At 37.1% G+C, this 144,179-nt stretch overlaps 1 protein-coding gene, 1 non-coding gene and 1 pseudogene across 3 annotated transcripts; 2 read left to right on the forward strand and 1 right to left on the reverse strand.

Moving 5' to 3' along the window:
• The first annotated feature begins 1,877 nt into the window (after nt 1-1,877).
• Nucleotides 1,878-4,149, forward strand: LOC105713922 (heterogeneous nuclear ribonucleoprotein A1-like; annotated as a pseudogene).
• Nucleotides 4,150-33,427: 29,278 nt separating this feature from the next.
• HYCC1 (hyccin PI4KA lipid kinase complex subunit 1) lies at nt 33,428-102,992 on the forward strand. 2 transcript variants are annotated; one of them, XM_064380547.1, is made up of 12 exons: nt 33,428-33,600; nt 53,882-53,960; nt 61,420-61,521; nt 68,044-68,223; nt 69,061-69,141; nt 69,678-69,793; nt 70,179-70,274; nt 78,993-79,109; nt 82,150-82,237; nt 82,741-82,900; nt 97,132-97,427; nt 98,226-98,399. In XM_064380547.1, exons 2-11 carry the CDS (start codon nt 53,910-53,912, stop codon nt 97,398-97,400), a joined length of 1,260 nt encoding a protein of 419 aa, XP_064236617.1. In that variant the 5' UTR covers nt 33,428-33,600; nt 53,882-53,909; the 3' UTR covers nt 97,401-97,427; nt 98,226-98,399. The 2 variants fall into 2 exon arrangements, with proteins under 2 accessions (XP_064236617.1, XP_064236616.1); XM_064380546.1 differs by lacking the exon at nt 97,132-97,427 and having other exon boundaries at nt 33,432-33,600; nt 98,226-102,992.
• On the reverse strand, nt 71,262-71,368 carry LOC135276559 (U6 spliceosomal RNA). Its single transcript, XR_010344119.1, has one exon. It is a non-coding gene; the product is annotated as a U6 spliceosomal RNA (small nuclear RNA).
• Nucleotides 102,993-144,179: the final 41,187 nt, after the last annotated feature.

A 144,179-nucleotide genomic window follows, 5' to 3' on the forward strand; every position in this document is an offset into this window, starting at 1 on the left:
AAGTGACTTATTAAAATCAAGTTGATGCTGTGTTGAGTATGGCAACTCAGACTCCCCTTCTTCCAAGACAACTAGACCTCAGGTTAGGCTCAAATAATGTGTGGTCAAAGAATTGTCAAAAGTAAAACATTTAGTACTAAAAAGAAGTGGGAAACATTGGGAAGGATGATGGCAATTATTTACTAGGTATCTTATCTTCTGAATTTCTCAGCAAAGGAATCTAGCTATCTGAATAGGAGGCAAAGATGTGTGACTATTTCCTGTTTCTACTGGTGCTTATGATAACTTGAAGCAAAGGCGCTGTTGCTGTAATGAATTCGGGCAATCTCCTGAGTGTCCGGCTTTTTCTTCTTCCAAAATTACTTCTCCTCCCAAAATTACTTCTCCTCCCTATCCTCAATAGGTATATCAGATTATATTTAATTTCTTTAGGGTCTTGTTCTTAGCCAAATGCCATAAAAGAGAGAAATCTGACAAATGAACTCACCCAAAAGTGTTAGTAACTCCATAACTGCAATTTAGAGTGACTGACCGAAAAAAACTGCAATTTATCAAATAAAATTAAAAAATGAATTTGTTTCTTTTTTCTTTTTTTTTGAGACAGAGTCTCGCTCTTTTACCCAGGCTGGAGTGCAATGGTGCAATCTCAGCTCACTGCAACCTCCGCCTGTCGGAGTAAAGCGATTCTCCTGCCTCAGCCTCCCAAGTAGCTGGGGTTACAGGCTCCCACCACCACACCTGGCTAATTTTTCTATTTTTAGTAGAGATGGGGTTTCACCATATTGGCCAGGCTGGCCTTAGGTGATCCACTTTCCTTGACCTCCCAAAGTACTGGGATTACAGCCCTAAGCCACCGTGCTCAGCCAAAAAATGCATTTCTAATAAGAGTTTAGGCTGGTAGAGATTTTAGGGTTAGGAGACACATCCAAGTCCCCTTATAGCTCACATTGTCTGCTGTCTTGGTCAGAAAGGTCCTGGAAGCCCTGGTGGATTAGGTTTTTGTATATGCACTAAGTTACAACCTGAGCAAGGCAAGTACAACATAGGTCTCCAATGGTGGGGGGACAAAGATTCACTTCCTTTATTTTTTCTTCTTTTATTTCTTTTTTTCTTCATGTGGGGCAGAGTCTTTTCCTTAGACACAAACCAAGCACATTGAATTGCATCAGACAAAAACAATATATTTTAACCTGAATGATAAAAACAGTTATGGCTATAATCTTGTCCTACAATTATTATTATTTTTTTTCTGATGGCTAATGTTAGGCCTACTCAGTAGTGCTCAGTAGTGAAAGCAGGAAGTTGTTTTGTGAAATTTTTATTATCACAGACTTAAACTCCAAACAACTCAGATCAAAAGATAAGCTACTCTCCTGAAATCACTCAAGCAATTGCCCAAATGTCCACTTCCCCTTGAGCTTTATAGAGATGGCCTAAAAATACTTTAGCATTGGTAGGAATCAGGGGTTCAGATGAGTACTTTTAGGGATCATGATTTGCTAGGCTGCCATTCTGTTCTGGGATAAAATGGTATTCAATTTTAGAGCCTAAGACTTTTTACAACTTAACTGACAAACCAAAAGCAATTTTCAGTTTTTCACCAGGATCTGGGGACTAGAATTCCCTACCACACTATTAAACATTTCTTGGCAGGGGCTCATGGGATGTGGCTGGCAGCTCTTGGCAGAAGCTATAATAGAATCGTCCTTCTTCCTTCTATCATTCTAGCAATTCACAGTCGATTTATAGTACTTTCTGGGAAAGGCAATTCTCAGTCCTAAGGGACGTCAAAATGAAAAGCACATCAAATGAAGTATTTAATTTCATCAACCCAAGGATTAAGTAGAAAGTCTTTTTCTCCTTTGGGCTCATAATAGAAAAATAGCCTTCTGTTAGAGAGACTTGATTATGTGAGCACTTATAAAATAAATTCCTGTCATAGATTACATGTCATTTAAAATTGTAACAGAGAAAAGCATTTAAATGTAAACATGGTTGTTGATGAAGAGAGTCAAACTATAAAATATTTTAAAAGATTTCTTCTGAGCCAATGTGAGGGACCATGGGCCGTGACACAGCCCTAAGGAGGTCATGAGTACATGTGTCCAAGGTGGTCAGGGTACATCTTGGTTTTATATATTTTATGGAGGCATAAGACATCAATCAAATACATTTAAGAAATACATTGGTTTCATTCAGAAAGGTGGGACAACTCAAAGAGGGAGCTTCCAGCCTATCAGTAAATTTAAATATTTTCTAGTTGATAATTGGTTGAGTTTATCTGAAGACTTGGGATCAATAGAAAGAAAATGTTCAGGGTAAAGGACTGTGGAGACTAAGTTTTATTGTGCAGAGGAAGCCCTCAGATAGCAGACTTCAGAGAGAGCAGGTTGTAAAATCTTTCTTATTGGACTTAAGAGAGTGCCTGGCTCTTAGTCGATTACTCCTGGATCTGGGAAGAGAAGAAGAAAAACAAAAGGGGAAAGGGGCTTCTCTATAGAATGTGGATTTTTCCCACAAGCAGCTTTGCAGAGCAATTTCAAGATATGGCAAGGAAATATATTTTGGGGTTAAATATTTTGATCTTCTTCCTTGTCTCATAGTGTTATGCCAGAGTCAGATTGGAAAGTAACCCACGATATGTAGGGTTAAATAACACCCATCTGATAAGAATTTATGGTTTGTAGGGCATGACTCCCCAGAACCCTTAGGTAGGAGTTTGGGCAAGATAAAAAACTGGAGCTTAGTCTTCATGGTCAATTCATTCTTTATGGGCTGACATGCATTTTTTAAAAAAGTAACAGATAGATACGTTCGTCAGTTTGCTCCTTTCTGCCCGTGGACGCCGCTGAAGAAGCATCATTAAAGTCTCTCTTCTCCCTGCGATCATGTCTAAGTCTGAGTCTCCTAAAGAGCCGGAACAGCTGAAGGGTACCCTTCATTGGAGGATTGAGCTTTAAAACAACCCATGAGAGCCTGGGGAGCCATTTTGAGCAGTGGGGAATGCTCACAGACTGTGTGGTAATGAGATATCCAAACACCAAGCGCTCCAGGGACTTTGGGTTCGTCACGTATGCCACTGTGGAGGAGGTGGATGCAGCCATGAATGCAAGACCACACAAAGTGGATGGAAGAGTTGTGGAACCAAAGAGAGCTGTCTCAAGAGAAGATTCTCAAAGATCAGGTGCCCACTTAACTGTGAAAAAAATATTCGTTGGTGGCATTAAAGAAGACACTGAAGAACATCACCTAAGAGATTATTTTGAACAGTATGGAAAAATTGAAGTGATTGAAATCATGACTGACCGAGGCAGTGGCAAGAAAAGGGGCTTGCCTTTGTAACCTTTGACGACCATGACTCGGTGGATAAGACTGTCATTCAGAAATAACATACTGTGAATGGCCTCAACTGTGAGGTTAGGAAAGCCCTGTCAAAGCAAGAGATGGCTAGTGCTTCATCCAGCCAAAGAGGTTGAAGTGCTTCTGGGAACTTTGGTGGTGGTCGTGGAGGTGGTTTCGGTGGGAATGACAACTTTGGTCGTGGAGGAAACTTCAGTGGTCATGGTGGCTTTGGTGGCAGCCATGGCGGTGGTGGATATGGTGGCAGTGGGGATGGCTGTAATGGATTTGGTAATGATGGAGGCAATTTTGGAGGTGGTGGAAGCTACAATGATTTTGGCAGTTACAACAATCAGTCTTCAAATTTTGGACCTATGAAGGGAGGAAACTTTGGAGGCAGAAGCTCTGGCCCCTATGGTGGTGGCGGCCAATATTTTGCCAAACCACAAAACCAAGGTGGCTATGGTGGTTCCAGTAGCAGCAGTAGCCATGGCAGTGGCAGAAGATTTTAATTAGGAAAGAAAGCTTAGCAGGAGAGGAGAGCCAGAGAAGTGACAGGGAAGCTACCGGTTACAACAGATTTGTGAACTCAGCCAATCACAGTGGTGGCAGGGCCTAGCTGCTACAAAGAAGACATGATTTAGACAAATACTCTGTGTATGGGCAAAAAACTCGAGGACTGTATTTGTGACTAATTGTATAACAGGTTATTTTAGTTTCTGTTCTGTGGAAAATGTAAAGCATTCCAACAAAGGGTTTTAATGTATAAATTTTTTTCTTTCTTTTTTTTTTTTGCACCCATGCTGTTGATTGCTAAATGTAATAGTCTGATTGTGACGCTGAATAAATGTCTTTAAAAAAAAAAGTAACAAATAGATCCTAAAATATATCTCAAAACAATAGAAGCTTATTTCTCTATTTCTTTTTTAAATGAATGGACTATGTTTTAAAGCAGTTTTAGATTTGCGGAAAATTGAATGGAAGGTACAGAGAGTTCTTGTATATCCCACTTTGCGGCCTCCCAGGCCCACTCCCCACCTTCCCCTTCCTTATGATTTCCCCTGCTATTCACATCTTTCATTTGTTACGCAGTACATTTGTTACAATCGATGAGCTGATGTGGACACATTATTATTAACCAAAGTCCATAGTGTACATTAGGATTCACTCTTTATGTTATACATCTACCAGCAAATTATGACATGCCTCCACCATTACTATCATACAGAATAGTTTTACTGCCCTAAACATCTCTTATGCTACCTGTCGTCATCTGTCCCTCTCCTCAAATCCCTGGCAGCTACTGACCTTTTTCTGTCTTCACTGTTTTACCTTTTCCAGAATGTCATATCCAGAATCATACAGTATATAGTCTTTTCAGACTGGCTTCTTTCACTTAGCAATATGCATGTAAGTTTCTTTCATATCTTTTCATGACTTGATGGCTTTCTTTTCATTTTATTGCTGAATAATGTTTCATCATATGGATGTACCACAGTTTATGTATTCATTCACCTATTGAAGGACATCTTGGTTTCTTCTGAGGATTGGCAATTATGAATAAACCTGATATAAACATTTGTCTGCAGATTTTTGTGTGGATATGTTTTCAAATCACTTAAATAAATACCAAAGAGCATGTCACTCCATCAGATAGTAAGATGGGTAAAATTTTATAAGAATTGCCAAAGTGTCTTCCAAAGTGTCTGGACCATTTTGTATTCCTACCAGCAGTGAATGGAAGTTCCTTTGGCTCCATGAAATCCTCACGAGCATTTGGCAGTGTTAACGTTTTGAATTCTAGCCATTCTAATAGGTATGTAGTAGTTTCTTACTGTTGTTTTATTGATTTTATGCACTTCAAAGTGTATTAAAACATATTTCTACCTCCTGTATCCAAGTTTCTTAACCTTGAGTTGAGAGATGGAATTCATTCAGGACCTTTATGAAGTTATATTTAGAATTGTGTGTGATTTTTCTAGATAATGAGTGGAGCTTGTTTTTCTCATTAGAATTTAAAAGAGATTTATCACTCACAAAGACAAAGTACCTTAGTTTTAGACAATTTTATTATTATTTTAATATAAATCACTTTTAACAGCATTGTTCCAATTTAGATTCCATGCTGTTCAATAAGTTAGACCATAGGCAATTACACATATAATTCAACAGATTACTGGGGAATCTTTAATGTAACAATCACAATATTAGACATTGGAGATACAGAGCTCAAGAAAATATGGCATCTGTTCTTGGGAAATTCACACTCCTGTGATTTCTGTTATCAGCCAATAATCAAAGAGGAAGACTGAAGGCTGCCCTGTCACTTTGAAGATTACTTCTGGGTGCTCAGCCCTGGTTGTGCCAGTAGATGTCATTGTAGTGTAGGACAGCTAACCTGATCAGTTAATGTGAAGGCATGGAAGTCAGAAATCGCTCTCTTTTTGATGCATGATTTACATTTTAAAAAACATCACGTAGATTTTTTCTTGACACAGACACAGAGCTGCCATGAGTATAAAATTATAGTTGTTTAAAAATTAGAGGATATTTTGAAGCCTAACTAAAAATATTTCTGCAAAAGAATATGCATAGCCAACAATATTATAATTTAACATACAATGTTTTAAGCTGGCAATTTGAGACTTCTAAGCTTTCAGCATGATTTTAAAGGTAATTGAAGCAATCACATTAAACAAAAAGCCCAACAACAGCCATTACTTATATTTGTTAGCACCTGGCATTTCTCTTATAAAACCCAAAGACAAATTGAATACTTCTAGTAAGAGTAAAGATTTAAATTTTAGCCTCTATGACATATATGTTGTTTCAGAGAGTTTTCTGTTCTGAAACAAGAAGAATTCTATATAAGAAAAAGCTGAACTAAAAATCAAAAGTCTTGGTTTAATTTTTAAAGTGCTTATTCATTAATTAAATAAATTATGCTCATACTCAATATTTTTTATGCCTTGTATTAATACTGGGAATACAAAGATGAATATGTCATGTGTTCTACCCACAAAGAGATTATATTCTAGTGTGAGAGACTTTTTTTTTTTAAAACAAGATAGGGCCTTGCTCTGCTGGAGTGCAGTAGTGCATAGTGTTGCAGCCTCAATATCCTGGATTCATGCAATCCTCCTACCTCAGCCTCATGAGTAGTTGGGACTATTGGCACATGCCACCATATCCAACTAGTTTTTAAAATTTCTGTAGCTAAGAAGTTTCACTATGTTGCCAAGCCTAGTCTCAAACTCCTGAGCTCAAGCAATTCTCCCGATTTGGCCTCCCAAAATGCTGCGATTACAGGTGTGAACCACCACGCCCTGCTGAATTTTCTTTTGAAACAAAAATTTGAGTAGCAATTAGATAGACTCAAACTCAATTACATTTAATGTGGGTTTTTTTGACTAGTCCAAAACCATTAAAGACCAATGAGATAAACTACTATACATTATGCTGAGGCATAGAAATTTTTCTTTATGCCGAAGAGCGAATGTTCTGGATCCAATCACTCAATGAGAATGTCTTGCTTACTTTTTGGCATCTATATCCCAAAGGGAGTTTGTCAATGCAAATTCCTTTACATACAGAAAGTTACTGTGAAGATGTCTTTTGTTTTTAAATGTTCACACCAATTAAGTGGGTGGAAATTGAAAAGCTGACTAATTTGTACTGGGAAGATTGGCATGGGAAACTCATTTTATGAGGCCAGCATTACCTTAAGATTGAAATCAGGCAAAATAAATTACAGGAAAAAAAATGCAGACTAATATCCTACTTAAACATAGATCCCAAAAATTCTCAAGAAAATATTAGCAAATTAGATGCAGCAATGTATAAAAAGGATAATGCATCATAACTAAGTGGGATTAATTGTAGGAAGGAAAGGTGGCTCAATATTTAAATCTAAATCAATGTAATTAATCATATTAATAGATGAAAGAAGCAAAATTATAGGATCATCATCAATAGATGCAGAAAAAGCACTTAATAAAATTCAATATTCATTCATGATAAAAACTGTAAGCAACTATCCTCAACAAAGGACATTTTTGAAAATCCTATGGCTGACATCATTCTTAAGGGTTGTCTCAGTCTGGTTTGTGATATGGTTTGGCTGTGTTCCCACCCAAATCTCATCTTCAATTCCCATGTGTTGTGGGAGGGACCCAGTGGGAGGTAATTGAATCACGGGGGCAGCTCTTTCTCCTGTTGTTCACATGATAGCAAATAAGTCTCATGAGATCCCATGGTATTATAAGGGGGAGTTTTTCTGCACAAGCTCTCTTTTTGCCTGCTACCATCCATGTAAGACATGACTTGCTTCTCCTTGCCTTCCACAATGATTGTGAGGTCTCCCCAGCTATGTGGAACTGTAAGTCCATTAAGCCTCGTTTTCTTCCCAGTCTTGGGTATGTCTTTATCAGCAGTGTGAAAACAGACTAATACAGTAAATTAGTACCAGAAGTGGGGTGCTGCTGAAAATATACTCAAAAATGTGGAAGCAACTTTGAAACTGGGTAGCAGGCAGAGGTTGGATGAGCCCTCAGTTTGGAGGGCTGAGAAGAAGATAGGAAAATGTGGGAAAGTTTGGAACTTCCTAAAGACTTGTTGAATGGCTTTGGCAAAAATGCTGATAGTGATATGAACAATAAGGTCCAGGCTGAGGAGGCCTCAGATGGAGATGAGGAACTTATTGGGGACTGAAGCAAAGGTGATTCTTGTTATGTTTTAGCAGCGACTGATGGCATTTTGCTCCTGTCCTAGAGATTGGTGGAACTTTGAACTTGAGACAGATGATTTAGGGTATCTGGCAGAAGAAATTTCTATGCAGCATTCAAGATGTGACTTGGGTGCTGTTAAAGGCATTCAGTTTTATAAAAGAAGGGGGCATAAAAGTTTGGAAAATTTGCAGCCTGATAATGCAATAGAAAAGAAAATACCTTTTCTATCTGCTTTTCTTTCCCTTTTCTATTTGCCAGATCTGATATCTGGCAAAGGCACTCTTTCTTGTTTGTAGATTTTCTGAGGAGAAAGTCAAGCTGGCTACAGAAATCTGCATAAGTAACAAGGAGCCAAATGCTAATCCTGAAGCATTTGGGAACTCAATGGGGAAAATATCTCCAGGGCATGTCAGAGGTCTTCATTGCAGCCCTTCCTATTACAGGCCTGGAAGTCTAGGAGGAAAAAGTGGTTATGTGGGTCAGGCCCAGGGTCTCTGTGCTGTGTGTAGCCTAGGGACTTGTTGCCTTGCATCCCAGCTGCTCCAGGCATGAGTAAAAGGGGCAAAAGTACAGCTTAGGCCATGGCTTCAGAGAGTGCAAGCCTTGGCAGCTTCCACATGGTGGCAATTGAGTAGCAGTTGGATAGACTCAGACTCAATTACATTTAATATATATATATATATATATTTTTTGACTAGTCCCAAACCTTTGAAGACCAATGAGATAAACTAATATACATTATGCTGAGGCATAGAGGGTACACAAAAGTAAAGAACTGAGGTTTGGGAGCCTCTGCCTAGATTTCAGAGGATGTATGGAAATGCCTGGATGTCTAGGCAGAAGTTTGCTGGAGGGGTACGGTGCTCACAGAGAACCTCTGCTAGAGCAGTGCAGAGGGGAATTGCGGGGTTGGAGCTTCCACACAGAGTTCCTACTGGGACACTGCATAGTGGAGCTACAAGAAGAGGGCCACCATCTTCCAGACCCCAGAATGGTAGATCCACCACCAGCTTGCAGTGTGTGCCTGGAAAAGCCACAGATACTGAACACCAGCTTGTGAAAGCAGCCAGGAAGGAGGCTGTACCCTGCAAAACCACAGAGGCAGAGCTGACCAAGACCATGGGAACCCACCTCTGTCATCAGTATGACCTGGATGTGAGACATAGAGTCAAAGGGGATCATTTTGGAGTTTTAAGATTTGACTGCCCTGCTGGATTTATACTTGCGTGGGGCCTATAGCCCTTTTTATTTTGGCCAATTTCTGCCATTTGGAACAGGCTGTATTTACCCAATGCCTGTACCTCCATTGTATCAAGGAAGTTACTAACTTGTTTTTTATTTTACTGGCTCATAGGCAGAAGGGACTTTCCTTGTCTCAGATGAGACATTGGACTATGAACTTTTGAGTTAATGCTGAAGTGAGCTAAGACTTTGGGGGACTGTTGGGAAGGTGTGATTGGTTTTGAAATGTGAGGACATGAGACTTGGGAGGGACCAGGGGCAGAATGACATGGTTTGGCTTTGTTCCCACCCAAATCTCATCTTGAATTCCCACATGTTGTGGGAGGGACACAGAGGGAGGTAATTGAATCATGGGGCAGGTCTTTCTTGTGCTGTTTGCATGATAGCAAATAAGTCTTATGAGATCTGATGGTATTATAAAAGGTAAATTTTGTGCACAAGCTCTCTTTTTGCCTGCTGCCATCTATGTAAGACATGACTTGCTCCTTCTTGCCATTCACAATGATTGTGAGGCCTCTCCAGCCACATGGAAGTGCAAGTCCATTAAACCTTTTTCTTTCCAGTCTTGGGTATGTCTTTATTAGCAGCATGAAAATGGACTAATACTGTCTGCCATAATAGAATACCATAGCTTGAGTAGCTTAAACAGTAGACATTTATTTCTCATAGTTCTGAAGTCTGAGAAGTCCAAGATCAAGGTCCCAGCAGAGCTGGTGTCTGGCAAAGGCATTCTTTCTTGCCTGCAGATGGGTGTCTTCTCACTGAATTTTCACATGGCCAAGAGAATGGTGAAAGACTAAGCACTTTCCCCTAAGCTCAGGAATAAGTAAAAATTATCTACTCTCACCACTGCTGTCACCTTATCAGAGGCCACAGACTGTGAAGTAAGGAAAGAAAAAGAAAAGAAAAGACAAAGAGATTTAAAAGGAAGAAATAAAATTGTCTCTATTTATAGATGAGATAATTTGTAACAGAAAATCCCAAAAGAATATGCAAAATGGCTACTGCAGCTTATAAGGGAGTTTAGCCAGGTTGTGAGATACAAGCTCAATATTCATAAATCAACTGTATTTATATAGATTCATAGTGAAAAATTGGAAATTGAAATGTAAAAATCACTTTGCAATAGAACTCAGACTATTACTTAGGCATAAGTGTAACAAAATATGTGCAAATGTGCAAATTTTATGTGCTGAAAACTAAAATAGTGATGATAGAATCCCATTCTTTAAAGAAAGAAGTATCTGTGTTCATAGACTGGAAGACTCAATATTGTTATGGTGCCAGTTATTCCCAAATTGATTATAGATTCAGTGCAATCCTAATGAAAATTTTAGCAGACTTTTTCTTTTATAGAAACCAGCAAACCTACCCTACATTTATATGGGAAAGCAAAAGATAGTCAAAACAATTCTGCAAAAGAAAAAAGTTGGAAGACTCACACTGCTAACTAATTTCAAATCTTACAAGCCACAGTAATCAAGCCAGTATGGTATTGGTGAAAGGATAGACACAGATTAATGGAGCAGATAAGAGCAGGAGCTGTCAAACTGCGGCCTCTAGAACTAATCTCACTTGCTGTCTGTTTCTGTAAATAATACTTTATTGAAATAAAATAATACTTTGTTAAAATACAGCCATGCTCACTTATTTCCATGTTGTCTATGGCTGCTGTTGTACTATAATGGTAGAATTAAGTAATAGTGACAGAGACTGTATGGTCTGCAAAGCCTAAAATCTTTCTTATTTTTCCCTTTACAGGAAAAGTTGGTGAACACCTCAAATAGAATCCAGACATAGAACAACACATACATGCTTAATTGACTTTTTTTTTTTCTCTTGAGACAGAGTTTCACTCTGGTTGTCCAGGCTAGAGTACAGTGGCACCATCTTGGCTCACTGCAGCCTCTGCCTTCCAGGTTCAAGCGATTCTCTTGCCTCAGCCCCCTGAGTAGCTGAGATTAGAGGCACACACCACCATGCCTGGCTAAGTTTTGTATTTTTAGTAGAGACGGGGTTTCACCATGTTGGTCAGGCTGGTCTAAATCTCCTGACCTCAGGTGATCCACCCAACTTGGCCTCCCAAAGTGCTGGGATTACAGGCTTGAGCCACTGTGCCCTGCCTGTTAATTGCCTTTTGAGAAACATGCAGACATAATTCAATGTAGAAAGGATAGGCTTTTAAAAAATGTGCCTGAACAATTAAACATATGTGTGCAAAAATATGAACCTCAATGCATACCTCACACTATTCAAAACTTAAGTCAAAATGGATCTGAGCCCTAAGTGTAAAACCTAAAACTATAAAACTTCTAGAAGAAAACACACATGAAAATCTTTTTGAGTGGCTGGGCACTGGTGGTGGCTCACATCTGTAATCCCAGCACTTTGGAAGGCCAAGGCGGGTGGATCATGAGGTCAAGAGATTGAGACCATCCTGGCCAACATGGTGAAACCCCGTCTCTACTAAAAAATTAGCCGGGCATGGTGGCATGCGCCTGTAGTCCCAGCTACTTGGGAGGCTGAGGCGGAAGGATCACTTGAACCCAGGAGGTGGAGGTTGCAGTGACCTGAGACTGCACCACTGTGCTCCAGCCTGGAGATGTCTCAGAAGAAAAAAAAAAATCTTTGTGAGCTTGGATTAGGCAGAAATTTCTTAGCATCCCAAAAGCACAAACTAGAAAAAAAAAGTAGACAAACTGGAGTTAATCAAAATCAAAAACATCTACTCTTCAAAGGATACTGTTAAGAAAATAAAACAGAAGCCACAGTCTGAAAGAAATATTTGTAAAACACTGTATAATAAAAGACTGATATCCTTAATATGTAAATAACTCAATAATAAGAAAACGGGCAGGGCACAGTGGCTCACCCCTGTAATCCCAGCACTTTGGGAAACCAAGGTGAGCAGATCACTTAAGCTCAGGAGTTCCAGACCAGCTTGGGCAACATGGCAAAACCCTGTGCCTACAAAAAAATACAACAATTAGCTGGGTGTGGTGCCACATGCCTGTGGTGCCAGCTCCTTGGGAGGCTGAGGCAGGAGGATCACTTGAGAGGTGGAGGTTGTAGTGAGCTGAGATGACACCACTGGACTCCATCCTGGGTGACAAAGTGAGACCTTGTCAAGAAAGAGAAAGAGAGAGAGAGAGGAAGAAAGAAAGAAAGAGAGAGAGAAGGAGGGAGGGAGGAAAGAGAGAGGGAGGGAGGAAAAAGGGAGGGAGGAAGGAAGAAAAAGAGAGAAAAAGAAAGAAAGGCAGAAACAAAGGAAGGAAGGAGGGAGGGAGAGAGGAAAGGAGGGAAGGAAAGTGGGAAGGAAAAAGGAAAAGAAAAGAATGAAAGCAGCCTGGGTGACAGACTGAGATGAAAGAAAGGAAGGAAGGAAGAAAAAGCAAGAAAGGAAGGAAGAAAGAGAAAAGGAAAGAAGGAAAGAAAAAGAAAGAAGGCAACCAAGCCCATTGAAAAAAATTTGAATATTTTAGGAAACACAAATGCCACATAAACAATGAAAAGATTAATTAGTCATCAGAGAAATGAAAATCAAAACCACAAAGAGATATCACCACACATCCTCCAGTGCTGATGAGTATGCTGTGCTAATGGAACGCTCATACATTTTGGAGTGGGATGTAATAATGGAGCAACTTTGAAAAACAGTGTGACTATTTCTTATAAAGTTAAACATATTATATGACCCAAATCATCTTTTAGATTTTTACCCAAAAGAAATAAAAACATATTCAAAGAGCTATACGTAAGTATTTAAAACAGTTTTCACCAAAAAACTGCAAACAATCTAAATATTCATTAGCTTGTGATGGGATAAACCAACTGTGGTACATCCATACTGTGTACAGGTAGATTCCACATGATAGAATTTCATACAGTGCAGTACTACTAAGTGATAAAATTAGCCAGGAGTGGTGGTGTGCACCTGTATCCCAGCTACTTGGGAGGCTGAGGCACAAGAATCGCTTGAACCTGAGAGGTAGAGGTTGCAGTGAGCATGAGCCGAGATGGTACCACTGCACTTCAGCCTGGGTGACAGAGCAAGGCTGTCTCAGAACACACACACACACACACACACACAATCTAGATTCCATTCTCTTTCCCAGCCAGGGACGTGTGACATATATATGTCGCCCAGGCTGGAGTGCATATATATATATTTGCTACTTCTCATTCAAGTACAAAACAAAATGGAAGTAGAGACCTCTCAGACAGTGTCCAATTTATGCCTGAACTGTTTCACTGGTGAGACAATGGTTACCTTAGAAATGAGCTAAATAGAAAGTTGTTTCCTTTTGTGTTTGGAAAAATTGTCTTGTTGCCTAGGAAGATACATTCTAACCTCAGGCTGTCAGTGAAAGGTTACCACCTCTTCCTTTCTGTTAGTTTATTTCAATTCTGCTTTGAGATTTCCACTGAAATCTGAAGACATGTTTTTCCAAGTTTGTTTGAAATGCCTCTATCTTTAATAGCTTCTACAATTATAACAATAGTTACTAAGTGTCTACTATGCACCAGACACTATGCTATGTGATTTAGTGATGTGATTTCTTTTCTTTTAATTCCCCAAATCCGTATGAGATACAAGTTAGCCTGGTCATTTTGAAGATAAGAAGTAGAAGTTTGGTTAGCTTAAGAATCTTGCTCCAGGTCTCCTAACCATTTAGCAGAAAAACCAGTATTTATATATTAGGTCTTCCTGACTCCAAAGACCTTGAAATGTCCATAGTCACATATAAAAAATTAAAATTTTTAATGAAAAAAATTAAATATAAATAAAAGGGAAGGGAATAGTATAATAAATCCCCACATATGCTCGCTCAGCTTCTGCAATTATTTATCTCATAGCCAATCTCGTTTCAGCTTTGCCTTCTACTATTTCCTCCCTCCTTCCCCTACTATTAAATTATTTTGTAGCAAATCCTAGGCATTGTATCATTTTATTTGTAAATATTTCTGTACGTAGCTTTAAAAGATAAATATTCTTTTTAAAATCCCACTAACCTTAATACTATTATTGCACCAAAAGAAGTCGGCAATAAATTCCTTAATATCATCAAATATACAGTGTTCATATTTTCCTGGTTGTCTTATACATTCTTTTCACAGTTGGTTGTTTGAATTAGGATAGTTAGAGCTAATGTTTTACTTGAGGCACATTGTTTAAATTAGTTAAAATCTCATTTCAGTTCAATCTATTTATTATTGTATCCGCATGCATAAGAACTAGGAAGAACTCAATGAAAAATTGTGAATGAATTACTGAATAAGTGAGTGACCAGCTGGTCTCTATTTCTGATGTAGACCAGGGCAGACAATGCTGGTAGTCAATCCCATTGGTGATCTGAGTGAAATAAATCATCACATTGATTCCGTAACCAATGTGCAAAGTTTCACAACGTTTGACTGACTATGACACACCGGCTTATTGTGGCTTCCTTGGCTAACTGAGATCAGCAGGGCCTCCCTTTTAGGGACCTGTGGACCACCCACAAGCATAAAATTTTTTTTTAAAAAAACCTTGAGTTCCTTCAAAAAATTTCAGGCATCTACCTGGCCCTAAAAAGTAAACAAACAATAAACAAAATAATAACAACAGCTTAAAACAGTAGCCCCCAAAATAAAAATCACAGGATGTTTATTTCTCTATAAAAAAATAAATGTAACAACTTAACATATGTCTCTGAGCCATTTTCAGAAACCCAGACCCCCACCAAACAAATCCACTGGCACATAAATCTCAAATTAAATAAAACAAACAAAAAGAAAAAAAAAAAGAACCAGGACAAGGACTAAACTCTGAGCACCATTCTTTGTTCTAAATTTCTTCCTCAGAGCCCTATAAAAAGTCATACCCATGAGCCAGAGCTAACATTCTTTTGTGTTGACCCAAAATTGTAAACAGACCTTCTCTTCCTTAACTAATTGCAAATCAGAAAATCTTTAAATCTACCTAGAACCTGTAAGCTCCCACATCAAGACGGTCTATCCTTTTTAGGCCAAAGCAATATGTAACCTTCAGGTACTGATTTACAATTTTTGCCTATAACTTCTGCTTTCCTAAAATTTACCCTGCCTTTAAAAACCCTTACTTGAGGCTGGCATGGTGGCTAACACTTGTAATCCCAGCACTTTGGGACACTGAGGCAGGCGGATCACAACAAGGTCAGGAGTTTGAGACCAGCCTGACCAACACGGTGACCCTGTCTCTACTAAAAATACAAAAATTAGCCGGGCATGGTGATACGCCTGTAATGTCAGCTACTCAGGAGGCTGGGACAGGAGAATCACTTGAACCTGGGAGACAGAGGTTGCACTGAGCCAATACCATGCCATTCCACTCCAGCCTGGGTGACAAAGTGAGACTCCATCTCAAAATAAATAAATAAATAAATAAATAAAAATAAAAATAAATAAGAGCTGCCTATATTTAGTTTCTACACAACACTAAATCATGCAAATCAAGTCAAAATTCATTTAATGGTGCTCAAGTTTTTCAAGTAGGTAATGCTTGTCTCTAATGCACGCTCTCTCTCTTTACTTCTTTCCCAGCTCCCTTGTGGCTGGAGTCCATGTTTCCCTGTCTTCCTAGAGTTCTCTACTAGAACACTTATTTAGGACTGGTCTGACTCCAAATTCACACCTTCTCCAAAATTGGTCATTCACTACCTCACCCTCCAGCCAAAACCCCTTTCTCTCAGGACAAGCTAATATGTGGAGGAAAGCTTATAGGCTCTGGAGTCCAAAAAGTGTGGGGTAGAATCTCTTCTTTACCTCTGTGTGACCTTGATCAGTTGGTTAACTTCTCTAAGCATCAGTTTACTGAGCTGTAAAATAATAAAATTACCCACGGGGTTGTTAAGAAGCACAGAAGCATTTTTGTGTCCTGCAGCTTTTTTTTTTTTTGAGATGAGTCTCACTGTTGCTCAGACTGGAGTGCAGTGGCACTATCTCAGCTCACTGCAACCTCCACCTCTTGGGTTCAAGCAATTCTCCTGCCTCAGCCTCAGTAGTAGCTGGGATTACAAGCACCCACCACCACACCTGGCTAATTTTTGTATTTTTAGTAGAGATGGGGTTTCACCACGCCAGATTAGTCTTGAACTCCTGATCTGAGGTGATCCGCCCACCTCGGCCTCCCAAAGTGCTGGGATTACAGGCCACCTTGTTGGCCGAATCCTGCAACTTTTAGCCGCCTGCCTCCAAGCTCTCTTTTGTAATGAATCACAAAGTTGAGTCAGGGTTCCAGACCCTGAAGGAGGACCCAGTAGACTAGTGGTGGAGCCTCAGGGGTGGCCAGAGAGTCAACCAGCTATCAGATAGCATTTTCCTCTTTTGTTTCGTTTTCAACAAATACCAAGATTCATTTGTCAACTGCCTACAACCACTTCAAAATCACCAAAGCGAAGTTGTCAAAACTATGCTCCCTCACTCCACACACTCCTTTCAGGCCATAGGTTGCCCTTTCGTAATTGGGTGTCCCTTTTCGATCCCTTGAGATATTTACTGAGACCCGATTTGGAGGCAAGGGGACAGCAGATAAGAGGGTGGGAGCACACTCTTATCTGAAGTTATTTCTGCATTTTTCAACCATTAGAAAAGTCTCTGCTTAGAACTAGCCATTCTGGGAGTTGGAGGAGAGCCAGCTTCTAAATTTCTGCAGTTATTGGTGTTTCACAGCGTGGCCATGGGCAAGCAGAGATAGATCAAGGAGTGTGGCATGAATTCGACAGATTGTTCTGGGGGCCTTTCCACCACGTTTGAAATGTGACTTCTCTTGGCAGCCTCTCAGTGAGACAATGAAGTTCTCTAGTGTCTGAGAGGCAGGTTAAAAATGTTACTTTGGGGCGGGGTGCGGTGGTTTATGCCTGTAATCCCAGCACTTTGGGAGATGAAGGTGGGTGGATCACTTGAGGTCATGAATTTGAGACTAACCTGGGCAACATGGCAAAACTCTGTCTCTACTGAAAAACTACAAAAATAAGCCGCATGTGGTGGTGCATGCCTGTAATCCCAGCTACTTGCGAAGTTGAGGCAGGAGAATCGCTTGAACTCAGGAGGTGTAGGCTGCAGTGAGCCAGGATTGAGCCACTGCACTCCAGACTGGGTGACAGAGACAGACTCTGTCATAAAATAAATAAAATAAAATAAAGTAAAATAAATAAAATAAAATAAAATGGTGCTTTGGGAATCCCTGGAGTTTTGATGATGAGGGAAAAGGAATAGGAGAGCAGAGGGGCTTGAGGCCGTCCCCGCTCCACTTCGGGTCCGGCCAGTTGGCTTTGTTCACTGTCATTTGTTAATCTGAAGGAAATTTCATTTGGAAAAAGAACAAAAAGCTTTGCTACTACACACACACACACAGACACAGACACAGACACACACACACACATGCCAGCAAACCACTATCTTGGATATTCTGCTCAAGGGAAAGTTAAAGAGGAATCATGGGGAGAGGCGGCAGGTGGGAAGCAAACAGCAAGACCTTGTGTGTACTATGATGCTGTTATTACTAGTAATAGGTATTCCCAGTGAAGTTAAAAATTTACGTGTTCAAGTGTAGTTGGTAGAACCTTTTGATGAATGATTCTCAACCCTGACTGCACATTGTAATCACCTAGGGAGTGTTAAAAAAATTCTAGTGCCTAGGTTTTATCCCATAGTCTCAAGATCCTTGGTTATTAACCCAGCTCTGGTTGCTAGTAATTAAAAACATTTATCAGTATAGTAACATTAGAATAATTATATATTATATAAATACAGATTATAGACATAAAATAAACATATACAAAAATTATAGGGAAGTGGCATAATTATAGAGTGGAATTGTTAAAAATAACTACAAATAATGACATTTTGGGATATCTTCTCAATTTTATATTCTTCTTTGCTCATGAAAACACAAGATAAATAGCCATCAGCTTTCCCGGTATTGTATCAGAGAAAGAGAGATCATGAAATGAACTTTTATAATTATGTCTATATTAACCAGAGAAATAATGACATTCATCTTCATGATCTATTACTGCCTCTTAGTTACAATAAAGAATATTTTAAAGGGTTATCCTTTGGGTAAATTATCTGGTGTTTAATACTTTCTCCAAAATGTGACTATAAGAGGTATTGGTCTTGGTATTGGAAAACACAAGGCTGTAAATGTCCACTCTGCTTGAAAAATGTTGCAAGAAAGAATACACATTAAATAACTTCAGAAACCATTTATAGTAAATTTACTCCAAAGTGTCTGTTATTCTTCAAGATGACAAAATTAAATAGCCCACACCAACTATAATATTAAAGTCTATATATTTTAGTATTATATTATTAAAATATAATATAGTATTATGACATAGTTAATGTAATACATTATATTACATTAAAATGTAATATGAGTGATTTTATAAATTAAAATAAAAAACTAGGAGCTTCTTACTTTTCAAGCATTTAAAATGGATGTTTCCTAATTTTCCTGCTTTTCACCATTAGAAATGGTATGATGATAGAGCCATAAAATAAATTGTCCTAAAAATCCTTCAAAACCCATGGGTGTGAATCATAAAATATTTATAACACACACCCTTCTGAGCTCATAGGGTAAAATTATTTCCTCCTTGATGCAACTGCTTTAAAGGGAGCATTCTTTCCTTGGGAGCCATGGCCTTTGTTGTTATACACCAAATAGCCGAAACTCCATCTGTGGGTGCTGGTGCCCCTCCATCATGAGAGCATTGTCTGTGAAAGTGACAAGCAGACTCCTTATCCCATATATACTGTTTCATTTTGAGAGTAACACAGGTTAAGAGGGGCACTTCTGAAATTTGAAAATGGTTTCCCGGATTCAAATGTGGACAATGTGTGTCCCACTTGAAAAAGCCTCTGGGAATTGATGGTTGGGAGAGGGTGGTTGTGAGGAGGCTGACGGAAGGTAGTAGGGTGTTTTTGTACTAGACAAAGTCATCTGTCTATTCTTAGGTCTAGAAAAGTTTTAGCCAAGAAGATTCAGGCAGAATTTTTCCATTCCTAGTAGTACTTAATAAGGTCACTTATAAATGGAAATATTTATTTTGAGAAATAAATAAATGTTCCAAAATATTTCACTCTTGTGCATCAAATAACATTTTCCATAGGGCAATAGGCTGGGGAGGAAATGAACATTTACTGAACACCTGTTGTGGTCCACACACTAGGTAAAGCATTTTTATATGTATTATCTCCTTTAATGCCAGGTAGAAAGGTTATTCTATGGATTACAAATTAAAGTTTCAGAGAAGCTAACTTTCCCAAAGTCATCAATCAGAGGAGTAGTTGATGCCAAGATTCAAATTACAGCCTGAATTCAAAGTTCACATTCTATAATTTCACCAAACTGTTTTTTTTTTCTAAAAAGTGTAATGAACTAAACGACATGAACAAATGAATAAACAAATGAATGACAGAATCAGAGTTTGATGGGGGTTGAGGGGAGGGCTGCAGTATAGTGTAGTGACTAAGTAAATGGACTTGGGAGTCAGATAAACCTGAATCCCAGATTCTTCACTCAGCAGCCCACTGAGTTTGGGCAAGTTTTATCCTTCATAGGAACTATTCTAAGTATCAAATGACAGAGTGATAAATAAAATCTTTGGCAGATGCCATCACAAAGAAGATAAGAAAAAAGATATTTGGCAGAGAATGGCACATGGTAAGTGCATGATAAATGCTGGCTGTAATTGTTTTCATTTTTAGAAATTTAAAGACTCCGTTCCAACACTCTTATGAAATAAAGGTTGAAGTCCAGAGAGTCTAAGTGAATTTCTCAAGGGGACGGGATAAACCACTGACAGAACTAGAATTGGAATTCAGCTCTTTCGTGTCCTGGCATAGTCTCACCATCTTTCTAAGTCATTGTGCCTCAGAGGAGGATTTCAAGAGTTTTTGAGCTAGTCATCTGAATGGCCATATTTTGCAAACCACATGGAACAAAATATTTGAAACCAATACTGTTCTTGAAAAATCCAGGATGTGAACACTGTTATGAGCCCAATAAACATAACTTCCCCTGCTTCCTTTCTAACAGAACTTCAATTTTCTCCATGTATCCATTCCTTCTCCATCTCTAGAAGTAAATTCTGTTTAGTCTAAAACAGTAGTCCTCAGACTATCGAATACATGGAAGGCTTGTTAAAACTCAGATTGCTGGACCCCACCCTTAGCATTTCTGATTCCATAGACGTTCATTTATAACAGGTTTCCAGGTTCTCAGCAGTTTAAACTGCTGCTCTGAGGATCATGTTTTGAGAATCATGGGTTTAGGACCATCAACATCAGTTCCCTGTTCTGGGACAGGCAAGTGTAGTAAGTTGGTCCAATCAGACTAAAGGCAAAGATTTGTGTTCCTTGGTAGGAGGATTTCCTCTCTCCTGTTGTACGTGAATAGTGAAGAATGTTGCTCTAGTCCTTGCAATTGGCCATCTCGGCTCACTGCAACCTTTGCCTCCCAGGTTCAAGCCATTCTCCTGCCTCAGCCTCCGGAGTAGTAGCTGGGATCACAAGCGCACGCCACCACACCCAGCTAATTTTTGTATTTTTAATAGAGACGAGGTTTCACCATGTTGGCCAGGATGGTCTCGATCTCTTGACCTCGTGATCTGCCCGCCTCAGCGTCCCAAAATGCTGGGATTACAGGCACGAGCCACCATGCCTGGCCCTGGCCATCTTATCACTATGAGGAGAGAACTAGCTTCAGTAAAAAGCCAGCACTGTAGATGGAAGAGCAGAGAGACGGATAGAACCCAAGGGTTTGATGACATCATTGAGCCAGTGAATCAGCCAAGCCTGAGGCTTGATATTCCTCTTTACCTTCTGGTATGAGAGGATGTACAAATGTCCTAGTTTAAGCTAGATCAAATCAGAACTTCTGTTATTATGGCCACTCTTAATGACCTAATGTCAGATACATTCCTAAGACAATAAAATGAAAACTTGTATTTGAAATAAGAAACATTTTAACTTAATGCCAGCTTTTTTTCATCCAAATAGCTGGCAACTGTATCTTTCATTAATGAGATAATACACACTTAAATATAAATCTATTTCTGTGCTTTACATCACAGAAAGTGCTCAATAAAAGCACAGCCCTATTCTTAATGTTTTCTTGATATACTGTGGGCAGGAAAAACAATTCTCTTTCAAAAGATTCAATGTGATTAGTTAGTAGTTGTCGGTGAGAAATGTGCTTCAGTGTATTACTAAATTAGGAAACACTTGAAATTCTTAGACAAGATAAATTCCTTCTATGTCAGTTGAGCCACATAATCTTAACTATTGCCGGCTTGTTAGAGCCTCTATTCTGTTTTATAAGTCTAGGTAGGAGTAGATAAGTTAATTTAATTCCTTTATGTTATTATATTGTTACTGTAAATAACTGTAACTATGGTAAGGATATTAAAAAGAAGAAATGCTCAAATAACTCAAATAACATACTAGGTCCTCCTTCTAACATCACAGAACTGGAATATATACATATATATTTACTCAGTACATTTCTTTCTCAGAGAAACACTAGATTGTTTATGACTGTAAGCAAACAACATTTTTGTCTGTGATTCTGATACATTTCCATTTAAGGCTTATTGTATAAAAGGTCTTTTTATTGTGGCATAATCATTTGGTTCTCTTTCAGAAAAGGTACATTACCTGAGGACAGAGCTGATCTAAGTCTTTAAGTCATTTGGAAGGGGACCAATAACAAATTTTGAGCTTTTCTCTTTCCCCTACACCAAAGAACAGGGTGAGTGGTAGTAACAACATTTGTTGCTGCTTTACTCTGCTTCAGACATTGTGCTAAGTATTTCACGGTGATTTTTGTTTCATTCAATCATTAATTCATGCAACATACATTTTTGGAACACCTAACATTTACCAGTCTGTTCTGTCAGGATGTTCTATAGGAGGTTTTCTGCTAGAATGTTCATCAGGGTGAAAAAGAAGAGCAGTCTAATTTTGGATTCCAGGGCAAGAGTCATATTGCTCAGGATGTAGGAGATGAAGAAGATAGGAATCATGTTTCCTTCCTTTTTATTTCCTGAGTTTCTGCTCCTGGCATGATATACTGTGTTTCTCAAAGGGTATTCATTGTAATTTCCACAATATAATGATAATAGATGTTGTTTTAAAAATTTTCATGGCTAAAATTTTGAGGAAGAAACATGGGAGTTCAACCATTAAACAGGATTCTTGCTACAGAAGTTCTCAGTGCCTTTAATAAGCTTTGGGGTACTCCAAGAGGGAGTCACATTTTGCACTATTTCCTAAACTTCCTTTTTTTTTTTTTTTGAGACGGAGTTTCACTCTTGTTGCCCAGGCTGAAGTGCAATGGTGCGATCTTGGCTCACCACAACCTCCGCCTCCCAGGTTCAAGCAATTCTCCTACCTCAGCCTCCTGAATAGCTGGGATTACAGGCATATGCCACCACGTCTGACCAATTTATTTTGTATTTTTAGTAGAGACAGGGTTTCTCCTTGTTGGTCAGGCTGGTCTCAAACTCCTGATTCAGGTGATCCACCTGCCTCGGCCTCCCAAATTGCTGGGATTACAGGTGTGAGCCACTGCACCCAGCCTCCCAAACTTATCTGACCATAACCTCTTAACCCACCGAGCCCCCCACGGGAGGGGCTTACAGTGTTAGGGTTTCATGATATACACTTTAGGAAAGGGCTGATCCAAGCTATTTTTTGCTCTTAAAAGTTTGTCATTTCTCCTTCCACTTCTAAGCTCTTCCATGCTCTAAAATCTCCAGGTTTTATTCTCCACTACTGCAAACTCATCACCTTCCCGCCAACCATTCACATCTTCAACATATCTAGTTTTCAGACCACACAGACATTTCACATTTGGCATACCTATAATAGATATTTAGCTATGATACAGGATGCAGAGCAACAGAGCAGGGAGGAAAGACTCTCAGGGGCTAGAGCAAATGAGGCTCTCAGGAGGAAACAAAAAATAGCTAGGCCTCCTTTGCGTCACTGGGTAACAACCTGGTAACAATTTTGAACAAGCCCCCTATGTTCAATGAACAGAACATTTTACTTTCAGATCAGAGTCTAAACCCTTCATTTTATGGATGAGAAAACTAGAACATACATCTTACAAGAGCTTTGTGAATTTTCAGCTCAATCCTGACTTCTGGTTCAAGGCTCTTTCCACTCTCCCATTCCTCACACTCTGCAACTTTTATAATCTCTCTGGATCTTCTCATTATCTTATTTCAGCCTCGAAATTCTACTTGCGCAGATCTCTGGTATCTCCTAGGCAAGGAAAAAGAGAGATGAAGATTTCCTCTGCAGGCACACATATGCTGCAGACACTAGGCTATTCATCTGGATAAAAAAGACATTCTCAGTTTCTGCAAACAAGGGGCAAAGTGCACAAGAATAAAAATAAGCTTATATTAAAGCCTAGCTACACCTCTTTGGCTGAGCTGGATGCATCTGAAGAACTGGCTCACCAGGAGAGGTCAACTTGATCTATCCAACTATACTACAGGTATTCTGTGTGGCAATGTGAATGGATAATGGAGGTGGCCAAAATTAGTTTCTACTAGGGTTAGTGATGGCTTGGGGCCACCTGAGGAATGTAGGGCACTTAAGGTTTCCATGCTTCAGGGCCAGCCTTGGGGAAATTGGGAACTGGGAATTGTTTGACCTTTCTTTTAGGTGACCTCATACCCAAACCTTCTTCCAAGTTTCCTTCCTCCCCTTCCATCTCTAGGCCCTGGCTTAGTCACTTTCTCTCCTCTTTGAATCAGGCTTCATTGAATGTGGCCCCACATTTCAGACTGTCCTTGGCCTTCTGCTCAGTTGAGTCTTAACTATCCTTTAGGGTTTCCCTTTCAGTGAGATTTCTGGTGTCTAACTGTTGAGGGTGGCTACTTAGTGTGTAATGTGTTACCCTTCCCAAGTACTTTCCCCATTTCCTCATTCTTGGCTACTCTCTCCACATTTACAGTATCTCAATGTGATAAATAGACCCTGCGATGGAATGTTCATATACTCCAGTCAGCCTGTAACACAGGCAGCAAAGGCACACCCACCTAGCGTTCCCTCTTGGTTAAGATGCACAGGAAGGGCCGGGCACGGTGGCTCACACCTGTAATCCTAGCACTTTGGGAGCCTGAGGTGGGTGGATCACCTGAGGTCAGGAATTCAAGACCAGCCTGGCCATCATGGTGAAACCCCATCTTTAAAAACAACACCAAAAAAAGATGCACAGGAAGGCAATTCAGAGCCTCTTTTTCTAAAACAGAAAGAGCTTCCCATCAGCCACTGTTACTGTCTTTGGACAAAACTCTGCCAGATGGGATTTGAGGTTAAGTAAACCTATCTGTCCCTCAATAAACATCATGTTACCAGAGATTCATCCACATTTTCAGAGAACCTGTTCTTTCTATGAAGTATTTGGAGAATGATCTTTCTGGGAGATTTTTATTTCATAATGTCATAAAAAACTGTTATAGTTCACTTTTCTCTTGTTTATAAGGACTGGTGTTATCTGTAGCAGTATTAATCATTATCCTATTTTATGGTTGATAGGTTAAATTATGTAGTTGTAGAAACTGTCATCAAATATTCTTAAGCTGGAAATCTTGAAAATCCAGCTGGTTTTCATTCTCTACACTCAATCCCATTCCCACCCTCTTCCCTCAGCCCTGCTGGGACGTTCTTTTCCCAGAAGTGCTCTCTGCACAATGTCAGTGATAATATATCCTACAGCAAACCAGCAGGACAGACCGGAAACCACTTAGTCCAGAAGATAACTCTCTCACCACCACTTTCAGGCCAAGCACATGGAAGCATCAAATGTATGTAGACTATGACTCACAGTAGGGAGCTAATAAATGGTTGCCAGTTTTAAATCTCAGTACGGCTGAGGAATGATTTACAATGAAACAGACATGCAGAGTTGCTTTAAAATTTCAGAGCATGAAAATTCTGTGTGAGTCATCAGGGAAATGCAAATTAAAGCCACAATGAGATAGCACTACACACCCACCAGAATAGCTAGAATTTAAAAGACTGATAATACAAATATTGGCAAGAATGTGGAGCAACTGGAACTCTCATATTCCACTGGTGGGTGTGTAAGTGATACAATAACTTTGGAAAGTCATTTGGCAGTACTATATAAAGGAGAGCATATGCCTACCTTCTTTCCAGCAACACCCCTCCTGGATATATACCACAGAAGAGTATGTAGATGTGCACCAAGAGGCATGTACAAGAATACTCCAAACAGCATTCTTTTTAATTGTCCCAACTGAAAGCAACCCAAATATCCATCAATTGTAGGACTGTTAAATAAATCATGGTATATTCATACAGTTGAATACCTTACAGTAATGAAAATAAACAAACTACAATTGCAATAAGAAATATAAATGGACTCCACAAACACAATATTGATAGAAAAAAGCCAGACACTACAATACCACTGATTTGATAATGGAAATGGAAAAAAAAAAAGAAGAAGAAAAAAAAAGCCAGACACACAAGCATATATCCCATATGATTCCACTTATATGACATTTAGCAGGCATAGATAAACTAAAGCATCATGAGTCAAAACAGATGTTGTATTTGAGAATAAGAGACAGGTGATGATTGGGAGTGGATCCAAGGGGGCTTCTGGATTGCATCAATATTCTTTTTCTTGACCTGGTCACAGCGTTTGCCTGTAAAAATTCACTCAGCTAATCATATTTTTCTTGTCTCTACTTTCCTATATGTATATTCTACTTCAATTTTTTTTAATGAAAGTTCCAGTTGCAGAGCTTGTAGGACTGATCCAGGTCAACATAGCCTGCCCTCTTTGATCCTTTGGATTAATCTTATTTCCTTCAATTGCCTTGATTCTTCTCAGTCCTGGTTGTGCCTTCGTGTTCATGGTCTCCAGAGCTTGAGTCCTCCCTGGATACTGATCCAGGCTCAGATATCTTCATTTCCTCCCACTGCCCATCCCATTTTCTTTCTTAAAGCTCCACACTTTCTTAGGGACGTAACCAATTAATCTTAGCTAAGTTGTTGATGACTAATGTGGCTTCTCCTCCTGGTGTAATTCAACTTCAAACGCCCTCAAGAGTGACTTTAAGGGTATTATGGTCCAACCCACAGGAGTAGAGGTTTTTTGGATGCTGTCCTTTCAATGACACAGGGTAGCTGGCCCTGGACATGTCTATGCTGAGGACTTGCTTCAGGTAAGCAGAGAAGATGAGAGAATGTGTGTTTTGCCTCTGCCAGCAAAACAGCAGTTTTGATGATGGGCTGGGTCACTTCCACATGGTGGTAGAGAAAATGGAAGCCACACTTGTTTTTATTGAATGTTGGTGATGTACTCTCTTGCTGATTTTTTTTTTTTTTTGGCCTAAGTATCAGGGTGTGGTCCTGATGACTAAGTAGATGAGAACAAAATTGAAAAAATGGAAGTATTATTCATATATTGGACTCCCTTAGCACAGAGTTACAAACCAGTGAGAGCCAGCTGGCAAAACGCTTTGGGGGTATGCCTCATTCTGGCATATCATCCCTCTCCTTGCAGCTGGGCCCTGAGTTCCCAAACTCACCCTCCCTTCATCCAGTGCTTGTACTTGTTGAATTGCTTTGTAGGAACCAGTTAGCAAAGAATCCAAGGAAATGTGTGTCTTGATTGCTGCCTCTGCTCTCTGGGTGAGGGGGTTAACACATGGGAAATGATTTTGGAAAGATAAAAGGTGATGCACAATGAAGTGTTAAACTAAATACAATTGAAATTCATTGCATCTAATGAAGGCAGCCAGTGGTCAGAAAGGGGAGAAGTCACATTTTCCATATGCTTGGGGACAGGTGTGCAAACCTGAGAAAGATTCAAACCCAACCAATGTGAGATGGAGGAGGAAAATGGCCATCTTTACATGTACTCTTTTAACCTGTGTTTTTGAAGCTCCTCCATGGGCCAACCACTATACTATTGCAGGGAGTCCAAAGAGGACAAAACAAGTTCACCTTCTTCTTGGGAAGTCAGTTGATCACATTTACCCTCATATTTTCCCTGTCGTATTTTCTGTTCTCTGGGCCACCATTTGTCAGAGAAAATCTGTATACAAGTTCCTGCTTCTACACTAAATACTCATTAGCAAGGTCTTTTGCTTGTCAGCAATAACCAGAGCTTCTCTGTGGAATTTATGAGAACATTTTAAAGAATTTTGAATAATGCATTAGCTAAAAGTGAAAGGAAGAATGTTTAACTGAGGTTCACTTAGGCAGAATTAACAATAAGCAAGGTACAGTCTGCTGTCTCTTCATCTTAAGAAATAATGTGCAATTCTGCTTTTTTTTTTTTTTTTAAATAAAACCAACACTTGTTTACTGTGGAACATTTGGTAATTTTAAAACATGTAAAAAGAAGAAGATAAAATTCATCCATGATTCCTCCATGCTTAAATACTGCTGATATATCCTCCTGCCGTGAACATTTGCCAGATAGTGACCATGTCATATACTATGCAGTTTGTAACCATCTGTTTCATCTAACGTGATAAAAGAAATGTCTTTTTCCCATGCCATCAAATATTTTTCAAAAACACGATTTATAAAAGCTACATAATAATTCTATCCCAACACTAATTCTTCTAGAAGACATTGGTTAATAAAATGCCTTAGGAGAAACATGTGGATATTTGTCATTTCCAATCACGTGAGGGTAGCAGTTAGTCGTTATGTTTTCCACCCCTATCTATATGACTTGTTCATAATATGAACCAGGTTGGTGCAGCTATTAAAAGACAAGAGAAAAAAGACTTCATTCCCCCTTAAATATAACATTATAAAGTTTTAATTTATGTCTTCTTTTTTAAGATGTGAAGGATGTTTTCTTCTTTTGAGAGATGTTATTCCTAGAAAAATCTGTAAACAATCCTGAAGGATAAATTTCTCTTCACAAAATGCAGTTGATCCAGCTTCTCTCACTGAATGCATGATTCTGGAAATCTTTGTATTAGTTTATACAGGGGTGAAAGATATAACGATTCACTTAGAATAGGTGATGGAGACGGGAATTTTGGGAACTCTGGGAACAGCTGCACTTGGACCTCACAGATGTTGAATGCAAACATTGGAAACTGGAGCGATTCGGTGCAGCTGCAGGAAATGGATTATCTCATTGTCCTTTCAACAACAGGACTTCATTGACCCCATTTTTGTTACCGTGACTCATTCCACTGTGTCTACTTCTGCTGCTCCTTTGTTACCAATTACTTCATCATCTACTTTATATGTCTTGTTGCTACCTAATGGCTTCAGTTTACTGAAAACTTGCCCTTTTTATGGCTTCTCAGGGCTTCTTTCTACTGACTGATTTTTTAGCTTTTGCTTCCACCACATGATTTTCTCTTCCCATGTCCAGTTCAAATTCTTGAAAGAGAATGGGTGTTCATGTCGGGTCATCTCTGAAGATTGGCTGCCCTTGGGTTATACAGTTCGCGAAGGGGGTTATATGGTATAGATCATGGCTCAGGCTGCTACCTCAGCAGGGACATTGGCTGGGGTAGTTCCCTTAAAAAGGGAATCTGATATAGCAAGCCCTTGAACGGCCTCTCAGGCATAGTTTTTTTGTTTTGATTTCATTTCTTTGGTGATTTTTCCTTAAAGTATGTTTAATATACCACAAAAGCAACATTTTGACATAATTTTCCTTTTTTTTTTTTTTTTTGAGGCAGAATCTTACTTTGTTGCCCAGGCTGGAGTGCAGTGGCGCGATCTTGGCTCACTGCAACCTCTGCTTCCCGGGTTCAAGCGATTCTCCTGCCTCAGCCTCCCAAGTAGCTGAGACTACAGGTGTGTACCACCATACCTGGCTAATTTTTTGTATGTTTAGTAGAGATGGGGTTTCACCATGTCAGCCAGGATGGTCTCGATCTGCTGACCTTGTGATCTGCTGACCTCAGCCTCCCAAGGCGCTGGCATTACAGATGTGAACCACCGTACCGGCCAATTTTTATATTGACTTTAATAGAAATATATAATACTTGAACTAGGCCGGGTGCGGTGGCTTATGCCTATAATCCCAGCACTTTGGGAGGCCAAAATGTTGAGGCCAAGAGTTCTAGACAAGCTTGGCCAACATGGTGAAACCCTATTTCTACCAAAAAATACCAAAATTAGTCGGGGGTGGTGGCGCACACCAGTAGCCCCAGCAAGTCAGGAGGCTGAGGCATGAGAATCACTTGAACCCAGGAGGTGGAGCCTGCAATGAGCTGAGATGGTGCCACTGCACTCCAGCCTAGGTGACAGAATGAGACTCTGTCTCAAAAAAAAAAAAAAGAAAAAAAGGGAAAAATATCTGAACTGAATTTTTCTTACAGTTTTATTTAATGTCATAGGGACAATGTTTATGTTTATAATGTTCAACTGGCACTTTTATACAGTTATTTGCAAGAAGGTAAATGCATTTTAATAGTTTAGGATTATGCATGTGGATATCAGAGACTAGCAAAGATGAGTAGGAAAGATCTGGAATATGTTGACTTTTATAAAGTAGGTTAAAAGCATTTTCCTTTTGGAACAGAATGTTCTCTTAGGCATTTTTTTGGTGCTTTGCTATTAAAATATAAATGGTTATGTGTAAAACTTAACTGCAGACCGTTATTGTTAGAAATTATTTTTATATGCACAAATTGTGATGGAAAAGAGAGTAGACTGCAAACATAAATTTGTGCTTTGGTTTTACTTTGACTTAGAGGGAAGACAACTTAAATTGCCTTCTATACCATCTTACCGCTGCAAAATGGGAAGTGAAGTCAGGCAGTAAACTGCTTCCTGTCTTCTTGGAGGAAGGAAACAAATTATATATAAATATACCTAGTCAAATGTCAGTTTCTCTCCACTCAACCTATCCTATGCACAGCCCTGATTTAGCATTAGTAAAATGTTGTATCATTCCCCTGTTCTCAACCTTGAGTGCATATTAGAACCACTTGGAAAGTTTTTTAAAAACCCGATATCCAGCCTCACCCCCCAATTTTTTAATTTACTTAGTGTGGGGTGTGGTTTGAGTACTAATAATTTTGAAAGGCATCCTAAGTGAGTCTAATGAGCAGACAGGAAGCCACAAGGCAAAAGGAGAAAATCTGAACAATTGAGCTTGGCTTCAAGGTTCTCTGTTATCTATCTGCAACCTAGCTTGCCAGGCTTGGCTGACCCAAATTGCCTCCCATGCCCTCTCAACATTTCTTGTGCTTCCCGTCTTGTGTTATTTCTCCAGGCATTCTACGAGTTACTTCCTTGCACATTTTATCTGATTCAAATTCCTCCCCATTTTTGTAGACCCAACCCACTTTACCTCCTTCTTGAAGCTTTCCCTGACTCCCCTTGACTGCAATGCCTGCATCCTCCTCTGAAAACACAGGGTGGTTATTGCCTAGAAACTCATTTGAACAATGAATCAATTATGTACTGCCTTACATAATCTCTCCTGCATTAAGTAATTACTTTAATCTTTGCTTAACTTTTCATCTGTTTGTTATCCAGCTACCTATACCGTAAGCAATCTTCTAGCCCTCATCTATATCCTTGACAAGCCATGTGCCTTGTACAGTACAGGAAGTCAATAATATCTACCCCTTCCTTCCATCCTGACTTCCACAGCTTGGATTCAAGATTCTTTCCTGGAATCTTTTCCTGGTCTTGACTGGCCTTCCTGCCATCAAACACTTAGGCTTTTCAAATCAGGCCAACACTTCACTGGCGCACATGGCCAATGGCCAGTAAAACTGATGGGGGGTGTGTGTGTGCGCGTGCGTGTGCACGTGCACGCATAGTGCACATGTGCACTCTCTTGCCCACTCTTATTTCTATCTTATGATCTAGCTGATTGGCTTTCTTTTCTTCCTTGGTCCCTCACTCTCCTACTCAATGGGACTTGACAGCAGAATTTAACTTTTTGACTGCTCGTTTTCTCTAAGATGAATAACATGCTGCCTGGATCTTCCTGTTCCAATTCCTTTGAGTAAACACTTGTCCCAAACAGGCTCTGGCCAAAGGGACCTAAATTATTTCAATCCTCCCCCAGTACCCTGGTCTCATCTGTCAAGAGTTTCCTCAAAGAGAACATATACTCCACCCTGTTTCTTTCTTTCTTTCTTTCTTTCTTTTTGGATTCCACCATTTAAAAGAAACTTGACTGCATTGTCCACATGATTAAAAGCTGCTGTTGGTTCCCTGTTGCCTTTAGAAAAAAATCTAAACCTGAGCTATCCAATATGGGGGCTGCTAAAATTAAAATTAAAAATTAATGCTTGTAATCCCAGCACTTTGGGAGGCTGAGGTGGGTGGATCACCGGAGGCTGAGGCAGGAGAATTGCTTGAACCTGGGAGGTAGTGGTTGCAGTGAGCTGAGATCCCACCACTGCACTCCATCCTGGGTGACAGAGGGAGCCTCTGCCTCAAAAAAAGAAAAAAAATTTTTTAAATTAAAAATTGAGTTATAGTCAGGTATGTTAGTTCATGCCTATAATCCCAGCACTTTGGGAGGCTGAGGTGGGAGGATCGCTTGAGTACTATACCCCAGTCTGGGTAACAGAGTGAGATCTTGTCTCAAAAATAGAGTTCCTCACTCACACCATATTTCAAGTACTTGATTGCCACATGTGGCTAATAGCTACTATTTTGAACAACACAAATATAGAACATTTGCATCACTGCAGAAAGCTCTGCTGGACGGTGCTGGTCTGAATATCTTAGTGTAGCTTGTGAGGTCTTTTACAGCTTCACCTCGATCTTTTGCTCTAGCCTAATTTTTGGCTGTTCCTCATCTTTTAACCCCATCTTATTTCTCAATGTTCCAAAACAGCTCTGTGCCCTTTCACAGTTCTATGCCTTTGAACACGGTGTTCTTTCTGAAATGCCCTTTTACTTTCTTCTCTGGCAAACTCCTATTTACCTTTTAAGATCCAACTCAAACATCACCTTCCTTGTGAAGTTCGCTGACTTTCCTAAACAGTCATTTCTTGTCCTCTGTTTCCATTGCTCATTGAACCAATCTCTATTGTCCTTATCACTGTAGTTTGTTATTGTTTACTTATAAATCTAATCCTCTCTTTGGAGGGGGGATTCTGTCTATTTTAGCAATCTGCCCTAATAATTACCTGAAATTGTTTGCTTGATACCCTTTTGATATCAAGTAGTATATCTTTTTATTTGTGTGCTTGTTATTGATGAATTCAGCATGTTTGAAAAGTTCACTTAGTGTTTCTGGAGAAATTCTGCCTATTTCTAGTGTAAAGCTAGAATGACTTCCTGTCTTCCAGGGTGGAGGTCGGTTTTTCTTCTAATTAATCCTGACCAGACTTGAGAAGGATGTGGTAGGAGGAGTTTACAAGGTCAAAAACAGCAGGACTGCCTGCAGGAGCAGGTTCAGGTGTTCTCAGGTTCCAGTTCCTATACAAAATATTTACTATATTGTTCAGAGAAAAAGTAGACAGGAATGATGGAAAAAATAAAAACAACCCCTATGGAAAGAAAACTGGAGAATCGTATTTGACTATTTCCAGGCTAAGCCCAAAAGCAATGATGTAGTGAGGAGGAAGTTTTTATTTCCATTTTGCAAAAAAGTAAATTTTTTTCCTCCTGGGATTTGGTAAGAGTTTGATAAATTCTTGTGAACTTAATTACTGGGAAGTAAAACTACTGACTAGTAAATTATCAATTTGTTTCTCCTTTCTCACAAAAAACAAATTGATACACTTCACATCACCCGGTAAGGCTTATTTTTTCTGAGAAGGCCATAAGCCCTAACAGCTCAAAATCTAAGAGATCTTCACTGATTGCCATCGCCTAGCGGCCACTGCAAATCTTACAGTCAATCATCTTCCCTCCGGCGCTCCGATCACGCCCATTCCTCAGACCACGCCCACCTAAGGCGCCTCATGGCTCCGCCCCAGGCGCAGCAGAAGACTCTCATTGGTGGAGAAGTTGTTCTGATCCCGCCCTGGAGGACGGCGATAGGCTGAACCGGCGTGGGGCGGTGGTGGTTGGCTGCCTGAGGACGGGTCCCTGGTGGTGCCTGTCAGAGAGGCTGGCGGCAGTGGCGGCTCTCCCGGCAGGGTTGTCAGTCAGTGAAAGGAGGGGAAGATGGCTCTCCCGGACCCGTTCTGCTAAGAAGAAGGGGAGCAGGTGGTGCTGCTACTCGGGAGGAAGCAGAGTAGCCGCCGTCGCTGTCGCTGGGAGCCTCACGAGTCGAGGTCCTGCGGGTGGAGGTCCAGCAGCCGCTCTGGTGAGTCCATCCGAGAGACCCACGCCGGGCCCCCAGGGCGGCCGGGAACCGATAACTTTTTTGTCAGGGAGGAGCCGGGGCGAGGCGGCGGCGAGGAGAGGACCGGGACTTTGTCCCCGGAGCGGCGACTCTACTGGGGGTAACGGCTCCCGCGCGAGGCGCCGCGGGTGGGCGCGAGGCGGCGCTGGGCGCGGGGGGCGTCGTGCGGGAGGGTGGGCTGCGGCCGGCAGCTGCTCGCCCCGAAGTTGGGCTTAGCCTGCCGACTGCCCGGAGGGCGGCAGCTTTGTGCGCGCGCCTCGGGTCTCTCTCCCGGCGAGGAGCGGTCCAGCCTCCTGGCGTGACCTGGGTGCCGCCGCCTCGGCCCCACTGGCCGTACTTCTGCGGGGTGGGCCTGGGGCGGGAGCCTCCCGTCTCCTCCCCGCCGCGGCGGATGCTCCGGCCTCTGCCTCGCGCTCTCTGCTCCGGCGAGGCCGCCGTTGTCCGTCGGGTCTTGTGGCCACAATGGTCACTGTCGACCCCCCGCCCCTGCCACTTGGAGAGCAGTGTTGGCCTGAGTCTTTGGCCCCCCGCAGGGCGGAGAGGTTCAGAAAGCAGCTGCGTTTCCTTCCTTGGTTACTATGCTGAAGATCTCTTCTTGAGCCCTCGCCCCTTCTTTATATGAGTATTCCTCTCCCGAGGCTCATTTTAACAAACTAGGGAATCCTCCGGGGTTTGGCTGAAAATTGTTGCATTAAAACACGCTAAGTTTGTACGCTTCAGCGAAATTGGGTGTCCGCCTGTCAGTTTGCACATGTGTGCTTTGTGCCTTCAGAGTTTAGACATTCCTGAAAGATTTTAATTTTGCCCAAGTGGTTTAGTACTACCCAGAATCTGCTCGCTGAGAAATACACTATCACAAGCCTGGCAGCCGCGGCGCTCTTCAAGTAGGGGGAGTTTGTTCCACTGTCACCTACTCCTTACCTTAGAGACTACACTACCGGCAGTAGAGCCAAGCTGCCCTTTTGCAAATTATTTATCCTTGGGTCACACAGTTTTTGGAGCAGATGGGCCACCTCTTTGGTTCATGTAACACTTTATAGCTTGAGGTTTTCAGCTTTTAAATCTTACTGGCATAAAGTCAGAAAGATTGGTGTAACCTTGAGCCAACGTAATAGTACTGGGAGGCTCGTTTTCCGTGAGAACATTCTACTGCTAACATCCACAGGCACCCCACCTCCCCCGATATTTCTAATTTTTTTTCTTTAGGTGAATACATATTATGGTTTACAGGATGAATAGTAGTCTAAGTCACCACATTTCTGAAGTGCAGGCAAAGGCAAAGAAGGAAAAACATTTAAGATCTGCTTGGCCAATAGTAGCTTTAAAGTCAGCTATTCAAATAATCAGTTCAGTCCAAGTGTCAAGGGGAAAAGCATCACGTATTTAGGGAACAAATTCTGGATTTGGCTCCTTTATACTTATTCGATTTATTGAAATTACCATAGAGTGATTAGAAGGATTAGAAACCTTCTTAGTCATCGGCATTAGCACTACCTGGATACAGATACCCGATGAGGCATTAGCTGGGTCAGCGTTTAGCCTTGCTCTGCTTCCTTTCTTTGTTGTATTTCTGTTTTACGAAATTTGCTCTGAGTTGTATTTTTTAGACTGCTGTCTTTTGCACAATGAGTTTAAATGTATCTACTGTTTTGTTCAGCATCCTGTTGCCTCATATTTATTTTATAATGGATCTTAAGAATTTTTTTAAAAACTTTAGTATTCAAGATCTATTTTGGGATATCGAGTTTATATTTTATAAATAATTGAAATTATGTCAAACATAAATTTCTTTTTCCACTCCTCCAGGCTGAGTAGGTACTAGGGATACAGAAATAAATGTCATAGCTCTTGTCTTCAAAGAATTTACAGTCTAATGAACAAAATGTTAGTAACATTACAGTAAAGTAACAATTATAATACTTTGCAGTCAGTGGGAATAGAGATATGCCTAGTGCAGTAGGAGAGTTTAAAGTAGGAGATGGTTAACTTGCCTTGAGTGTAGGTGGAGTTCGGAGCACACAGCCAAGTTGAGAAGGATGATATAATTTTGCCAACTGCAGGAGGTAGGTGACTTCTCAAGAGGAGGATATAATAAATGAGGAGGCAAGGAGGCCTGAGAAACTGTGGCAATTTAAGTAAGTCATTGACAATGACAAGTCAGTGTCAATAGACATTGACAGTTGACAAAGTCAATGACATTGACATTGATATGGCTTGAATGCAGGGGTTAGTAGGGAAATGCTGCCAGATGAAGACAGTGAGGTGGTAGAGGGCCAGATCAGGAGATGATATCTTTAGCTAAAGGGATTGGATTGAAGGTGATAGATGAGAAGCCATTTATTGGATTTGTATTTTAGGCCTTTACTGTGGCAGAGTGAGGGAGAAACTGACAAGTATTAATCACCTATGAGAAGAAAGTAGAACCCAGGACTCTGAGGGTTTCACTTGGGGTTCTGTTGATTGGAAATGAGGAACACGTAAATGGAAGGAAGATGATAAATTCTGTTTTGGCTATTTTGAATTTGAGGAAGCAGTGGAACTTCAGGTGAAGATGTAGATAGATGTTTGTATCTATAGATGTGAAAGGCAGGATTAGAGAGACGATTGGGGGTTGAACTGAACCATATTGATTTGGCTATGTTGAAATGACTCAGGGAAAGCCTTTAGCATGATGAGAGTGGCAGCCAGAGAACAGAATAAATAGCAGAAGTAGGGAGAATAATAGTCTGAAAGAGGTAGAGGAATAGTAGCTAGAAAGGTAGGTTAACCATCAGGAAAGATGCCAAGGAGAGATTTTCAAATGGAGGAGGAACAGGTTAACACCTTTGAATGCTGTAAGGAGGTATCAAGTTAGGAGAGGGCCCCAGTGACCACTTTGTCAGGAGTCCATAGGTAACTTTAACAAGAACAGTTTAAACTGAGTAGAACCAGTCTTCAGAACATTGAGAAAGAATGAGTGTGATAAAGTAGACATGCTTGAGTGAGGCTTTTCAAGAAAACTGAAATAAAGAAGAGAGAAAATGATAGCTATAGCTATCATTGAGCAGTGGTTCTCAATATTGGCTATACATTTACAATAATGTAATAATAGTTTACAATAATCTTAGGAGCTTTAAATAATTTTGTTTTCCAGAGGGAACCCTATATCAATTTGGTGGGGGTGGGGGTTGAACCCAGATATCAATATTTATCTCAACAGCTTTTCTATTGAAATGTAATTGACATATAATACACTACATGTAAAATGTACAATTTGTTATATGTTTATACCTATAAAATCATCACCATAATCAAAATAATATTCATCACCTCCAAAAGTTTCCTGTGTTCCTTTATAATCTTTTCCTCTTGTCCCTGGGAAACTACTGTCTACCTTCTGTAACTATTGATTACTTGCATTGCTACTTTTTTTATAGTTCCTGAAGTAATTCCAGTGTGCAGGCATGGTTGAAAACCACTGCAGAGGTATATAGTTTGAAGGAATGTTCTGTTTGTTTGTTTATGTGCATAAGGAAAGTGAGAGTAGAGACAAGTAGGAAGAGATTCTTAAGGAATTCTGAAAAGATTAGATAATTTTTGGAACTAAGACCCTGAGGAGATAGAAGTGGATGGAATTCAGAGCTTTGACTAGTAAGAAAGGAAGACATTTCTAGAAGCAACATCTCTAAGAATATAATGTTAAAGACTGTATTATTTCTTTGTTATCATCATCAAAGTTGGCATATAGTATCCAAATTGGTTCCCTGAAGTACTTGAAGTAGAGAGCATTTTAATATTGTGAAATTAAATGGCCCTCAGGAAAATTCCTTAAATGGAGCCTGAGATCTCTGGCATCATCATGTAACACTTTGTTGTTTTTTGGAGGGGAGCAGATGGAATTAGCAGTTTGACTATTGCTTATTGTTGAGAACCAAGTCCTGCCAGAGTCTTTTTTGGCCTTCTCAGAGTTAGGCCGCATATCTGCACTAAGGAAAAAGAACATTTAGCACTTGAAAATCTCCTGTTTAAAGTATCTTTGCTCAGAAGAAGTCTTATTTGCTTGCCCTTTGGATATATTCCTTATAAATACATTAAAGATAAAATCATTCCTCTGTCTCCTAAATGAGACAGAAAAGACAAGGAATTCTCAAAGGCTCACATTTTTTATCTTGAGAAACGTAATATCACCACCTATTTTTCTTTTTTTAATTTCTGGCTCAGGATTTGGATATAGGTAAATTCTGAGTCCTGCCGGTTCTGAAGTCTAGGACTCGTTCCTCAGCCTTGTCCCTTAGCTTCCCTAGGAGGCTGAAAACAGAATAGTTTATCCAAATATTATTTGGCGTTGTAACTTGATCATAAATAAAGACAAAGTGAAAAGTTTTGTCTGATTGTCTTCTATAGTTCTGAAAATTTCTTTCATTGTGATTGAAGAATTAAAGTATGATTCTTTTCTAGAGAGGGAAAACATCCCTGATTTTGGTGCAGTCCAAGAGTGGAAATATCAATGTTAGCATGATTTTGGATATTATTGTTATTATAGTCACAGCCATATTGTAAACATTCTTTATTTTCTTAATTACTAATATAATACATAATCATTGTAGGAAATTTGAAAAATTCAGGAAAGCATAAATGGTAAATAACACTTATAATGCCTCCACCCAGAGATACTTTTTTCTTTTGTGAATTATCTTTTAGTGTCCTTTGTCTATTTTAATATTGGAGATTTTTAAAAACTGAGTTATAGGAGCCCTTTGTATATACAAACTGTTAGGCCTTTGTCAAATTACATTGCAAATCATTTCTCTAGTTTGTCATTTTTTATCTTAATTTTGTTTTTGATATGAATTTTCTTTTTAAACAGATTACTAACATTTCAATATGTTTAAACATATCAAATTTTTCTTTTATGATACCTCCCTACTTAGAAGGGCCTTGCATTCCCAAATTATATGAATATTCATCTGTATTTCCTTATATTAATTCCACAGTTTAAAAAAATTATATCTTTCGTCTGTTTGTAATGTATTTTAACATAGGGTGATGGTTCAATTATTTTAATGCTATTTATTGAACAGTTATCTTTTTCAGAGGTTTTAAATACCAAATCATGTGTGTGTATATCTATAGATATGGATATATGACTTTTTCTAGGTTGTTCTTTTCAGTTTCATTGGGCTTTTTTTTTTTTTTTGCTCTAGTTATTCCAAACTGTCCTAATTATTGTGAGTTTTTTTTTTTTTTTTTTTTGAGACGGAGTTTCGCTCTCGTTACCCAGGCTGGAGTGCAATGGCGCGATCTCGGCTCACTGCAACCTCCGCCTCCTGGGTTCAGGCAATTCTCCTGCCTCAGCCTCCTGAGTAGCTGGGATTACAGGCATGCGCCACCATGCCCAGCTAATTTTTTGTATTTTTAGTAGAGACGAGGTTTCACCGTGTTGACCAGGATGGTCTCGATCTCTTGACCTCATGATCCACCCGCCTCGGCCTCCCAAAGTGCTGGGATTACAGGCTTGAGCCACCGCGCCCGGCCATTTGTGAGTTTTTAATGTACTTCACTAAATAGGTGTGTGACTCCCTATCATTGTCTTTGTCAAAACATTTTCACCATTTCTCTTATATTTCTTTATTCATGTTATGTTAAATGCAGTTAAGATCCTGAAAGAACCTCATTGGAATATCTGACTTAATTTTCTCAAGAGAGTTGTAATATCTCTATTACTACAATGTTATCTTCTTTTATTGAAGTCACCTTTTATGACTCAAAGATGTAGTGTTGAGTTTTCTTCACGTATTTTAAAGTTTGTAGTTTTCTTCATGTGAGTTCTGCCCATTATTAAGTGTTATTTTTGATATTTTAAAACTTATTGATCCTATTGGGAACATAACTTTTTTCATTGTTTTATAAAGAAGATTAGATGTACCTGATGGAACATAGAAAGATTGCTGATTCTCATATGCTGTTTTCTAACTGGTCATCTTATGAAACTCTTAATTCTGATAGTTTTTATTGGGTTTTGTAGTAACTCAATTATATAGCATGTGTAAATGATGATGATTTTGTCTTCTTGCCAAAATTTAATCCTTGTTTCTTTTTCTTAGGACATTGATCAGAACTTCTAGAATAATGTTGAGTTATATTATAGTGGTGAACATTGAGCATCCTTGGATTATTTCTCATTTAAATGGAAATGGCTTTAGGGTTTCATAGTTGTGTTTTCAAAATTTTTGTTTATGGTATGTTAAGGAAATAGCCTTCTATGGCTTTTCAGTGGGAACTGAGATAGATATTCAGTTTGATCACAAGTACTTTTAATATACCTTGAGATGATCATATAGTTTTCCTTCTTTTACCTATTGGTTGAAGAATTGTGTTAGAAGATTTCCAAGTAGATTTCATAAAACAACTGTCTTAGGGATAAAGGCAACTTGATAATAGTATATCTCTTTAAAGTAGTGTGATATTTGATTTGCTATATGAAATTGATCTTTAGTTATCCTTTTGTATTACCTTTTTAAGGTTTTGATTTCTGAATATGTTTGCTTTGTGAAAAGAGAGACTGAGAGACAAATTTTCCATCTTTGTGTATGCTCTGGCAATTAATCTCTTCCTTGGAAAATTTGAAATAGTTTGGCTCTAAAAATGTCTGGTCCTTTTGTGCTGAATACAGTTTATAAAGATCTTAATATGTGCTTAAGTACTACTAAGTATTTTGCATAATTAATTTCATTTAATCCCTGTATAGCTTTATAAGGTAAGGATTATTATTTCTATTCTACAGGTAAACTGAGACTGAGAGGTTAAGACAGTTGTTCACCGTCTATAGTGTATACAGGGTTTAAACTCAATTCCTATCTGATGTAATAGCCCATGTTTTCTAATCAGTACCCTAATGTTTTTCCTAATTAGGACTCTTTCTTCACCCCATATTACTGAGAAGTAAATTTAATCATTTTATTTGAGCATCTCTTTTAAGTATTCTTCCTCTCTGCACACTTAGTTTTAATTTTTGGTAACCCTATTATAATTATCACTGGTCTGTTCTGTGTTGATGCATCATATCTTTTGCTGTTTTAATAAATACTGTGATCTTCGAGTGAGGTGGAATAGCGTCGGGTAACTTAAAATTGTTGTTCTTATAAGGCACTTAATATAATTCACATTTTAATTTGTTGATGTTCAAGATCAATTTGCATTCCTGAATCCTGTTTGTACCTTGTAAAGAATGTTATGTGAAGCGTACCACATATAAGAGATCAAAGAATTTTGGAAGTACAGTACTTTTCCATTTTAGTTTCAATTACTTTTGTTGTGAGGCTTGTATCAGGGTAGCTTTTTAGTAGTAATGTTAAATAATATTTGTTTGGTGTGTGTTTTTTTGAACAGAGAGTCTTTTTTTCCTTCTTTTTACTTCCTCTAACATGGATCATAGGAAACAATTTTTTTTTCTTTTTTAATTTTTTTCTTACAATCTTTTGATTAGTTGACAAATGTTAGTTTCTTTCTCACATAAATACATAGAATTTATTCAGTCATTTGTACTTCACTTAATGAAAGTATTGTATATGCATTATTAAACTGTACCATAAAAATTAGGTTTTAGCTACTGGAATATTTATATTTACTCTTATGTTGAGTGATGTATAGGCTTGGAAATTTAGGAGAATAATGAATGTAAGCCTTAACAGTGCTTAAATTGGGAAAGCAATTGTAAACTCTATATCTTTTTGAACTCTTCTGTTCCTCCTATTTAAATGTAAATTAATATTTAATTAAGTTAGGGTTTTGGTTATAATCAACACACCCAGACTGCACTCCCCATGCCCTTCCTGTGGGTACAGTCTGAACCTCTTAAACCTGTCAGACACATACATGCTCTTTTGTTCTAAATTTCAAGGTTCCTGTTGATCTGATAATCAGTAGATGTCACAGTAGTGGACAAGGTGACGAATAGCCCCCATAGCAGTGCACACAGTAGTAGTTAAGAAGAGGGAGAGACTATTTTGGAAAATCATGAAACTTCAAGTGAGTCCTGATAGGGAAATGGAGAGGAAGGTGAAAATATTATAGAAATGGGGACTGGGGCTGTGGCTCATGCCTGTAATCCCAGCACTTTGGGAGGCTGAGGCAGGTGGATCACCCGAGGTCAGGAGTTCGAGACCTTCCTGACCAACATGGAGAAACCCCATCTCTACTAAAAATATATATATATAAAAATTAGCTGACCATAGTGCCACATGCCTGTAATCCCAGCTATTCAGGAGGCTGAGGCAGGAGAATAACTTAAGCCTGGGAGGTGGAGGTTGCGGTGAGCTGAAATCGCACCACTGTACTCTCTAGGCTGGGCGACAAGAGCGAAACGCCATAAAAAAAAAATGGATGGGGGAAGAAGGGAAGTAATTTGAATAGATTGTTGGAGAAATGTAGAAAATTGGAAGAATGGTTACATGGGTGATAGACCCAGAATATTCAAGTCAGTGAGATCAAGAAGTAGAGTTTCAGAAAGGAAGACACTTGCTTCAGGTTACAGAAAAAGAATGGCCATAGAGAAAGAGCTGATAGAGTTGTCATTTATAAGGTCATGGAGAGTAGATGATGAGACCCAAATTTATACTGTAAAAGGGATTAAGGAATAAATTGATGGTGAGCAATTGGAAGTGGCGGTAGTAGATTAGGCTACTAAATCACAGTTAATCAGTGAAGAGTAAATAAGGATGGAGTAACTAGGGCATTAGAATCTGATGAAGCCTCACTCCTGTGCCCCCTATTTTCAGAACTGTAAGATTGTGAAATACATTCTCAATTGTCCAAGTGATAAACAGTTTGTTAGTGATAATTAGAGGTATCATTTATTGAGTACCTTTTGTTTGCCAGTGCTTTATTTGCATTATTTTTAATCCTTAAAACATCTCTAAAAGATGGATGTTATTACCTGTCTTTCACAGTTGGGGAAGTGGAGACTTAGAAAGTTTAAGTTACTTTTTGAAAAGTGGCATGAGTTTTTTGGACTCCCACGTCAGCATTCTTTTCATTATGCCACGTTGTTTCCTTTACTTATTGAGCTGTGTTAAAACACTAGGGGTTATAAGAGGAATATAGGTGTTATTCCTCTGCTTCTAGAAAGTGGTAGAAGAGGCCAGGTGTGGTGGCTCACATCTGTAATCACAGCACTTTGGGAAGCTGAGGCGGGCGGATCATGAGGTCAGGAGATCGAGACCATCCTGGCTAACACGGTGAAACTCCGTCTCTGCTAAAAATACAAAAAATTAGCTGGGTATGGTGGCATACACCTGCAGTCCCAGCTACTCTGGAGACTGAGTCAGGAGAACCTCTTGAACCCCGAAGGCGGAGGTTGCAGTGAGCTGAGATGGTGCCATTGTACTCCATCCTGGGCGACAGAGCGAGACTCTGTCTCAAAAACAAACAAAAAGAAGGCAGTAGAAGAGAAATCCTAATTATGTTTGCTGTAATTTGTATTGATTATATTTTTATTTAATATATTTTTATAAAGAAAATCCTTCTAGTAATCTCCCCTACTATACTTATAATATCTAATTTTTAACAATTGCTGTTATTTAGAGATGAGATGTTCTTTTTACCCATGATAATGATGGGTTGAGAGGAAAGAAAGGACAGGCCAAGAAAAAGCATGTAAAGAAAAATAAGACTAAAACTTGTTATTTTCACTATGAGAACTTCAAATATGTCATACAATTTTAGGTAGCAACTCAGAAAGGCCAGCCTCTTCATGGAAATCATATTGAGCTAGTCGCAAGATGGTAATTAGAGCAGATACTCTTCATGTCACCAGATGATAAAGCTCCAAAGAGTTTATTGTAATATAGTGTGATTTATTGAATTTAGATTTCATCAATCAGGAATTCGTTATTGGTGAAGGGGTCTAAGCAGATGTTTGGTTTTTCTGTAATAAACCCTTTCTTCAGAAACGATGTATAATTGAAAAAGAAATGCTTAAAATACTTTAGGGATTAAACATTCTTATAGGACTTTCAAGTACTTTGGGAGGAACCAAGATAAAATTTTTTGCTATGCTAATTTTAGCCTTATATTCAGCTACAAAACAACGTCTGGGTTACATTCTGCTATACTAGTATAAGACTGTATTATTGCAAACTTTATTTTAAAAATAATTTTATAATTCAGCCTCTACTAAAACAAGTTGACTCTTAGCACAATTAATATGAATTAGTGTGGTCACACTGAACTATTTATTTCTGCTTTGGTTACTATAATGTTTTTAAACCAAGAAAAACAACTATATTCATAACATCCACCGAGTTTCTGATCAGAGAGAATCAGATAGAATTTTGTACAGTCAAGATCTGTTGCTTTTATTATATGGCCCTATTAGCACACATTACCACCATTAACTGTGTTTACTTACATTTTCTCATTGCACTTCCCTCTTGGCCCTACTATTTTCTATTGAATATTTGAGCCTCTATTGGCAGACTTCATTAACAGTTGAAAGTCTCTTTTCAACTTATTAAAGGGCAGTGACTCCCTCTAAGACATTAACTCCCAAGGTAATTGGACTTCGGTTCTCTTGACATTTCTGTCTTCCTTTGTCCCCAACATTGCAAAAAGGAAAGCACTTAAAATGTAAAAAACTTTAAGGAATCAAAATAGAACTGTGCTTTGAAAAGTATATTTCCATATGTTATTACGTTTGGGAGAGAGGAAAGGGGTTATTGATAGCAGAATGAATGAAAGATAATGTTTTCATTGGGCTTTCTTTTACGTTCCTCCACATTTTTTTTCTCCTAGCATTTATTTTTATTATTTTATTTTATTGCTTATATTCTGATTTACCTTGATTTGTTTCAAAAGGGCTTAAGGCACACTCATTTCTGCTGTTTTAGGCTTATTTGTCTCTCCTAATAGACTGTGAATCCCCTAAGTCAGCTATGTCATATTCATTTTTGTAAATCTAGTATCTAGGACATAGTAGACATTTAATAGTTTATGAATTAATGGTTGGTATTTAATCACCTTAATATGAGAAAAAAATAGCCAGATTAGTTGCTGGACCCTAGCTTACTGCAGCTTTAGTGGTGTCATGGGCTGCATTATGTCCCATCCAAAATTCTTAAGTTGAAGACCTAACCCCTAGTACCTCAGAATATAGCATCACTCGGAAATAGGGTCTCTAGAGAGGTAATTAAGTTAAAATGATGTCATTAGGATGGGTCCTAATTCAGTACAGGAAATTTGGATAGACCATACAGAGGGAGGACAATGTGAAGACATAGGGAGAAGACCACCATCTACAAGCCAGGGAAAAAGGCCTCAAACTGTTCTCTCAGAGCTCTAAGAAGGAACCAATCCTCCTGAATCTCGATCGTAGACTCCTAGCCTAGAGAACTGTGAGAAAATAAATTTCTGTTGTTTAAGCCACCCAGTCTGTGGTACTTTGTTACGTCTGCCCTAGCAAACATATGTAAATTGCTTTTATACTTGAATGTAGTAAAATCTCAAATACCCTTACTTTGCCTATTCCCAAGAAACAGTTTGCCAAGGCCAATGTCAAAACCTCAAAAATTTATATACTTCCCCTAGGTAAAACATGGAAAAGAAAAATTTGGATAGCTTAATGAAGAAAGTAATAACTGTTTGCCTTCTCCTTCACATTTCCCAGTAGAGCCAATGACAAGCAACTGGCAAATTCCTTAATTTAATTGAATTTGTTTAGTTTGGCACAGAGAAAATGTTTATAGGGTATTTGTGTTCCTAGGTGTTCAAGAGCCTCTCCCAATAGACCTGGTTGCTTTTTCATGGTAGAAAATGGAAGAGGAAGACTAAATAAAATACTTTTTAATATGATGTTAATTTGAGCTAATTGCTTGTGTATAATCTTAGTCACGTTATTTTACTTGTGTTATGGTTAACAGGGGCAAAACAGTATGTCTTTTACATGCCCCTTGCTGTAGTAGTTGCTGTACCCTTTGATCATCAACTAGTCATACTGAGTTGCCATAGCAGTTTTCAGCATTTTTTCATTACATGTTGTAGCCACAAACTATATATATATGTATATATATATACAAGTCTTATCAATATTTCTTCTTGTCATTTTAAATTGAGTTATATATCAAATAGTGCTGTGTTCAGTCAGTTTTTATAGTGCTTTGAGAAACTTTGCTGAAGAGAAAATTTCAAACATACACAAAAGCAAAACACTTGCTCTGTTGTCGTTTGGAGGCCATTTTCCCTGAGTTCTAAAAATAGGGTAAACTAAACTAGAGGACTGAACAAAGGTCTCAGCCCTGGAAGTTAAAAAAAATATTTGCCATAAAGCAAAGCAAACCAAAACCAAACAGAAAACCTCTGACTCGGGGCAAATAAGAATTTTGGTCTAATTTTGGCATTTCAAATTCGGTCACACCTGTATGCTTTTGGACCACTTGTGTTACCAGTATGTGGACACTGTAATAAATATCAGTTGATAGATTTTTCTCATCTCTTTTCCTTCATTCAAATTGAGAAAAATACTGGAACCAAGAATTTCCTCAAAATCACATGCTAACAAGTGGCAGAGTTGAGTCTAACTAAATTGAAGACTTTCTCTTCAGTACCCTACTGGTCTTTTACGACCCTGTAGTTCTCACCCTGGCCACCAAACACAATCACCTTAATAATTTACTTTTCCCTATCAATTTATTTTAAAATGAAAATATCCTACTTTTCAATGTAGAATGAAAATATTACAGGCAAGAAAAGAGTAAACAAGAGTAAATTATTTATGAGACAAGAGAAAGGCTTTGAACTGTTTTAGGTTGCTGGTAGCATGGTGATTAGAATGGGGTCTCTGGAGTTCAGCCGTATGGGTTCTAACCCTAACACAGTAGTATGTGATCTTGGGCAAGTTATTCTTTAAGTGTTAGCTTTCTTTTTTGTGAAATAGAGATTATGCTAATTTACCAGCTAGGATGGCTAAGAGAATTAAATTAAAATTCCCACAAATCACTTAGCATAGTGCCAGAAACATAAGTGCTTGAGGAATGTTAGTCATCATCACAGCATTATCCATGGACGTCTACCATTGCTATGTATGACACATTTGGTCACACTGAGTGTTTTCCAGACCATATTCCCAATGATGCCAGTTGTGTTTGGACAGCAAAGAATCCTATAGTCAAATACATTTAGGAAAATATTTCATTCTAAATACCTTTCTTGGAGATTAATAATACAGATTTAGCATATTAAAGGCTCTGAAAAGTCCTTTCAGGAAAGGACTTTTGAAAGTCATTTGATTAAAAAAAAAAAAAACTTCTTTAACTTTGTCAAGTAGTTTAATTTTCATGAGGAAAGACTTTTTTTCTCCTGTCCTCTGGGACCTGTCTTCATGTGGCTTCTCATGCAGATGTCTATCCCTCAGCTCTTATAGCATGGTCGTCACCTTCTAAGAGGGAGTATTCAAGAGGACAGGTCCTAGGTGGAAGCTTTTATTAAGCCTTTCCTTGCACCACGCTTGTTAAAGTCCACTGGCAAAAGCATGTCACTTTGCCAAGCCCAGCATTGTTGTGGAAGAGGACTACACCAAGGTGTAAATAACAGGAGAGATCATTTGTTGAAGGTCATAAATATTAATAGTAACAGTGTACCACATATATTTTAAAAAGGTCCATGATATATTAGGTGAAAAATAATCAAGTTTTGATAGAGTGTGATTCTATTTTTATGTTAAAATCAAAATATAAATGGACTATGTATACATGTATGTGTGTGTGTATATATACATATACACACACACATATATGTATATGTTTTGATAGAGCAGATATATTTTGTTTTGGTTGAGCAGATATCTATATAGATATAGATAGTTAACCTATCTTTATAAATATATTGTTTGGTTGATATATTTTTCTTGGTTGAGAAGATATATTTTGTTTCGGTTTAAATATACTGCTCAATACTTTTGAGTAGATTAGAGAGTTTTCAGAACTGCTGATTTAGTTGGAAAAATGTAAAATTAACAGTGTTTTCTTTGGAAGAGTGGGATAGCAGCAACGAGAAGGATGATTATTTCTTTTATTTAAGTGCAGCAATTTAAAAAATTCTCCAGTAAAGAAAAATATTAGCAGGAATGGAAGATCAATTTTCTCCCTAGGTGTTCGTAGTTTTTTTGTGTGTTATATTTTCTTTCTTGGTGGAATTTTAATAATCTTTTATAGTTGCATAGTGAGCAGAACCCTGTTTTAAACTCTTCATGTTGATTTTTTGTATTTCTGATAATTTTCTCATGATTGCCCTTGCAATTATTCCTCTAGAAAATGTAAGGTGCTACCTTGATTTATTTTCCTCTCATCTATTTCCTGCCTTTCCTTTGCCATCTAGATTGCAGTTGCCTCAAAGACACAGATCATATTTTACTATTTGTTTGCTAATACTGCGAACTAATAGAAACACTTTGCATTATACTCAGTAGGCACTCAAGGGCTTGTTGAATTATTAATGTTGCAATTTGAACATATAGTAATATTGACTTTTTGCATATATAAAAATATTGAATGAGTTACCCCTTAATATGACCTCCCATTCTATGTTTGTTTTGGCTACTCCTATTTCTTTGTTCTTACTCTGACCCTGCCCAGCCTTCGGTCTGGATAAATTATATGAACAGGTTGTCAACTTGACATTCTGTTCTAGTGAATATGTAGAAAGCATTTCTAATCACTGTGCTATTTAATATGCAGTTATGTGATAATCATGTCAATGAATGCGATTTAGGTAATTATTATAGTTCAAATTTTTACACTGAGCTCTTCAAATCTTTTAACATAAACTTTATAATTTGCATCTTAGTTATCAGGGCTTGCTTACTGAAGTTTGAGTCACTGAAGTAATACTTGAATCACTTAGTATGTACTATAATTATATTTTGTAAAAGGTTGTACAAACATTTTGGAAAACTTTATTTCAGCAACAGCCACTCTTGCAGATTTTTACCCAATATTAAATGTAAAATAATTTGTGATATTTTATCTGTAAGGAAATATATAACATATTAATGGACTTTTAAGATTTCTCATAAAATTCTAATAAGAGATTTTCTAAGTCAAGAATAACAAGAGCCCCAGGTTTTTCCTAGGTAGGATGTAAAAGCTGAGAAGCAAAAGGAAGATGGAGTAGAGAGGAGAAGCATAAGCAAAGACGTGGAGGCTGGAGTGTCATGGAGTGTTTTGGAGAATAGTGTTAAGTAAGATTTGGATAGGTAAATTTTGACCATATTATAGAGAAAGTTTGATGTGGAAGATTTGTTAGCTCTGATGTAATGGCATGTTCAGGAGGAAAGTAGTTTTGGCAATATTATATGGCAGCAACATGCATGGTGCACTGGAAAAAGGAAGAAACCAGGAGCCAGAAGTCTGTGTGATCAGCACATGCAGAGGAAATAAAGGCCCAGACTCAGGGTGTTGCTGTGGAGATGGAGAGCAGATGGTAAATTTGACAGGCATTATAATGAGGGAAATTCATTCCTCTATTCAATAAGTATTTATTAGTTCTTGCTATATATTACTTATGCTTAAAATATCTAGACTGAAATTTCTGTGTAATTACTAATATAATTTAAAACTTTAAAATTATGTTACATAATTTTTATTTGAAAAAAAATTTAAAAAAATGTTGAACCACTGACTCATGTGTTATATTAATGTCAATAAGAAGTGCTCATCTTAGTGCCATGGTCCCCAGAGATCTCACCATTCTGTCTGCTCTTATCTAAAAGAAATCTAATTTGTCAATAAATAGTACATGGTCTTAGACTATTTGAATGCTAGCTCAAAAAAGAGGGAGGATATTTGCAAAGACTCCTTTAGAAATCCAAGAGCAGTAACTGTTGGCCTCACATTTCACAGCATTGTGTTTGCTGTGTTCTTTTGGTTAACATGGTTGTTAAAAAATAGTTCTTCCTAGCTTCCCTTATTAGAGTCTAAATGAGATATCCTTTCTCAGATTTCTGGAGGATCTGAGAAGAATAGGAAGATGGGAAATGAGACAAAAGAACTTCTTACCTTCTAATTCTTCTAGCTTTTCCACCAGAAACACACTGGGCTGTTTGCTATAGCACATTGATATCCCGACATGATCTTATTTGTCCTTGGGGTAGGCAAAAGATGCTTTAGGCAAAAACTATTTTATTGAGTAAAAACCTATGTTCTGTTCTTGATAACCAGACACTTGTTTTATGATTTAGATCTTTGAAAAGACTTCCCAAACATCTCTTACTGGCCCTATGAATTATATTACTTCTGGTGCCTTGAGAGGCAGCTTTATTCACTTGATGACCCAGGTAGGCAGTGTGGCATCAGCAACACTTCTTTTTAAGTGGCAGCACAGATACCCTCCTCCTTCACAGTTGATTGGTCAGTTTCTAAGCAGCAAAATCCTAAAATCAAATTAATTTTATTCTGTAACATGATCTGAACATTTCTCTCTGCTCTATTTTCCTGAAATTCACCTAAGAATTCTTGATAATCTGTTGGTAGTGCTTAATTTAACTACAGCAGTGGCCTCATTGCATAGGAGAGAAGTTTAAAAGTTTGTGATGTGTCACAATCCATTTATAGAAATTTGGTTGCTCTATAAATTTATAGAAACTAGATTTTCATAATGATAGATAAAGCAAATGGTTGTAAACAGTTGTATAGTAGTTTACAGTTAGTACTTAATGATGAAGGGGATGATGTAAAATAATAGTAGGAATATGGACATTTTTAGAGTTTTACAGTGAAAGTTACAAGTACTTTAAAAATATTCTTATAAGATAATTATAATGTTATGTCTCTGATGACAACACTAAAAGATAAACTTTGGCAATTGGTTATTAAGATTAATAACATAATGTGGGAATTGAAGAATAAGATATTTGACTTAGAAAGGTTTTATTGTCCAGGTGCAATGACTGATGCCTGTAATCCCAGCACTTTGGGAGGCCAAGACGGGAAGATCACCTGAGGTCGGGAGTTCGAGACCAGGCTGACCAATACTGAGAAACCCGAACTCTACTAAAAATACAAAAAAATTATCTGGGCGTGGTGACACATGCCTGTAATCCCAGCTACTGGGGAGGCTGAGGTAGGAGAATGGCTTGAACCTGGGAGGCATATGTCCTCAGTCTACTGATTATAAACATGGGTAGAATTTCCAGGTTCATAGAGTATATGTGTGTATCCTCAAGTTTAGAGGACATTGCTAAAGAATTTTCCAAGATCTTGTACCAGTTTGCATTCACATTAGCTGTGTCTGAGTATTGATTGCTTCATATCTTTTTCAACACTTGGTGTGATCTTTTATTTTAGCTACACATGCATATGTGTGTGTGTGTGTTTGTATGGTGTGGGTTTTTTTTTTTTTTTTTTTTTGTCAAGACGTCGTTGCTTTGGATTCACTGTGGGTTTTAACTGATGTGTCCCTCATGACTGATAATGTTGAGCACGTTTCATGTGCTGTTTCCATATGAGTAAGTGATGGTCTTGTTTTTCCTACAGGATTGTCTACCTTTTTCTTAATAATTTATAAGAGTTCTTTATATATTCTGGATATGAGACTTTTGTCATATATATGAATTGCAGATATCATCTGCCACTCTGTGGCTTTGCCTTTTCATTCTCCTAGTGGTATCCTTTAGTGAGTAGAAATTCTTACTTTCTAGAAGTCCAGTTTATCCTTTTTCCCTCCTTGTAATTAGTGCATTTGTGCCTCTTGTTTAAGAAACCTTTGCCTAAGCTAAGATTATGAAAGTAATCTCTTGCATTTTCTTCTAAAAGCTTTATGGTTTACTGTTCACAATTAGATGTGTGATCCAACTAAAACTGTTTTTTGCATACGGTATGAGCTGGGGTGTCATGGTTCTTTTTGTCCTCTCCGTGTAGCTATCCAGATAACCTAGCCCCATTTATTATAAAGATCATCCTTTCCTCACTGAATTGCAGTGCCATTTTCATCATAAATCAGGTGACCATGTATGTGTGGGTATGTTTCTGGCCACTCTACTCTGTTCTATTGGTTGTTTTCTATCCTTCTGACAGTGCCACCACTGGCTTAATTACTATAGTTTTTGGTAAGTTTTATAGAAACCTTTGCTATCGGAAGTTCAGGTCCCACAACTCTGTTGTTCTTCAAATTGTCCTTAACTGCTCTTGGTCCTTTGTATATTCCTCTTGCTTTTTTTTAATTAAAAAAAAATTAACCTTAATTTTAACTGGAGAGTTACTTTGAATTTTTGTAGAAATTTTACCTCCTTAGTTCTATGTAACTTGATGTAGTGTGGTTCTAATTTATTAGATAAACAGTGAAATTTATACAAAAGAAAATTTTTGTGCATTTATATTGGCTTTGCTTCACAAATATGCATAGCAGGATAAAATGAAGTAGATACAGGCAGACAGAAAATAAGAATAAGACAAAGAGAATCAGCTATGAAACTCACAGTATCCATAATATAAAAACAAACAAGTTACTACAAAGGAGAGGTTTTCCTGGTACTGAAAACTTAAGATGTGAATTTTCTACTCTGTTGGCTTTTTTTGTTTGTTTGTTTTTGTTTTTGTTTTTGTTTTTTTTGAGACGGAGTTTCGCTCTTGTTACCCAGGCTGGAGTGCAATGGCGCGATCTCGGCTCACCACAACCTCCGCCTCCTGGGTTCAAGCAATTCTCCTGCCTCAGCCTCCTGAGTAGCTGGGACTACAGGCGTGCGCCACCATGCCCAGCTAATTTTTTTGTATTTTTTAGTAGAGACGGGGTTTCACCATGTTGACCAGGATGGTCTCGATCTCTTGACCTCGTGATCACCCACCTCGGCCTCCCAAAGTGCTGGGATTATAGGCGTGAGCCACCGCACCCAGCCTCTGTTGGCTTTTAAGGAAGATAAATGTAATCTAGCAGTGCTTTGGTAACATTTTGGACATAATTTCAAAGCCCAGTTTATCCAAACAGACAGCTCTGTCATTCCATATTTGTGATTTTCTGTTAGTCTGACTTGATCCAAGGAGAAAATGGGCTATTTTTTATTTTAAAAATAAAATGCGTATTACTCAAGTAATCTTTTATGAGTGAATGAATAAATAAATGACCGAAAAAAAATTTTAACCATGTTTTTTATAAGAATTAGACAGCAGGAACTTTAGAATGTATCTTTGATAAGAACCTGTGTTGTTCATTAAGGTATATCTGGATACTTTGATAGACAGCTGAGCAGAGTTTATAAAAATTAGTAATAATAATAATATTGCATAGTAATAATACTTTATTGCCAGGAACTGAAATAACTGCTTTTATTTGCATTTTAAAATGTATTCCTCACAATAACTCCTTGCAAATAGGTACTATCATTATTCCTATTTCACAGATTAAAAAAAAGTAAGGCAAATATCTTGCCCAAGGTTATACTGCAAGTAAGTAATAGAATCAGAATTCATTTCTGGCTACTCTACCTCAGTTTCTACTACATTATAATGCTGATGAAAATTAAGAAGCCTAATGAAGGATTTGTGACTGAATTTGGAAGTTAGGAAATTCAGATAGAGCTCAAGTTTACTGTCAGGAAATAGTTTCCAAGTCTACTCCCATACAAATGCATGGGTAAAGAAAAATACATTGTATTTTGGCAAACATTTTGCTTGAGATAAAACAGTTCTGCATTTCCTCTAGCTTGTTTCTTTAAATTTGTACGTAAGTAAATCCCAATCTTCTGAATAACTACTGTCAAATATGGTAATTTTGAATATTGCCCCTTGTACTTTTTAAAAAATGAATATTACACTTTCAAGAAACCAAATGGCTTGCCTAGTTACTGCTGTAAAGAACTGAACTATAAGCAAATTAAATTACTTTAATGCTTTCTATAAAGTCAGTTTTGGATGCATGTCTTCTTATATTTTCACAGTTTTGAAATATTTTCTGACTTATTTTAAAGATAAATATTCTTTTTGAAATTATTTTATTGAAACTAGGGAAAAATGTCCATTATGTTTTGCAGCTGGCATTCCTGAAAACTAAATGAAAATTGCAGAGCCAATTTAGTCATGTTATGATATTTATACTTTTGTCAAAATTCTTGCATTTTAAGGCTTGTTTGTGCACATTAGTTTTGAAATGAATTTAGTAATTTATGTTTGAAACTCATTTCATAAATATGAAGTAACAACTTTATGGGATTATCTCTATTCATAGTAATCTGACTAAATAAAATTTATTCAAAATGTTAACATTTTTCTATGTTAATTTTCAGGTTGAAGGTTTAGAACAGATGTGGAAAGATGTTTACTTCAGAGAAAGGAGTTGTGGAGGAATGGTTGTCAGAATTTAAGGTAACATTTACTGTTGTACTGTGGTAATTTTATTCCAAAGAATTTTTATCTGGGGTTTAAATTCCAGTAATTTTTGCATTTTATATGACCGAAAGGCTAAATATCTGTGGGAAGAAATATTTTCTATCAAATCTCAATAGAGAGTTATTACACATAGTAATCTTTTCTAGGAAATCAATTCTTTTTTTCTCCCAAGTGGTTCAAAGAGTTTGTTTGTTTGTTCATTTTCTTTCTTTCATGGCAATACCACAAAGTAGTTAAAATCTCTGAATGTTGATGTCACTCTTCAACAACCATCAGTGATTCGTTGTCAAAATGTTTCCCGATTTGAAGGGCAGTGGAACTGGGCGTGATCAACAATGAGGAGAGGATGGGAAGATATTTGCTCCACTTTATACCAGTGGATCTTTCTCTAGTTGACTAACCCAGTAGCTATTTAAGGGGTGTATAACCTTTGATTAGTTAATGAAGAAAATAAAACTTATATTTTCTTGTCTCATGAACCTTCCTCTAGGATAGCTAAGACACTGTTTTTAAATCAAGCTAATTACTTTTCTCTGTCCTTACGTGACACATAATTACATGCACTTGCATGATCATGAACCACGGGAATAAAGAGTTTTTAGGCTGCAACTGTCACTTTGATTTTGTCCAGCCTGGTCAGCCCAAGAGCTTAGGGATAAAGTTACAGTCTGACAAAGTCGGGGTTATTGGCTTTTTGCAGTGAGAGAGTTTGCCCAACAGATAACAGGGGACCATCTCACCAAACTAAAGAAAAAATAAAATTATAGTAATTTGGAGGAAAGGTAGAGTTTAGGTGAAATTTAAATGAAATGGTATTCTGCTAGCCTCAAAAAAGAAAAAAAAAAAAAAGCAGAGCTATTTATAATGGAGTGAACATCTGGTCTGGCCTTCAAAGTAGAGATCTTGTTGTCTTGAAAACTACAAAGTTAACATGTATTTGAAATGTTGTATTCAGAAACTCCATGTTTATATCTCTGCACCTGGGTTGAAAATCAAGGCTGCTTCTCTATGTCAAAGTGACTTAGATGCTCTAGGCAAGAGTGGAATGTTTTGTTCTTACTGATATGTATTCAACAACAAACTTTTTATAATCTGTGATTTTACACAACAAGGCTTCTTAGTGAGTAAGAATTTAGTAGTCACTCAAAGAAGGAAATTGTTATGACATTTTTCAGTTGCAGTGTATATTTAGGAAAAGCACTGTTTCCTGTTAATTTTACAGCTGGCTTTATCTGTTATCTAATCCTGATAAATAGCTGGGAAGACTTTTACTTTCTCAACTTTTATAGTCATGAATTGAGCATCCTTCTGTGGATTCCCTAAGTCATCATGAAGTGACGTAGAATGCTACAAAAGTGCTTTCTACATATTTTAGTAGTTTGTGGTCAGATGTGGTAGCTCATGCCTCTAATCCCAGCACTTTGAGAGGTGGAGATGGTAGGATTGCTTAAGGCCAGGAGTTTAAGACCAGTCTAGGCAACATAGCAAGACCCCCTCTCTAAAAAAAAAAAAAAAAAAAAAATTAGCTGGGCATGTTGGTGCATGCCTGTAGCTCCAGCTGCCTGGGAGGCTGAGACGGGAGGATCACTTTAGCCCAGGAATTCAAAGATGCAGTGAGCTATGATGGCACCACTGCTGTCCAGTGTGGTGACAGAGTGAGACTTGTGTCTCTAAAAGAAAAATAAAACAAAAAAACCTTTGATTAAATCTTATATGTGTGTGTATTTTAACAATTTTTTTTTCTTTTTCTTTTTTTAAAGAGACAGGGTTTCACCATATTTGTCAGGCTGGTTGCGAACTCCGAACCTCAGGTGATCCACTCGCCTCAGCCTCCCAAAGTTCTGGGATTACAGGCGTGAGCCACCGCGCCTGGCCCTGTGTGTTTTTTTTCTGCATGTGTTATCTTTGTGTTTGAAATAGTCTGTTATCATGGCTTTTTTGTGCAGGTTGATGGAAATTGTCAAGTTTAACAGTTGAGTGCTATTTCTTCTAGGGCATTCTCATGTTTAATGATGTAGTAAAATATGCAAAAGCAAATATAGCCAGTTATCCATTCTTTAAGATGGGAGTTGTGGAAAGAGAGAATGTTAAAAGGTGGGTTGTAGGGGTAAGATCAGCTATTAAGGTAAATAATGAAAAACCATGACTGATTTCCTTCCCTTCCCATCTGTTCACTTACTCCCTTCCCCTCCTGGTTTGCATATATAGACACCTAGGAAGTGCAGTAATGAGGAGGGCCAGAGCAGCGGTAGAGTCTGAGGAAGCAGGTGGTTGGGGTAAAGGGTTGCAGAGATGGTATGTAGAAGAGTAGCCAGAGTAGTTACATTGGTAGATTGGTTACACTGAGCAAGTAAGTTGAGTGAACAAATAAGTAAAATTTTGAGGATAATGGGAGTTAGATTTCTATCTGTCTGAAAAAAGGAATTATAATCATGGAATGGGGAAAGGCAAGAAAGAACTCTGAGGTGTTGTATTGGAATCATTATGAACTCATGGGTTCTAAGTATGTATATGTATGTGTGTGTGTGTGTGTCTGTACATATATGGATACATGTATCTCATAGCTTTGTTCACTGGGAGGACCTAGAAACAATGGCACCCTGGTAAGCAATGAGAACCCTAAGCACCTAGATCTTCTTTTCCAAGTACTACTATCTTCTGCTACAAGAAAGCAGAGAATGATTAAATAGAAAGTATTATTTAAGAAATATTTTATCAATATAACATATTATATGGGTAGCAGTATTTTATTAACATTTTAAATAAATTTAATGCAAGCATAGGAAACTTTTCCTTTAGGAGGAGGGAGTGAAATCATGGCCCGCAGGAAATAAAATGTAGTTTAAGTAGTTTTTCCTACCCAACCCCAAGATTAAATTTACCCACTTTTGAATCAGTTTGATATTCAGATGTTTTAAATTATCTTCAAATCTGTGTTATAGCCAGATCAAGAAAGGGTATCTCCTGTTCCTTGGTTAATTTGGTAGGCATTCCTGAGAATTATTTTGAGTGTTATTCTAAATTGGGTTAATGTGTGTTGAATTCAGCTCTATGTTTGACAAAGAGAAGTTTATCAGGCAGAATCAGCAGCATACCAGAGGTAATGGAATATAGAAAAGTGCTTGGGAACATGTCTACTAAGTACTTTTAAAATTAGAGTAACGTATCTTTTGAGATCTCTGATCTTAAAGTACATATTTTTGTTCAAATATTTCAGAAAGGAGGTTTTAGTTACATATTTCTAGAAAAGCTTCTGCTTGGTTTGATTTACTAACCATGATGCTAATAAGGCTAAATCATCATGATTGATTAAGTGAGCTGAGAGTCAGAAACCCTTTGATTTAATTCTAATTCTCCTCCTAGGTGGTTTTATGATGTTGGGCATAACCTCCCTGGGTCTCATATTTTCATTAGAAAAGTTGAAGTACTATAAGTGGTTTATAAAGATGGTTTTTGGCTCTACACTGTTCCATGGTCACAATCTGAACTCCTAACCTCACTCAACATCTCTCAAATGTGTAGAGATAACACAATTTGCTTTGTGCAAATATTTTATTTAAAATTTCTGAAATTCATGGCATAATCATTGAAATAACAAAAAAAAGAGAAAAATTTTTGAAACTGAAAATTTGGTAAAATTGTTCAGTATCTGTTCTAGTTATGGACTCTCATTAGTATTTTCTTTTTTTAAAATATGAGACAGGGTCTCACTCTGTCACCCCGGCTAGAGTGCTGTGGCACAATCTTGGCTCACTGCAACTTCTACCTCCTAGGTTCAAGTGATTCTCATGCCTCAGCCTTCTGAGTGGCTGGGATTACAGGTGTGCACCACCACACTCAGCTAATTTTTGTTTTTTTTTTTTTTTTTTTTTTTTGAGACGGAGTTTTGCTCTTGTTACCCAGGCTGGAGTGCAATGGCGCGATCTCGGCTCACCGCAACCTCCACCTCCTGGGTTCAGGCAATTCTCCTGCCTCAGCCTCCTGAGTACTGGGATTACAGGCACGTGTCACCATGCCCAGCTAATTTTTTGTATTTTTAGTAGAGACGGGGTTTCACCATGTTGACCAGGATGGTCTCGATCTCTTGACCTCATGATCCACCCGCCTCGGCCTCCCAAAGTGCTGGGATAATTTTTGTATTTTTAGTAGAGATGGGGTCTCTCCATGTTAGCAAGGCTGGTCTCAAACACCTGGCCTCAAGTGATCTACCCGTCTTGGCCTCCCAAAGTGCTGGCATTACAGGCATGAGAAACTGCACCTGGCCTAATTTTTTTCTACATGAACTAAATGATTAGTCCAGGATTTCATTATCTTAAGATTTCATGGATAGTTTAGCATTGTTTTATTTACTAGTTCTTCACCCATCTGTCCATCTTCGTTAATTCTCTTCTACTCAACCCATATCACCTCCTTACATTTTTGAAAAACCATCTGTCAAACGATGCTTTAGTATGAGGCATCTGTCTTCAATTTTTTTTTTTTTTTTTTTTGAGACAGAGTTTCACTCTGTCACCCAGGCTGGAGTGCAGTGGCACAATCTCAGCTCACCTCTGCCTCCCAGGTTCAAGCAATTCTCCTGCCTCAGCCTCCTGAGCAGCTGGGATGCAGGTGTGTGCCACCACACGCAGATAACTTTTGTATTTTTAGTAGAGACAGGGTTTCACCATGTTGGCCAAGCTGATCTCAAACTCTTGACCTCGTGATCCACCTGCCTTGGCCTCCCAAAGTGCTGGGATTACAAACATGAGCCACTGTGCCTGGCCTCAAATTTTGCCAAGAATAATATACCAACATAATTTTCCATTATTACTTTTCAACTCCAGTTTTACCTTCTGAAATGTGAGAAAGCTGTGCTGGTATTTGAGGTCAGTACCTTTGAACAAGTACAGTGCAAGAAAATTTACATGTTTTTGCTATAATAGTATTTAAATTCATTTGGCTCTTTTAGATCCTGTTTTTTAAAGCACCATTTATGAATACAACAGTTACATTTTCTCCCTCTCTACAGACAAAATTAACTGTTCCCACATTTATTAAATGAAATAATGACAGAATTGTGAATAAAATGTAATATTACTGCACTAATTTTTAGGAAACCCTACCTTTCCTTTAGCAGTGGTAGCCTAGGTCTATGGTATTATCCAAAGCTTGTCTTTTCATAAAAGAGCTGTCTTTTTGCCTTTGGCTGTTTCACAGAAAATATTTTACCTTGTGAGTGTCAGCTAGTATATAAGCAGAACATTGTAATTCATGTTTTTAATGAATGTTCTAGTTTTTGCCTAGATCATATGTATATTATAATCTTTCTATTCAACAATTTTCAAAAGATTTATATTTTGATTCATTTATTCTTAAAATTTAGAGACATGTATATTAGACATATATACCTAGATATATTAGACATTAATGTGTTTTAAATATATATAATGCATTTTATACATAATTTAGATTTATTTTTATTCAGAGGATTAGAAATCTCTGTTTATTTGACTATTATTTCCTTTTAAATAATTTCCCCAGGATTAGGTTACTCTTGATCAAATGACAGAAATGGAATGTTGCCTGGAGATTTTTGTGTTATGCTTTTGGAATATTGAAGAATGCCTTAATCTCTTCTTTATGTAAGCAGTTGCAGTGAAACTTTTTTTCTTCCCCCTCTGGAGAATTGTGAAAGGTTTCCAAATAGTTCGTATTTGCTTACCCTTCTGGTAAATAAAACTCTCTTATTAAACTAAAAAAAAAAAAAAAAAAACAGATTCTATTCACTTATATATCCTAAGGTGAAATATGACCCACTTTTAAAGAATCTATCGAAGTATAAACAATGGCAATTTTTATTTCTTATTTTGTTTTTCTATATTAAGTTCCTTCAGCGAAGATTTGCGTATGAGGCTGTGGATGGAGAGATGATAAGGCAGTTCTTGTCCTCAAGGAGCTCATAGTAAAGTGAAAATGAATCAAATGTGTTCATTGTAAAAATTTATGCTGTTTAATTTGTGCACACATACACATATATAATAATCATAACCCATATTAAATTTTGAAATACTAGGATATGAGACATAAAGGGAATAATGTATATTTTAAAATGAGTTAGGAATATCCAGGAAAATGGTATCTATGGCAGGATTGGCGTTGATTGATTGGTTGAAGGAAGTAATTTGGGTGAGATAGAATAATGACTTAGGAGACAGATATTGCTGAGGAGGAGGTGTGCTCTAGAAGGAAAGGCTTTTATTTTTATAATAATGAAATGTTTTTTTGTTTGTTTGTTTGTTTCAGATTTCCCTACTCTTTTATTCAAAATCATCTGACTTACTACTGGAGTTTTATCTCTTCCCATTCCTCTCCGGTCATGGTGTTCGTTCTGAATAGGTGGTGCTGGCAAGCTGTGACTCATTGTCCATGTTTTAAATGGCATTAGGAAAATTAGTTTGTTGGCATGTGGATATCTTTTTCTCTAGCTCTGAAAAGGTTGAATTTCCCCCTCAATTGGTAAAGTAGAACAGCCTTCCCATGCTAAACAGTCATGGTATGTAACTTAGGAGTTAATTTGATCAGATGATCTATGGCTTTTAGGTTTGAAATACTATCAGATCTTTATATGACATATATATTAGGGAGCAGAGTCAATATGCTAATGAAATTTATAACTTATATAATGCTATAGAAATATATCTTCAGCTTTACACAGAGTTTGTATTCTTATTTTTTCTTTTCTTTCCTCTTCTTCTTCTTTCTTCTTTCTTCTTTTTTTTTTTCTTTGAAACAGGGTCTCAATCTGTTGCCCAGGCTGGAATGAGTGCAGTGGCACAATTATGGCTTGCTGCTGCAGCTTTGACCTCCCAGGCTCAAGCCATCCTCCCACCTTAGCATTTAAGTAGCCAGAACTACAGGCATATACCACCATACCTAGCTAATTTTGTTTATTTTTTGTAGAGACAAGGTCTCACTATATTGCCCAAGCTGGTCTTGAACTCCTGGGGTCAAGCAATCCTCCTGCTTCAGCTTCCCAAAGTGCTGGGATTACAGGCATGAACCACTGCACCTGGCCTATATTTACATTTCTAATCTCAAACTATAATCAAAGATGAAGTGTTGATGTTAGTTTATGTTCTTGTTAATGATAAGAGGATAAAATACATTTTTTGTTTTATTTTGAATTTTTGTCAAGATACAATTAACAAAAAATTTACTATTTTAAGGTAAACATGCGTTGGTTTTTGGTATATTCACAGTGTTGTACAGCTAACACCAGTATCTAATTCCAGCATATTTCTATCACCACAAAATGAAACTTTACACCTGTTAGTCACTCCTAATCTTCCTCTCCCCTCTGCAGTCTCTGGTAACAACTAATCTACTTTCTGCATCTGTGGATTTGCCATTCTGGACATTTCATAAAAATAAAATGTATTTTTTTAAATTTGTTTAGACATTACCAGAAACATCTTTACCAAATTATGCCACAAATTTGAAAGACAAGAGTTCTTTAGTTTCATCTCTCTATAAAGTTATCCAGGAGCCACAAAGTGAGGTAAGTACTTTTAACTTGATTGATTTTTAATTTTTTATTGTGAAATATATATAAAGGAGTAAGAAAATGTATATGATGTTTAAAGAACAATAATGAAATGAACTCTAGTGTACCATTCCCCAAGCCAAGAAATATAATTTATTATCATATTCCAAAAGCCATCTCTGAACATTTTCTCTCTTTATCTCTTGTGCTAGAGGTAGCTTTGAAAAGTCTGGGTCGCTACATTTCATTTTATTCATTCAGCAAGTATTTGAGTGCTCATTATGAGCCATCAACTATGCTAGGCAATGGAGAATCAAATTGAGTAATACCTGGTCCTTATCCTGAAAGAGGAAAGTGGGAGAGAATAAGCAAACACATAGTTTCAAGGCAATCCTTAATTAAGTCTACAGATAAGCACAAGTTTTCCAGGTAGCAAGGTAAAAGAATATTTCATGCAGTGGGGATAGTATATGGAGACCTCAGAAAATGCAAGGCATTTAAAGAATGGCAAATACTTTAGTCTGGCTAGTGCCTTTCCCAGTCTTTTCTCTTGCCCACAGTATTTTCTTTCTTCAGATGGCTAAAATATATATATTTTATAACTTATATACCTGTATGTGTGATATATGTATATATTTATTTATAATGTAATATATGTATTAAATATATATATTATATATGTATTAAATAGATACAATATTTATAATATATGTATTAAATAAATATATCACACATATAAAATACATATATAATATATGTATTTAATACATATATTATACATATATGTGTGTATATATGTATGTGTATATGTATGTGTGTATATATATACACACACACATATATGTATTTTATACACACACACACACATATGTATATATTTATTTTTTTTAAGACAGGGTCTCACTTTGTTGCCCAGGCTGGAGTGCAGTGGTGTGATCATGGCTCACTGCAGTCTTGACCTCCTGAGTTCAAACAATCCTCCCACCCCACTGCAGTCCTCCCAGTAGCTGGGACTTTAATCATGCACCATCACACCTGGCTATTTTTTGTATTTTTGGTAAAGACTATGGGATTTTGCCATGTTGCCCAGGCTGTTCTCGAACTCCTGGGCTCAAGCAATCCACCCATCTCAGCTTCCCAAAGTACTAGGATTACAGGCATGAGGCACTGTGCCCCATTGCCCATTTAGTTTGAAGATAGTAAAATAATCTATACTCCAGATTCTGGTGCTTGTAAATCCTACCATTAATAGTATTTCTGGTAGGATTTACAAGCACCAGAATCTGGAGTATAGATTATTTACTATAAAATAAATAATCTTTAAATACTAAAAATACTAAAATGCTAAATACTAAAATACTATACTATAATACTAAATACTAAAATATATAATACGAAAAATACTATAAAATAAATAATCTATAAATAACATTTCTACTATTAGTAGAAATACTATAAATGGTAGGATTTACAAGCACCAGAATCTGGAGTATAGATTATTTTATAGTATAGATTATTTTATAGATTATTTTATAGAAATACTATTTTATTTTTCATCGTATTTCCAATTTTGTTTTGGAAATACTAAAACAAAATTGGAAATACGATGAAAAATAAAAAGGTACGGCATTTGGAAAAAAGTGAATAGGCTAATGCAGTAGTTAACAAAAGAGGGTAAGGCTGTGATAGGAGCTGAAGCTAGAAGGCTAGGTTTAGGACGTAACCATGGTGGGCCTCAAATCCCATCTTAAGTAGCTTAGACTGTTTTTGTACTGAGGGATTAGGAAGGTGGCTATGAGGAGGATAGACTGACAAATGAAAAAATGGAATGCAAAAAGACTAGGAAGCTATGACAATAGCCTAGGAGGGAGCTGTTGAGAACCTGAACATGTGCAGTGTCAGGGGGAATGGAAAGAGGTATGAAAGAATAGAGGGATCTGAAGTACATAATTCCTTTTGTACTTGAGTTTGATGGATGGTGTGATAGACTCTAACAGCACATTTAGTGGTAAAGTAACATACTCTGGAGTCCAGTCCAATATGGATCTGTGTATCTCTGGGATGAAACTACCAAAATGAGGGAGAATCTTCTGCTATTTGAGTAGTTAACCACTTTTGGCAAGGGTGTAGAATAGCCCACTCCTACTAGTTATGCTATAGTGTATATCATGAATTTTAGGTGATGAAAGGATTAGGAAGTATATTGACAAGCCAACAAACTTTAACTGGAATAACTGAATTGAACAATCATATTTGTCTTATCTCTCCCCTCTCCCCAAAGCTTCTTAATTTGTATAAAATGCACAGGTAGGCTGTTTTCTTGAATGGTTTTACTTTTTTAAATATTTGGGTAAAAGCTGTTTTCCATGTTTAGTTTAGAATTATTTCACTAAATAGGATAAGTATAGCCATGTGCTTTATGTTTTTTAACAAATTAAATCTTGTTGATCATTTATTATTTATTATTTTGAGAGGATTAAAAATTATTCCTCTGATGAAGTATGTTTTAATTAGGCTGTTTTGGAAAGTGTAGGATAAATTTCTGATTGACTAGATTAGTTTATAGCAATTCTTTTATTCAGATAACTCTAGTGAATATAGCTCTAATGGTTCAGTACAATATTTCTCAAATTACTAGTGGTGATGGACCAGTTTTTTAAAAAAATTATCTGTCACAGACAAATATGTGTATCTAAAGTGCATGACTAACATGCAACTCACACCACATGTGAGGCACCATACAAATTTGGTATTTCCTAACCGATGTATACTTTGATAAATCTATCTGCTGATCACTCACTTGGATGTTGCAACAATATTAAGTGCCATAAATTTTTTTTTTTTGTAAAGACGGGGTTTCACCATGTTGGTCAGGCTGGTCTTGAACTCCTGACCTCAGGTGATCTGCCTGCCTTGGCCTTCAAAGTGCTTGGATTACAGGTGTGAGCCACCACACCCGGCCAAAATTTTTTTTTTTTTAATATATATTTTATTGCACTTTAAGTGCTATAAAATTTTCTAAATGTTTCCTCTCAATTTCTACGTTTATATTGTTGGAGACTGGTAACAGTTTGTGAATGATCCTCAGACCACAGTTTCAGAAGCACTGGTTTGGTCTTGCATGTTAGTTTGTTTCATGCTTTTATTCTGATTGATGTGGAGAAGACAGTGTGTGTTCTGCATTCTTAAAAAAACCACTCACTCTTTCAAATATGTTTGGAAGGTCTTCTAAAATATAACAGTGTAATCTGTTTTAACATTGTAACCTCCTTTTTGCTGTTTAGAATATTTTGTGTCTTAATTTGAAAATATTTCTAACAAGTTGATATTATTGTTTTCCAGAATTTTAGAAATTTGAGACATTGTTTTTGATGTTATTTGAAGTTCAGCAAATTTGGCATTTAAACTTTACTAGTAATACTTTTTCATTATTCAGTTTTATTCATTTAATAAATATTTATTAAACACATAATCTGTCAGGAACCACTTAGGAATTATGAGAACAAAATAGACTAAATTCTTGATGTTGTAGATTAAAACTTGTTTTCTAGTTAGTGAGATAGACATTAAACAAATATCTAAACATATAATACTATATCAGTTAGTGATAAAGCTATAAGGATAAATAAAATGAAGTAAGGGAAATATGTGTTGGGACAGAGGAAATTGGTGATTGAATCAAGATCCAAATGAATTAGGGGTTGGGGTGGAATCAGGGGCAAGAGCCTTCCAGGAGAGGGAACTGTAGGTGGAAAGGCCCTGGGATAGATACATGTGATATGTTCAAGAAACTTATAAAGAGGCAGTTTATATGGGTACAGTGCAGTTGGCTTAAATGGCGCTTTTAGTTGACTATAACTTTGAGACAGGCATATGAGTAGAAGTTAATACTGCTTGTGTGTTATGAAATCAGCTGTTTTTTGAAAGACCCACATAAAGTCTCCTTGGAGTTCTAGGAGTCGGGAGTCCAGAGAGGGGAGAGATCAGGTACCAGGAGCTGCTGGTTCCTGAATAGTAGTGTTCTCCAGCTTTCCCGTATCCCTTTCCTACCCATATTCCTCAGTAATTGTTCAACACAAAAAATCTTGGAAGATTTTCCTTCTCAGTTTACCCAAACTTGACTCTTTTCCTGCTTAGTCATTAAAGAACGTTTTCCTTACTTAGTCACTAAAGAGCATTTTTGAGTCATATGCCTATTACCACTAGAAATCTCTCTTAGGTTACAGACTTCTTACTTATGAATGGACCGTTGTAAAAATCCATTTGCAGCTAAGTTGTTTAGAACTCAGAATATATTTTACAATGGAGAGATGACATATGGTGACTAGGTTCTCATTAAACCTATAAAAGCCCATTTAACACATGTAAATATACTTGAGGTACAGTCTCTCTTAATAGTACTGTAAGACCTAACCACCATAAATGACACGGTTTCTATGAGAAAAAATACACTGAAAAATGCAACCCAGACACTAGGAACACAGCAGGTTCTAATGCTCCTTTGCTTGCTTCAAATATAGTCAAGTTAGGTATGTCAAACACTGTCCGTATTTCCCATACTTTATATCATTTTATTCTTTCCTGACACTTTTCAGGTATGTTAGTAAAGAAGTCAAAATATCTGGCTCCAGGTGTGACCTTTGTGAGCCATGTGATTTTGGTCATAGTGGATAGCCTTTTTGTCTCAGTTTCCTTCTGTGGAAAGTGTGGATAATGATATTTTACCTTACAGTGTTGTGGGAATTTAATGGATTTATCTATGTGAAAGTACTTTGCAGTCTGTGATGCACTACACAGATACTGATATTTATCTGTATTAATGTCAAATGCATAATTTCATCTAATCTTGTTGCAATGTATTTCTACCTCCCCTTTGAATCTGTCTTCATTAAGTTGTACTTTCACATGGCAAAAACACTAAATTTTGGATTTTAAATGGGTTACAAAGCCTTTTGAGTATGTTTTCATGAAAATTATATGTTCATACAAACTGTCTTGAATAAATTTCCAAATAAGATTTCATAATTTTGCAATAAACCATCTCAATTGATTTAGCTTTCTGAGGGATTTAGAGATGAGCGATGTTATGCCCCAATTCAAGATTATTGATGCAGGTCCACAAAGAAAATTTTAACAATTCCACCCTGAAAGCTAAACATCCCTGACCAGTCTTTCTTTCTTCCAGCCACCTCTAACCCCATTCTTCCAAATTTCCTACACTAAAAACTTTTTTTGCTATCTATGAATGGGATGACTTTGCCACTTGCCCCTGTTTTTCTGTTATCCTTTCATGACCTCATTGGACATCTGTTGCCCTCTAAAGACCATTCAAGAATGGAAAGATTCCTTTTAGAATTTTAACTGTCGGCCAGATGCGGTGGCTCACGCATATAATCCCAGCACTTTGGGAGGCCAGGGCGGGTGGATCACGAGGTCAAGAGATCGAGACCATCCTGGTTAACATGGTGAAACCCCGTCTCTACTAAAAATACAAAAAAAATTAGCTGGGCATGGTGGCGTGCGCCTGTAGTCCCAGCTACTTGGGAGGCTGAGGCAGGAGAATTGCTTGAACCCAGGAGGTGGAGGTTGTAGTGAGCCGAGATCCCGCCATTGCACTCCAGCCTGGGTAACAAGAGCGAAATTCCGACTCAAAAAAAAAACAAGAAGTTTAACTGTCAGAGTTAGGTAATTTTTCAATAGGAAAGACTAGTTAGTTTGACTTAGTCAATGTTTATTGAAGTATAACTTTTTGTTATACCTTTTATAAACAATATTGTCTTTAAATTATATTCAGTTTACATATTTCACTTACTTGAAATCAAAACTGGTAGTAGAAAAGCTGTTTAGTAAATTTATTTAAATTTATTGCCTTAGTGAAGTATAGTTCATTGGATATATATAATAAATAGCCTGATAATTTGCTTGAAAAATCAGTATCTTGTGAACAGTACCTTGTGAATCTCTTAACATATTTGATTATGACTGTGTGTGATCATTATGTATACTTTAAGACAATACTTAACCTATAAGAGGGTCTTACCTTGCCTGTCTGATTTTTTAAAGCCCATTATAAAGATATACTCAGCTCATTAACTGGATAATGTTGAGAGTGCGGTCGGAGAGAAAAAGGTTATAGGTGACTCCAAATTATGTTTAAAATAAAATTACAGCATTGTTTAGATTATCCAGGGGCAATTAGTCATAGTTACAATAGGGATCTAAATCTAGGGGCGTCTGTAGTTATGTAGCCCCCTTACACACCAATCATTGCTGTCAGATGCTGCCTAATTATAAACTTAGGAGGGAGATAGGACAGTAAATACCCAGGATTCCCATTTCAATTTCTTCAACCCCATAGTCAATCCTTTATATATTGACATGTATTTTACCAGGAAGAAAGGATATTTTAAGAAGAAACTTCCACAACTTAGCTATTTTAAGAATTTTTACCAATCTGAGAAAACTTTTTATATTTCATGTAGTAGTTCCATTCAAATACAGTCCAGTTCTTGAATTAACATTTTGTCTTTCTTCCAGTTGCTAGAACCTGTCTGTCACCAGCTGTTTGAATTCTATCGCAGTGGAGAGGAGCAGTTGCTTCGATTTACGCTGCAGTTTCTCCCAGAACTGATTTGGTGCTATCTTGCAGTTTCGGCCAGCAGAAATGTGCATAGCAGTGGATGCATTGAAGCTCTTCTTCTAGGGGTTTACAATTTGGTTTGTATTTAGTGGAGTTAACAGAATCTTTTTTGACAAATCAAATATATAACCTGTGCAACTGCTTTTCATTTTAGTAAAGCTAATGTTTGTTTTTTTCATATATCAAGTGACTCATAGCTCATTCTTCCAAATATAACTTTCTGGGGGTTGGGAGACATACAAGCATACATGTAATTATGTACTATACTTATGGATTGATTGAAGGTTGAAAATCAGACCATTTCATTTCTTTTATAGAGATATCTGAAAATATCAGTGTTGCATTTTAAATTTTATAAACTTAAAGTCCATTGCCTATAAATGATCTGTTTCTGACCCTCACAAAAAGTTTGGGAGAAAAGATCTACTCTGATATTCACCAATCATAGTTGAATAAAATCTAGACTGTCTCCAGAGTGTACAACATTGTTTTAACATACAGCTTGCATTACTATAGAGTTTGTATATTAATTAGTATGGCATTCTAGATACTTAAGTTTTGTACCTTTCAAAATGCAAAAGAAATGTAAGGTCATTTTCTTTACATATTTTATATTTAAATGATCATAGCAAATATAACTTGTTATATGAGGAAATTCCAGGATTATTAAGACACTAAATCTGTATCTCAGCCATCCTGAATATTATGTTACATATATTTTTTAAGTGGAAGGAGACACAGTTTAACTACTGGTATTATGAATAATAATGGATTATCATGGTTTAAGATTTTAATTAACTTAAAATTTATTTCCATTCAGGTCTTTAAAAAAATTTTTTTAGACTACTTAAATTTAGTTTGTAAATTCATATGTAAAAATATGTATTTTAATCTATTTTCTTTCACTTCTATAGGAAATAGTTGACAAACAGGGACATAGCAAAGTATTGAGTTTTACAATTCCATCTTTATCCAAACCATCTGTATATCATGAAGTAAGTGACATTTTGTCATAGTAAGTTTGTTGACCCTAAGTTTTGATATTGCCACAAGTTATAGTCCAGTTATTTAGGAAAAAAATTGATCAATTTATTAGTACCTTCAAAAGTATAAACACTCACAAAGTATTTACTGTTTCCAAATTGAGATTAGAAACAAAATAATTGAACGTCAAACTGAAATCTGATAATAAGAGATGTACTGAAAGTATTCTTTTTGAAATATTTTTCACTCCTCCTGATGGATGGCTACTTGTGTGTGTCTGTGTGCATATGTTTATGTGTGTGTGTTTGTGGCAACTGTGTATTTCATGGCAGAATTTTTGAAATTAAACTAATTTTTATTTCTCATTTTTGGTTTGTTTTTAAATTATTTATTAAATCTTTGAGCAGAAAAATTTGTACACAGCCTAAATATGTTTAAGATACATGATGTTCTTCATGGTAGCTATTTTAGTGGTATATATATTCTAAGTATCACCTTTTCGACAGAATAGCTTTTTTTTTTCTTTATTCTAATGTCTTTTCTCTAGCCTTCCAGCATTGGGTCCATGGCTCTGACCGAGAGTGCTCTATCCCAGCACGGTTTGTCAAAAGTTGTGTACAGTGGACCTCATCCTCAAAGGGAGATGCTGACAGCACAGAATAGGTATGCTGTGGGGATAAACCTTCTTATTTACTACACTAATTTTTTAAGAAAATTATTTCAGTATACTTATAAATAATGTTTAATGAGTTGTGTGTGACAATTTATTTGAGTATTGAGTCATTTTATACAAGAAAAAAACAGATCTAGATTTGTCACTGTACTGTGCTTCAGATGTCAGCTGGAACATTGAATTTTAATGACAAGTTTCATATGGCTGTTACTTGGAAAGTCTTTTTTCCTTGTAGTTTTTCATTATTGGTGTGCTTATACTATGCACATCTGTTCTGTAACATTATATCTCTCCCCAAGGAGTGCCATCTCCCCTTTTATAGTTGACTTCTTAGAATTCTAGGGATTTGTTAATATTCTTTTTGTTTGTCTTTAGGTTTGAAGTGTTGACATTCCTTTTGTTGTGTTACAATGCTGCCTTAACCTATATGCCCAGTGTTTCTCTTCAGTCACTGTGTCAAATTTGTTCAAGGTAAAGTAAAATTCGAGTGTTTCTAATATTGAAATTTATGAATCTAGGATTGCTAGTCTGGCGCATACCTAAGTTATCTTTGTTTTGTATAATCATTTGTTTAAAACAATAAGTTAATGTAAACCTCAGCCTACTCAACACATGGAAAGTTCCCTATAATTGATAGTCACAAAAAACATGATAAAGGGCCAGATGCAATGGCTCATGTCTGTAATTCCAGCACTTTGAGAAGCTGAAGTGGGAGTATCATATGAGCCCAGGTGCTAAAGACCATCCTGGGCAACATAGCAAGACCCCCATCTCTATAAAAAGTTTTAAAAAATCGGCCGGGCGTGGTGGTGCACACCTGTAGTCCCAGCTACTTGGGAGGCTGAGGTGGGAGGATTGCTTGAGCCCAGGAGGTTGAGGCTACAGTGAGCTGTGATTGCAGCACTGCACTCCAGTCTGGGCAACAGAGCAAGACTCTATCTCAAAAACAAAGAGCAAAAACAAAAACATGATAAAGAACGTAAAACTGAATAACATTTAAATGGAATATTTAACCAGAAAAGGATTATACTGTATAGCTAAAGGATAGAGCTGTTATGACCTTTCAAGTTTTAGCATGTGGTTGGCTTTTTGTTTGCATTTATTTATTTATTTATTTATACTCTGCTCTAATTTGGAGCTAAGAAATAAGTAAGAGATACTGGTTCTTAAACTTTTCTTGTTAAAAGTAAATTGAGCCAAGGGGTTATAAAATAAATTATATCCTTGAGTGTAGTCTATTCACATCTTTAAAATCCTGATTTAAAAGAGTAGTTAATGATAGTGTATATGGTATGATTTCCTGATTGGTTGAATATGACCGGAATATTAACAATGATTATCTCTAGTTGGTGGAATTATGGTTTATTTTAATTTTTCACCTTTATGATTATTTTGTGATTTTCTGAATTTTTTCTAAATTTTTGATAATGTGATTGTTACTTTCTTTTAAGTAAAAAAAACAAAATGGAACACTTCATGAATTTGCATGTCATCCTTGTGCAGGGGCCATGCTAATCTTCTCTGTATCGTTCCAATTTTAGTGTATGTGCTGCCAAAGTGAGCACAGATTGTTACTTTTTTTTAAAAAAAAAATCTGAGAGAAAACAAACAAACATGACAGAGATTATTGCCCAGAAAAATTCAAGTAAATAAGAGATATTATACAATAAGGAACTTGTGGAATAATTTTTATTTGAGGAATTTATTTAGAAAATGCAACTTATCCTGAGTATATTAGTTCATTTTCATACTGCTATGAAGAAATACCTGAGACTAGGTAATTTATAAAGAAAAAGATGTTTAATGGACTCAGTTCCACATGGCTAGGGAGCCTCACAATCATGGCGGAAAGTAAAGGAGAAGCACGTCTTACATGGCAGGAGGCAAGAGAGCATATGCAGGGGAACTCCCCTTCATAAAACCATCAGCTCTCATGAGACTTATTTTCTATCAGGAGAACAACATGGGAAAACCTGACCCCATGATTCAATTACCTCTCACTGGGTCCCTCCCACGACATGTGGGGATTATGGGAGCTACAATTCAAGAATGGATCTGAGTGGGGACACAGCTAAACCATATCACAGGGGGAGGGATTATTGAGCAATACTTAGAAATCAAATGAAAACAAAATAAATAAAAAATCAGAACTTGATGCTGAGTAGGATAGAAGGCCATGTAGAACCAGCAGAGGAAGAGCATTAACAAGACAAAGGGCTTGATAGAGAAGATAAAGAAGTGAAGTCTTTCAGATGATTTCCAAATTAGAGCATAATTACATTTCCTAACCTTAAAAGATGATACCAATGGGCCATCTCTCCCACTTGCTAAGTCTTTCTAAGACGTGTTTTGCTTTAAATTATTTAAAGACAGAAATGTCCAGACTTGAATTTCACAGATCTGTAAAATCTCAAAAAAGGTGGAACAGCTGGGTTATTTACATAAGCGTTGCCAGCTTTTTATTTTGCCAAGTCATTATATTATAAATATCTACCATCAACATTATTTAACAAAAGGGAGACTATTTTAATATCCAAAAGGTGGGAGGGTGGAAGAGAAGGAAAATAATTTATAAATTAAAAATGTGATGTTTAGCTTTCCTTGCTTTTCACTGTGGTCTAGTGAAAACTCTGTTATTGACTAAAATGGGTATAAGGACCAACATTCAGAAATACTGGTTTAAGGCGTAACAATGCAGCAATTTTCACCTCTAGAATTTAGAACACACTGAAGCAGTGTCTTAGATAATAGGATCCAGGAATGCCTATATGTATATGTATATATTTATATTTTTATGTGTTATATATAAATGTATTTTTTGAAGCTCCTTAGATATTCTAATACAATTCCCAACCACTCTTGACATTTTCCTGAAACTACTGATGGAAAAGTTAGAAAAGAATATGTGCCACTGATTTTTGTCCTGTCTAACTGTAATGTAGAACATTCTAATATAATTACTTTTACATTATGGGTAGGAAATTGCTAATATACCAATTTTGCCTGACCAGGGAGCTGAAAAATTCTTCAACAAAGAACTCAAGTAAAAACTGGCTTTAAACATAAAGAGAAACATAGATTATTTTAAAACTACACGATATTGGCCAAGGAAGATTTTGGTAGAAATAGATTAATCTATGTCACAAGAGAAATTAATTTCATATAAATGTCCACCAGCTGTAAAAAAAAAAACGAGTGGGGGAAAAGATCTAAGTAATATAAAAGACTTAAGCTATTTAAATATGCTAACTTTTAAGCCACAATGTATTATATAAGAGGAACTCTATCAAATGTATCGTTCCTGTCATTTTTAGTTATTTATGTTTTTTAAATTTTCATTTCAGATTTCCTATTAACTGTGTCCTCAATGTTAAAATCCACTTATTTATTTCTCTTAACTACTGGCTTTCTTAATCATTTATCAGATATTCTAATTAGGAGGTTTTATAAATTTTTAAGATGAATAGAAAACAATTAGGAAACACTTCTGCTAATCAAACTAAGCCTAGTTCATATCTATGGAAAGAAAATTGGTTACAGAACTCTGGTGATAAGTAAGTTAGAAACGGTTATACTGTTTAAAGTACAAGAGCTCCCTGATGATCTTAGCAATAACGCAGGTCTTCCTGAAGGTAAAAGTGATCGTACTGTTATATGGCTCATCTAATCCTGTTTGCCATGTGACAGTTAATTTAGATTGCTGCTTAATTTGGTTGATTATTATACCAAAATGATTGACTGGATCATTTAGGAGAAAGGATACACCAGAAAAAGTTCATGGGATATATGAACTAGATTCAGTGACAAATGTGTTTCATTCTTTTTAAAATTTTTTGATTATAATGATTTATGAAAATAATTAAAACAATCTTAAACACTTCCCATCCTCCACCTATGCTCACACAAATCCATTCTACTGAGCAAAAATCTGTTCAGTTGCTATAAGCTTTGCCTTCCTGATTCAGACTGATTGATGGCCAGCTTGATAGCCTGTTTTCTTCCTACATAGTGTGTGTGAACCACTTGAAGAAGAGATCTGACTGTAAGCAAGAGCTAAACTGAATCAGTTATAGTCAAGAAGCTTTTATTCTCTGCTAGTACTGAACATATATGGTACTATGAAAAGAAATATAATCACCAATGCTACAAATAAGTTTTGCTGGTATATACCAGAGTCCTCTAAGTTTGAGGAAATGATTTTTTTCTGTTGGACATCTCTCTTAATATGCGGCTGTTTTCAGTTGCTTGTTATTTTATTTGGAAACTTTTTTTGCCAGTATCTAAATATTGTCCATCCTTCACAACCCAATTAAAATAATCTTTGCTCCAACTATGTGAGCACAAGTTTTGTGTGTGATCTTCACTTGAGAAACTCAACAGGAGATGCAGCCTTTATTAAGCTCTTAATTTCGAAGAACAGAACAAGCAGGACAATACTATTCAGGCAGTTCTTCCACTTTCTCTTTTCTCCCTTCCCCTTTTTCTGTTCTGGACTTTTTGTCTCCACTTATGTCTGCCTCCCCTACCCCCACTTTTTTTTTTTTTGAGATGGGGTCTCGCTCTGTTGCCCAGGCTGGAGTGCAGAGTCCTCCAAGTCTGAGGAAAAGCTTGCTTTCTGTTGGAATCTCTTAATACAAGGCTGTTTAACAAATGGCATATCTTCTTTTTTGATGTGGAATATAAATATTAAGAATGAAACTATGCTCAGCTATTAAGTTGAATTCTCTCCCATTGTCTAAAGGATGGCTCTGATTTTGTTTAGCTAGTGAGTCATCTAACTGACGAACTTGGATGTGGATAGCTATGAGTTCCTGATCAATGTATTTGTTTATGTGTACCTATGATGAATCCCTGCCCCTCTCCTCACTTCTAGGTCAATTTTTCTCACCTCCTAAACAGCTTGTTTTCTGTCATTTAAGGGCAGCTTTGTTACGAGTAAGCCATTTTGCTCCTGACTAATAAAATTTATATAAATATAAAGCACTTAATGGCAGCGTCAGCCACTTTGTTGTCATTTAGTAAATGACAGCTGGCATATTATTGCACCCCATTAGTGAGTACACACATTCACTATGGATGCACATAAGGCATTGCTTTCTTTTTTTTCCTCACCTGTTTGCTATGACTGTACCAACAATTCTAGAACATATCTGATATTATGTCATCTCTGATTGAAAGAACCTATGGCACATTTTTCAATTGCTTGTTATTTTATTTGGAAACTTCTTTTTCTCAATATCTAAATATTGTCCATCCTTCACAACCCAATTAAAATAATCTTTCCTCCAACTATGTGAGCACAATTTTTGTGTGTGATCTTCACTTGAGAAACATACAGGAGATGCAGCCTTTATTAAGCTCTTAATTTCAAAGAGCAGAACAAGCAGGACAGAAAAGTGCTCACTACTATTCAGGCAATTCTTCCTCTTTCTCTTTTCTCCCTTCCCCTTTTTCTATTCTCCTGGACTTTTTGTCTCTACTTCTCTCTGTCCCCACCCTTTTTTTTTGAGATGGGGTCTCACTCTGTTGCCCAGGCTGGAGTACAGCAGCATGATCTCTGCTCACTGTAACCTCCGCTTCCCAGGCTCAAGCAGTTCTTGTGCCTCAGCCTCCTGAGTAGCTGGGACTACAGGCACATGCCACCATGCCCAGCTAATTATTTGTATTTTTAGTAGAGACAGGGGTTCGCTGTGTTGCCCAGGTGGGTCTCAAACTCTTGAGCTCAGGCAATCTGCCTGCCTCAGCCTCCCAAAGTGCTGGGATTACAGGGGTGAGCCACCATGCCTGGCTTGTTTCCCCTTTTCAGCCAAGTTTCTACTCGCTAGCCTGATGATCTGAAGATCTGATAATAATAATTAACCTTTCTTTTCTAGTTTTGGTTCTGGTCTATCATGGATATATAAACTCACTGGAGTGGGTCTTCTAATTATTGTGTGGTTTGTAACTCAGACTATATTAACAATCTCAAAAGTTTATTTTTATTCTAAGAATGACTATATAAATTACTATATAGGGAAAGACTAGTTCCTAAAGGGAAGAGGGATGGCAGTGCTTTTAAGTGAAGACAGGGATGGTATCATGGCAGACAAAATTGATGATATACCACATACTTAAAAATCAACATATTTGAAACAGCATATTCCAGTATTCTTATTTGTCCTAACTAGTTAATGATACCACCATGTAGCAAGCTATGCAAACTAAATGTGGAAATAATTATCCACTCTTCTTATTTCTTTGGCCTCACCCTCTTTATACTTCCTAGATACAACTCCAAACCTACCCTTCCTCCTTTTACCCACCAATATAGCCAGAGCAATGTTATCAGAAGACCAATCTGATTTTGGTATTCCCTTGCTTAAAATAAAACAAAAAAATCTTTAGTTGCTTCCCAGTGTCTACATAGTAAAACCTAGCAGGTTATAAGATGCTCATGATTTGGCTCCATGATGTGATGAGCTTCTCTAGTATTTTCTAGTGTCCTAACCCTCTATCCTGCTAAAATGTCCCCAGTCTCCTCCATGTCATGCTGTTTCATCCCACCTCTGCCTTTGAACTTTTCTGTGTTTTCCACTTGGAAAAATATCATTTTTCTTCAAGATTCAATTCAAATGAATCTCTTTTCTGAGAAGTCTTCTCTGACCCTCCATTTCTTCCATCTGAGTTTGCCACTCTCTCCTTTACCATCTCTTGAACTTGTTCATTGAAAATATTTCCTTACTACACAGTCTCCATAATTAGATTGTGAGTCCCTGTGGGAGCTACATTCATCATTTATATCTCTAGAGTCTGACACGATATCAATCTTTAATAAGTATTTACAGAATGAATTAATTGAAAATTTCTTTTATCCATTGGTTCTTTACTATTTACAACCATACAGCCATCTCTGTCATAAAATTTTAAGGTATAAGAAAGTAAAATTTTTTATTTTAGTTAATAAGAGTAAGAGGAGTCTCTATTCTAGTTTAGGCATACATTTTTGTAAATTCAAACAAAACTTGAGTTTGTTTTATTTCACTTGTAGCTCATTTTTCTGTTTCCCTGTTTACTTATTACTCTTGGTTCTAAAAAGTTTTGAGATCCTCTAATATCAAATGAATTTATGTTTATTTTTAAAAGTTGCTCTGAATTAATGACATTCTTGGGGAATATTTTTGAAATGGTCTGTGGCATCCTGGGACATCTTAAAGTAAAGGCTTAGATTCATTGAGTAGAGGAAATACTAAGTTCTAGGTAGTAAGTATAGGGGAAGAGTGACTAAACAATTACAGTCTGTTGGCTAGTACTATATTAAGTAAAGCTCATATAATATCAAGCATGAATATTATGTGAAAGCATGTATTTTCTAGTAAATTTATTATTAAAAATAGAACCTTACTGTTTATTTTAAAAACAGTGCATGCTGACCAACATGGTGAAACCCCATCTCTACTAAATACAAAAAAATCAACTGGGCATGGTGGTGCGGTCCTGTAGTCCCAGTTACCTGGGAAGCTGAGGCAGGAGAATTGCTTGAACCTGGGAGGCAGAGGTGGCAGTCAACCAAGATTGTACCACTGCACTCCATCCTGGGCAACAAGAGGAAAACTCTTGTCTCAAGAAACAAAAACAAAACAAACAAAAAAACAGTGCATATTCGTCATAGGAAGTTAAAAAAAAAACATGTAAATATAAAGAAGAAAATTGATTTATAATCCTACAGATTAGAGATAACTATGACATTTTAATCTTCTTTTTGCAGTGATACATACTATACGTCTATTTGTTTATTGCAAAATGGGATTATGCTGCATCTGTTTTGTACAGTTTTTCTCCCTGTCATTTAAATAAATTTTCAAATATTATGTTTAATTTCTAAACTATTCTCTGAATGATTAATATAATTGGTCTCCTATGTTGGACTCTTAAGTTGTTTCCTTTTTATTATAGTAAATACTCCCTAACTTTAGTATTTCTTAAATATTCCTCACTATTAAATATTTCTGGAACTGAGTGTGATACCTCATGCCTGTAATCCCAGCGATTGGGAGGCTGAGGTGGGAGGATCATATGAGGTTGGGAGTTCAAGACCAGCTTAGACAACATAGCAAGACCCCCATCTCAAAAAAATTTTTTTTAGAAAACAGCTAGGTGTAGTGACGTGCACTTGTACTCAGGAGGCTGAGATGGGAGGATTGCTGGCACCCAGGAGTTCAAGGCTGCAGTGAGTCATGAACATGCCATTGTACTCCAGCCTAGGCAACAAAGCAAGACCTTGACTCTAAAAAACTAATAATAAATAAATATTTCTTTCTTTTTCTTTTCTTTTCTTTTTCTTTTTTTTAGTTTCCATGTCCTTTTTAAAAATCTTTATTTTACTTTAGGTTCTGGGATACATGTGCTGAACTTGCAGGTTATTACATAGGTATACATGTGCCATAGAGTAAATATTTCTTTACATGTCATTTTGTTTATAGTAGTTTCTTAAAAAAAAAAAAGTAAAATCTATTGATCTTTCTTCAGGGTTCTACCTTTGTTGTCATGTTTAGGCAGCATGCAAAGAGTATGTAACTATTTGCCTATGTCTTAATCCCTTTTTGGTTTTTAAACATTAACAATTGTAATCTATCTGAAGTTTATTATGGTATATTGCATGAGATTTGAGTCTAATTTATAGAATTTTTTTGGATCCTGCAGTTTGTGTCAAGAACTTTGTCAGGAATTGAGGATCATATCACACATCTATTTATGACAAATAATGACATCTTTCTTTCTTTTTTCTTTTCTTTTCTTTCTATTTTTGAGATGGAGTCTCAGTCTGTCACCCAGGCTGAAGTGCAGGTTGTGATCTTGGCTCACTGCAACCTCTAGCTCCTAGGTCCAGCCAGTGCCAAGTTTCATGTAATAGGTTTAGCAGTTCCCAAAAATTATTGATAATTGATCAAAATTAGTGAACTAACTAGTAAGTGAATCTGGTTCACTTACTGTAGGTATCAACATACCTCCAGCTTTATACATTTTCTTTTCCTGGCATAACTTACTCAGGAATATGTTACAGACAAATGTTATGTTTGGAAAGATTCTTTGTTTTATAGATATTAGGTTTGTTATGAAAGTGTACCTAGTACATTGTTGGCTTATAAATGTTAAAATAAGTTACCTAAATTTTTACCAGTTTTACAAATACATTTATTTTGTTTTTTTTAGAATCTGTGTTTGTGGATATCCTCGACAGCATGTAAGAAAATACAAAGGTATAAGTAGTAGGATACCAGTTTCTTCAGGATTCATGGTACAAATGTTAACAGGGATTTATTTTGCCTTGTAAGTATCTTACCATATACAAAGCAAACCTTTAATTTCTTTGAAAAATTATAGTTTGTTAATCTATTGTTACTATATTATAATGTCAATATATAAGTGATTTGCATACTTTTTGTGAAAGAATATGAAGATATTGATAATAGTTTTAATACTTTAAAACATATCTAAAGTTTTTTTATTCTAAAAGATATGTTTAGTTTAAAACATACCTTTTAAAGTTCTGAAGAATTTTTAACCAATTAAAACACTTTATCATCTTTCTTAAATTCAAGGACGGAATGAAAATTAGTAACAAATATATTCATAGTCCCTTTCTTCATTACTTTTTTTTTTTTGCTATAATTTCCAAATAGTTTTTTTTCCTTAATAAATCTTTTTTCCATTGCCAGAAACTTTAGCTGTTAAAAAATATTTCAGAGCCTCTTTGATTAGAAATAGTTTATATTAGCTTTCTATTAATTTCTAATATTGGTGCTAAGTTTCAGTCTTAGGTACTGGGATTTTTCTCTGAGCCCTATCTTTTACTTTATAATTCTCTTATTATACCTATCTCATTGTACTTCGCATTATATTCACTTGATACTTATAATTTTCTCTAATAGAGTATAAACTTCCGGAAGGCAAAATTTATGGTCTGTGGGCCAAATCTGGCCTGATGCCTGTTTTTGTCAAGTTTTTTGCAATACAGTCATGCCTGTTTTTTTATATATAGTCTATGACTGTTTTTCTGTTGCAATGGCAGAATTGAATAGTTGTGGTAGAGACTGTATGGCCCACAAGCCTAAATTACTTGTTGTCTGGCCCTTTAAGAAAAAATTTTCTGAACCCTGTGTTAGACCATTAACATTGTCGCACAGATCTTGGATGCTCTGATCTACTTTATTCTTTTTCTTTGTGTTTCAGTTTGAGTAATTTCTGTTGGATGTATCTTCATGTTTACTGATTTTTTTCCTTGACTAGGTTAAGTCTAGAAATGAGACCACTGAAGACATTCTTCATCTCTGTTACTGTTTTATTTCTAACCATTTCATTAGACTCTTTCTTTTAGTTCCCATCTCTCTGCAGAAATCTCCATCTGTTCATGCATGTTGTCCATCTTTTCCACTAGACCCTTTAGTATATTAATCATAGTTATTTTAATTTCCCAATTAACTTCAACATTTAGGTCATCTATGAATTTAGTTCTGTTGCTTGCTTTATCTCTTGACAGGGTTGGTGTTGTTTGTTTTGCTTTTTATGTGCCTTGTAATTTTTGAGTGTTCATGATTGTGTTCAGAGGTAGGACAGTAGAGACTGAGATAAATAATATTTATGACAGAAAATGGGCATGGCTCTTCTAGGCTGCTAGTGGAGTTATTATAAGCAGAAGTGAGCTAGGATTGGGTTTGTTGTTATGGTTACCCTCAGGGCACCGTCTACTTCATATTCCTCTAGTGCTACCTGGTACTTAGGTGGAGAGCTGGATTGCTGGAGGGTTTTCCTTAATATTCCTGCTTCATCTTTAGTTTACTGCCTTCCTTATATGCCTTCACTGCAGGTAGGTTTCTCTCCATGTTCTTGCCCCCTCCTCCAGCAGCAGATTGCTATTGATTGGTTCTAGGTGTGCACTAGCCTGGTGGTGGTCCAGGTTGAGGGGAAGTGCGGGAGATAGTGTTCTCTGTTGTCCTGGTCCAGCCTCAGTTTTAGACTGATCCCATGTCCCTGTATCTCAGGGATGGGAGTTTCTCAGTGGTCCTGCCCCTTCTTCAGTGATGACACCTCTACTGATCTCAGCATAGAATGAGAGGTTTTTTTGCTTTTGTTTTTTTCTTTTTCTTACCCTCAGAGCCGAATTGGTCATCACTTGTGCCCTAGGGGTGAGAGGGTTTGCTGCTCTTTCCCCAAAGGCTTTAAAACTTTTATTCCATATGATAAAGGCGTAGGGCTGGGTCTTTGTACTTTTCTTACAGGAGTGGTCACTCTTTTCCTTCAGGCCTATACCATCAAGGGCAGTTTTCTCTGACCTGCCCTGTTTCTAGTTGTTCTCGTGAGTGCCTAAAGAAGGTTTATGGAGAAGAGCCTATGGTGGATACAAGCTCCCACTTGTTTGTGCTTTTAGAGATTCTATACTCTCATGCTAGCCCATGAGGTACATTTTGGCTTTTAGGAATTTGTTAAGAAAGTTAACTAAATGTTTCTTACCTGCTTGTATTGTGGCCCATCTCTCCTTAGAGGCTCCTGTCTCCCCTTAGGGTTCTGGCTACTTGGATGTCCTTGTCACCTTGGCTGTTTGATAGATTCATGAGAATTTATAATTTTGAAGATTACTTGGCTTTATCTTGTTTTTATAGTGAGAGCAATGTTCTTGGCAGTTTTTAGGCCTCATTTGCACTCTTGATGTAATTTATACCTCTTTATTTTGTTGGCAGTTGACCAAGCCATTATATCTCTGTTCATTTTTGTAATTTAGCTGATTTTTAGGAAGGGTTTGGCACATCTTTGAAAATTATGCACATACACACACAGTGACATGTGCGTACACACACATGCACACACGCTTTTTCCCTCATGTTGCTCTGCTATTTGTAACATGTAGCAAATATACTTCTAAGTGACTATCAAAATGCAAAGAAATAACTATTCAGTATACTGCAAGCCACATTACTTGTAGATTCTCATTAAAAACTGGGAGTTACAGAGTAATTTGACCATAAAATGTTCTAAACATTATTCTAAGGTATATAATTTATTATTCTCTGATTTGCTTTGAAAGTATAAAATGCTTTGAAATTACCTTAACTTTTTTTTATTCCTGTTCTATAAATAGTTGTGTTCTTTAGCGAAGAAATGTACATCTATAAAATTTTCTTCGTTATTAATAGGCATTTCGATGCAAGTGAAAGGAATTCAAAGATTTAAAAATACATTTTTAAAAGGAATAGAATGTTAAGCAATGTGCTAATAGGATCTTTTATTTCCTTCAGTAAAGATAGTTTCTCATTGTATTTTGTTCAGTTATAAATAATTATAATTTCTTCATTTAATTCATCTAATTTTATAGTTATAATGGAGAATGGGATCTAGCTCAAAAAGCACTGGATGATATTATATACAGAGCCCAGCTAGAATTATATCCAGAGCCATTGCTGGTAGGTGCCTGACTTATTTCTGTAAATTTTATAATTTAAGATTTCTGAATTTAGAACTATAAGTTGAGAGATAGCCATTCATAGTTCATTATTATATCATTAATACTCAGTGTATTTATGTTTTTGTTATACATGGAAGTTTTGCAACTTAGAAAAGTAACAAATAAAAATTTTTATTAGACTTACTTCCTAGACACCTGATAGTCTTTTTAACTTACAAGAATTGTTCTCCTTAACATACTTTAGCTGCATTTATTAACATTAGGCATTTGGAAATCTAATGGAATGTTTTGAAATTTTTAACTTTATCATTTACATGTTTTTTAACCATGAATTTCCCTTTGAGCTCCTATTCTTATTTTAGAGGATTTATGGATCATCTTATAAAATACTTGGGGAGAGTATCTTTGTATAAACCCATTAACAGTTAGCGTCATGTTTTATCTAAGCGTAAGATAATACATCTGCTAATGTTGAGCTTAAACTATATTTTTTCTTCTTAGGTTGCTAATGCAATAAAGGCTTCATTGCCTCATGGTCCCATGAAATCTAACAAGGAAGGTACAAGGTGTATTCAAGTTGAAATCACACCAACTTCCTCTAGAATATCAAGAAATGCAGTAACCAGCATGTCGATAAGGGGTCATAGGTGGAAAAGACACGGTAAGAAATATGTAACTCTTCAAGTTAGAGCATTGTTGATTCTCTTACATTTTTCACTGTACTTATGGTGCTATAACATCTAACTTTAGTAAATAGTAGTCTGGAAGAGAGAGCTGTGGAGTTGCCCTTAACTCCTAATTTATTATCCAGGAGCAACAGGCAATAAGAAAAATGAAGTCCCTTATGTTACACATATGAGTGAAAATTTATTTTAAAATTATATTCATTTTTAAGTTGTATTTCAGTAGGAGAATAAGGAAAATGCATTTTAAAATTATTCATACATTTTTGGTTTGTATTCAAAAGTATTTGCAAATGTTCCTTACTTAATGTTTCTGATTTCTCAATTACCTCTTAAGCAAGTAAATTTACATATTGAAGTAGAATAACTAACAGGGACTTTAAACATTTTGTCTGGACTTCTTGGTAAAGAATGCCACAGTATTGATGCAACACTAGTTATTTTTATTTTCTTGAAGTTAATTTTATTTCAAGATTCTGTGTATGTGTGTGTGTGTGTGTATATATATATATGTATATATCTCCCTCTTTGTCTGCTTCATTTTATTATTTTAAAATTTTACTGGAGGTCAATTTCATTCACTATGGCTTTTTCAGTGCTTTCCCATTTCCTTCCCTTCTCTTTTAATTTATTATTCTTTATTTAATTTCTTTTTTATGGTCTTTATTTAATTTCATATTCTTTTTATAACTTCCCTCCTATCTAGAAGTTATTGTAGTGTCAACAACCAGTCTAAGAAGGGAATTACTGTCACCTTCCTCAGAAGGTAACCATGGTGGGAAGCAAAAAGCCACTTCTTTACCCCAAGCAAACATGTATATTAGAGGTAAAACAAAATCTATTCTCTGTTTTCTTCTTTCTGTAAACTGAGATGAAAATAGTAGTTCCTTTTGGTATATTTAGTTCCAGTTGTGTTGTGGTTTCTACAGAAAAAATGGGAAAGGAGAAGAATGGAGCTATTTATGGTGAACTAGAAAGTTGATGATGAGAACAATTGCCATAGTTTTCACTCAGAGAATCTAGGAGATTGTATGTCAGAAAAGAATAATGATTATCCATCTTACCTAGTGATCATTTTTGGTCTTTTTATTTTTAAAATGTGACAATTCTTGAAAGTTCCATAGGAAGGCATAAAAGAGGTGGTGATGTTTGCAAATAGCAAGACAAATTATGCTACCATTTAAAACATACAGTCTAAACATACTTCAGCTTCTTCAGTGAAGATTATGCTACTGAATGGGGCTAGATTACAGGTAGCAAGTAATTTAATTAGATATGGTTTACCCTGAGATTGTTTTTTCTGTTTTGGCATTAATGTGTGAAAACAGGCACAGAGGCAGTGAAGCAGATCGTAGTGATCACTGTGGCCGTAATTGCTCCCAAACTCTGCTACAGGAAGCACAAGAATGAATTTTAATTTCTTTTCCACTTTCCTTCTTGTTATTTAGGTAGACATACTGGGAATTAATGGGGGGAAATATAGGTCCTGCAGTTAAAAATGTGAAATATTGATGCTCCCTTGTATTTGTGCATGTGTGTGTGAGACAGAGTATGTGTGCAGGTCCAGTCATGCATGTAAACAAGGAGATCTGTACCCTGCAATAAGATGGAAGCCATTTCCTAGAAATATTTTATAGGAAAAAATTACAAAACAAGAGAAAATACTGCTTGAATGTATTGTATCTAGGAGATTCTTATGTATCTTCTAGATTCCATTTTGGCTGCCACTTGAGGGGTTAGCACTCTGTCTTAGGATTGTACCCTCATTAAAGCAGCATTCTTATCACCTGTCCCCCTTCACAATTCTAATGCTTGGGAAACTCCTGCTTATTATAACAATAAAGTCACAGATGAGAATATAGAAGAGAGTCAACTATAAAAAGCAAGTCCCACGCATGGAATAGATGCAGAATACAGCTTAGCTTTGTTCATCACTCTTCTTTAGTGTGAATTCCCTTTATCCAGTGTACTCTAAAATACTCCCGTCTAAGGCCCTTCTTATTTGCCTCTACAGGTAGGTTGCATTCTCCCTTTTTAGGGTAGTCTTGGCTTTCCCTTCTAGAGCAGTATTTAAAGTTACTGTGTTTGGCTGAATTTAAAACGTTTCTATTTTCTAGCCTCATGGTCCTGCTTCCTACTTGAACACATTATCGTTTTAGGCTTTCTAACAGGCACTGGCTTCCTGTGGGGAAAGTAGATATCTTTGCTGTACTTCTTAGACATAGAGACAATTCTCAAATTATAAATAGATTTTTAAATTTAATTTTGTTTATATATAAATTACGTTTTTAATATTTATATATAAATCGTAACAAAATATGTTTATACATTCCTTTAGAAACAATGTTAAAGGGCTTATAGGTCCCAGGGTGAGCCACAACAACCTTTTTATCTCATAACGTTTCTGAAACACAGGACTATAGAATAAGTTCAGTTTTTAGCTATGTGAAAATACATTTAGAGTTTCTATATTTAGTGGAACTCTAAATGTGTTTCCCATTCCACCCACTCATATCCCTACGGTTCCCTCACCACACCAACTCTTGCAGTAGGAAGAATTTCTTCCCAAACCCTCAACTGTAGCTATCATACAGTAGAAGCAAGGAATATCCCACCCTAAGCCAGTGGTGATGTGGGTTGGGAAAGGAGAAGGGACAAGAACCATGAACTTTAAGAAATATTCTTTTTTGGGCTGGGTATGGTGGCTCACGCCTATAATCCCAGCACTTTGGGAGGCCAAGGTGGGCAGATCACCTGTGGTCAGGAGTTTGAGACCCAGCCTGGCCAACATGGCAAAACCCCATCTCTACTAAAAATACAAAAATTAGCCAGGCATGGTGGTGGGCGCCTGTAGTCCCAGCTACTCAAGAGGCTGAGGCAGGAGAATTGCTTGAACCCAGGAGAGGGAGGTTGTAGTGAGCCAAGATCGCACCATTGTACTCCAGCCTGGGCAACAAGAACAAAACTGTGTCAAAACATGTATAAAAATATACATATTAAAAATATGTGTATATTTAAATATATATTTATTTATAATATATAATATATGTTATGTATATTTTAATATACATAATATAAAATATACATAAATATAAAAATATATTAAAACTATATATATTAAAAAATGTGTGTGTGTGTGTGTGTATATATATTTTTTTCTTTCTTTCCCCTTTCCTCTTTGTTTTCCTAGTTTTTGGAAAGAAGAAAGCAATTGGCCTTTTTTTTTCTTATGCTTATTTGTCTTTATTATTGTGTTTCTTCTAATTTCTCCTCTTTCTATCTTTTCTGGGTAGAAGAGAGAAAAGAGTGGATGAGATTTTTTCATGGAAGCAGCCAAGTAGAACTTTCCTTTCTGCTTTTTTTTTTTTTCCATCTCCCTTTACCATGAAAGAATATACATAATTAAACCATGTGAATGTACTGGTGTGTTTGCATATCTGATCACCAAAAATTATTACACAACCAGCAAATACATTAAATTAGAGCAATTAGTGGACATTTATTCTCTTTTGTTATTAGTAACCAAAGAATCTTTCAATTATCTTTACAACCCAATCTCATACTGTATTTTTAAAATTAATTTTGAAAAGTTTTAATTATTTACATTTTAAAATATTTTAAAGCTATTCTAGAATGTATTTTAGGATTTTCTAACACTTCATAGATCTGCCATTTTTTTCTTAAGGTTAAGAATTATTTACAATTTATATTTTAAAAGAAAGCATTATAATGGAAATTTTAAAATTATGTTATCCTTAACATTTCTACACATTTCAGAATACGCATCCCTGGCCATGGTTTTGTTGTTGTTGACTATCAATCCAAGTTTCTAGAATTGTATTTTGACCAGTTCTATTATTTGCTTGTCTGTTTTTTTGTTTTTTTTTTTTTAAGTAAACTTTGTTTTTTAAGAACAGGTTTAGGTTAACAGCAAAATTGAGGGGAAAGTAAGAGAATTCTTAAATACCTCATGACCCCACATGCATGGCCTTCCCCCATACATCAACATCCCACACCAGAGTGGTACATTTGTAAGGCCCTGTAATTTAAATTTGGACCAGACAGTGCATCCTCATGTCAACTAAACAGGGTGATTTTTAAAGAAAGATTGGTTTCAACTGAGGTATTATTTTGGAGAGATCTATTTGACAACTAATGGTGTGTTTGCTTCATTTGCCCCACTTTTTAGTTTAAGTTAAACCATTGTACAGACATGGCTTAACTTAATGTGTTTTTCAAATTTTTTTAACTTTGTGTTTAAATCTTTGAGACAGTTCTAATGACTTTATAATTTTATGTCAATAAATATGTTTGGGAAATAAATTTATAATGTAGAATTTCTGCTTTTGATTTTTAAGGATCATAATTTCAGAATTAAAAGCTTTATGTGTTGCTTATTCTTTTATGCATATTGTGTTTAATTTAGTCTATAGATGGTGAATATTTTAAGGCAAAGGTGTATTTCTCAGACATAGATTTTCAAGCCACCTACAAATTGAAGACTATCTAGAAGTCATAATTTGAAAGTAAAACACACCTGGAGAAAGATAATAATAAAATAAACTCTAAAAAGCATTTCAGTAAGTTTAGAGAAGACCGAATAGATTATGACCATAATAAAAGTCAAAATGAAAATTCCAATAAGAAAAATGAGATAAAATTTAGTAAAATAATTCATTAATTTTTCAAATTAGTAACTAAAATTTTACTTAAATATTTTACTTATTTATTTCCTTTTAAAAATAAAAGAAGTTAAAAGGAAAACAAAGTATTTCTATATAATTATGCTTTAATTCTGTAGTCTTAAATGTCATTTCTAAATATAACTTTATCATCTACCATTTTAGCTATTTTAAAAAGCCCCTTTTCTTTTAAGTCCCTGAAAAGTTCTCTACCACTCCAATATTCTAGTATACGATTTATACTTATTTATTTCCTTGTGTTTTTCCATTCCTTCCTCCTTCTAGAGCAAATCTAATTGCTGTTTTCTCTGTTCTCCACAACTACTACTAACTATTATTACTCATTCTTCTAACACTTTTTAAGAAATTATCTATACCTGGAACAATGTAAGAGATTTCCTCCTTTCTTTTAAAATAGTTATTGTGATACCAGTCATTCATTCTATAAAAGTCCCCTAATTAATTTATAGTTGCAAATAATGAGTGCTTACAATTTTTGCCAACTAATCAAAAGGCTTTTCCAGTGAACTGTCGATTTTTTTTATTGCTGCCCATCATTCTTCCCACTTGTGCCTTTGTGAGATAATGAGACAAGTAAGTGAAAATATTTGGTATACTTTAGACCACTACATGAAGAGTGATGATTAATTGAGAACTGTTTAGTTTGTTTTACTAGCTACACCGTAAGAATATTCTTAATAAGTTTTTACTAGCTAGTTTGTGATTCAAACTGTCCTGTGATTCTTTAGTACTTTCACAAAACCAAGTTTTTGAAACTTGTAATTTGGATTTTCTTGATTTGAGTTAAACTTGTTTAGTTTGAGAATAGCATCAAACACAAAAGTACACATATATTATATAATAGTAACAATTACTTTAAAGATTTTTTTATGTTCTGTGGTCCTGGAGCAGTACAGTATTCTGACTTCATTATTATCTAACATGTGTATCACTATTACAGTGAGGATTTTAAAAATGTTGTTTTACTACCTATTGTTTCAATCCCAAGTTAACATAAAAGTAGAAATTACATAGACTGAACTTCTGTTTCTTATTTACTTACAGTTGTAACTGTCTGTAAACAATAGGCATTAATAATAAAAGAAATGTTTATAAACTAGATAGTTTGAATGTTTCCTTATTTTTGGTCTTGGCATATCTTATATGGCTTATTTTAATAACAATGCATTTAATTATTTTCAGTTAGGGTATCCAAGAGAACAAAATTTTAAGTAGTGAAAAATAATTATAAATAGGAACTATATATATATATATATTTATTAAGGCTTCTAACATAATGATGCAAAATAAGTACTGTGAGAATTTTAGAATATTTAATTCAATGTTTATGTGAAAAATCAGGCTAAAATTTACGTAGTTGAAATGAAAGTACAGTTTCATGTTGTTATTAGTTTTATTGCATTTTTCAGCATTTAAAATAACTGCTTCTATTTAATGGATGCCATGATAATTAAATAAAGTTAATTGATTATATCAGAGTTCAAAGAGGCATTTTTTTAAAAAAAAAGCCAAAAGAGTGATTTGTTTCAAAATTTTCTAATTCAGTAGTTTAGTACTAGTCTATTAGATGAAAAAGAAAAAGAAACAATAAAAGACTAAAATTCATATTGGAAAACATTTAAAACTGGTTATTGATTTAGAAAAATGTTAATAAATTTCTACTGTATAATAACATTGATAAAGCAAGAAAGTATTAATTGTTGAACAAATCTGAAAAATTATAATGGGTGTATTTTAGTATTGTAAATAATAATTGTTTATAAATATTTTTAAGCATTTAAAGTTGTCTTTCTAGATACTGCAGAAGGTAAACTGTAATAAATCTTGAAATGGAACATTTATTTTGTAAATCTCATTTTGCAACTATGAGAAAAGTCTTCTGCTGAGGAGAAATAAAGTTGCTAACAGTTAGAGAAGCATTTTGAAAAACAAAGAATTGGTAATAATTTAAAACCCCATAGTAGCAAACTTTAAGAATTGTCTATTAGAATAATTTTTACATCTGTTATTAAAAATTTATAATGTGTATATTTTTATTTTAAAAATTGTGTATACTTATTAAGGAAACTTAGAAAATAAAAAATTATCTGACAATTTTATTTTTAAAAATGTGAATGCTTTTAGTGTCATTTTGAGAAGCTCCAGTACTTTCAGATTCTAAAATGCTATTTGAGGAACAATTTTTTTTCTCCAATGTAGAAGATAAAACATTTGGATAAAAATAAGCATTTATTTCTTACTAAAAATGTTGTGAATTTTAACTGGCATTTCAATATGGAACTTCCATGGAGGACAAAATAAAATATTAGGAAATATTAGATAACTCAACGAAAAAAGACATATTAACCAAAGAGCTAAAATACATTGATATGTTTGACACATGTGGGCATTAAGTTTAAAAGTGGAAAGACTGTGTACAGAATCCTGACTTAGACAATTTATGAGGAAAACAAAAAATCTCATTTTATTTCCAGGTACAATGAAGTTTAAAAACTTTCCACCCAGAGACAGAATTGATGGTCTTATGAGGCAAAAAAACTTGTTCATAAATTATTGTATTCTATGTTTTTACTAAGGGGGCCTTACGTAATTCTTGCTGTAGTTAAGGAAGTTATTATTTATTTTATTGATTATTGAGCACTCCTCCTTTCTCCACCTTTTTATGAGCATTTGCTGCACATTGCACACCAAGGAAGAAATAAATTTTTATAGGTAATTCTGTAATAGGTGTTGCTGACCTGTTTTTGGTCTGTGCTGTGTGGTTATGAGGATCTGTAATAATCATAAAGGATTCATCTGATCCCACAGCAGCCTTATGTTGGAATTCTCTATTGGATTTTTTTTTTAACTTGAGACTTAATAAAGATGACAAAAGGAGTTACTGAGAGTAATTGAATTAATCTCAATAAGGACAATTCTGTTATTTACCATATATACAACTAAACTAAAGATCTGACTGTTTTTCACTTATGGAAACTGCTAATAGCTCCTAACTGGTGTGTCTAAATAAGTCATCCGGTTCTAGACTTTTTCTGTATGCCCCAGGCTGCTCTTTTCTTAACTAGAAAGTCTACTTATTGCGTTAGGGCTCACATTTTGACATCTTAGTTTTTGTTTTTGTCTTTGATCAGAGTGCAGCCCTTTAACTGTAGGGTCTCATTCTGTGTTTCTATGACAGCTTTGCTTTCCTCTAATCTGCCTTGTAAATACTGGCCCAGGTTGAGCATTGCCACGGTGCTATTCTTTCTGACTTGGGACACTTTATACTCAGTATTTTGTGTTATGCGAATGTGACTTCTATTGATAAAAAAGGCTGGTAAAGTATGAAAGTATGCAAACAACTTTTCTATGTAGCTGTCAATGGCTATCCACTGTAATCAGTGTAGTCACAATAAAATCCAGACTCCATACTATGGCATATGCAACCCTGGTGATATGACCTCTTGACTACTGCTTTGACCTCATTTTAAGACCACTCTTACCCTGGTTCATTAGACTCCTTCATTCTAACACTTCAACATACTAAGCCATTAGGCCTTAGGGACATTGTCTAGTTATTTGGAGTATTTGAGCTGAAATTTGAATAGTGAAAGGTACCTTGAATTCCCTTACTCCAGATTGTTGTGTGGCTAGCAGTTTTTCATCATTCAAATCTCAACTCAGACATCTCTTCAAAGAGGTTTTCCCAGACCACCCATCTAAGTACTTTTATACCCTACTACCCTGTTTACTCTTTCCCATTATTCTTATTTTTTTCCATTGCATTTGCTGCTATTTAAATTCTATTGTTTACTTGGTTCTGATATTACAGTATGAGCTCTATTCCCATATTATATAGTGAGGGCAGACTCTATCTTTTTGGCTGTTGTATCCCTAGCACCTAAAACAATGTCTGACATGTTACAGGTGCTCAATAAATTTCAGCTGAATACATGAATAAGTGAATGAATGATAAAGAAATGTATAACATAGGGTGAGCAAATTGTTCTTTCTTTTCTTGTGTTATTGCAGGAACAGTATAACAACATGATAGTAAACTAGGTTAGGGGATATTTACTTATAATTCCAGTATTTAAAGAGTTTTCATTTTAGTTTTTTCTATATATATGTATGTATTTTTTTCATGGTTGTACCCTATTTAAATGTTTTTGGTATTTTGTTTTTGTTTAGTTGTCAGACATTTTCCCTAGTTCTCCTAGTAAATTCAGTTATTTTAATGGCTACATAATATCACATTGAGTTGATATTCCAACATTTGCTTAAAAAATGCTCATCATCACTGGTCATTAGAGAAATGCAAATCAAAACTACATTGAGATACCATCTCACGCCAGTTAGAATGGCAATCATTAAAAAATCTGGAGAAAACAGACGCTGGAGAGGATGTGGAGAAATAGGAACACTTTTACACTGTTGGTGGGAGTGTAAATTAGTTCAACCACTGTGGAAAACAGTGTGGCGATTCCTCAAGGACCTAGAAATAGAAATTCCATTTGACCCAGCAATCCCATTACTGGGTATATATCCAAAGGATTATAAATCGTTCTACTATAAGGACACATGCACACGAATGTTCATTGCAGCACAATTTACAATAGCAAAGACCTGGAACCAACCCAAATGCCCATCGATGATAGACTGGACAGGAAAAATGTGGCACATATACACCATGGAATATTATGCAGCCATTAAAAACGAGGAGTTCACGTCCTTTGTAGGGACATGGATGAACCTGGAAACCATCATTCTCAGCAAACTGACACAAGAACACAAAATCAAACACCACATGTTCTCACTCATAGGTGGGTGTTGAACAAGGAGAACACATGGACACAGGGAGGGGAGCACTATACACGGGGGTCTGTTGGGGGGGGATAGCGGGGGGGTCGGAGTTGGGGAGGGATAGCATGGGGTGAAATGCCAGATATAGGTGAAGGGGAGGGAGGCAGCAAATCACACTGCCACGTATGCACCTATGCAACAACCTTGCATGCTTTTCACATGTACCCCAAAACCTAAAATGCAATAAAAAAAAAAGAAATTTGTTTCTGAGTTTTGCTATTATAAATAACACTGCAAGGAATAGCTTAATGAATATAGATAATATTTTTCTCCATTGAACAGAATACATTATAAACATAAAATGACTATTAAGGGCTATTTTTTCAGGTATTTAATGGCATTTAAAATATCTACATCTCCTAAATTGTAAAAGAATGTGTCTCACTTTGTTTTGGGGTTTATTTTAAGTTAAAATATTTTTCATAATTCATGTAAATATGATGCAGACAAATAATATATTATATTTTTAAAGCTTCAGCTTATTTTATTATTTTCACAAATAAGTCTGTAAGCACCCCACATCATACCAGATGCCTTTAGACTCAAAGTAATCTGAGTACAGTACAAAGATGTATAAATTCTATGAATAAGTAAATTGTTCTTTTATTAAAATTATCACCTTTAGTAAATAGGGCAGCCATAAATCAAATGAAAGCAAAAGCTAAGGTGGTTTCATAAGTGACATAATAGAATAGATATTTGGGATTATAAAAAGACATTTGAAAAGAAATCACAACTTTTCATGATCAGTTTAATCAGTAATAATATTTGCAATTTGCTTCACTTTTTTTCTTGAAGCTGGAAGAAATTTTTTAAGGAGAAATAATACTTGAGTACCTGTGAGAACTGATTTGGAAATGTCTATTAAAAGTATTCTTTAACTCTCATTTTGACATGTGGAGAGTTTACTTATTTATGCATATAAGTGGTTATACAAATAAAATACATCCTGAGAATTTTCTCTTTGGATGTTTTTTGAGCTTTTTGAATTATTTGAAATCAAATATTGGTTTTTTAAAGGTGTGGATTAATCATAACTCCATTTGCATAGATTGTTAAGTTCTGGGGAAAACAAAATCTATTTTACTATGCATTTATATTCCCTTACAGCATCTTCTATATGATTTTCTTAAAGGATTCAGTTCTAGTCTTTAGCTATATATGCTATCCTCTGGATAACATAATTAAAAAATAGATTTAAAAAATGACCTTTTTTGACCTAAGCATCTTGCTAAACCTCCGTTTAGAGATGGCTCCTTCACTTTTCCAAAACGAAGGGTCTTTGTTTTTCTTTGCCATGTAAAAATTCTTTTTAGCATAAGCTATATATATTTCATTTATCCAGTCAAGTAACACATTCACAGCTTACCCTTGTCATGTATTCTGTATGTTTTTCTTTACTTTTATTTATTCTAATAATTTAATCTCATATCAGAGTATTTATTCAATTCATAAAAAAAAAAAAAGATTTATTGAATGCCTACTGTACACAAGCTACTTTTCCAGGTACTAAGTATATGGTAGAGACTAGATGAAAATTTCAAAAACTCCTTCCTTATGGAACTTAGGTCTAGTAAGCAAGATAAATAAATAACTGTAGGTTAGAGAGTGTTAAGCACGAAGAAGAAGAAGAAACAAGGAAGAGGGTATGTGAAACATGGGGGTTAAACTTTGGATGGGTTGACCAAGGGAGACTTCACTGTAAAATAAATTTTTGAAAAAAATTTAAAGTAAGGAAAGAGCCATTCCGCCATCAGGAGAAGAGAACAGCCAGGAGAGCAGTAAGACAGTGTGGGCAGGAATGTTGGGTCACAGAGTTATAGAGGGAAAGACGTTGGAGAGATAACAGAGAGCAAGATAAGGTAACAAATATTTGTTTGGATTACTTAATTGTCTTTATTTATTCTGTAATTTTCCTGAGAATTACATTTCTGTTCTTTCTAGCTCTGTACAGAATTATTTGCTCTTATTATAAATTTAATAAGCAGTTTAAAAAATCTGCCATTGTTACCATTTTTGAGTGAAAACAAATATCAATTAGTCAAAGATTTGTGCTTGTGAGAAAACACATGATCTCATTTTTCTACTTGCCATTTAATTCCATGATTTTTTAAAAATGTAATATCGTTGCTTCTTGAGTTGTAGACCTTTATCACTATTCTGATAAATGTGATTACATTTAAGTTGCCTAGTGCTGCTTTATGTAATATTCTCCTTGTCATTTTCTAGTCTTTCTTACAAAATTCTAAAGTTCCACCATTGAAGCACCATTTTAGATTAAGCTTTCATTGGCATATTTTAAAAAATTAACCCAATTAAAAAAAAAAATCTGAACTCAAGAGTTATTACTTTCCTAGGTTTTCTTCTAGACTTTTATTTTCTCTAGCTCTCCATTTAATTATTTGCTTTTTATAAAATGGCCAGGAATCTACACAAATAAATTAAACCTAATTATGGGATGTAGAGGATATTTAACTCAAATGGACTCAAAGGAATTGAAGAATTAGTATTTATAGTACGTTAGAATAGACATTTGAAGTTAAAAGATTTTACTGGTTGGCTTCCCCCACTGAATAGTTGCATAGCTCTTTCTGAACTTCAGTTTCCTTGTCTGTAAATGGGAATCAACTTGCCTACTTCAGAAGCTCACTAACAGATTGTTTTGAGAATATAATTGAATAATATATGTGAACACTCTCAAGAAAGTGACTTAGGGCAATTCAGTGTTAAGTATTGTTCTGTATTCTATTAGGCCACCTATGCTTAGCTTTTAAAATTTAGTTAAATTTTAATATTTATTGCCTTTTTTATGTCTGGATAATTTCCAAAGTTTGATTTTTTTTTTTTTTTGAACTGAAGATACCTGCAGTAGATCTTTTGTGAAACAGCTTCTACAATGTAAATAAACAAGTCTTGGCTGTCACTCCACAGTGCCATGGTGATTTTATCTCAGTTGCAGTGACCTCTGGCATGTACCTCAATGAGAATTTATTTGCCGTCACTTGAAAGACGGTTGTTAGCAATTGGAAACAGGCTTTGTTGGAGCTTTTTAGTTTCATTAAACCTTTAATAGAGAGCACCCAGAAGCAGCAGTGCACTACTACCTCACCAACATTTTTTGGCCTATCTAGGAAATAAAAACTTCATTTAGAGAACCTTTAGTCAAAAACCTAATTAAGGGGAAATAATTATACCAGCACGTTGGCTCAGAAGCTCGGGGCACCATGAAGCTTTCAGGAGGGGCTTCCAGAAGTTCGTATTGCTGCTGGGTATGGAGTATACAAGGCACCCTTAACAACTTTTGTCTTAAGTTTTTAAAATGTGCAAGAATCAGAATAGAGCTGTGGTTCCCAAGCTTTCTTACACATTAGTCACTTGGGACTTTTAAAAATCTTATGCCCGGGTCATAACTCACAGTAGCTATAAGTTAGAATGTTTGGGGGTTGGAGCCAGGCATCAGTAATTTTTAAAGATGCACAGGTGATACCAAGGTGCAGCTAAGTTAAGGAAGCATAGGAATATGTGGCTCTGGCCTTCATTCTTTTACTACCTGTTACTGTTTCTCAGCCTTTAGCATCATTATGGGAGTTTGACAATCCTATCGCTAAAATATTTGAAAATAGTAGGTGATGTCCCATAAGCAGGTTTGTGGTCTACATTTTTTTTAAAAGTGTATGCTGTTTTACATAGTCTTATGTTGCTTTGAACTTTGTTTCACTACTGTTACCTTCTAGATATACTTATGTTACTTTTTCCCATTTACACAAATAACTCCATGACAACTTTAAATAACATTATGCCTTTGTGATTTAAGACCAGAATAAAATTGTGTCTACAGGTATTAACTAGTTAGGAGTTTTGTTTCTTTGTTTCATTTATAATGGTTGTTTTCAGATAAAGGACTGACAGCCAATTTGTTTTTCCAAATCCATTTTTATTTTTCTCCAGTCTAGTAATGAACTAAATTTATGAAATAGGTATGAGTCTGAAGAAATCAACTGCTTAACTATATCACAGCCACATTAATATTTACTATTAATAATATATAAGATGATGTATATGTGAGACAAAAACTGTACCTGTGGCATTACTAACCATAATGTGATAAATGAATAAGCATTTTCCCAAATATCATGGTTTATTAAGTCAGTCTCAATGTAGCCTAATAAAAAAATTAGAATTTTAAGAGTACAAAGAGGAACTTCTATGTGGCTTGGTTTCTAACGTTGACCAAAGCTAAAGTTTCGGCTGTAGATCCTTGAACATTTGCCTAAGACTTGACGTAAATTCAGGTGGTCTCCATATTAGCTTAAAAACACTAGAAAATTACCCAAAGAACACAAAAAGTACAATTTAAAAACAAATTTTATTTTGATTTATTAGAAAATTTGTCATTTTCCATGTGAAATATATGTGTGAAAAAATGCAGCACGTAAATTGAATGCTCTGTGAATTTTTTGTTTGTCATTTAAAATTAAAGAATATGACCCTATTATCTCTGATGCTGTCAGAGTATTATAAATTATGGAAATCACTAGTGCAAATATTTGGCTTAATTCATAACATTCAGTCATCTAATTTTTGTTTCGAGTCTTTTGCTTTTCTTGTTTCACATTTTTGTTTTGTTTTCATCCATCATTTTGTCTTATCATCTTCAATTCTAGAGCAACCTGACAACAATAATGCTACTACTGAATTGGGCATCCTTGTCATTCCTGAGATTAGTGTCATAAATGTGACCGGAGAGAGAACCGGGAATGGGGAAAAAGGCAGAACACTAGGAGAGATTGATGCTCAGCATATACAGGGTGTACAGGAAACAGCCACAGATCCTAGAACTGAGAGCAAAAGCTTGCCAGAGATCAGGAGGCAAAAATCTGTAAGAAAAATGATGGAGGATGGAATAAACTCACCTGGCAGAGTGCAGTTTTAGCAGAGCACTTTATAGCTGCACTCCAAGGTATCTTAAGGCAAAGGGCCACTGATGCATGTTAAGCAACAGTTGCACAGTCTCAAAAATTTTGCATGTGATCTAATAATCCAAATGCATGAATTATGCACCACAATTTCTCAATGACTCTTAAATGCTCTTCAGAATGATTATACCTATATTATCTTTAAGTAAATTGTTATGGAAACTGAGGCAGAAAATTTCTTCCAAAATAATTTTCTGCTTATGTTTGGAGATCTAAAATTACTTTTTCAGCTTTGTCTTTTTGCCATCTTCGACATGAAGGATAATGTATATAGAATTTTACATTTGAGCTTGTGATATTTATAGTCTAGATTTTTTTAATTTGATAAAATAATCTACAATATAAAATACAACCTTCTAAAAATGTATTTAAAGTATTCTTAATTTCAATTTTTAAAAGTTTCTTGGTAAGAGCTTTGATTTTATACTGCTTTGCTACTGAAGGAGAGTTCACCCCTAGTTTTACTGTGTGATAATATTTCTAATTGTTATCTTTTGCATGAATAGGAGAATTCTTTCTAAAAACATAATGGGGTATGGTTTCTGGCATGCTTTTTGTTTAATACAGTATAAATTACTGTCATTTAATTACAGTGAACTATTTTTTACATTTTTATAATAAATGTTTTGATTTATCCTTTGATTTTGTTCTGTAATCTTTTGCTTTATAAAGTTATGCTAAAGCTTAATTTATTTAAAGTGTAACTGATTTGGTGTTAATCATTTAAAAAAGATTGCTTAAAATACTTAATGTTAATTAATCTTTGTCATTTTTTCGTTTAGGAAATACAGAATTAACAGGTCAAGAAGAACTGATGGACATATCTGAAGTTGATGAGGGATTTTATTCCAGCGCTGCGTCTAGTACCAGCCAGTCGGGTTTATCAAACAGTAGTCACAATTGTAGTAACAAGACAAGTATAGGAAAAAACCAGAGACGGTCAGGAGGAAGCAAAACTGGAGGAAAAGAAAAAGAAACTACAGGGGAATCTTGCAAAGATCACTTTGCTCGAAAACAAGCTCAGAGAGCCCAAAGTGAGAATCTTGAGCTTCTCTCTTTGAAGAGACTTACTTTAACAACCAGCCAATCCCTACCTAAGCCTAGTTGCCATGGTTTGGCTAAGACTGCAGCGACTGTATTTAGTAAATCCTTTGAACAAGTCAGTGGTGTCACGGTCCCACATAACCCATCATCTGCTGTTGGTTGTGGGACTGGGGCAGATGCCAATAGGTTTTCCGCTTGTAGTCTCCAAGAAGAAAAGCTTATTTACGTTTCAGAAAGAACTGAACTTCCAATGAAGCATCAATCAGGTCAGCAGAGACCTCCTAGTATTAGCATTACTCTGTCCACAGATTAATTAGTAACATTTTTCTCCCATAATCCAGTGAACCTGGAAATACAACTTTGCTTCTTCATGAAAGTGCCCTGGGTCTTTCATCCATATTCCTGACAGAGGAGCCTGGTGTCTTAAATTCAGAAGGCTCCCTTGACTTTATGAAGGGAATGTTGTCTAAGTTGAAATATGGTTTTGTTATTTGTTGATTACGATTTTTTCCCCTTGGTTTGAGTCTTTTTTTTCCTTCTTGTTATTGTTGCCCTAAGATTGTCAGTGACAATAATTTTAACAGGTTTTCTGATCAAGTTGGTTATATCTCATGTGAGGTTGTAAGGTGGGCTTTTTTTGTTTGTGTGTGTTTTTTTTTTAAAAAAAATAGCTACTATTTTGGTGGCTGTGTGTTTGGCCTTCAGAGTCAAAGGGAGTCTTCATGTATGGGAACTGTTTTATAGAGGATGGGGCAGAGGCACAACTCCAGGAATTCTGCAGCTCCTGGTCAGGAAGCCAATCTGAAAAACAGGCATGTGGAAAAACGAAAATGATGTGCATGAAAAGCACCTGATGAAAATGTTTGTAACCAGATCATCTTTAAGATTAGAACAATTTGTTCAAAGCACTGGAAAATGCCTGGTAACCCAGTTCTTAGAATATTATATGAGGTAGAGGCATTTCTGTTCTCTTTGAAACATTTTTATATCAAAAATCAGATTGCTGGTGGGTGTGTTGTTTTGAAGTGTTTGATCTGGATTTAGCAGGTGAAGATCCGTTTCAGTTCTTAAGGTGTAATAGGTGGTAAAGCTGATTTGCCCTACTGCTCGACTTTGTAAATCCTAGTTAGTTTGGACTCCTATAATTCAGAGCATATGTCATTGAAGACTTCCTGGAAATCAGTGTAAATCTTACAACACAGCTCTCAAGATACCAGTATCAACTGTATAATATGGAATTGTTTGTCTGCAAATGAAGGAAGTTAGATACATCTTTCATCTATAAAATGTCTTGAAAGAAAATAAAGATTGTGAAATATGGACAAAGGACATTTATTTATTGACTAATTTAGGGTTGTTTCTGTTTGTGTTCTTAAATTTAAAATATGAAAAAGAATGAAATGTGTTTCTTGTTTGTGAACAGGCCTATTTTAAATATCTTAGTATGATATCAAAAGAATAATCAGTTTAGTTACCTCCCAACTAAAAAATAAAAATAAAAAAGGCAATATGGCAGAAGTTAAAACAAACTTTTATGTATCTGTAGGTGACCTTTGATGGACATAAAAATTTGGTGTTTGCTAGCGGTGGTCCTTTTGCCTATGGTTGCAGTTCCCTTGTAAAGCAAGTGTACTTAAGTCATCATTCAGAGTGAGAGAGGGAAAGTAGGGCTGAGGCTGAGTCAGTTGACTGTTGAGGAAGGCCTAAGGGGCTATCCAGTTCTTGGCTCTCACTGTCAGTACACAGCGATTTCCTTCTTCATAGTCCCTTGCTGTGGTCACCAAGAGAGCATGCTAGTGTTTTCCTCTTGTACTTGCTTATGCAGAGCTCAGATATGTGAAAAATTTGTATGTTTGGAAGGCTGCCAAAGCATTTATACTCTGAACATAGTTTTGACTGCAACTGCTTTGATTACCATTTTAAACTAAATTCTTCAAAAAGTATGAGCTAGTTTTCATTCATTAGCCCTGATTATAATGTGGTTTTTGGGATAAATGAATTTGATTTTTTTTCTTAGCTCCAGTAACAGAATGGAATAAGATCTATTGGCATAAATTGTAGTTAAGAACTGTAAGGCAATCAGGCAGTGAAACTTGATATTGTATTAACTTAATAGGAATCCTGTGTACAATTTATAATATTCGTAAAATGTCACTATGAGTTTACTGATGTCTTTTTGTCATTCTTTAACAATTAATTTCCCCTGTGCATAGTTATTAATAGTATTGGTGTTATTAAAAACTAATTTGTAAGATTGGCATTTTAAGCAAGTTAGGAAACATTGCAGAATAAGTTTGAGGATATGTTAGCTGACACAGCTGAGAGATCAGATGTTAATGTTCTACTACTGTAATGTAGCCTCTTTTGGGTATTCTTCTAGACTTTTGCTAGTTGTGTGGTCTGAGGACCAGTAAGTAGGATTGGCATAATCTGATGTCTTGTTAAAAATGCAGAATTTTAGTGTCACTCTAAGTCTACTAAATCAGAATTTGCATTTTTAACAAGGTCTCCCAGTGAATTTTATGAAAAGAAAGTGTTAGAGTGCAAACAAATTATTTATCTAATATGTAGAATTCCCAGTGGTCTCACAGCCTTAGATCAAATGTGTCAGACCCTAGATCATTATAATCTTTATTGGCTTTGACAGCTAATTAATAAATTTAATAATATTTGACATATGGCTTCTTAAGTCTTTGAATTCTAAATTGCAAATGGTCCTTAATTTTACAATAAAAAATGTAACGCTTTATATTTTTCTTGTTAACCATAAATGGAATCAGAGCTGTAAATGCCTGAAATTTTAAGTATGAAAAGAGATGCCACCCATTTATACACTGCACAACAAATTTGCATTTGTATATTATTTAAAAAATATATCTGAAGGCTTACTCAGTAAAATGGTTCTGAATTTTTGCTTCAAATTATTTGCACTAACTGATTTTCTGGGGTGTGAAGTTATGTTAACAACAAAATTCTTTTATAGTTCCTTTGATACTATTTCAAATAAGGATTACACATTGAAAGTTTTTATAGAAATTATGAAAATTGGATAATCTTAACTGTGGTAACAATTACTATTATCCATATTACTATCTCCCCACTCATCTTTTAAATTTAAAAGTTGGGGTAGCTTTTGTAGGTCACTTTCTTATAAAGATGCTGATAGTCACCGACCTCCTAAGTCTCCAGAATAATATATTTATCATGAGAAGGATTCCACACAAAATTGGGGTATTGCACCTCATAGTTCAGAGGATCTGAACAGAAATTGTGGCTCCATTGCACATTTTAAATCTCTTGAAATCGCCCAACCTCTCACTTTTGAAAATCCAATGGCCTGGGGTGTTCTGGTGGCATTGGAGCCAGCACTAGCTTTTTGGAATCCAAATGGGGAGAGACAGTAGACTTTTCAAGGGACTGCCCCAGAGTACCCAGGGCAAATGCTTCCTTTCCCTTCCTAAAGCCACAGGAAAGCACCCTGGAGTCCTTTGTATACCACTATGGAAATTTTAAAGGCAAGCTCTCTAGACTTGAAGAGTTGGAAATCTCAGCATTTAAATGATGACTTAAATTTGTTTTGAAAAAGCAGTATTTCATTGCTCTTTTCAATTGTGAAGCAACTGCTTGGCAAATATTACTCAGTTTTTTTTTTAAAAAAAATTGAATTAAAGGGAAATATATTTTTAAAACCAAAATAGATAAAAATGATCCCAATTTTAAGGGATTTTGCCTATTTTGGAAGAATAAAACTAAAATGTTAAAACTGTTGAATTATGGAGATGTACTCTGAGACATAATTTTAAACAAATGTTTAAAATAAGGCAGGTTAGCATTTGCGTCTAGGTACAATAAATCTATATTAAAGGGAAGCACATTAAGGAAATATGTATGTTGAATAATGTAACTGAAAAATATTTTTTAAAAACCACTTAAAAAAGAAAAATAATTTGACAGGTACTTTAAACATTGTAGATACAAATTAATGTATAATAGTGTCTTCCCAGCCTTTGTATGAAAAATTAAAACTTTCTAGTCCTTTAATGAGCATGAATTTAAACTTCTAGATTTGTTGCTTAGTAAAATTATACGTAGTACTTTGAGTTATTCAGATTTATGTTTAATATTAAATTCATCAGAGAACATAAATATATTGTCTTCTATACTTTGTAACTTGTGGATATCTAAAGAAACTAGCAAGGAACATTTTGGAAGATGTTTTGTGTTTTTTATAGTAGAGTTTTAGAGTACATGTGTCTTAACGGGAAGTTTTTACCATAAACTCAAGATTCTATTTCACATATTGTTGCTTTCTCTTATATGGAACTTATTGTGTGCCTCTTACTTTATTTCTAATCATGTAGTGATACTAATCTTTTCATGGTAAATACACTTGTTTTTAATTGTATTCCTAGAGTTTACATTCCTAAAGAATAAACTATGACTTTGGATTTTTTATGTGTTCCCTACTTCTTAAGGCTATGGAAATAAACTGGAATTTAGTTTTTTGTTTTTTTTGTATATTTGTGCAAATGTTCTCCATATGCAGTACTTTATACAAGTGTTGCCGCTTGTTTTATTGAAATAAAAACTGAAAAAAAAATTTTTTCCAGATCAGTTTCCTCATTTAAAAAATTGTTATAAAAATTTGCAAAAGTTATGATATGGAGGAAGAGTAAAGGAGGAAGACTTAGGTGAGTTGAGCCACTGAGAGCTTTTTGGGGTAAGTGATAGGATAGTGACCTCATTCCTGGCTTTGTGCTTTACATTTCATATGGGTAAGGAGTATGACAGGTCTACTCACATTCATCCAAAGATGAAGATGAGCTCTATGGGCCATGCATCAGTGGTGGATTATTTGTTCTATCAGAAGCACAGGCAAATTTAGGTAACATCACTTTGTCCTTCCAGCTTTAGAATCTTCATTGCCAGGTGTGGTGGGTAGTAGTCCCAACTACTCAGGAGGCTTGCTCGAGCCCGGGAATTTGAGACCAGCCTGGGCAACATAATGAGATCCTATCTTTTTTTTTTAAAAAAAAAAAAAGACGAAGAAGGAGAAAGAGTCTATATCTTGAGTACAGAGAGTATATGTCCCTAATACCTAGATAGGACTTTGTGCATGGTAAGTAGACATTTAATGAATAAATGAGTTAGGTAGATGTTAGCTTTGGAAAATAATCAGAGATAAAGTCTTCAGTGTATTCTTCTACAGTACAATTTTGGAATTTTATTTGTTGGCTTTAGGAAATCTCAGTGGCATTACATGAATTGCATGATAGTGTGCACTTAGAAACAAGAAACTATGGCTGGGCACGGTGGCTCACGCTTGTAATCCCAGCAGTTTGGGAGGCTGGGGTGGGTGGATCACTGAAGTCAGGAGTTCAAGACCAGCTTGACCAACTTGGGGAAACCTCATCTCTACTAAAAATACAAAAAATTAGCCAGGTGTGGTGGCAGGTGCTTGTAGTCCCAGCTACTCAGGAGGCTGAGGCAGGAGAATTGCTTGAACCTGTGAGGCAGAGACTGCGGTGAGCTGAGGTGGCGTCACTGCACTCCAGCCTGGGTGACAGAGTGAGCCTCCATCTCAAACAACAACAACAACAAAAACCTGTTAGACACTTGAAAAAATTCCTGGCTTGTAGTTGATTATATATTTGGATAATTCCATTTCATCTAAGGAACTAAGTAATTTAGGAAATGTGTTCTTAACTACTCTGAGAAGGGTACTTGTAGAGAACCAGAGTGGTGATTTTGTAAGCAGTGTTTTAGCCCTATGCAATATGTACTTTTCCATAACTTCAGTAGTCCACGTAGTTGACTCACTGCAATCTGACTGTTATTATCAAGATAATTGTTTTATCATTATGAAGAAAGATTTTTTTTTACAACCAATTCTAGTTATTTTCTTTGCATTATATTGTTGTGGTAGTAGTGCTAGCTCATATGCGTAACTAAAATGATCATCTTATCTAATCCTCAAAAATCATCTTATAAAGTGCATAGAATCCCCATTTTACAGAAGAGGAAACTGAAGCTCTCAATAGAGTAGAGGACTTGCCTAAGGTCACCTAAATGCTAAGTGGCAAAACCAGGCCTTGAACACAGGTCTTAGGACTTTCACTTTTATATCAATTGGTAAAAGAAGATGCTAATTAAATACTAGCTAACTGACATTTATTTAAAATTCACTCACCACGTCTGTCTTACAGGTGATAGTTTTAAGGTAAGATAAAATCAGAGTGTTCTAAAACTAAATCACAATACATTTTACAGAATTAGAGATAATTGTGTTTTAGTGGTCAAAGAATGCTGGTTATTCTGTTAGTAAAAGCATGGTAAAATGTAAATTAAAATAAGATTTCTCTCTCTTTTTTTTTTTACCTGTCAGACTGATAAAGATGAAGAAGATTGATTCTAGTATTGACATCGGTTTGGGGAAATCAGTCACTGAGATGATTAACAGGACTGTAAATTGGTACAAATGAATTGGTGGGCAGTTCAACAGGATCTATCAGACTTTAAGGTGCATCTCATACCCTCTGAAGCAGCAATCCTACTCTTCTATATTTATTCTATTCTCTGTATTCTACTGAAAATTTAGCACAAACACATAAACATAAAAGTGCAAGATATTCCTTGCAGCATTGCTTGTAATAGCAACAACAAGCCTGCAAACCTAAATGTCTATTAATGGAGGAATAGATAAATTATGGTACATATAGTGGAATATGATGTAGCCATTAAAAAGTACAAAACGAGGAGGGGGTGCAAAAAAAAGTGCAGATCTGTATGTGATGATTTAGACAGATAATATGTATGTATAGTGTGATCCTACTTGCATTATATGTGTGCAGTAGTTAAATATGAGTGTGTATATATGTATAATACACACATGTTTGTTACTATGGGGAGAGGAAAGCATTGTGTCTCAAAGTGTGATCTAAAGAGAGCCTGCATTAGGAAAAAACTGGCGTGTGTGTGTGTGTATGTATATATATATATATATATATATATATATATATATTTTTTTTTTTTTTTTAAATGGAGATTCCTGGGCCTTGTGCTATTTCCCTGAATCGGGATCACTGTGAGTGAAGCATGGAAACCTGTATTTCTAACAGGTTCCTCAGTTGCTGGCTTATACAAATGTAAAATACGGTCTAGTAGCTAACAGCAATGAATTGGATATCTGGTAGTGGATTGTAGTTAGAAAGGGCAAACTTCTTGAAGAGATCTTGTATTTTAAATGAGGCCTACCTAAGATAAAGTCAGTTAATTAACATTATCAACAGAGACCTGTTAATGAAGGTGAATTGGCCTGACATAGAAAAATGATTCTACTATACAGGAGTACATGCCAATTAAATGAGCAAGCCTTTTAAAAAATCCTTGTTGAACTTCCCAAATATCATCAGATTACCTGTTAATAAAGCACAAATAAATAATAGGACTTATTGTGATAAGAGAAAGCGCCACCTTGTCTTGATTAACTGTGTGTCAGAACCAGAAAGTAAGATTATTTGTAGGGCTTTGGGATCTATGGTTTAAGGTATGTCTGTCAAGGGATGGAACTGATCGGGATTAGCAAAGCTGATAGTTCAGGATTAGTGGACACTGCAAGCATGGGTCTGGAAGATTTCTGATAAGTCAACTGTTGTTTGAGAAACAAGCTGTTTGCCCAGGTGAGCAGGGCTTCACCTGTAGAAATTGTCTTCAACCTGTAGGAATTTCCTCTACAAACAACAACCACAAAATAGAAATTGTTTTTGTTTTTATTTGCTTTGTTTTATTTACAATCTTATCTTTTTTGGGCAAAGATTTCTTGGAATAAACAACTAAGTGTTCTTCTGAAGCTTCTTGAGCTCTGTCTATAACACTTGGTTCACACTTGTTAAGTGCTCTAATTTAATCTGCATCACATTGTGCTGTGACTTATCTTTCTCATCTCTGTCTCCCTCACTAGACCACAGCCCTGCGGGAATGTAATATAACATCCAGAATGGTGAATAAAGATTTGTTTTACTAGATAGAATATAAATTGAATCCAGGAAATCAGTGGCAGCATAGGAGAGACTGTTGCTTCTCTTCCATTCAAGAGAAGTCTTTGAAACTCCTTTTATTCTCTAATATTCTTCATGGAGATGAAGATGAAGGTTGTAAACATTTGATTATTTTAAACGTGTCTGCATAAAAGTTTTTTGAGAAGTAAATTATGCACCATGTTTCTCTTTAGTTAGAGTATGAATGGTGTGGAGAATTTTCTGGGCTAATGTTTGACATTTATTATTCACTCCTATATATTTGTGGTGAATATGAATAGTATCTGGACTCATCAGAAAACAACTAGGAAAGGCCTAACTTCAACACTGTGAATTCTCACTCCTTGTCTCACTTGCTTCCTTTTGTAGAAACTACAAGTGTATTTAACTTTTGTATCCTAGATCCATTACTACCTACTGAAGGCCTAGAGTGCATTTATCTTTAAGCTTTTACTCTCTTCATTTAGTCAACATGTTTCTACTTCTATGTTGCTTGCTGTGCTGTGTAATTTTCTATGAACATTTTCATTTCAGATCCCTTGAAATGAAACTCTCTGGAAGAGCATCACCACTTTTTCTTCTCCTATTCTAATTCCCCTCTAGTTTCCCCTCTAGTTTAAGACTTTGTTTCAATATTTATTCTTTCCTTAAGCCTTTTAATTCATTTATGTCCACTAAGTTGAATTTGATAAGGCAGGATATGTTCGAAAGAAGGACAAACCAAACAAGAAAGCAAACCAATGAATTACACATACAATAGGAAATAATATACATTTCCCAATTCCCTGAGAGGTAAAATTGAGACTGGTTATACAAACAGTATTGCACAGCATGCTGATAGCAGCTAGAAGTAATCTACAGTGTTTTAGCTTCACACAAAGATGGTTCTGGAGGAGTGAGGAAATTAACTTTTTCCAGTGAGAATAAATTTGAGCAGTATTTCTAGTCTGCTTTGCACTGAAAGTGAGCCATCCCAAGATACAGATCTACACCATTTATACCTGGCCAGGTGGTTGGAAACACAGATGTAAAAAGATTGGAGGATGAATGATAAAATTTGGGAGCGAACCACGTTGGACTTGTTAAACTAGACTCACACTGCAATAATAATTGTTTCCTACAAACATATTAAACAAAGGCCCTATGGTGAAGGAGGTGCTAAATAATCAGAAGGTCAAGATGACTTTGAGGATATCAGTAGATCTCTTTGGTATTCCAGCCTTTGTTCAACTGGCTTATGAACAAAGTGACTATGCTGGAAGGACAGGGCTGCACATGGACTTCAGCAATGCAGGCCTCCTTTCATCAAGGCTGTTCTTATTACTGCCAGGAGCTCAATTGGCCAGCAGCAGTGACCATCCTAAGATATTCCATCCAAGGGTGGCCAGACAGCTAGTGGCAGATTGATGATATCAATATTTTCTTTCATGGAGAGACAACCATTTGTCCTCATGGAATAGAGCCTTACTCTGAATCAGGGTTTACGTTTGCCTTCCCTAAGTACCATGCAATACTAAGCTTCCTGTTCGCCATTATGATTTTTCCCAAAATATTCTTCTAAGAAACTTATTTTACAATGTAATAAATGAGGTAGAGGTAGAATTACACTTTCAGTAACAGCAGACTAGGTAATTAACATCAGAATTTCCATTGGCAACTAGATAATCCAGCAAAAACTCTTTAAACATGAAAATCTAGGCTGGGCATGGTGGCTCATGCCTGTAATCCCAGCACTTTGGGAAGCTGAGGTGGGCAGATCACCTGAGGTCAGGAGTTTGTTCAAGACAGCCTGGCCAACATGATGAAATCCCATCCCTACTAAAAATAAAAAATAAAAAATAAAAAAATTAGCCAGGCATGGTGGTGTGTACCTGTAATCCCAGCTACTCGGGAGGCTGAGGCAGGAGAATCGCTTGAACCCAGCAGGCGGAGGTTGCAGTGAGCCAAGATTGTGCCACTGCACTCCAGCCTGGGCAACAGAGCAAGACTCCATCTCTAAATAAATAAATAAATAAACATGAAAATCTAGAGAGGCAAGCATGGGCACACCTTGTTTCCTGGAGGTATTGGCTGATTCTAGAAGAAGCATTTAAGGGGATAAGCAGAGCTTCTTACTGCTCCAGGATATTAGGAGAACAAAAACTGAATACCAGTGTCTGCCAAGCCATAAAAGAGGGCTTAGGAAATTCCTTTGCTTTGGGCTGAGACCCAGAAAAACTCCACTGTAGGAGTAAGAGTGAATTCAAAGTGCGCCAACTCTCCTGCACACACACACACACACACACAGGGAATTCAGCACAGATTCAAACCATTCCAATTCCGGAAATCAGATTAAAATAATCCCCTAAATGCTTGGTAATAAACAAATGCTCCATGGAGGAGGAAAACCCATCATCTTAAGCCTCAAGTTCTACAATTTTTCAAATACAGTCTTCACAAGAGAAAAGAAAAAGAACCAGATACTTCTACAGCAGAGAATAACAAGCAGCTTTGGATAAAATTGCTTAAAATCTCTGTTTGAAGTCATTGAAGAACTTTTGGCTAAACAGGACTCTAGAAGGCAAAATCTCAGAAAGAAGATGTGCAGAAAAGAGTTAACAGGCTGAGATGCTATCCTGAGCACTGCGTGCAAAGCTGGGCTTTGGCTAGTATCTGGGAACTTGGATTACAGGAATGTTCCCACCATTCCCTAACTGGTAAGGGGGGTTTACTCTGTGTAAACTGTATAAACAACATGGTTTATGTTGAATTCCTGCTTTCCTTCTAGGAGTCTGGAATTATAATCCGTGCTAGGCAGAGGGTGTTTCTATGACCAGCTTCCAATACAGACTTTGGGCAGGAAGACTCTAATGAGCAACCCTGGCAGACAACATTTCACACCTGTTGTCACAATTCAATACTGAAGTAATTAACCACAGCCTGTGTGATTCCATGGGGAAGGAATTCTTGGAAGCTTGTGTCAGGCTTCCTCTAGACTTCGCCCCATGTTCTTTTCCCCTTTGCTGATTTTGCTTTGTAATACTTTGCTCTAATAAATCATAGCCGTGAGTACGACTGTGTGCTGAGCCTTGTGAGTGCTTCTGCTGAATCACGGAACCTGCGGTGGTGATGTGGACTTGTGGACTGCCATTACAGAAGTATTTTAACCAGAGAAGTGAGAAGACATTCTGCAGCTAATTTGCCAAATCTGGGTAAAAGGCCCAAGAAGAGAGTTACGGCTAAGAATCAGAGAAGCAAACAAGTTATGCCAACCACACAGGACTGAAGAAACAAAAAGAATCAGGGCCTTTAAAGCAACCAGCACTTGGGAGAGCAGAGATCTTAAGACAGGAAGTTCAGAGAGGTGAGCCTGATACTTTCCTTGTTTTCCTCTTGAGTATTTGCTGAATTCTTGGATTGCTCAGAGAAAGAGAAAGAAAAAAAAAGACAGAAACTTGCTGAAAGCCAGAAAAAAAGATTTTGTTATTTGCCTTATGGCATTGAGAGATAAAAATGTTATTTCAGGGCCCTTCACAAGGGAAAGGCCCTAGTACATATCCCAGGATCTCATTTAAGAACTCTGTAGAGTTACAAACAGGGAAGAATCAGAGTAAATTAGACCTTATAAAAACCGTAACTTAGCTTCAAGTCAACTGAATGATTGAATTAATGTGGTCTGCCTGCCACCACTCTATCTTCCCACCAGGAATATGTAATCCAGATACGATAAAATGTATAATACATATCTAATATCTGACATTGTGTCAAAAATTACAAAGAATGTTAAAAATCTAAACTATGAGGGAAAAGGCAATAAAAATATTCACAGATGATCCAGTTATGAGTGTTATCAGAGACAGACTTAAAAAATGGTTTTGATTAATGAGTAAAGATGGAGAATTTCATGAGAATCAGAATCTATTTAAAAATTAATTTAAAATTCTAGAATTAAAAATGCAAAACAATATATATGTTTATGCATATTGAAGAATGGATTAATCAGAAGAAAGAGATTGTCAGACTGGATTTTTTCTCAAAAGATCAAACTATATGATGACTACAAGAGACATGCCTTGGATTCAAAGACACAAGACACAAATAGGTTTAAAATAAGAGGATCCAAAGTGCTATACCATGCAAACAGCAAACATCTAAGAGAGTCAGAATGGCTATACTCATATCAGACCATTAGACTTTAAATCAAACAAACAAAAAATGTTACTAGAGATAAAGAGAGAAATTTTATAATAATGAAACGTTGAACTATCACAAAAACATGACAATTATGATCATACGTGTACCTAACAGCAGAGCCCCAATATACATGAAGCAAAAATTAACAGAATTGAAAAGAGAAACAGACAATTCAGTAACAGTTGGAGATTTCAATATTTTACTTTCAATGATGGATATAATACCTAGGTAGAAGATAAAGTTTTATCCCAATTAAGATTGTATTCTGAGATTCAGCCTTTCACGTTATAGTGCAAACTGTAGGTTTATCTCACATGTTCTTTATCAGATTGAGGAAGTTGCTTGATATCTGTAGTTTGCTTAGTGTTATTAAAATCATCATGAACGGATGCTGAATTTTGTCAAATGTTTTTTCTGCAAGTATTGTGACAAACGTATTTTTTGTTAATTTTTCTATTAATATGGGGTAGTATATTAATTATTTTTTGAATGTTAAACAAATCTTGCATACCTGGAGTAAAGCCCACTGGTGCTGCTGTAAAATTCTTTTTATGTTTCTTTGATTATTTGATTTTCCAGTATTTTGTTGAGGATTTTTGCATCTCTGCTCATGAGGAATATTACTCTGTATTTTTCTTTTCTTATAATGTTTTCTGGCCTTGTATCAGGGTAATAGTGGCCTCAAATAATAAGTTCCCTCCTCTTCTATTTTTTGGAAGAAATTGTGGAGTATTGGTATGAATTATTCTTTTTTTTTTAATTGAATTTTAGGTTTGGGGGTACATGTGAAGAACATGCAAGATTATTGCATAGGTACACACATGGCAGTATGATTTGCTGCCTTTCTCCCCATCACCTGTATCTGGCATTTCTCCCCATGCTCTCTCTCCCCAACTCCCTACCCCGCACTGTCCCTCCCTTATTTCCCCCCGACAGACCCCAGTGGCATGAATTATTCTTTAAATGTTTGGCAGAATTCACCAGGGAAACCACTAGGCCTCCAAACATAGTGTTTCCTTTGGGCAAAGTTTTTTGATTACTAGTTTATCTCTTTATTTTTATAGATCTATTATGATTTTCTATTTCTTTCTTTCTTTTTTTTTTTTTTTTTGAGACAGAGTCTCACTCTGTTGCCCAGGTTGGAGTGCAGTGGCATGATCTTGGCTCACTGTAACCTTCACCCCTGGGTTCAAGCAGTTCTTGTGCTTCAGCCTCCCAAGTAGCTGGGGTTATAGGCATGTACCACCGCATTGGCTGATTTGTTTTTTGGGTTTTTTTCCTTAGTAAAGTCAGGGTTTCACCATGTTGGCCAGGCTCATCTTGAACTCCTGACTTCAAGTGATCTGCCTGCCTGGGTCTCCCAAAGTGCTGTGATTATAGACATGAGCCACTGTGCCCAGCCTTGTATTTCTTTAGTCGTTTTTGGTTGTTTGTACCTTCTAGTAATTTGTCCATTTCATCTAGGTTATTCAATATGTTGGCATACAGTTAGTATTTCCATGTAATTATGTTATTTGATTCCTGAATTGCCTTTATTTTGTAAGGCCAGTTGTGATGCCCCTATTTTACTTCTAATTTCTGTAACCTAAGCTTTGTCATAATCTTATTCAGTCTAGCTAAAGGTTTGTCAATTTTACTGATTTTTTTGAGGCATAAACTTCATTTTGTTTATTTTCTCTATTACTTTTCTATTTGCTGTTTCTGTAATTTCTGCTGTAACTCTTACTATTTCTTTTGCTTTGAGTTTAGTTCTCTTCTTTTTACAGTGTCTTAATATGGAAGATTAGGTTATTGATTTGAGATATTTCTTCTTTTTTAATATAGGAAGTTAATCTATAAATTTCCTTGTAAGTACTGCTTTTGCCATGTCCAGTAAGTGTGGGTATGTTGTATTTTCATTTTCATTCATCTAGAAGTGTGAATTTACTTGTGCTTTATTTTTTGAACCATTGATTATTTAGCAGTATGTTGTTGTATTTCTACATATTTGTGAATTTTCCACATTTCTTTCTGATATTAATTTCTATGTTTGTTCCTGTGGTTGGAGAGCATACTTTCTGTTATTTATGTCCTTTTAAGTTTATTGAGGCCTGTTTTATGCTCTGACATATGATCTCTTCCTGAGATTGCTTCATGTGCACTTAAGTAGGTGTATTTTGTTGTTGTTGGGTGAATTGTTCTACCAATGTGTTTTAGGTCAAATTTGTGTGTAGCGCTCTTTAGTTTTCTTGTTGATCTTCTGCCTAGTTGTTCTGTGCTATAGCTGACCTGGAGCCAGAACCTGAGCAATGCCATTTTATAAGACAAAAGCTGTGTCTCCAAAAATGAGTCGTAATAACTGCCCCATTCTCCTTGCAATAACAGCTGACTTGGTTTCTGTAAATAAGACTGCTAGTCTGCTCTGGATAATGTCCACCAGGTGAAGCTGTTTACCTTTCTCATCAGTAACTGACAGAATTGCTGGCCTTTGCTTATCAGAATGCGCAGCCCAGGCTAATCTCATCTTGGCCCCTGTGAACTAAGATCTGTAATTTCCACTGGTACCCAAACCATGTGTAAACTAACGTTTATCTTGACTTTTGTGAATCGTTTATGTAGCAATTAGAGTGACAGTAAGCCCCCGAGCCCTCGGAATGTCCGGAGGCCCCCACCCCCGTCCCTGCCCAGGAGGTGATTTACAGAATCCACCAGCCCTCGGAATGTCTGAAGCCCTTTCATCCTCCTCCCCGCTCCTCACCCCCACTCCCAAGGTGGTCTTTCGGGTATAAAAAGTCTTGGCACTCTCCCCTCGTGGCCGCGGGTTTGAGAGACGTGAGTCCTCCGTGGTCGCCAGCAATAAAGACCCTGCAATTTGGCATACTTTTGTCTGGGTGAATTATTTTAATCTCGCATCCCAATACAGCAGTTCTAGCTATGATAGAAAGTGGGATATTGAAGTGTCTCACTATTACTGTCAAATTGTGTATTTATTCTTTCAATTCCGTCAGTTTTTATTTCACGTTGTGGGGCTCTGTTGTTAGGTGTATATATATTTATAATTGTTGTAGCTTCCTGATGCGTTGATACTTTTATTATAAAATGTCCCTATTTATTTCTTGTGCTTTTTTGTTTTAAAGTCTGTTTTGTCTGACATTAGTGTAGCCACTGTAGCTTTTTTATGTTTGCTGCTTGCATAATATATCTTTTCCCATACTTTAACTTTCAACATATTTGTGTCTTTGAATCTAAAGTGTGTATTTTGTAGACAACATATACAGATGGTCCCTGACTTACAATGGTTCAACTTATGTTTGTTTTTTTTTTCTTGAGATGGAATCTTACTCTGTTGCCCAGGCTGGAGTGCAGTGGTGCCATCTCAGCCCACTGCAACCTCCATTTCCCAGGTTTAAGTGATTCTCCTGCCTCAGCCTTCTGAGTAGCTGGGACTACAGGTGCCCACCACCACACATGGCTAATTTTTGTATTTTTAGTAGAGATGGGGTTTCACCATATTGTCCAGGCTTGTCTTGAACTCCTGACCTTGTGATCTGCCTGCCTCAGCCTCCCAAAGTGCTGGGATTATAGGCGTGAGCCACTGTGCCCTGCCTAACTTATGATTTTTTAACTTTATGATGGTGTGAAAGTGATATGCATTCAGTAGAAATCATACTTTGAATTTTGATCTCTTCTTGAGCTAGCAACATACAGCACAATACTCTGTTGTGATGCCAGGCAGTGGCAGCAAGCTGCAGCTCCCTGTCAGCCATGCTAATGTAAATGCTCTGAGCATGTGTAAGGTAGGCTAGGCTAAGCTATGATATAGTAGGCTGGATGTATTAAATGCACTTTTGATTTATAATATGTTCAGCTTATGATGTGTTTATCAGGACATAACCCTATTGTAGGTTGAAAGCATCTGTAGTTGGATCTTTTTTATCCAATCTGATAATCCCTGCCTTTCAATTGGATCTTTTAATCATTCATGTTTAATATTATTCATAAAGGTAGATTATTTTTGCCATTTTACTTTTTGTTTTCCATATGTCTCACGTCTTTTTTGTTCCTCTATTGTTCCTTTACTAATTTTTTCTGCATTAAATGAATATTGTCTAGTGTAACATTTTCAAACTCATTTAATGATTTTTTTCACTGTAGGCTTTTGAATTTTTCTTGCTCTTTGCTTTAGAGGTTACCTATACATATCAACCTGTGAGAATCAGCTTCAGATTTATACTACAGTTGACCCTTGAACAATATGGATTTAAACTGTGTGGGTCTACTTATACGTGAATCGTTTTCAACCAAACTTGGCTTGAAGGTTTGTCCATTGAATGTGAAACCTGTGTCTATGAAGGGCTTTTTGTATATGCAGGTTCTGCAAGGCTGACAGAATTTTTAAAATTCATATTTTAAAAAATATAAATTTATGCTGCTATATATTTTTACCCATAGTCCTCACTGAGTATATGAGTTCTATGGGATACATGGGTGTGGGGAGCAGTGTGGAATCAATCCCCTGTATATACCAAGGGACAACAGTAACTTAAACCCACTGAGATATAGCAATGTTACTTCCTCTTTCCCCTTTTTTGTGCTATTGTTATTATACATACCAAATCTTTTTATTCTACAAACCCAAAAATACATCGTTACAATTATTACTTTATGTAATCTTGTGTCTATTAAAGATGAAAGAAAGAGGAGAAAGTATATATTTATAGCATTGGTTATATTTAACTTCTTCTTTACCTTGATACTTTTTATTTGTTCTTGTGTGTTTGAGTTACCGTCTGGTGTTACTTTCCTATCCCAATATTTTGCCCCAAGCTACTGCCTTGTTCTGTTATTGCAAAGTATTCATTTCCATATGTCTTAGGCCCAAGAATACATGCATATGTACATGCAAACATAAACATACACACATGTAGTTTTATATACTTGCTTTGTAAATCAGCCAAGAGAAATGTGTTAGTTCATTTTTGCATTGCTATAAAGAAATACCTGAGGCTGGTTAATTTATAAAGAAAAGAGGTTTAATTGGCTCACAGTTCTGCAGGCTGTACAGGAAGTACGATGCCAGCAGCAGTTTCTGTCACAGCCTCATCATCTAGTCACCTCCCAACAGGCCCCACCTCCAACATCGAGAATCACATTTCAACATGAGATTTGCAGGGGACACACATTCACACCGTAACAAGAAGAAAAAGGAGGAACCATATGTGGGTCAAGATGGCCAGGGGGAGAACTATGTTAATTCTAGCTAAATAGTTATAAGCTTGCTTGGCTCAGAGTACACTGAAGTTTATACACCGAACTAAACTATATTATTGGTGCAGTTAATTAGAAATCAAGTGGCAACAGGAGGCCTAAGGTAAAGACCATCCAAGAGCACAGTAACACCGGGGAACACCTCTGGATGGTTGCAGAGCTCCGGTCCCACGAATGCCTTCTCAACATGGAGACTGCATGAGGGCCTCATAAATAGGGCTTATGCAAAGATCTCTGAGAAGGGAGGCAACCTCTGCTCACAAGATCGGGGAGAGTCTTTGCAGATAGGAGCTGACGAGGAGAAAAGCCTTGCAGGGCAGAGAGCACGGAACACCTCAGGCTCTGCCTAGGTTCTGGAATATGGTGTGATTTTAATTGCTCTGTGTCCTCAATGCTCGGGAGATAAAAGCCTCTTAATGCATTGGGTGTGGTCAGCCCGGGTGGCTCCTCATCCGCTATACTTCTGATGCAGCCCCACCCTGATAACAATTAGTGATAAACTCAGAATACTAGTTTAGCAGGTCTTAGAAGGATCTCAAGTGCCCCTCCCCTCCCCATCTTACCTATCCCTTCATCCTCTCCTTCCACGGCCATAAGATCAATGAGATTATGCACAAAGTAAGAGTGTTTGGAGCCCAGAGCTGGAGGCCACACAGTTTCCATGGATGCATTGGTCCCCCGAACCATGCTGTAAATTCTACTCTTGGGTCTCTGTCTTTATTTCCTTTTCTCAATCCCTCATCCCCGCTGGGACTAAGGGCACCCACGAATGGGGTTGGGGCTGGTAGCCAACAACCATGCATTTATACTGCTATATATTTTTACCTTTACCCATACTTTGTGATTTTTTCATGTGGATTCCCACTTTCATTTGAGTTTACTTGCTTTCAGCCTAAGAACTTCCTGTAGTCTTTCTTGTAAAGTACCTCTGCAAGCAATGATTTTTTTCAGTTTTTTAATTTGAGAATGTCTTTATTTCATCTTCATTTTTAAAAGATATTTTTGTTAGATGTAAGATTCATGGGTGACTACTTTTTCTTTCAGCAGTTTGTGTATGTTATTCTATTGCCTCTGGCCTTCATTGTTTCTGCTGAGAAGTCAAATACTAACTTTATTTGAGATCTCTTGTACGTGATAAATGTTTTTCTTTCCTGCTTTCCAGATTTTCTTTTGTTATCTTTCTTTTTTTCTGTGTTTTTTTTTTTTTTGTTGTTGTTGTTGTTGTTCTTTGTTTAATACAGGATCTCACTCTGTCACTCAGGTTGGAGTGCAGTGGTGCAATCATGGCTCACTACAGCCTTGAAGAGATCCTCTCACCTCAGCCTCTCAAGTAGCTGGGACTACAGGTACATGCCACCATGCCCACATAAAGCATTTATTTTTTCTTGTAGAGACAGGATCTACAAAAAGATCACACCACCCTTTGTTGCCCAGGCTGGTGTCAAACTCCTGGGTTCAAGTTATCCTCCCTCCTCTGCCTCCCAAAGTGCTGGGATTACAGGCATGAGCCACTGTGACTAGCCTAAGATTTCCTTTTTTGGTTTTTTATTTTTTTTGAAATGGAGTCTTGCTCTGTTGCCCAGGCTGGAGTGCAATGGTGCGATCTCAGCTCGCTGCAACCTCCGCCTCCCAGGTTCAAGCAATACTCCTGACTCAGTTTCTTGAGTAGCTGGGATTATAGGTACATGCCACAATGCCTGGCTAATTTTTTTTTTGTATTTTTAGTAGAGACGAGGTCTCACCATGTTGGCCAGGCTGGTCTTGAACTCCTGACCTCAAGTGATTTGCCCACCTCAACCTCCCAAAGTGCTGGGATTGCAGGTGTGAGCCACTGCGCCTGGCAAGATTTCCTTTTTATCTTTGTTTTCAGCATTTTCACTATCATGTGTCTGAATTTGTATCTCTTTGTGTCTATCCTACTTTGAGTTCATTGAGCTTCTCAGATATGTTGATTAATGTTTTCTCAACATATTTGGAACATTTTATGCTATCATTTCTTCAAATAGTTTTTTTCTATTTTCTTCTTTTTCCTTCTTCTGATATTCTCCTTACATGTATGTCGGTACACTTAAAAGTGTCCCATATTTCTCTGAGACTCTTTTAATTTTTTCTTTATTCTATTTTTCTCTCAGTTTTTCTGATTGTCTAATCTCTATCAATTTATCTTCAAGTTTGTTGATTCTTCTGACACCTTAAATATAGTTTAGTTGAGCCCTTCTGTTAAATTTTCATTCCAGTTATTCTACTTTGCAATTCCAGTATGTCCATTAGATATTTCTAAAAAATAATTTATATCTCTTAATTGATACTCTCTACTTGGTGGGACATTGTCATCATAATTTTCTTTACTTTTTTTTTTTGAGACAGAGTCTGACTGTTACCCAGGCTGGAGTGCAGTGGTGCAATCTTGGCTCACTGCAACCTCTGCCTCCCAGTTTCAAGCGATTCTTCTGCCTCAGGCTCCTAAGAAGCTGGGATTACAGGCACGCACCACCACACTTGGCTAATTTTTTTATTTTTAGTAGAGGCAGGATTTTGCCATGTTGGCCAGGCTGGTCTCAAACTCTTGACCTCAGGTGATCCATCTGCCTTGGCCTCCCAAAGTGCTGGGATTACAGGCGTAAGCCACTGCGCCTGGCCTCAACTTCCTTTACTTTTTAATGCATCATTTACTTGAGTTCTTTGTACATATATAGTGGCTACTTTGAAGCTTTGTCTATTAAATCTGAAATCTGGTCCCTTTCACATGCAGTTTTTTTTTTGTTGTTGTTCCTGTGTATGGCTCACACTTTTCTGTTTCTTTGCTTGTCTATAATTTTTTATGAAAATTGGCCATTTTAGGTAATATATTGTTGGGACTATGGGTGCCGATTTTCCTCTCCCTCTCTGGGGCTCGTTTCTGTTATTTGCTTGAGTGTGTTTTTGTGACTTTGCTAGACTATTTCATGAATTTTTTTTTCTCCTACTGTGTGGGGTGTGACTCCTAGGAGGGCACTGCCTTGGGTGTGCACACAGTGAAGTTGGATGACAGTGATTTTAGCAGGACGTTCTTTGACTATCTTTTCCCCTAGTCTCTCTGTGAAGCTCTCTGCCTCATTTGGTATCACACCCAACTATAGACTCCATGAATTACCAGCTGATTCCTCTATTGTTTTAACAATGCCCTGGGAGATAAATTGCTCTGCAGTCTGATCCAATTAAACTCAGACAGCGGTAGTTTTTGAGATTAGACTTTGAGGTTTATTCTGAGCCCAGGAGAGTTTTTTTTTTTTTTTTTTTTTTTTTTGAGATGGAGTTTCACTCTTGTTGCCCAGGCTGGAGTGCAATGGTGCTATCTCAGCTCACCGCAACCTCTGCCTCCCAGGTTCAAGTCATTCTCCTGCCTCAGCCACCCAAGTACCTAGGATTACAGGCATCTGCCACCACGCCTGGCTAATTGTTGTATTTTTAGTAGAGACAGAGTTTTACCACTTTGGCCAAGTTGGTCTCAAACTCCTGACCTCAGTTGATCCACCTGCCTCGGCCTCCCAAAGTTCTGGGATTATAGGCATGAGCTACCGCACCTGACCAAGAGTATTTCTTAGCTGTCACTTTCCTGGGTTCTCTTTGGTGAAATAGCTGGTGCATGGTTTAGCTGGTGCTCTTAATTTAGAAGAGCTGTTGTTTTCTAGAACACCCTTAGGCTTGAGCTTTCCCACATTAACTTTCAAATGAAGTCAGTTACTTTGGAGAAAGTTTGGAACTCCCCTTTTTTATGAACTAACTCTCCCCTTAAGAAAAATCTCTGAAGCACTATTCTTGGTGGGACAGTAGCCTCTGATCTTCTTGGCTTCCCTCTTTTTGCTGACTTGAGCAAGCTGAAGCAAAGGTAACTGGGGTCCCAGTATGCTTGGCCTGCTGCATTTGGGGTAGACCCTTCATTCTCTGTGTGAGTGTTGGGTGGATAAAGGGAGCTCCCGGTCTCCTGGCTGTACTCTCCTGGAATTTTTCTTTTTGAAGTTGGAGTTGGAGGGGTTGAGAAATGCTGGCATTCTGTCCTCCTGTTGAGATATGGCACCCCTTGATTAGGAGCTGAGGAGAGAGGGAGCTCCATCTTCCTGGTTGTATTCACCTAGAATGGAGCTTCTGTCAGGCTGAGCTGGGCGTATAAAGTTGGGAGAGGGTCCTGACTCAAATTTCACATACTCTTGTTGGTTCTTTCTGAGTTTTAGTAGATTTTCTTTAATAAATGTTTCTTCATTTGCTATATGCTTTGGAGAATTTCCAGACTTTAAATAGTTGTTTTAAAATAGTTTTTATCAGCTAAGCTTGTATGCCAGAAAGTGGGCCTTTGGAGTTTCTCATGCCGCCATACCAGAAGTGGAAACTTTACTTAAGTTTAGAAGACAAATGGCCACTAACATTGGTTTTAAAAACATTTTGTGGTCTTCTGTGTAGCCAATGAATATACTTTTATGGTTAAAATCACTAGCCAATCTTCAAACACATTTGTCTCTTCTTATTTCACTGATGTTTCTTTTTGAGAAGAGGTTAAAGATGTTTTGCTCAGTTGGGGCTACATGATCAGAAACATTTAGTTAGAATGCACTTCGAAGATATAGCACTGGTATTAGAAACATTTCAGAGAAGTTGAACGTTAATGTAGGTATGAGAACAATAAATGATTTGCCTCTAGAGACTATTTTAGGAGTAAATTATCTTGCTCCCAAAGACATTGCTGAAGTTTTCTTCTATAATCAGTGAGACTGATTATCAAAGAATTGCTTGGTATAAAAACAAAACAAAAATCTAGTATAGGTCAATTGCTTGTGATTATCAATAAATCAGCCAAAACAAAACCAGCCTACACAACATTGCTCTCATTTACAAGGCCCTTGTTTCCTTAACAGCAGGCAGCAAATTGATGGCCACCACTAAAATCCAATTTCAGTATTCGTCCCCAAATGCTATCATACAATGGTAAAAGGTCCTATATGTCTGTCTTTCTGTTCCTGAAATAAAAACTCATGGAAATAGGCACTTTACTTAGTTACTACTTTAGCCTTGCCATGAAATGTTATTGGCTATAGGCTTCATTTAGACTAAAATCCAAAGTTCTCAAAATGCACAAGTCAAAAAATATAAGCCCTAATCGGCCAGGCATGGTGGCTCACGCCTGCAATCCCAGTACTTTGGGAGACTGAGGCAGGTGGATTACTAGGTCAGGAGTTTGAGACCAGCCTGGCCAATATGGTGAAACCCCATCTGTACTAAAAATACAAAAATTAGCCGGGCGTGGTGGCACTTGCCTGTAGTCCCAGCTACTCAGGAGGCTGAGGCAGGAGAATTGCTTGAAGCCAGGAGGTGGAGGTTGCAGTCAGCTGAGATTGCAGCATTGCACTCCAGCCTAAACAATAGAGCGAGACTCTGTCTCAAAAAAAAAAAAAAGATAAGCCCTAATTAAGTTGTATAATACAACGTAATATAATAAAATATAAACATTATGAATAATGAGAGTGACATAATGTCTGTGGATTTCTGCTCTTTTCTTGACTGAACATCAGAAAGAATAAGCATACTCCTGAAATACCGTCTTACAGTAACTCACTAGAAGTTAACTAAAATTAGTTGCCACCTTAAAAAAAAAACAGGAAAATGTAATGATATATTTTATGCCAAAAGTAATTGGATTGCTAAAATAGATCTGCTTATGATTTAAAATACGAAAATTTGCCCATTTTAGTAACATTTTACACATCATATTTTAGCATTTCTAACCTTGCAGTTAATACATGTGCATCTTGGGAAACACTTTTTATTGTAGAGGTCCTACCCTCGTTTTTCATGTTAAAAAAGAAATGCTTCTTTATGCTAAGAAAGATAATTAATATTATGTGTTAAATAGACTTGTATTAGTTTGTTTTGCATTGCTCTAAAGGAATGCCTGAGACTGAATAATATTAAAGAAAAGAGGTTTACTTGGCCCCCGGTTCTGCAGGCTGTACAAGCATGGCATCCTATGCTTCTCCTGAGGACTCAGGAAATTTACAATTATGGTGGAGGGTGAAGGGGAGCAGGCATCTCACATAGCATGAGAAGGAGCAAAAGCAACGCCAGGCTTTTTTTTAACCAACTAGCTCTCTTGTGGACAAACAGAATGAGAACTCACTGATTACCATGGGAAGGGTATCAAGTCATTCATGAGAGATCTGCCCTATGACCCAAACACCTCCCACTATGCCCCATCTCCAACACTGAGAATCATGTTTCAACATGAGATTTGGAGAGGACGAAGATCTGAACACATCACACAGTACTTGGCATCCCTGCTGGTGCTTAGTAATAGCCTTACGTATTTGTCACTGAGTTGCATTTCATATGTGCATATTTTCTGGTCTGGCTTTTTCCCCCTTTATTTCAAACAGTCATGTCCATGTGTAAGCAATTCAATTCATACACATGTACTAAAGCCCTACTCTGTGTGAAGCCCTCTGCTGGGTACTAAGAGTGCAAGGATGTGAAAGCCATGATTATTTCTGCTAGGTGTCCTGAGAGAACTAGCATAATGGGAGTGGGAAGGGGAATAACTAATTTCGTCTGAAAGAAGAATCTGGTGAGGACCCACAAAAGAGGTGCTTAACAACACCTACATAAAGGAACAGGAGCGGTGGCTCACGCCTGTAATCCTAGCACTTTGAGAGGCCGAGGCGGGTGGATCACGAGGTCAGGAGGTGGAGACCAGCCTGACCAGCATGGTGCAACCTCCGCCTGTACTAAAAATACAAAAAATTAGCTGAGCATGGTAGTACGTACCTGTAGTCCCAGCTACTCAGGAGGCTGAGGGGCAGGAGAACTGCTTGAACCTGGCAGGCGGAGGTTGCTGTGAGATGAGATTTTGCCATTGCACTCCAGCCTGGGCAACAGAGCTAGACTCTATCTCAAAAAAAAAAAAAAAAAAAAATTAGCTGGGTGTGGTGGCACATGCCTATAGTCCCAGCCACTTAGGAGGCTGAGGCAGGAGACTCGCTTGAACCCAGGAGGCAGAGGTTGCAGTGAGCTGAGATGGTGCCACTGCACTCCAGTCTGGCGACAGAGAGAGACTCCATCTCAAAATAAATAAATAAATAAAATAATAAAAAGAAAAGAACAGGAGTTTGCCAGGTGAGTAAGGGAGAGGAGAGTCCTGGGGAATGGAATATCAGGCAGAGGAGGAACTACAGGAGGAAAGATCTAGAAGAATAAAAGACCCTGATGTGTTCACAGCATTGTGGGCGTGCAAACTTAGTAAGTCAGCAAGGCCATCTTCAGGGTTAATAATCCACTAGACGGATTCACAGAACTCACTAGAAGCAGTCACGCTTATGGTTGTGGTTTTATTACAGCAAAAGGATGTCGATTAAAGTCAGCCTGTAGAAGACATGCATGGGGTGGTATGTTAGGCCATTCTTGCATTGCTGTAAAGAAACACTTGAGACTGGGTAATTTATGAGAAAAGTTTAATTGGCTCATGGTTCTGCAGGCTGTACGGAAAACATAGTGCTGGCTTGTGCTTATGGGAAGCCCTCAGGAAGCTTCCAGTCTTGGTGGAAGGCAAAGGGGGAGCAGGTGTCTCACGTGACGGGAGCAGGGACAAGAGGTGGTGGGGAGGTGCTGTGCACTTTTAAACAACCACATCTTGTAACGACTCACTTGCTATCATGAGGACAGCACCAAGCCATGAAGGATCCACCCCTGTGATCCAATCACTTTCCCCCAGTCCCCACCTCCAACACTGGGGATACATTTCAACATGAGATTTGGTGGAGACACAGATCCAAACCGTATCAGGCAGAGGCCAGGAGAAATTCATGTGTGGTTTCGAAGTTGTCCTCTGCCAGCAGAGTCATGGACTGTGTTAACTTTTCCCAGCAATAATGGGAGGCAATCCACCTGGAGTATTATCAACCAGGAAAGCTCATCTGAGCCTTAGTGTACAGAGTTTTTACTGGGGCTCAGTCACATTGATCCAGTTGACTGTCTGCATAACCGACTTTTAGGCTCTAGCCCCTCTAGAGGTCAAGCTGATACTACATGGCCCCAAACCCCCACAATAAATCACACTGTTAGACTGCCCAGTGTGGCCTCAGGCCCCCAGGTCAACAAACTCATTCTTATCAGGCAAAACCTTCTAAGGGCTTAGAGATGACCTTTTAGGAGCTGAGGGCAAAGACCAGACCTCTCTTGAGGGTGTACTTCTTTTTTTTTTTTTTTTTTTTGAGATGGAGTTTCACTCTTGTTACCCAGGCTGGAGTGCAATGGCGTGATCTCGGCTCACCGCAATCTCCGTCTCCTGGGTTCAGGCAATTCTCCTGCCTCAGCCTCCTGAGTACCTGGAATTACAGGCACGCGCCACCATGCCCAGCTAATTTTTTGTATTTTTAGTAGAGACGGGGTTTCACCATGTTGACCAGGATGGTCTCGATCTCTTGACCTCGTGATCCACCCGCCTCGGCCTCCCAAAGTGCTGGGATTACAGGGGTGGGCCACCGCACCCTATGAATCCTTCAAAATTTGATGATTTTTTTAGATAAGCACCAGGAAAAGAGTTTGTTCAGTGAAGTGTCTAATACCTAAAAGCCTCTTAATTAATGGTTTTTGAATCGTTGTTCACTCTCCTAACATATCCTGGATTCCAGGGTCCAGAAGAAGGGGCTGAAGGGTTCTGTGATGCCAGCCAGCCTCAGTCAGTTTTTGGCTAGATGCTACCAGGTGCTGAAACTTTTTTGCTTCAATGTTACCTTTGTTTCATAATAAAAGTTTATTTTAAAAAATCCAGGCATCTTTGTTGAACTAGGTAAGGAGAAAGGGAAAGTTTGCCTCTCTTAGATAATGTTATTCTTTAGTGAGGGTCTGAACCACCCTGGACCAGGGGACTGACTTGTACAGTAAACATAAGAACGATTGCTTTTTTTTTTTTTTTTGAGACAGAGTCTTGCTCTGTCATCCAGGCTGGAGTGCAGTGGCGTGATCTTAGCTCACTGCAACCTCAGCCTCCCAGGTTCAAGCGATTCTCATGCCTCGGCCTCCCAAGTAGCTGGGATTACAGGTGCGCACCACCACGCCCGGCTAATTTTTTGTATTCCCACCTTCTAACCCCAACTTCTGCAAACCAGTGCTTCTAGTCTTGGACTTTTAATTCATTTTCAGTTTTTAATGGATGTGTAATTGTGCCCCAGATTATACATGTATTAAAGAAACCTACCCAGGTGTGTATTTTTCATTTTGGTAATTTGATGTCTTTAAGTCTGAATGTGTAAATGGTTTGCTTACCTTGGCTATCTATAAGTCAGGCAGAATCAGGTACTAACTTTATGTATTTAAATTTTTTTTTATTCAATAGTATGTTACATATTTCTCTTTCCTTTGTTACTTTTCTTTTAATATTTTATACTAGTATATTTTATGTGTATCTGAAAATGGCCTCCATTTTGTCATGTATCATTCTTTTTTTTTTTTTTTTTTTTTTTTTTGAGACTGAGTCTCACTCTGTCATCCTGGCTGGAGGGCAGTGATATGATCTCAGTTCACTGCAACCTCAGCCTCCCAGGCCCAAGCGATTTTCCTGCCTCAGCCTCCCAGGTAGCTGGGACTATAGATGCATGCTACTATGCTCAACTAATTTTTGTGTTTTTAGTTGAGACAGGGTATCACCATGTTGGCCAGTCTGGTCTTGAACTCCTGACCTCAAGTGATCTGCCTGCCTCAGCCTCCTAAAGTGCTGGGATTACAGACAAGAGTCACCATGCCCAGATGTGTATCATTCTTTTGTAGCTAAGTAAATGAGTCCATTTTTCCTAGCTTTTAGAATAGTTTTAAATATTTAATGCCACCTATTTAGAATAACTTTCAAATTTAATACACTAGTCAGTGGAGACAGAAATATTCATTGATCTGAGTTATCAAGTTTCAATGCTGTTCTGGAAAAAAAGAAGTGCCAGCATTCAGATGATGATATTATTATAACTACTCATCATCATCATCACCACCATCATGATTGTCAGTAATGGCACTGTATGATAGTCTTACTAATCTTTCCAGATGAATTACACTATAAACTTGTCCAGAGAGTGGGCTGGAGACTGTAACTGGTACTTAATGTAATCTAACTTAATGAACACATTAATATTTTACTTAGTCTTCTCATGCAAGAATAAGGCATATGTCTTCATAAATTTATTTTGCCTCTATTAGAATTTTGTATCATCTTGTAAATACTAAGATTGCAAAATTATAAATCATGCTAAAGAAATCCTCTATAACTGAATATATTTCATTTTCATCAAACAACTTATGTAGACACAAAATATTTGATATGCTATGTGAAAAACCAGAATACACGATGCCATATATAAATATAAGTACATTTCAGGAAAAATTGAAAACAATTATATAAAAATAACACCTTATGGATGATAGTAGTACTTTTTTCCTTCTTGGCAAATTTTCTTTAATGATATTATTAATTTCTTTTGAGAAGAAATTAAGCAAAGATGGTGAGATGGTTTAGATAATTTGTCCCCTTCAAATCTTGTGTTGAAATGTAATCCCCAAGCCGGGCACAGTGGCTCATGCCTAAAATCTCAACACTTTGGGAGGCCCAGGCAGGTGGATCACTTGAGGTCAGGAGTTCAAGACCAGCCTTGTGAAACCCTGTCTCTACTAAAAAAAAATATACAAAAATTAGCTGAGTATCCTGGTGCACTCCTGTAAATCCCAGCTACTCACTACTTGGGAGTCTGAGAAAGGAGAATCACTTTGAATCCGGGAGGTGAAGGATGCAGTGAGCTGAGATCACCACTGCACTCTAGCCTGGGCAACACAGTGAGGCTCCATTTCCAAAAAAAAAAAAAAAAAGGAAAAATAAAAAAAAAAAAAGAAGAAATGTAATCCCCAATGTTGGAGGTGGGCCTGGTAGGTGGTGTTTGAGTCATGAGGGTGGATCCCTCATGAATGGCTTAGTGCCATCACTTTGGTGGTAAATGAGTTCACAAAAGATCTGGTTTTTTAAAACTGCGTGGCTCCTCCCCACTTCTCTCTTGCTCCCTTTCTCCTTCTACCACGATTATAAGCTCCCTAAAGCCCTCACCAGAAGTCTTGTGGATGGCAGCACCATACTTTCTATATAGCCTGCAGAACCATGAGCCAACTAAACCTCTTTTTTTTTTTTTGAGACAGGGTCTCCCTCTGTCACCTCAGCCTCCTGAGTAGCTGGGACTACAGGCACTCACCACCACACCTGGCTAATTTTTGTATTTTTAGTAGAGACAGGGTTTCACCATGTTGGCAAGGCTGGTCTTGAACTCCCTGGCCTCAACCGACTGCCCACTTCAGCTTCCCAAAGTGTTGGCATGACCACCATGCCTGGCTCTAAACCTCTTTTCTTTATAACTTACCCAGACTCAGGTATTTTGTTACAGTAATGCAAGAACGGTCTAATACAGATGGTGAATTTTGTAAAATATTTTCTTTTAAAATGTGACTTATACCTTTATTCTCTTGAAAGCATGATGAATTATGTTTTACTTCACTTTGCTTTCCAGGAAAAAGTGCTGTGGATTCCCAAAGACATATTTTTTTTAGGTTTCAACTACTAAGTTTCTTTAGGATTTGATAATTTCTACATTTTTGATATTATTGGTCTTACTATGTCATACATTTTCTTAATTTTATCAGCTTGAAGACTATATTTATATAGTATATTTCTATTTAGAAATATACTATATAAATATACTTCTAGGTAGAAATGAAATTTGTTAGAGAATATAAGAAAATTATAATCTCTTAATTTTTCCTTCAACATTTTATAATAAAAAGTGTCAGATGTTACAGAAATGTTGATTCTTAGTGCTTATTCCTTTATCCAGTGGTTGTCCACCCCTCTCTGGCCAGGTTATGATATTAAAAAATGCCTCCACATGTTGAAAAATTTTCTCCAAGAGGGCAAAATTATGAACCACTACTCATGAGGGATATTAGTATGTCATTTTAAAAAATAGTTTGACGTTAGAGTTATTGTCTCATAACATGAGTGGGTGGTACTTCCTCTTGCTTTATTTTCTGAAAACTTTTACATGAGATCAGTGTTATTTCTTTCTTGATTGATAAAATTTACCAGTGAAACTAAGTGTACTAGAATTTACTTTGTGTGTAGGTTGCTGGTAACAAATTAAATTCTTTTAACAGAAATAGAGCTATTCAGATTTTCTGTTTCTTCTTGTGTCAATTTTGATAAGTTGTATTTTTCTAGGAGTTTGTTCATTTCGTATAAGTTGTCAAATTTGTTTGCATAAGGTTTTTCATAATATTCTCTTACAATCCTTTTAATATTGGTTGAATCTATGGTTATAATTGTATTTAAATTCTTGGTTATTTTGGTTCTCTTTTTTCTTCATTACTAGGAGTTTGTCAATTTTGGATTGTTTCCAGTTTAGGGCTGTTACAAATAAAGTTGTATGAACGTTTGTGTACAAGTTTGTATGTGTGCATGTTTTCATTTTGCTTGGATGTATGCCTATAAGTGAAATTACTGGGTTATGTGGTAACTATGTTCTATTGTTTGAGAAACCATTAAACTGTTTTCCACAGTGGCTGGATTATTTTACACTCCCCGACTCCAGTAGTGTATGAGGGTTGCAATTCCTTTACCATCTTTCCAAAATTTGTCAACACTGTCTTTTTTTATTCTAGCTATTCTAGTGTGTGTGAGGTGGTGTCTTATTGTGGTTTTGATTTGCATTCCCTAGTGACTAATGATATTGAATATCTTTTCATGTGGTTACTGGCCATATGTATATCTTCCTTGGCTGCTGCCGTTTAATTTATCATTTCTTCCATGTATGGTCTATGCTTTAGTGTTCCTATCTAAGAAACTTTGTTTATCTCAAGGTCATCAAGATTTTATCCTAGTTGTCTTCTGGAAGTTTTATAATTTTAGGTTTTCTATTAGTCTATTATACAGTTTCTCTTAATTTTTATATATGATTTGAAGAAAGGGTCAGTGTTCATTTTTTCCCCATACAGATATGCAGTAGTTCCAGCACCATTTGTTGAAAAGATTTTTCTTTTCCCACTGAATTTCCTTGACACTTAAAAAAAAAAACATATATATGGCCTATTTCTGGACTCTGTATCCAGTTCTCTTGGTCTATATATCTACATTTTGCTAAGGTCAAACTGTTTTGTTACTATAGCTCAGGGCTTCTCAGTTTTGGATTATTTAAATTTTGGTTCCAATAATTCTTTGTTGGCAATATTTTCAAAGAATTAGCTTTTGGCTTTGCTAATTTTCTCTATTGTATGTTTTCTATTTTTCTGACTCTTGTTGTAATTAATTTTATTTCCTTTCTGATACTTACTTTGGGTTTACTTTGTTGTTATTTTTTAGGTTCTTAAAATAAAATCATAGATCATTAATTTAGAACTTTAAAATTGTTTTCTAATACAAGCATTTAAAACTATGCATGTCTCCCTAAGCACTGCTTTACCCACATCCCATATATTTTTATGTGTTCTATTTTTGTCAGTGTTTAAAATAATTTCTAAATTCCATTCTAATTTCTCCTTTGACACATAGTATTTGAAAACTTGCATTTAATTTCCAAATATTTGAGGTTTCCTAGATATCTTACTTTTATTGGTTTGTAATTTCATTCTATTGTGGTTGGAGAATATACTCTATATGCTATCAATTCCTTAGAAGTTATTGAGATTTGTTTTATGGCTCAGCATATGGTCTATCTTGATGAATGTACCATGTGCACTTGAAGAGGACAAGTATCCTGCAGTTGTTGGATGTGATATTATACAAATGTTGATTATATCATGATATTTTATAGTATTATGCAAATCTACTATGTTCTGAATTTTGTCTAGCTGTTCTATCAATTGATAAAGGAAGTATATTAAAATATTTTACTATGATTGCAGAATTATCTCTCCCTCCCTTTAATTTGGTTATTTTTTTCTTTATGTATTTTGAGGTTCTGTTATTAGGCACATATTTATAATTTATATGCCTTTCTGATGGATTGCTCCTTTTGTATTTCTGATATATTCTCTTTTATCTCTGATAATATTTTTGTCTTATTGTCTATTTAATCTGATATAAATATATTGTCTTCAGCCTTCTCAGGCTTACTTGTTTTTCCAAATACCATCTTAGTTGGGGGCTAGAGCTTCAACAAGCGCATTTTGTGGAAACACAAATATTTAGTCCCTAAAAATGTTCTTGTGATTCATATTTGAAATAAGTTTCTTGTAGATAGCATATAGTTAGGCTATGTTCTTTTATCCACTCTGCCAATCTTTGTCTTCTAATTGGTGTGTTTACACCAGTTACATTTAATGTAATTATTGATATGTCCGGGCTTAAATCTTTCATTCTATTTTTAGTTTTCTGTTAGTTTCTTCTTTCTTGTTTATTTGTTTTATTTTTTCTGACTTCCTCTGGGTTGCTTAACATTTTTTAAAAGAAGAATTATTGGTGTATTTTTTTTTTTGAGGCAAGGTCTCACTCCCGTTTTCCAGGCTGGAGTGCAGTGGTGCAATCATGGCTCACTGCAGCCTCAACTTCCTGGGCTCAATCAGTCCTCCCATCCCAGCCTTCCAAGTAGCTGGGACTACAGGCACAAACCACCACACCTGGCTAATATTTTGTATTTTTAGTTGAGATGGAGTTTTGCCATGTTGCCTAGGGTAGTCTCAAACTCCTGGCCTCAAAGTATCTGCCCACCTCAGCCTCCCAAATTGCTTACAGGCATGAGCCACCCTGCCAGGCCAGTATGTATATTTTTTGTTGCATATACTTTCAAACCTATCTGTGTCTTCTTAGAGAAGACACAAATAAAGATGGTATCATGTGCAGAACATAGCTTTTTTTACCCACTCTGATAATTTTTGCTTTCAAATGTGTTTAGGTCATTAACATTTAATGTAATTATTAATATGGCTCGATCTAGGTCTACCTACCGTTTCATCATCTCATCATCTGTACACTTCATTTTTTGTTTTCTGTTCCCATCTTACTACTTTTGAAACAGTTTTCTTAGTATTCCATTTCAATGTATCTATTTTTATTTTTAGCTATATTTCTTTGTATTGCTATTTCGATGATTGCTCTAAGAATTATAATATACATCCCTAACTAGAACTTGCTTTTTTAATACAGTGCTTCAAAGATTTTCCTGGAAGCCTACCCAGCAGATGTCTATTTACATCTCATCGGCTAAAATTGGGTTTAATCACTACTTTTAGACCAAGCATTGTCCATGGATAGTGACTAGGTTAGACAAATTTGATTCTCATTCTGGAACTGGAGGATGAATCCATCTACACTGAAATAGGGGATTCTTTTTGTTTGGTATTTGTTAGTAGGAAAGAAAGAGGGTGAATACAAAGTAAACAGGAGTCAGTGTCTGCCATGGTCATTAACTTGTCTAAGGTACTTAGTGTGCCAACATTTTAACCTCAGCACATTTTTAACACAGTTATTTTATTTTTTATTGTTATTTCCCTTTAATTAGCTCATTAATAAAGGAAAACTATCCCTTTCAAAAAATTACATTAAATCTAGCTTCTAGTATTTGTCGCCCATGCCTCCTATTCCCATTTTGTTGTATTTTTTAGGCTAGGAGTACCTTTTGGAATAAATTTTGAAAGTCTGTGCAAAACTAGCCTATCGTAGATAATGCTTATCATCTACAAATAGTGATTAAGTAACACATGCATAAAAGTGGTGATTTTCTGACTACAAAAATGAAATTTCATGCAAAATCAGTTCAATTTTATTCTAGCAGATCAGAATTCTTCTTGAGATTATTTTGCCATAAAGGAGACAACCATAACTTTTCTTTAAAAAAAAAAAAAAGTAAAAGAGAGAAAAAAGATTAATTTGGGCCATTGGCTGTTTCCTTTCTCATTTTTAAAAGAAGGTAGCTCATAAACAATGTTACATGTAATTTTGTGTCTAAAAGCTTAAGTAGTATTTTAAGCACCTTTGACTTACTACATTTTGGTACAATATGGATATACTTGTGGAAATATTCATAACTAGAGGAAAAGAAGAATTGGCATTTGCAAAGTTTAATTAAATATAAGATGTTTGGTTTGTGAAAACCAGGCCATATTAAAAGCACATTGCCCACTTTTTTCTCCAATGGGAAGGTGCAGCTATTCATTACTGATGATTGAATTATAAATTCTCTAAGGCAGAGACTATATTTTCTGTCTCATTAGCAACCTGTGTGTGCAGGGGGACAGGTTGTTTAGCCTTATGGTGATTTACAACTTAATAAATATGTATATACACATTATCATTTTTTTCTTTCTTTTTGAGGCAGAGTCTCGCTCTGTCGCCCAGGCTGGAGTGCCGTGGTGTGATCTTGGCTCACTGCAACCTCTGCCTTCCAGGTGCAAGAGATTCTCCTGCCTCAGCCTCCCAAGTAGCTGGGACTACAGACATGTGCCACCATGCCCAGCTGATTTTTTTGTATTTTTAATAGAGAGAGGGTTTCACCCTGTTAGCCAGGATGGTCTTGATCTCCTGATCTTGTGATCCACCCACCTCGGCCTCCCAAAGTGATGGGATTACAGGCATGAGCCACCGTGCCCAGCCTTATACACATTATCTTACTGGATTTCCTTAACTTTCCAAGGAGGTAGTGGAGGAAATGTCTCCCATTTTATGGATATTTCCTCTATGCTAGCATCCCCAGGGCCCCCATGCTATACAACTTCCTTGGAGTTGGGCCATGTGCCACCTGCAAAGAGACTTTCCTGCCTTCTAAGTGTTTCCAGAGGGACAGCGTGCAGAGTCTGGGTGGAAATCATTGACTGTGCAGCACTGTTTCATTAACGTCCCCAGACCTCACTCCAAGTGCCAGCACTGCCCTCCTGCCATCGTCACATTCAGAAATGCCCCTCCCCACCAACCGCCAGATGCCCCTGGGAAGCAGTGCCATGTCAGGACTCTACCATGCTGCCTCTCTAATGTCCTAATTGGCAGGATTTATAATCACAGTGAATAAAAATAGCCTTGACAAAGAATTTTGAACATTTTGGACCAAACGCATAAACTTCCTGTATGCAAGCTTGCTTGAGGACACGCAAGGGAGTGCTTGGAGGAGATTAAGAAATATTTGGACCAACCTGGGCAACATAGGGAAACCCTGTCTCTATTTAAAAAAATGCAAAAATTAGCTGGGCATGGTGATGTGCACCTGTAGTTCCAGCTACTTGGGAGGCTGAGGTGGGAGGATGGCTTGAGCAGGGGAGGCAGAGGTTGCAGTGAGCATGATTGTGCACTGCATGCCAGCCTGGGAACAAAGCAAGACCCTGTCTTTAAAAAAGAGAAAGAAAGAAAGAAAGATTTAGAATCCCTGAAGCAATATGAATGCCAAAACTTAGAAAAGGAGTTGGCATAGAAGAATCACCTCAAAATAATAATCATGACGACAGCACTAAGAATGCTCAAGCCAGGTGTGGGGCTTCAAACCTGTAATCCCAGCACTTTGGGAGGCTGAGGTAGGTCGATCATGTAAGCCCAGGAGTTTGAGACCAGTCTGGCAACATGGCAAAACCCCACCTCTACAAAAATGAATAAATAAATAAATTAATTAGAAAAACACACATACAAAAATTAGCCGGTGTGGTGGCGTGCACCTGTAGTCTCAGCTACTTGGGAGGCTGAGGTGTGAGGATTGCTTGAACCCAAAGGGAGCTAGGTCATGCCACTGCACTCCAGCCTGGGCAACAGAGTTGACAGAATGAGACCCTGCCTCAAACAAACAAACAAACAAACGGAATGCTAACACTGTGTTATTACTGTGTGCTAGGCACAATATCAAGCTACCTGCAGGTACTATCTTATTTAATTCTCACAACAGTGCCACGCAATTGTTGCTACCATTACCCTCATAGATCAGTGAACTACCATCATCCCTTGCCACAGTCATTATTATAACCTCCTTTCTGGTTTTACTGCTGGTTTTAAGGGATTAAGCAGCACTTTACCCTTCTGGAGTCCACTCTCGACAGAATCAACCTGAGCCAATTTTATAAAACCAAAGCAGATTGCATAACTCCTCTGCTAAAACTCTCCAGTTGCTTCCTGTCCCTGAATAAATTCAGAAGTCCCACAGTGGCCCACAGGGTAGATACGTCCTGGTTCTACCTGCCTCCCTCATCTCCTCCTCTGTCCCACACGGCCCTCACTCTAACCACATCGGCTTCTTCCCATTCTTCCATAGGCCAGCCTTAGTCCCACCTTGGAGTCTGCAATTACTGTCTCTCCCCGAGATGTGACTCACTCTCTTATCCGTTTGGCCTCTGCTCAGACTTATGACCTGAAGAGCCTTTCCTGGTGACTTCATCCAAAGTGACCTCCCTCCTTCACTCTGTGCCCTCCCCCGACCCCAGCCGCTGACCTTTGCCTCCCAGCGCCTAGGCCCTCTGACACTATTAAGTGCCTCTTTGTCCTCTCACTCGTTTCTCCAATCATAAGTGTGTGAGCTCATAAAGTGGGGGCTTAGTCTGTTTCTCCCCTGAATCCCCATCCCTTAGAAAACATAGTAACTCAGTAAATATTTCTTGAGTATCTGTGGCTGACAGAAGTAAAGTGACTTGTCCAATGTTCAGAGCTAATAAGGGGTGATTTACACTCTGAACTCCCAGACTGTCAGAGAAGACGCTCCTTTGGGAAGAGAAAAAAAAAAAAATACAGATGGAAGAGAAGTTTAGTATGGTAGATGGGAATGGGAGAAAGCCTTTCTCCTCTCTGCCAGGGAATGCTCAGTGGAACTTTTTTTTTTAAATGCATGCAATAACCAAAACACAATTGTATAAAAGGCAAAAACTAAGGTGCAGACACTGAGACTTCAGCAAGTCAGGAGTTGGTGAGTAAATTGGAACCCGAGTTGTTTCTTTCTGGGCTATGCGGTTGCTAGACAGCTCTCTGCTTTAGCCTTGCTGTCCAGTTGTCATATGTAGGAATCATGCAACTGCAGAATGGTATACCCTGTCTCTTAAAGCAGCTCTGTAGTGGCCATTCTGAGCAAAGTAATTTAGGATTAGTTCAGAAATAACTAATGCCTCCAGGGGAGCCAGAATTGCAGTGTGTCTATTAACATTTGCTTCGGTCCATTGCTTTAGTCATATTCAATGTATCAGGTTTCCTCGTCCAGCTTTTGGCATGGTATCCTTTTGTCCCTTCTCCTCTTGTAGCATAACTCCCAGGGAGCCCACCCCTCTGCGTGTTGCATACTTTAAATATTTTTTAAAGTAATTATACAATTTTAAAAATGGCTTATCTTTTTGGCTGGGGGAAGCAAGGGAAGTCGGCAGGCTAGATCTTCAGATGATGTGGACTCAGTTTCTTGCTGGAATTTGCAAAGACAATTTAAATACAATCTTAATTGTCAGAAGATTGTTTTTAAAATATAGAAATTCAAGAAGACAGACTTTGAGAAGGCAAATTTGAAGAACTCTAAATCTTTTTCATTTAAATATAATATTAACCACAGAGCTTGTCTAGCTGGATGTCACAGTCTGTACAACACAGGAAGTCATCAAAATAAAAACAGATTCACGGCCTTGCTGGTGTTTGGTGCTGTCTTTGCCCTTATACCATTTTTTGCATGTCGTTGGTTAGAAAATTAGCAGTGTATGTAAGAGATCTAAAGGGCAGATCGTTAAATAATGGCCACTAGCTATGAAGCAATGAATGAATCAGCAGAGGAAGTATGATGACTTATAATACAGAAATGATGATTCCAGAACTTTTCAAGGTTGTTTGCAGCACTGTTGGAAGCAAATACGGTTCATGTGAGAAAAAAAATTCAAGAATACCTGAAAGTCACATAGCAATCATGACAAAAATTCAAAGCAGTTCACAGACAGGGATAAAGGTGTAAAGAATGCAAGGTCTAAACAGGAGCAATTTGTGTGGGGAGGGAGGGGATGATGGTGGGAGACAGCGGCAGGGGAAGAATCACTTAGCCTTCCATGGATTTATGTTTAGCATTCTATTAAAGAACACTTGGATTTAATCCAATGCTGGCTTTACTCTAAATCTGTTTGATGTAAGCAGTCAGGGAACTGAAGGGCTGGAGGGTAGGGACTGACTTGCTTAGTTAACTAGAGAAGCAGATGGGGTTGGGAGATTCTGTGCTGTGTCTCTCCCTCCATAGACAAGGCCGAACCTGGAAGCGAAATGAGGAGTTGGGGCTGGGTGTGGTGGCTCATACCTGTAATCCCAGCACTTCAGGAGGCTGAGGCCTGAGGATTGCTTGAGGCCAAGAGTTCAAGACCACTCTAGGCAACCTGGGAGATCCCGTCTCTACAAAAAATATTTTTTAATTAAAAAAAAAAAAGGGCCAGGTGCGGAGGCCCACGACTGTAATCCCAGCACTTTGGGAGGCCGAGGCAGGTGGATTATGAGGTCAGGAGTTCGAGACCAGCCTGACCAACATGGTGAAACCTCGTCTCTACAAAAAATACAAAAATTCGCCGGATGTGGTGGTGGGCACCTGTAATCCCAGCTACTTGGGAGGCTGAGGCAGAAAATTGCTTGAACCTCGGGGGTGTGAAGGTTGCAGTAAGCTGAGTTTGCACCACTGCACTCCAACCTGGGTGATAGAGCAAGACTCCGTCTCAAAAAAAAAAAAAAATGTTTGGGGGCCCTTCAATATTGGAGCTCTGAGACCACATCTAAGAGAGTGGGAACCTGGTTGGGGTTGTGAACAAGTCCAGCACAATGTGGGGTGTGGGGTGTGGGATATGGGGTGTGGGATGTGGGATGTGGGGTGTGGGATGTGGGGTATGGGATTGTGGGATGTGGAGCAAAAGCTGGACCTTAGCTTCTCCAAGGGCTCAGCCCCAGGGTATGTACAGGCAGATTATGCCAAGAAGTCTCCAGGTCTTTACAACCTACTGCCATTCAGAGGGAAAGGGAAGAAGGTAGGAGAATGTTTGCCAGGTCCCCTCTCTCCCTTGTTCAGCTCTGCAGCCCTCACGTTCCACCTCCACACTCCCCACCCCTGATGACGTCAGTGCTCATCCATACCTTAATAGGTTCCAGTTTGTCATCTCCTGGTGAAACGACATTTCCTTTTTGGTATCAGTAATGATAATTTTTTTATGTTCCAGCAACAATGATAAGAGTAATAAAATGATTTTTGCCAACCACCTTCCTCCTGCACCGATTAAACACTAATAGTGGGACTGAAGGAAACCTCATTAAAAACAAACCCATGTGGCCAGGTGTGGTGGCTCATGCCTGTAATCCCAGCACTTTGAGAGGCTGAGGCAGGAGGATCATGAAGTCAGGAGTTCAAGACCAGCCTGACCAATATGGCAAAACCCCATCTCTACTAAAAATACAAAAATTAGCTGGGTATGGTGGCGTGCGCCTGTAGTCCCAGCTACTTGGGTGGCTGAGGCAGCAGAATCACTTGAACCCGGGAGGCAGAGGTTGCAGTGAGCCAAGATCTCGCCACTGCACTCCAGCCTGGGTGACAAAGTGAGATTGCGTCTCAAAAAAAACAAAAACAAAAACAGAAAAACAAAACAGAAAAAAGCCCATGCTGACAAGCAGCTCTCCAAGGCTTCATCTGATTACTCTGACAGCAAAGTATATTGGTGATGGATTGGGGAGCAAAAGAACTGCCCCATAACACAGACACACTGTGGGTAGAAAACAAGCAGTGGCTGAGATATTGGAAGCACCAAGGCTAATGGTTTTCATTCTTCATTTTAATATCCTGGCTGCTGGACACAGTAGGTGCTCAATAAGTGTTGAAGAAATGAATGACTGAACACAACTTTTTAGCATACTCAAATCCCTCCCTTTTGGCACTGACTTCCCCAACCTTTCTTCTGACATCCTAATTTTATCCCCAATGAATGGTCAGCTGTTAACTATTTTCAACCAAGTTCCTTCAGAGGAATTTGTGTATCTGTGACTACGCAAAAGTATATTGACTCTGGTGATGTCAAATAAAGCTCACATACTATTAAATATTAGGCATGCATTAAAAGAGCAAGGTGGCCAGGTGCAGTGGCTCACATTTGTAATCCCAGCACTTTGGGAGGCTGAGGTGAGTGGATCACGAGGTCAGGAGTTCGAGTTTGCCATCTCCTGGTGAAATGACATTTTCTTTTTGGTATCATTAATGGTAATTTTTTATTATCACTAGTGAAACCCCGTCTCTATTAAAAATACAAAAATTAGCTGGGCATGGTGGCAGATGCCTGTAATCCCAGCTACTCGGGAGGCTAAGGCAGGAGAATCTCTTGAACCCTGGAGGCGGAGGTTGCGGTGAGCCAAGATCGCGCCACTACACTCCAGTCTGGGTGACAGAGCTAGACTCCATTTCAAAAAAAGAACAAGATAAGCCAGATTCTAGGTGAGGAGCAGACCTGACTCTGGGAAGCATTAGCAGGAATAACCTCCTCAGAGATCATCAGCTTTTCCCACTCAAACGACTTTTTTCATGCTGACATTGGAAAGAGATCGTTTTTTTCTGTCTCAATACCCAAAACGCTGATTCTCATAGCTGTTTGGAAACTTAGAAACATATAGTCCAAATCTCTCACTTAATAGATAAGATAACTGAATTTCAGAGTGATCTAATGATTAACACATAGTCTCACTTTAGTTAGAATTGCTAGAGCCAAAGAACAAATGTCCAGTGTCTCAGGCGAGCGAGCCATTTCTCCCACAAAGCGATGGCTTCTGACTCAGACCACAGGGGACAAGGAATGGGCATTCATCAGGCCTATTGAAGCAATCCATTGTGGCGACTGGGAATAGGCAGCATTTTTTAAAAAATGAATACTAACATGGAAATAGCTCCAGACATTATTGAATGAAAAAAAGCAGTTGCAAAATAACACATAGGGTATGAGTCCATTTATGCGAACCAAAATGAACAGTGTAAATTTTTCCATGGACAAGGTGTGGAAGGATGGATTCAACTCTGACCACAGTGCTTCCTTCTGAAGGGGACTTTAGGATCAGGGATGGTGGTTAAAGGCCAGTTTGTCCTTACCTGTAATAATTTGAATTTTCGTAAGGAGGATCTATCTATGCATGAATTATTTAGGAATTAATTGAAAAGGGTGAAACTGGTCGGGCATGATGGGTCATGCCTGTAATCTCCGCACTTTGGCTGAGGTGGAAGGATCACTTGAGGCCAGGAGTTTGAGACCAGCTTGGGCAACATAGAGCCAGGTCCTGTCTCTAAAATAAAATTAAACAAAAATAAAAGAGTAAAACTAGATTTCTTTTTGTGTTCTATGTCCCTCTGATGACTTTGATCCTAACACCATGGATCATGCTCTGGGGGACTCAGCCTTTTACCTTAATCTCGGTGTAAAGTCTAGATTTATCCCAAAACTTTAGGGTTCTCAGTCTGACGTAGGGAAAGGAGAGAGTGTGTTTGGGGGTTATCTTCCCAAAAAGTGTTTATTGCCCATTCTTCACATGGATTGCCATTTCACACCGTGAATATAATAATAATGACAGTAATAATTGGATATGTAAATACTACTAATAAATGACAATAGCTATGCTCTTTTGAGCTCTCACTCTGCCCCAGACACTCTCCTCAGGACCTGCATGCATTCTCATTTAGTCTCCATAACCACTCTAGAGGTAAGTACTATTATTTTATTGCCATTTTGGAGATGAAAATCTGAGGCTTAAATAAATCAATGAACCTGGCTTTGGCCACGGGGCTAGTGGGATCTGAACAAGGCAGTTTCACTCCAGAGTCTGTGATGGGACACAGGCATTGGCACTTCTCATGCCTGGAGAAACACTGACCAGTGTCTGTAGGAGGAGTGCATCGGGCTGGAAAACACGATTTCATCCACAGCAGAAAATGCTGCCTCCGGAGAGAACTTCTGTCTAATCTGCTTCCCCATTGCTTCCTCTTCGAGTTCCTTTGAGCCTTTTTACTTAAGGATTCAAGTGCCCCTGGGTCACTAAGTCAAGTGCATGATTCTATCGGGCAGTGAGGGGAAGAGATTCTTATTTGGAGAGTAAAAACCCATCTACTATCATGTACAAGCTCAGCAACAATTTCTCAATTACCTCTTCATTTTATTTAAAACAACAACAGTCAATAAAAACAGCAAGAAACTTTCTTTAAAGGAATTAAGGGCTGGTCTGCCTGGGGCCAGGGGATAATCCCTTTTCTCTTGTGTTACTGTTTACTTTGGATATGTCAGTTTGTCCTTTAAAGATATGGAAGGCATAAAGCGTTAAGTTTTGAAATGATTTTTGCAGTTTATATCAGAGAAAGGTACTTTTCAGGAAGCTGGTCATCTCATGCTAAATGACATTTTTCTCCCTGCCCCTACGTCTGTCCAAACTTCATGAATATTTCATTATTTATTTATTTATTTATTTATTTTTGAGACAGAGTCTCACTCTGTTGCCCAGGCTGGAGTGCAGTGGGGCGATCGCAGCCCACTGCAACCTCTGCCTCCTAGGTTCAAGAGATTCTCCTGTCTCAGCTTCTCAAGTAGCTGGGATTACAGGCATGTGCCACCATGTAACTTTTTTGTATCTTTAGTAAATTTTTTTTTTTGTATTTTTAGTAGAGACAGGGTTTCACCATGTTGGCCAGGCTGGTCTGGAACTCCTGACCTCAGGCAATCTGCCCGCCTTGACTTCCCAAAGTGCTGGAATTACAGGTGTGAGCCACTGTGCCTGGCCTCATTATTTCTTTACTTGTGACCAAGGCCTCTCTGATTCAACACTGAAAATTTGAGTTAGATCATAGAAATCTTTGTTTAAATATGGATATACATACGTATGTATATGTTATATATGTATACCTATGTATATTACATATTTATAACATATCTATTCTGTATCTATTATGTATAGATATATTAAAAATACAGCTTTAATTGGAAAATTTGCATTGGATGAAATACTTTAAAATTCTTCTTCCATGCCCCAGTACTGTTAAGTTTTTGCCTAGAGAAATGCGCTGACACTTTGTCTTCTGCTGAATCCTGCCTAGAGAAACCACTTGTCATTTCAAAGTTGTGTTAAGATTTCCATACACTTTTTGAATATTTCCTTTTGGAAAGAATACCTCCACCTACTTCTTTTTTTCCACATGTGTACATCAGAGGTGAAGCTGGGACGTGTCCTCTTTCCTCTTAACCCCCTAGCTCAGGACCTGGTAAATACAGCAAATGGGAGTGAGTTCCTCAAGTGCCTGCCTGTGTCCGCCCTGTGCCTGCCCCGAGACGGGGTGGTGGGAGAGCAGGAGGAGCCTTCCAGCCTGCAGGCCTGAGGTGCTGCTAAGCCCTCCAGTTACCACCACTACAGCACCTTCCAACGGGTGAGGAGTTTTGACAAATGTGTGGTGTGCATTTCTGCAAACAAAGTCATTTATTTTAGGCCAAAGCATTTGTAGCAAAATTTAGATAATATATCTAGAATATGTCAAATGGAATGCTTTCATTACATCTTTTTGGATTGATTTCTTAGGTTGTACATTTATAAAGTAAAATCCTTGTTATCTTAGATTTCTCAACTAACTCTCTGCCATTAACTGCAAACAAGATATATGGACCAAATGTGGAAGCTGTCAGGAATATGAACCCATCTGGAAGAAATAGTTTAGGTCATTCTCAAGGGAATCAGTGCCTTGAGGGTCCTTTCTCAATGCTCTAAGGTCTTGGGACAGAAAAAGTGCTTTTGTTGGGCCACAGCTGCCACTAAGTGGTATCTATTATGTGATGAGCCAATGACCTGGAAAAACATCCCCAATCTCACTTCCCTTCACACACAAGTAAATACTGGTTCCTGAAATTCTCATTAAAAATGGATCCTGGCCAGGTGCAATAGCTCACGACTGTAATCGCAGCATTTTGGGAGGCCGAGGCAGGTGGATCATGAGGTCAGGAGTTCAAGACCAACCTAGCCAAGATGGTGAAACCCTGTCTCTACTAAAAATATAAAAAACGAAAACAAACAAAAACAAAAAACCAAAAAACTAGCCGGGCATGGTGGTGGGCACCTGTAATCTTAGCTACTCAGGAGGCTGAGGCAAAGAATTGCTTGAACCCAGGAGGCGGAGGTTGCAGTGAGCCCAGATTGCGCCACTGCACTCCAGCCTGGGCAACAGAGTGAGACTCCATCTTAAAAAAAAGAAAAAGAATCCTTTTGGTTGGGTTGGCATGGCTCTTGGAAGAAAGGCCATTCAGACCAGGAGTGGTGGCTCACCCCTGTAATCCCAACACTTTGGAAGGCCAAAGTGGGTGGATCACTTGAGGTCAGGAGTTTGAGACCAGCCTGGCCAACCATGGCCAACATGGTCAAACCCCGTCTCTATTAAAAATACAAAAATTAGCCAGAAGCAGTGGTGGGCATCTGTAATGCCAGCTACTTGGGAGGCTGAGGCAGGAGAATCACTTGAACCAGGGAGGCGGAGGCTGCAGTGAGCTGAGATCATGCCACTATACTCCAGCCTGGGTGACAGAACGAGACTCTATCTCAAAAAAAAAAAAAAAAAAAAAAAAAGCAATCAACGCAGGAGGACCAGCCCAAAACTTGTGCTTGGCATTAACCTTTAGTAAGATTTATCTGTTCAAGGGCTGGCCAGCACAGGTGGCCTAGGGATCGAGGCACCACACATGAGAGTCAAACATTCAAAGGGAGATGGGGGGAAAAGAGAGATGCTGGACAGTGTTGTCCTGGAGAGGCCTGGAGAGTCATGGGTACCAAACAGGCATCCTCTAAGCAGGGAGAGCTGGGGCATGTTAGCCACTTACCTCTGCAAAGGGCCAGATCTTATTTACCTCTAAGTGATTTCTGACATATTTCCAAGTGCAAAATAAAACTTTCTTCTTTGAGAATACTAATGAATGTTCTTGTATGTGTCCTGGGTTTTTATAAACAAGGGTGTTTTGGATGTGTCATTGTCCAAGCCCCCAGAACTGGCTGCACACAGTGTCCCCTTCTCTCAGCGCAGCGACTTATGGGCTAAGAATGGCCCCTGCCAGAGCATATTGTGCTGGGCGGTCACAGGTGGCAGAAACTGCTGGCATCTCTTTTGATAACTCACAGGAAACCTTTGCACCTCCAGCATTTTCTGCTCAAAGTGCTCTGTGGTAGCAACGCCCGTGTGTGATGCAGAAGCTGTGGCTACAATGCTTTATAATTTATCTTTCTATCTGACCTCTGGGTATCTGGTGAAAGACCCAAACCTTCCCTGGCTGTCTATGTTTGCTAAGCAAACTTAAAGGTTTAGCATTCCTTATTTGACCTTTATTTAGAATTCAAGCAGTCATTAGCAGAATCAAGCATTTGCTTCTCAAGGACATATGTTAGTGAAAATGCAATGAAACTTTTATTTATAACTTGCATTAGTTGTAAGTTACCAAACATAATCAATTTACCCTGTAGAAAAATTAGAGTTGAAAGAATAAAATGCCAAAGAAGGACAAATTGGGGCTGGGCGTGGTGGCTTACACCTGCAATCCCAGGACTTTGGGAGACGGAGGAGGGAGGATTGCTTGAGGCCAGGAGTTCGATCCGCCCTGGCCTAGGAAACATAGTGAGACCTTGTCTCTATAAAAAAAAAAAAAAAAAAAAAAAGAAAAGAAAAAAGAAAATAAACAATGACAAATTACTTACATCAATGTTCCTGGTGAATGGCTACACAGATAATTTAGTTAAAACATATCTTTAATCTTTTTCTGTGTGTGTGATTAATCTATTAGTCTCTGATTATAGCTGGTTGAATGTTTCCCCAAAAATAATTGGTTTTGAGCATTAATAACAGGCCTCTATGTTGATGACAATTGTTATGACTTTATTCATGTGCAATAAAGCCCATATAATAGATTACACAATTAACTTTCTACCGTTGAAATAAGTGAAATACAAATGATTTTAGAGGAATCCATAAATTAAAGCACATTGAATTCTTCTGGTTTAGGACCATATAATAGGTTTGAATGTGTTTTTCATTATTTGAAACCTTTTTATCCTAGCATGTAGTAATGATGCCAGGGAGAACAAAATGACATCAAAAATTCTGGAAATGAGGAGAAACAGACTAGAGCCACAGGCACCAGGTAAATGAAGAGAAGAGTGCTTTAGGTAAGCCTCTGGCTAGACCTAACTTTAATAAGCTCTACTTGGGAAAAGGGGTACATGGCCTCTCCTGGGGCACTGTGGCTGCATTCATGTCA

The sequence above is a fragment of the Aotus nancymaae genome, unplaced genomic scaffold, assembly GCF_030222135.1.
Source record: "Aotus nancymaae isolate 86718 unplaced genomic scaffold, 86718_ANA_hifiasm-v0.15.2.pri h1tg000025l, whole genome shotgun sequence".
Lineage (NCBI taxonomy): Eukaryota > Metazoa > Chordata > Mammalia > Primates > Aotidae > Aotus > Aotus nancymaae.

What these genes read in the sequence shown, in the direction of transcription:
- HYCC1 (XM_064380546.1), top strand. Translation starts at nt 53,910, where the DNA reads ATGTTTACTTCAGAGAAAGGAGTTGTGGAGGAATGGTTGTCAGAATTT. An exon ending in TTCTAGGGGTTTACAATTTG is followed by an intron (nt 68,224 to 69,060) that starts GTTTGTATTTAG and finishes TCACTTCTATAG; the next exon opens with GAAATAGTTGACAAACAGGG. An exon ending in TATATCCAGAGCCATTGCTG is followed by an intron (nt 82,238 to 82,740) that starts GTAGGTGCCTGA and finishes TTTTCTTCTTAG; the next exon opens with GTTGCTAATGCAATAAAGGC.